General features: G+C 46.3%; 3 protein-coding genes across 8 annotated transcripts; 2 read left to right on the top strand and 1 right to left on the bottom strand.

The window, feature by feature from the left end:
* Positions 1 to 8,805: 8,805 nt before the first annotated feature.
* NHSL3 (NHS like 3) lies at positions 8,806 to 35,345 on the top strand. Of its 2 annotated transcripts, none has more exons than XM_082834754.1 (7): positions 8,806 to 9,092; positions 30,592 to 30,762; positions 30,848 to 30,903; positions 31,196 to 31,319; positions 31,886 to 32,002; positions 32,088 to 34,622; positions 35,046 to 35,345. In XM_082834754.1, exons 1-7 carry the CDS (start codon positions 8,861 to 8,863, stop codon positions 35,066 to 35,068), a joined length of 3,258 nt encoding a protein of 1,085 aa, XP_082690880.1. In that variant the 5' UTR covers positions 8,806 to 8,860; the 3' UTR covers positions 35,069 to 35,345. The 2 variants fall into 2 exon arrangements, with proteins under 2 accessions (XP_082690880.1, XP_082690879.1); XM_082834753.1 differs by having other exon boundaries at positions 30,589 to 30,762.
* Positions 35,346 to 37,649: 2,304 nt separating this feature from the next.
* On the bottom strand, positions 37,650 to 68,164 carry YARS1 (tyrosyl-tRNA synthetase 1). 2 transcript variants are annotated; one of them, XM_082832903.1, is made up of 13 exons: positions 68,018 to 68,164; positions 64,738 to 64,884; positions 64,426 to 64,601; positions 56,839 to 56,968; positions 53,590 to 53,670; positions 49,406 to 49,498; positions 46,571 to 46,706; positions 46,008 to 46,093; positions 42,762 to 42,897; positions 41,894 to 41,991; positions 40,837 to 41,030; positions 40,153 to 40,294; positions 37,650 to 38,483 (listed from the first exon to the last, which is right to left on the bottom strand). In XM_082832903.1, exons 1-13 carry the CDS (start codon positions 68,072 to 68,074, stop codon positions 38,373 to 38,375), a joined length of 1,587 nt encoding a protein of 528 aa, XP_082689029.1. In that variant the 5' UTR covers positions 68,075 to 68,164; the 3' UTR covers positions 37,650 to 38,372. The 2 variants fall into 2 exon arrangements, with proteins under 2 accessions (XP_082689029.1, XP_082689030.1); XM_082832904.1 differs by lacking the exon at positions 49,406 to 49,498.
* Positions 68,165 to 68,439: 275 nt separating this feature from the next.
* On the top strand, positions 68,440 to 100,364 carry S100PBP (S100P binding protein). Of its 4 annotated transcripts, XM_082863650.1 has the most exons (8): positions 68,474 to 68,532; positions 71,481 to 71,522; positions 74,411 to 74,527; positions 75,291 to 76,132; positions 76,791 to 76,876; positions 78,382 to 78,485; positions 95,458 to 95,545; positions 97,765 to 100,364. In XM_082863650.1, the coding sequence occupies exons 4-8, from the start codon at positions 75,293 to 75,295 to the stop codon at positions 97,904 to 97,906; spliced, it is 1,260 nt and encodes a 419-aa protein (XP_082719776.1). In that variant the 5' UTR covers positions 68,474 to 68,532; positions 71,481 to 71,522; positions 74,411 to 74,527; positions 75,291 to 75,292; the 3' UTR covers positions 97,907 to 100,364. The 4 variants fall into 4 exon arrangements, with proteins under 4 accessions (XP_082719777.1, XP_082719776.1, XP_082719779.1 ...); XM_082863651.1 differs by lacking the exon at positions 71,481 to 71,522 and having other exon boundaries at positions 68,440 to 68,532; XM_082863653.1 differs by lacking the exons at positions 68,474 to 68,532; positions 71,481 to 71,522 and adding an exon at positions 68,607 to 68,688.
* The last annotated feature ends 2,017 nt before the right edge of the window (positions 100,365 to 102,381 follow it).

Below are 102,381 nucleotides of genomic sequence, written 5' to 3'. Positions count from 1 at the left end.
TACAATCCAGGAAGTCTTCCTAGAGAAGGGAGCATTTGAGTTGGCACTCACAGGCTGAGTAGGAGCTTGGAAGGTGAATGAGTCAGGGAGAGCTAAGGAACCAGCCACGGGCAAAGGTGTGGCAGTGAGAGGTATGAGAGAGCAGAGAATGGCCAGGCCCTTAGAGCTGGAGGCTCATGGTTGGGTTTATTTATTTAAATTAAATTATTAATTAAGTTAAAAAAATTTTTTTAATCGATTTATTTTTAATTTATTTTTGGCTGTGTTGGGTCTTTGTTGCTGTGCTTGGGCTTTCTCTAGTTATAGCGAGCGGGGGCTACTCTTTGTTGGGGTGCGCGGGCTTCTCATTGCGGTGGCTTCTCTTGTTGCGGAGCATGGGCTCTAGGCGTGCGGGCTTCAGGAGCTGTGGCATGTGGGCTCAGTAGTTGTGGCTCACGGGCTCTAGAGCACAGGCTCGGTAGTTGTGGCGTATGGGCTTAGTTGCTCCGTGGCATGTGGGATCTTCCTGGATCAGGACTCGAACCCATGTCCCCTGCATTGGCAGGCGGATGCTTAACCACTGAGCCACCAGGGAAGTCCCTAAATTAATTATTTTATTTTGGGCCACACCATGTGGCCTGTGGGATCTTAGTTCCCTCACCAGGGATTGAACCCAGGCCCTCAGCAGTGAAAGCACAGAGTCCTAACCACTGGACCGCCAGGGAATTGCCCACGGTTCAGTTTAGAGAGCTCACTTGGGGCAGCAAGGAGGACTGCTGGGAGGAGGCAGAAGTGGAGGCAGCAGGGAGACACAGGAGGAGGGTTAGGGTCTGAAAGTTTACCCCTGCTTTGCTCTGCATGCTCTGTGCAAACTTGGGAAAGTCACTTGACCTCACGGAGCCTCCATCCCTCATCTGTCAAATGGAGATAATAATAGGCACCCGAGGGGATGTTGGGGAGGGCTGGATGAGCTAATGGAAGGGAAAGTGCTGGACAAAGGCAAGCTATTGTTGTAAAATGTCCACCAGGGCAGGCTGGGTTCCAGCCACGCCCCACCTCAAAAATGGCCTCCTTGAGTCTTGTCTGAGTCAGCCCACATCCTCCCTGGCTCTGAGGTGGGGGGTAGGATGCAGGGGCACAGATGCCCACACAGCTGACTCTGGATCTTGGCTCACTGGCTGTGTGACCTCGAACCAGTGTCTTCCCTACTCTGAGCCTCATTTCTCCAGCTGCAAAAATAGGGTTGAGAGACTCATTGCAGGGCTGTTGGGAGGATTCCATGGCACCTGGTAGGTGATCATTAACTGTATAGTTCCCTGTTCCCTGTTCTCTGGTCCCCTTGTCCAGGGCCTGGCACCAAGCTGAGCAGAGTGGGAAACAGTAAATATTTAATAACAGATTGGCTGAGAGCTCCTGATGGGAGGGACATGTGGAGGAGCCAGAGGACACCTGCTCCCCTAGCAGGGTCTGCACAGATGTCCCTGAGATCTAGGGGCAGACACATCCCAATCTTGAGGGAACTCTTGCCTTCAGTGACTTCCTGGGGAATCCCATCTAGCAGGGGTCCTCCCAGGGTACCCCAGTGTCTCCTCGCCTATCCTCTCTTATTCTGTCACAGCAAATGGATGGGGACCTCATTCAACAACCGTTCACTGAGCCCCTCCCCACTGTCCAAGCCTGTGCCAGCACCAGAGGTTCAGAGACGAAGGAGGCCAGGAAGAGACGAGGAAACCTGCTCTCCAGGGCTTCTAGCTGGGAGGGCAATGGAAACATGTTTGCTATAATGTGGTTGTATGTGATGTGGCCAAGGACTGACTTTTGAGAAAATCAGACCTTAAAGAAGGGACTCAACCTCTCTGGGCCTCCATTTAACCATCTGTAAAAATGGGGACAATACTTCTTATCTCTTTAGGGCTGTTGTAAAGATTAAGGGAGGCAATTATATAAGCACTTAGGGCAAGCCCTGGAAGCTGGTCAGTCCATCAGCAGAGATGCTTTGACAGTGATGATTGTAAGTCATGGCAGGTGTCTGCTGAGCACACTGTGGGGCGGGGGTGAATCTGCACGGGGGAGTCAGTGAAGGCTCAACAAGAGGAGCATTTGGGCTGGTCCTGAAGGACAAGTACTTTGCCAAATGCAAAAATGGGGAGAGGGGGCTTCCCTGGTGGCGCAGTGGTTGAGAGTCCGCCTGTCGATGCAGGGGACACGGGTTCGTGCCCCGGTCCAGGAAGATCCCACATGCCGCAGAGCGGCTGGGTCCGTGAGCCATGGCCGCTGAGCCTGCGCGTCCGGAGCCTGTGCTCCGCAACGGGAGAGGCCACAACAGTGAGAGGCCCGCGTACCGCAAAAAAAAAAAAAAAAAATGGGGAGAGGGAGGTCAGGCTGGAGAGTGAAGGGCCCTAGGTGTCCAAGAGGCTGGGATTTACACTGGAGTCAACAGGAAGGGATTTAAGCTGCCAGAGGGACAAGATCCAGATATAGCATCAGAAAAGGTGCCTCTGGGGTGTGTGGAGAAGGGATTGAGAGGTTAGGAGACTGGGGGGAGCTGGGGTTGGAGCTGTGCCTGCATCACTTAGTCACCTGCCTGGTGCTCACCTGGGGTCAATGATTCAAAGGTTCCTATCCCAGGAAGACATCTGCCCCTTAACAGGAATTTATAGGGGCAACGCCTTTAGCCAGAAGAACCACCCGGGGAACCCAGAGCAATCAGACAGAAAGCCTGTTGGGCCAGCCCTGAGGTGCAGCCCCTCCCCCTGCCCTGGGCCTCCCCTTTGTGAATTCGTGTCTCTGTGGTTGTCTGTGGGCTGAGGCAGCAGAAAGAGTATTTTGGAGTGAGCCAGAGCTACATCCAAATCCTGATTCTGCTAACTGGCTCTATGACCTTGGTCACATTTCTTAACCACTCTGAGTTGGTTTTGTGGGAAATGTTCAGACTTGTAATATTTTTAAATGCTTGTATGTAAACGCGGAGAAAAAATATATGCATACTGCCCACTAACACTAACAGTGGTGAGGTGGAGGTGGGGAACATGCGTAAAGAGGCACTTTCACATTTTACCCTGTTTATTGCTGCATTGTTTGGGCATTTTATAGATCCATATATTCTACGTTATCGCATTTGTAAAAAGAGGGGATAACGATGCCAACTTCACAGATTGTTGGAAGGATTTCAAGAAGATCCTACAGATATAATCCCTTTCACACTGCCTGTGCAGAATTGACCCTCACCAAGTATTAGTTCCCTTCGCTTCCTCTTGCCTGAATGTGTGTTGGGTTTTGTGCATCGGTGCTGCCATCTGTAACTGTTTGTTTATATTTATGTGACTAGGCCTTCTGTATATCTCTCTCTGATTTATGGGCCAGTGGGTATCTGTGTGTGTTGTTTTTGTATCAGTGGATGACAGTATGAGTGTCTGTGCATCTGGGAATGTGAGCATTTGTGTATATATGTGTGTGTGTCAGCATGTCTGTGTATAATTGGGTATGTTTCTGTACCTGTGTGTGTTTACATGTGTTTAGATATCAGGCTGTCTCAGTGTACCTGGGCGTTTATGGGTACTCAGAGGTATCAGTGTGTATCTGGGTTTGTGTCTTGGTGTGTGTCCATGTATCTGAGTATGCCAGGGTAAACTGGTGTGCACGTGGGTCTGTCAAGCTGTGTTTGTGTCTCGGCGTGTTTGTGTAGGCCCTGTGTGCGATCATGGGCCCCATACATCTTGACCCCTCTCCCAGCTTCCAGAAGGCCCTGAGTGTGGGCACTTCCCTCCTAGCCCTGCCCTTGGGCACAGGGCCAGCCTTGCTGCCCAGGACTGGTGGAGTGGGTGTCTGCAAACACCTGGAGGCCCCACCCAGCAGCTCCCTACAGGAAGCCTTATCAACTGGCAGACCAGGCTGGTCATGCCCCTGTTTCGGGGGTGAGAACTGAGAACTGACCGCCCTCCTTGGACAGCAGTGAGCCCTGTGGATCTGGGGGTCAGGAAATCCTGGCTCTCTCAGCCTAGGTCAGTGTCCATCTGGCCAGCTTTTGTGCTTGTCAGATGCAGCCAGACAGTTGGGAAACAAAGCACGTCTCCATGGCAACTTGCCTCTGCCTTTGAACTTGGGCAGTTCGGTGGTTTTGTGGCTCCTTCTTCAGGTCTGGCACTGGGATGGGGGTGGGCGGTGAGGATGAGTAATGAAGTTTCCATATATGCTCGATGCATCACCCCACACACCCCAACCCACTCCAGTACCTCCACTCACACTCTCCTTTTCTAGGTGAAATCAGATATTCAGATGGGGTAACTGGTGCCCAGAGAGGGCAAGTGTCTTGCCCAAGGACACCAAGTTAGTGGCAGGACCGAGATGAGAAACTTGTTAGGCTTTTTTTTTTTTTTTTTTTTTTTTTTGTTAGGTTAACTTTTAACAAGCCATTAGGCTGGGCTGGCTGGATAACTCATTTCTGTGCAGACCTCAGATGAAGCTTCTCCTGACATTTCTACCAAGATGCTAAAACTCTTACCATTTGCCCTTGCTTGTCTATGAAGTGTAGTATTTTCTAATTACTGACTAAGAGAAACTGTTGCAGAAATAAACTGAACGCTGGCTCTCTGTTAAAACAATAACCACACCAGTAACTCAGGATTTCAAATTTTTAGTCCATCAAAATGTTGGCATTGTTCCTGCTGATTTATTTTGTGTTAAGTAAAGGTTATACCTTTTGATTTATAAAAATAAATTCATATGTATAAAGCATTGCTCTTATCTGTTTTATCTGTCAGATAAAATTCAGGGGGCTTTTGTTTGCAGGGAAAAATAAAAGTTCCACTGCTAAAAGAAAAAGGTTGAAACCCACTTTTTTACACTGTGTACAGCTCAGAGAGTGACAGTCTGATCACAGAATAGCTGGTCAGTCTGGAAGCCTGGAGCACAGAGCTGGTGCTCAGGAGATAGTGGCTGAAAGAATGCAAGGAATCAGAATTCATTCCACAATGGAGACTGAGCAGTGGCAACAGCAACCTTTCCTTTCTCTCTGTCTCCCCCTCCTCTCTCTCTTTCCTTCCCTCCCTCAGCCTCCTAGGAGCTGGCAGCAACTCAGAGCTGAGAGCCCACAAGACTCCATCTCCATTCCACACACATCACTAACACCTTGGGCATTATTTCACCTCTCAACCCAGCAGGGAAAATGGATGGAATTAGGCTTGGGGCCTGATTCTAAGAGATGCTGGGAGGATCAAAGAAGACCTCAGCAGGGAGGTTGTTTGAAACGTTGATACGCTGCCACAGATGCCAGGAGCCACAGAGTAGGGGCCACAGGAGTGTCCACTGTGGGGGTGAGACCTGCAGGGTCTCCCCACGCCCCCAGGTTAGGGAGGAAAGAGGTAGAGGGCATCAGATACAAGGAGCCCGTTTCTATCTTCTCCCACTGAAAAGGATCAAAGTGTAGATTCTTAGTTCATTCTGAAACAGGAACCCCTTTGAGAATCTGTTAAAGCTGTGGACCCTTTCCCCAGAAAAAATGCATACAGGTGCATTTGAAGTTAAGCAGAACATTTCTGGAGGTTCCTGGAGGGCCAGCTGCGGCCCCAGGATACATACTTTGCTTTTCCAGGGTCTTAACTGCCCACCCTTGAAAGCAGCAGGGGTGGGGCAGGGGCACAAAGCAAGTGATCAATTAGAACCCCCCCGCCCCCCCTCCACGAACACAAATCAGTTTTAAATTCCACCTCTGCCCAGAGGTAGCTGTGTGCCTGTTGGCAAGTCACTCCCCCTCTATTTACGCTTTCTTATCCATGGAATACGAGGACTATTAATCTCTCAACATCCTCGACTTTGCAGAACTGCTCTGCCCTCCAACTGGTCTAAGAACTGAGGGAAGCCAAAGGTGCTCCCACCCACAGCTGCGTGACTTACAGACTCTGTCCCTTCCTGGGGTTCCCGGTAAAACGAGGGAGGCTCAGCCATACCTTGGCGTGGCTGCTTAGTCTGGAGTCTGTAGGTGGAGGCCAGGCCTAGCAGGGGACAAAGCTGGAGCCTATGGGAGGCAGGTCTCCCAAGGGTGGGGGGTCAGGAAGTGTAGGATGGGTGTGAGGGCAACATGGGGTGGTCCTGGGTTTTCCAAAAACAGAGGGAGCAGGGAAGTCCCTGGCGTTCCAGTGGTTAGGACTCTGCACTTCTAAGATCCTGAAAGCCATGTGGCACAGCCAGAAAAGGGAAAAAAAGAAAAACAAAAACAGAGGGAGCAAAGCTGGATGGCCTCAGGGGCTGTAGCCCCAAGCTTGGTTATTGCTGGTTCTTCCCTGGGGACAGGCTGGCAGCTTCCTTCCTGGTCAGGTGACAGCCTGGCTCCAGGATGGACTTTGGGCCCTGCCGACAGCGGCTGCTGGGAAGTCAGTTTCCTTAGCTGCCCAGAGGGCCAGCAAAGAAATGTAGCTGAGCTGAGCAATCGTGAATCCAGAGAGCAGTGTTGCAGGCTAGCCCTTCCCAGCTAGCCCTGAGGGTCTCAGAAGCAGGCCAGTCCATTAGGCCAGGGGACAAGCAGGAAAGCTGGGCTGCTGGTCTGAGGGGTGGCTGGAGATGGGAGGTGAGAATGTCTGGGTGTTAGAGTTAGGAGCAGTGAGGGGAACACAGACCTGACCTCTCCCCACTCCCCTTTCCTCTCCTCTTCTCCTAATCAGGGGACCCAATCTGTGAGTTGACTCCTCAGGGTTGTGTTTCTAAGGGGAGCTTTCGCTGAGGAATTATATGAGCCACTGGCAGGGCCAACTTCGTGGGCGTAGTCCACACGGCCCTGCTCTTAGAAAGGCCCCATGTTTGGTTGAATGCTCTGCCGTTGCCTTCTTGAAATTTTTAATAAATTTTGAATAAAGGCCCTGCATTTTCATTTTGCACTGGGCTCTGCAAACTGTGTAACCAGTCTGGCCACCAGGAAGAAAGGAGGTGCTGAAAGGGTTGGTGGGGGGCAAGATTGCCCAACGTTCCTCTCCTGATCGCCACTTCCAAAAGCCAGAGCATGTTTGCTTTCCTCTTTCCTCACTACCAATGCATCCAGACTCTCCAACAGGCCAAGGCCCTGTGCATCGCTCGCTCTCCAAGTCTCAGCCCTGCCTATAAAAATTTTCCTCTGATACTCACCAATGGAAGGAGAGGTAGGGTCCTTAGGGATAGTGCTAGGCTGGGCAGAAACCAAATGAATGGTGGTTAGATGGGAAACTGAGGCCCAACAAGGACAGTAATCTGCCCCAGGTCCCCCAGGTGGTAGGGGGGAGGTGTCAGTGATGGCCCAAGTTTGCCACAGCTGAGCCGCTGGGGGCACTCGGGGGCTAAGGCAGGTTAGAGAGGTCACAATGCACACTCTAATCCTTCTATAATATAGTGAGTGTTGTCTATACTACAGCAGGGCTGACTGGGCTGGGTGGGGACCAGGAGAAAGCTATTTGACCAGGGTCAGGTTGGGCGATGAAGACAAATTCTAACCGGTGGGGTAATCATGATGCCCTTCTGGGGACCCAGTGAGGGAGTCTAAGAGCCCTGAACCCACAGCTGGACCCTAGGGCAATTTCTAGCTCCTGGGGACCAGGCAGAGACAAGACCTAGGTTGTCGATCTTAGCTCCTCTGCTGCTGACCACCTCTGTGCTCTTGGGCAATCACTGTCCTCTTCTGGCCTCAGTTTCCCTTCTGTACTATGGGGGTATCACTCCCTGCCCTGCTTCCCTCAGAGCTTGTTGTGGGATCAGATGATATGAAAGTGCTTGATCAGCTATAATAAAGAGCCAGAGGTCTGGAGCAAACAAGCACAGCATTTTAATGATTCTTAAAGGCTTCCTTTCCCTACCAGCTTCCTCAGTCACACTTGTCACCTGCAGAGGATCTCAAAGCACCTTATAAAGTTGTGAGTTTAATCCAAGATCAGCTCTAATCAGTGTTGAGCATCTCAGTGGAAAATTCAGACCCAGGCAGGAGTGCTCTGGGGACTCCCTGCCTGGCCCAAGGGTAAACTGAGGCACGGCTCTCCTCATCCCAGTCACCCAAGGATGAAGCAGGAACCCAGGAGGCATGGGTCCCAGCTCCACATCGAGGACAGATGGAGGCTGGGGGAAGATGGGGTGAGGAAAGGTGAAGGTGGGGTGAGGAAGGGGAAAGGAGCGAAGGGACGACTCCCAGTCGCCAGATGGGAGAGGAAGACCCACTGTCGGTCACAGGTCTCGGGTGGGTCTGACGTCTGTCTCTAGAGCAAAAACCTCCAGTACTGCCCGGGTCCTGGAAAACATTCTCAGAATTGCCTTATTGCAGAAGAATTCCAGAATCCCCCATCTCGTCCCGGACCAAACTCAGGGCACCAGGTTCTCTTGGGGTCCAACCCCAACACCTCTCTCCCCCCTTTCCCTGCGCATCCCCATCATCGCCCCGTACTTCTCTGTTCGAACCTAGCTCTCCTCAGTGCCCCCGCAGAAACGGAACCTCGGTACCGCCCCCTCCCGGACCCGCCCCGCCCCGCGACCCCGCCCTCTCGGCCCCAGCCCGCAGGCGCGGCTTGGGGGCGCGGGACCACCCTCCCTCTGCACCGGACCTCGCCCTCCCCGAGTCCCCGACCTCCCGGACCCGGGCCGGAGGGCCGGAGGAGGCGGGGAGGGGCCAAAGGCAGCACCGCCCCCGCCCCGCGGCCTCTCCCTCCCGGCTCTGTCCCTCCCGGCCGGCCTCCGCGCCCCGCCCGCCGCCCCGCGGCCCCTCCCGCGCCGCTCCCGCCGCCCGCCCCGCTCCTCGCCCTCTCTGCCTCCGCCGCCCAAACTTTTCTGCGGGCGCGTCTCCGCGCGGCGGCCGCCTGCCCGCCCGCCCGCCCCCGGCCCATGGGCGCCCCGCCACAGGGGGCCTGACCCTCGCGCCGGGTCCCCTGGCCGAGCCATGGCGGCCCGCGCGCCCCCCGCCGCACCTGCGGCCGAAGAGCCGGGGGGCCCGGGCGGCCCCCCGCGCAGGAAGAAGTCTCGCTCCGGCGTGTCCGGCCTCCGCCGTGCCTTCAGCTGGCTGCGGGGCAAGCGGCGCAAGAAGGCGGCAGGGACAGAGGGCGCCGAACCGGCCGCCCCCCGGGCCAAGAAGGCGGACGACAAGGCCAGGAGGGCCAAGGGTAAAGGCCGAGGTAAGGCGACCGGGCACCTGGGCAGGCGCCGGGCGGCGCCGAGGGTGCGGCCTGGGTGGCTCCTCTGGGGGTCCGCGGCGTGTCGGAGGTGGTGACTCCCTAGGCGCCGTTGCTTGGGGAGCGAAGAGCCCAGGGCTCAGCCCCGCTCGAGATGGAGAGGACCCCCCGAAGGGGGCAGGAATCCCCTGGCTTAAGCAGGAAGTGCTGGCCGCCCGGCTCTTGGGACGGTGAGGCGGTGCCCCCTTCCCCCAGTCTCACTCAGGTTCTGCCCTCTGCTGCTGAGTCAGGGGGTCAGAGTCTTGACTCTGGCCTGGGGCCAATGGGAGAGGCACGTGACCTTGCATCTCTGGTGGGGGGGTCCCTCTGGGTCTGGAAAGCCAACTGCACTCAAAAGGTGTTTCAGTCGTCGAGGTGGATCCGGGTTTCCAGCCCCACAGAGGACCCAGCACGGAGCATAACATGCTTTAGGTTCTTAGCAGTGTTAGCTTTTCCTACCTGGTCCCCCTCACCACTCACCTGGGCCAAACCGCAAACATCCACCTCCTGGGGTGGTGAGCTCAGGATCTGAGACAACTGCCCCACCCACCACTCCTTCCCCCCGCCTTGGTAGAAACGGTCTTGTGTTGGAAGTGTGCTTGCAGATGGGGGAAACAGGCCCAAGTTAATGGAGAGGCTGTACCTGGGGCAGCGGTGGTTACCTGAAGTACTACAGCTAATTCCTTGCCTCTAGGCTCTCTCTGGCCTGATGGATGGGCAGCCTGAGGGGAGGGGTGGCTGATCTGGCCCATCCCTACTGGAATCACTTTTCTTTTGGCCGCTTGCTTTGTTCTTCCCTCATCTTCCTCTCTGTTTCTGTCTCCTGATTGAGGTGGAGGGCATGAGTCTCTGCAAGAGGGTGGGGCTCCCTTGGGGCCAGCCGTCCTAGGAAGCCTACCTTTCCTGTGCTCCTGCTTCAGTGCTAGAGGTGAGGAAATGGCGGTGTGTGCAGGCCCACCCCATTCTGCCTATGTTTACCCGCCCAGTGTCCTTTAACCACGTCCTCTGGAGGATAATTAGATGGAACACTTTAGGGGTCAGGAAGAGGGTGAAAGGCCTCTTGTGTGATTACTTCCTGCCTGATCTTTCTTTTGGATATGGGCCCTGCTCCCCTGCAGCCCAGCCACAAACAGAAGTTGGGTGCTGGGGCTGAGATGACTTGGCCAGGCCCCATGGGAAGGTTTGCATGAGGGGTGTTTCCAAGGGCTCTGCAGTCCCCACAATATATGAAGTCTGTCCCAGGGCTGCCCCACTGGGATTCAATCTGAAGTCATCCCTATCACACTCAAGGGGGCATGGGTCAGAATTGCAGCAGGATGGTTTGTGGTCAGACTGTCAGGATTAGAGATAGAAGGCTAGTGGCATACCCCAGGGCAGTGGACACTTTTCCCCTGGGAGATCAGCCTGGGGGCAGGGGCTGGAAAAGCTGACTCTGTAGGTCCTTGCTCCGACAGTCTGGGTTAAGGGTCATTGGGTCAGTGGCAGGCCTCCCCCTGCCTTGTGTTTGGTATTGGGTAGCACTGGGCTTTCTGGGCAGCAGGTCGACCTGATTTGGGACCACGTGCATGGGCAACACCTCTCTGCCCCTGGCTGTTGTTTCCCCAGGTCTGAGGGTGGCCATAGGTATGTCTGGAGGAAGTCCTGCTTCCTTTTGCTCCAACCTCCTATTATTCCAATTGTTTCCTTGTCACCTGCCTGGCCAAACTTCTTTTCTGTTTATTAAGAGAAATAAATCCAATCTCTCTAATCTCCACTGGCACTGCTGGTCAGGAAGGGGAAGCCCAAAGAAGGCTTAACTCTTTCTGGGGAAAATGTTTAGAATGAAGATTGGGGGAGATGGGGAGGAGGCACACACAGAAAATTCCTGGGAGGTCAGGGGCCTTTGCTAGGGAGGTCATTATCTCCCTGCTCCCAGTTGCTGAACCAAAGACCCATAGATGCAGGTTTTGGCTTCTTTAATCTGAGTCCCCCACTATAAAAGGGAAAACTGAGCTTGGGATAGATTTTGAGCCTCTGTTTTCCAGAACCTCCGTACTCCCCGCACTGCCCTGCACAGACTTAGAAAGGAAAGAGAGGAAGTCTGACATTTATTTATTATTCTGAATGTGCCAGAACCCCCCCCCACCTCCCCGCCCCTCATCCATTACCTCCATTATCATTTACGACCATTTGAAGATGGAAAAACTGAGGCTCAGGGACAGTTTTGAGCGATTGATTTGCCCACCTGGGATTTGAACTCAAATCATCTGACTTCCAAAACTGGTCCTGCTTTCATGATTCTCCCAAGGACATAGACCAGGGGGTAAGGCTTAAAGATCTTCTCATCCAACCCATTGTACAGATGGGAAGAGGCCCAGAGAAAAGTGAGGGAACTTGATAAAGTAGGAGGAGTATCAGAGTCAGGCAAGTTAATGAGAGTTCACATCCTGGCCCAGCGGTTAGCAAGCCCTGTGACACTGGGCAAGCAACTTCTCTGTGGCCTCACTGTTTCCATTACTGTCTCTTGAAGAGAGGGGACCTTCTCACTGGGCTAATCTTCTGGCTAGACATATCCTTGATGGGTCTGTGAGCTTTCCAAGATTCTTACAAAAGAGGATGTGAAAATTATTTGAAAGGGAAGTCACCATAGAAATGTAAGGGGTCGCTGTTATTGTGTTTGTGAGTTTATTCACCTGAGTTGTAAGGACCCAGTCTGGAAGGAATGGGCTTTGAAGCTGACAGGACAATTCTGTCCTGGGCCCTGGTCTGCCCCTCTCGGGCCATGTGACCCCGGCAGGTTATTAACCCCTCCAAGCCTCAGTTCTGCTACCTGTAAAATAGAGATAACAAATCCTGGCTTTACAGGGGTGTTTCAAGGATCAAATTAGAAAACAGACATGCAAGTGCATTGTGAATTGTGGAGCATGGTCTAGATGTCAGCGGGTTGCTGCTGCTGTGATGCTGAGGACTTGAGCATTAGCTAAGTTTATCCTGATTCATGTTTGGAAAACTCATTGGTTACACCTCGGATACCCGTGATGATGATGATTATTGAGGGGGGATCCACGGAAGGTGGAGTCTTACCTTTGTCCAGCGGAGGATTCAAGCACAGAAAAAGTAACAGACAAACAAACAAACAAGCAGACATCCATATATTTCAGAAATATCATGTGGACTCTAGACAAGTGTGTGGGGAGGAAGTGTTTCTGGGATGGATGCCAGGACTGGAGGCTGGCAGATAATCGGGGGAGGCTTCCTGGAGGAGGTGAGCAGAGTGTGGAAGGAGGGCAGGGTGCTGGCTAATTTGAAGGGGAACATGAAGGCTGCTATGTGCCAGACCCTGGCCAGGCATTTTCATGAATGTTTTCCCTTGTCCTCAACAACCTGGGAGGTGGTCAGTTACAACCATTTATAGGTGAGAAAATAGGCCCAGAGGGTGAAAATAAGTTGGTCAAGGTCATTCAGCTTCATTCATTTGAAAAAGACATATTCCTTACTAGATAGTGTCATGTACTGGTCAGGGTAATGCAAATATTTGGGACAAGACGGGCAAGGTTCTTACTTGCACGGACATGATGAACATAGCGTAGCACTGACAGAGCCACTCAATCTGTCTCCAGAGGCCATACTCTCCAAACAAGATAATATGAGGTTGGATGTGTTTCTGACTCGAGGGGAGTAACTGCTGTAGAGCTTAGGATCAACTTTGGGGAAAGGAGTATACAGCCCTCCGAAGGTTTCTCTCAGGCAGTGGGCAGTGGCTGGGGGGGTGGGTGCTGGGGATGGCTCCGATACTGATAGTGAGAATTTAGGAGCTACCCTGCCAGGCTCAGCAGATTTAACCCCATGAACGTTGGCCATTCACTCAGGGAGAGCTGTGCTGGGCATAGGGTTATGGAGAGAATCCTGCGTTTGAGTTCTGCTTTGCCAAGTCCTGCCCCATTCTTGGCAAGACACTGTCTGTCTTAATAAAGATGGGGTTTAATGACCTCTGACCATTAGTGGCCCTTTCTCATTCTAGAATTCTATGAGTTTGAGAATGGTCTGGAGGAGCAAGCTGGAAGGGGGAACTGGGGGTGGGAGCTATGTTCAGGGAAGGAGAGCCTACCTTTGGCCAGTCAGATGGACACGACATCGGGACCCAGTGGTCTGGATGTCATAGGAAGGTGGGTGAGGATGCAGGGTGAATAATGCCAACTCTCCCTGCTGAGGAAGGGGCCTGTGTAGCTCTAAAGCAAAGTGAGGACCCAAAGGCACTTTGGTTAGTGGTCACTTTGCCTCTCTGAGGTCCGGGTGGTATCTGTTTGCCTTTCAATAAACACTCCATGTATTTCCACATTCTGTGCCATTGCATGTGCTGTTCCCCACCTAGTATGTGTTTCCCTTCCCTTTTCTATCCAGTACTTCTATTCATCCTCAAGGCCTGGTCCAGTGTCATCATCTCTGTGATACTCCTGGGGAAATTATTGCCCCCAGACTCTAGAGCAGGGTGCTCAAGAGATTTGGAGTTGAACAGCATATGCTTTTCTTTCTTTTTTTAATATTTATTTATTCGTTTATTTATTTGGCTGTGTCGGGTCTTAGCTGCGGCATGCGGGATCTTTTGTTGCAATGCGCGGGCTTCTCTAGTTGGCGCACGGGCTCTAGAGCACACAGGCTCAGTAGTTGCGGTGCGTGGGCTTAGTTGCCCTGCAGCCTGTGGGATTTTAGTTCCACGACCAGGGATTGAACCCTTGTCCCTTGCATCGGAAAGGGGATTCTTTTTTATTTTTTTGGCTGCAATGGGTCTTTGTTGCTGTGCTCAGGCTTTCTCTAGTTGCGGCGAGCAGGGGCTACTCTTTGTTGTGGCGTGTGGGCTTCTCACTGCAGTGGCTTATCTTGTCGCAGAGCACAGTCTCTAGGCGTGCGGGCTTCAGTAGTTGTGGCTTGTGGGCTCTAGAGCGCAGGCTTAGTAGTTGTGGCGCACAGGCTTAGTTGCTCCGCAGCATGTGGGATCTTCCCGGACCAGGGCTCGAACCCGTGTCACCTGCATTGGCAGGCAGATTCTTAACCACTGCACCACCAGGGAAGCCCGGAAGGTGGATTCTTAACCACTGGACCACCAGGGAAGTCCCAGGATATGCTTTTCTGGTCACCTTCTTCTTGGGGAGGGGCATCTCAGTGTCCTTAGCCTGCGGCCTTGACTGATGTGATATGGGCAGGGCTCCCTCTGCTGTGGGATACATCAGTGGGGGAGTGGTTTCCATAAAGGAGTCTGGGTCCACCTTCTCCAAGCCCCTCTGAAGTGATGAGCATTGTCTGCCTTGGGTCCAGATGGGAGAGGGGGTCTCACTAATTTATTTCACAAATACTTATTAAGTATTTAATATTAGGTAATAAGTACCTACTATGTGCCAGACTCTGTCCTGAGGATGAATGAAAGACAAGGTCCCAGTCCTCGTGAACCTCACAGTTTGAGGGGGGTAGTAGACATTGAACAAGTAATTAAGGGTCAAGAAGTGTGACTAAGGAGGGAACAGAGTGATCCCAGGGGGAGATCAAAGACGGCTTCCCCAAGAGGTGATGCGAGCTAAAATGGAAGAATGAGGGGAAGCTGGGGTTGAGGGATTTGCAGAGCTGGAACCAGGCAAGGCTTCTGTTGGGGGTTGGGACCAGCTGGCTGTCACATTCCGTGGGCACAGGCATCACCATACCTTACTGTTCTGAACATCCTGAGGGCAGGCCCTGGGCTGACTGTCTTTTACCTCTGCCCTGCCCAGCACAGGGCCTGGCATTAAGTGGCTTTGGGTGATAGGTGGGTAATCTGATATGGGCCCCCAGAGCACGGGTATCTCCAGATCCTGGGCGCTCAGAGCTGATAGCCTGAGATGTCACAGGGAGCCCTCACGGCACATACAGATGGGCAACTGAGGCCCAGAGGAGGAAGTGACTTGCTCAAGGTCATACAGCCAACCAGTGTTGGAGGCGGAACAGGAGCCCACACCTGCCAGGCTGACCTCAGCTTCCCCACTCCTTTGTTCTGACTTCAAATGGAAAATCCCATCCCAGAAAGGGCCCTCGAGCAGGGGTGGGATGAAAGGAGCAGGAAGCCGAGGCCGAGAAGGCCTCATCCATCCCCTCCCTTACCTCTGACACCTTCAGAGAGGGGCCGGGTCCAGCTGCCTCTCCCCCTCCCTCCTCAACGGAGGCCCTGGATCCGCACCGGTGGCACAGGGCCCAGGTTCTCCTGGAAATCCCCTTCAGGCTGGGGGGCCCTCCCCCCACCACTCTCACTTTCCCTGTGGCCAGAAAAATCTCTAATCTGTTGTCGGCAGAGGGCAGTGGGAGCGCCTCCCCTCCCCCACCCACCCCTCGGAAATTCCCCTCTCCCCGAACCCTCAAAGCTGTCTCAGCTGCTCCTGGCCTGTCACATGCTGAAGAAAACTAATGAGAGGAGGCATTGTATATTGTTTAGGCCGCAATGAATGTGGTGGGGAGAGCAGGTATACACACCTCTGCCTCCCATCTGGAGAACCCATGGACGGCCACCTCCAGTCCTGTGGCTGACTTGGGGGAGGAAGTGGGTGGAAGCAGCTTCCTTGGGCAGCAGGGATGAACTCGTTGTCCACCTCCCCCATGACTATACTCCCCAGGACTCTGTGCTCTAGTGTTCCGCTGTCCTGGGGGCCGGTTCACCAAAGGCTGTCAGCTGCACTCCCAGGGTGCTCTGTGCTGGCATGGAGGGGAGATGGAGACAGCTCAGCCTGCCAAGGGTTTAAACCCTGAATCTTCTGGCAAAGTGCATGCTTCCCAGGAGGCTGCTGATGGGGTCTGTTCCGAGTAGGACCTCCTGCCTGCTTTAAGATACCCTCTCCTCTAAGCCCCTAGCCAGCCGAGGCCTTTAATACCATCCTCCAGGAGGGTCACGAGACACTCAAGCCTTGCCTTGTGGTTCCAGGAGTTCTGGTCCATATGCCTACCATATCACGTACTTCTTCCCACCAGTCCTACCCCAGGCTCTCCCAGGCTCTCCCATGCACCTGACTCGTTGGTAGTACTCTTCCTCCTGGATCCGGGAGCAAGCATAGCCTTTGTAGTGAAAGAAGGTAAGACTGGGAGCGTGCCTTGGACTCTCTTGCCTGTGCCTCTTCACCTCCATTAGTGCTCAAGGTGCCATCATCACCACCTTTGCCAGTTTCTGTTCAACACGTAGGGATACCTACTGTGTGCCAGACACTGTGCTGAGCCTGGGGCTACTAGGAGGAGTGAGAGGATCAGTGTCCTTGAGGAACTTGTTTTCTGGTTGGAAAGGGAGATACCAAAGCAAACTGTTGCCTTGAGACAAGTGCTGGGTTGGTGTTACACAGGGTGCTGGGGAGCCCTGAGGTGTGATCAGTTCTGTATCAGCGGACAGCATTAATGCCTGTGGGAGCCCCAAGAACTGGGCTGGGGGAGGGGGGGTCAAGGAAGACATGGAGGAGGACACTGTCTAGCAGGGCCTTGAGGACAGGCAAAGGTGGAAGAGGAAGGAGCTCTGAGAATGAGAGGGGTGTGGTCAGAGATGAGGCTGAACTGGTGAGCGGGGGCAGCTCCTGCAAGGTCTCCTGTGAAGGCCAAGTTACCTGCTACACTCCAGACATCCTTCTAAGCTCTTTGCATGCCTGTCCTCACTGAACGTATGCCAAGGGATTTGGACTTTACCCTTGAGTGTTTCTCTGCCCCCCCATACCACCTTTCCCCTTTATGGGCCTCAGGTTCCCCACCTGTAAATTAAGGGAATTGGGCCAGCAAATCTCTGAGGTCTCATCCAGCTCTGCCACTAGGACCCTCTTCTCTGTGCAAGGCAGGGAGCCTGCTGCACACAGCGTGGTATACAGTGTATGCTCAACAAGTATTTTCTGCGTGGATATATAAAATACCAGCCCCTCAGGGACTACACTGTTGTCAACCTCAGTCTCTTAACAAGAGATGGGCCTCAGGGAGGGTGTGGTTCAGCTTTAACTCTCCCATTTTGCAGGGAGGGAACAGGGTGTCTTGGAGCCACTGGGCATAAGAGGCAGCGAGGTGTAGTGGAGGGGCTTGCCGCGGTGGCAGAAAGGATGAACCTTAAGGGGATTAGAACTGAGGGCCGTGGGCTTCCAGTCCAGTGCTCTTTCTCTGTCTATACCATGCTGCCCCTGGTTGGAGAGATGGCAGAGTGATCGTAAAGGAGAGTCCTTGCCCAGTATGTGGGGTCCTGGGCAGGTCCCTGGACACAGGGCACTTGTGAGAACATAAAGATGTGAGGGCCTTGGGCAACCTGGAAGGCTTTCAGAAGAGGTGAACCTTGGCCTGGGCTTTGAAAAACAAAGACTTATTTAACGGGAGATGAGAGAGAGTTAGGGTTAGATGCACACAGACATGTGCTTCCATGTATGTTTACCTATATGCTCCATTACTTACACATACCCCGCCCCCCAAAGGTAGACAGATATGGGTGTATCAGCAGACAATTGCACAGTCATATTGATACAGAAAAGCACATGCAATTACAGTCTTATAGACAAACGTTTTTACTTACATGCACTCAAGCAGACTATTACACACTCAAATACACAAAAAGCAGGGATATTCAGCCAGCTTGAGGGAGTCACAATTATATAGGCAAATACACAAAAGCACACATCCAGACCTATGTAAACAGACTCAATTATATGGATACAGGCATGCAGTCACAGGTGATGACACAGCGAGGAACCCACATGTTCAGGGTCACAGATGCACAACTACACAGCCACATTCAAGAACGCAAATACAAATGCCCAATTACATGCCCTCCTTCAAGGTCATGGAGAGGCACAGATAAAGTGGTGGGGTAGGTAGCCTGGAGCAGTGGGTATTGGACTCAGTCTGGGTTTGAGTACTGGCTCTGTAGCTTAATGCTGTTTGACTTTGGGCTAATCATTTGATTTCATGGAACCTCAATTTTCCCATCTGTAAAATGGAGATGATAAAAGTACCTACCTTACGGAATTGTTTTGTGCATGAAATTAAGTAATGCATGAAAGCAGTTATCACAGTGCCTGGCACATAGGAAGCGCTATATAAAAGGGTTCTATTGTTATTTTGAACACCATTACTACAGAAATACAGTCAGATAGATGTATTTGTACAAACAAGCAGAGACGGGAGATACACAGACACGTGACACTCACGGGGTGGTGGTTGGTGGGCCCTAGCAGCAGCAAGGCTTCAGACCCCGCCTGTCTGGAGCCTGGGCCCCTAGTTCTCTTGGTTCAACTGCAGTCCTCAGAGGCAGCCCCTGGCCTGGGAGAGCGAGCGATCCGTCGGCCCCACCTGGACAGGCCCGGCCTTTCCCAGAGCACTGGGCGGGGCGGCTCAGCAGGTCTCCCAGGTCCTCAGAGGGGTGGAGCTTACGGGATGTGCGCCAGGCCCCGCCCCCTGCCGGCCCCTCCCTCACCCCGGCCATTGGCCGCAGAGCCCGGGGGCGTGGTCGAGCTGGGGCTGGGGGCGCCTGCGGTGGCCGCCCGCGCTTCTCTCTGCCTCCCTCCTGTGGCTGCGGGCCCGGCTGCCGGGCTGGTAGGGCTGCGCTAGGGTTCCCGCGCCGGCTCCCGCGCCCACCATGGGCAACTCACACCACAAGAGGAAGGCCCCAAGCGGCCCCCGGGCCCGCAGCTTCTGGCGGTTCGGGCGGTCGGCGAAGCGGCCGGCAGGTAGGGGCTGGGGGTGGGGGCGGGGCAGGCGGGGAGGAGGGTCTTCCTGCCGCAGCCGCCGCCGCCGCTGCTGCCCCCTCCTGGGGCTTGTTGGGTGTGAGTTTGGGGGGCCGGGAATCCCCCGCACAGACCCCACCCCTCACTTGCAGACAGAGACACATGTACGCACGAATACCCGCGGGCGGGCACATGTACATGTTCACAATTTACAGTCACATACACAACACCCACTCAGATGTATGGACATGCAGACACAAAAATCACATACACTTTCACACCCACACAATCGCTGTGGGAGGCACAGATCCTGAGATACAGGTACATATACCTATGTATACGGTTTACCCAGCCACACGAACACCACCACAGTCGCAGATTCAGACACATTCGTGTAGGTACAGTTGCCCAACGTCTTAGGCACACGTATGTACACACAGGTTCAAACTGCACAACCAGCCAGACCCCAAAGCACTTATACATACACACACACACACGCACGCACGCACATTTGTTCCCCAGGCTTTAGCCCGCACAGGCTGAAAGTTTGCAGGAAGGAGGGGAGACAAAGGTTGAGGGGAGAAGCAGGAAACCAGGGGCTGGAGACTCGAGCCGCCTCCATCTGGCTTGATCGGGAGTCGGACTGGTTCTCTGGGCTCCCTCCCCACCCCCATCCGCACTGCCGCTGCCTCTCTCTGTCCCCCTTCCCCCCCCCACCCGCGGTCCCCATGGTCGCTGCCGCATCTCCCCCTTTCAGTGCAGCCACCGAGCTGGAACGCAGCCCTTCCCAGCGTGCTGCGGGATCTGTCCGCGGGTCACATTCCATCCTCCAAGTCGGGGGGAGGGGGCAGAATGGGAAGGCCTCCAACCCCAAGGCTGGGAGCCAGGATTCCTGGTTCCCCCCAGTGGGTGTGGCGGTTCAGGGTATCCCCGGGTCCCAAGAGGTGTTGGAGGAGGGGCTGTCTAAAGCGCCTAGTTCCTCCGCCTGGTGAATCCAGACATGGGGTAGGGGCAGGGTGGGGATCCACCCCCCACCCCGCAAGATAAGGGGTCTCCAACAGAGTCGGGTATCTGCTGGTTTTGGGGAATGAAAAAATCCTGGAGAAGGTGGCTTGGGGGGCCTCCCTCCTGTGGTGGGAGAATCCACCCATGACTTCCCAGGATGGCCTACATTCCTAGAGGTTCTGAATTGAGCCTGATGATCTCATCCCTCCATGCAGGGGGCAATAGAAAGGGCCTAGGCTGGGATTTAGGGTGTCTGGGTTCTCAGTGTTCCTCTGGTATGGGCTCTGTGACCTTGAGCAGATTGCTTTCACTTCTCTGGACCTTCCTGGCTCCTAGAGGGAGGCCTGTCTGTGAAATTAGGGCAGCTTAGCTTCGGTGACTTCTTGGGACCCTTACAGTTCTGGCTATTTCGTCATGAAAGAGACTGATAGAGAAGGTGGGCTTGTCCAAGGTCATTGCCTGCAGTGGTTTGAAGAATAGTCATGATTATTAGGAAAAGAATTAATTAAATTCTGGTAGGCTCTCTGAGGTTCCTCAGAAGCTGGGTTGATGAGAGACTCCTGGACCTTCCAGTAGTCTCCCTGTCCCAGTAATCCTGAAATCTAGGCTGTGCCCACCTGTCTCTCCTCTTGGAATCGGCACCAAGGGGCTGGGGCTGGTGAATCTTCATCTGCCCTCGTATGGCCACTCTAATCTGATGGTTTCCTGAGAACCAACTGTGGATCCAGACTTGTGACCATTTGTGGTGGGGGAGAGAGAGATTAAGAGGGCTGTTTACAATCTCCTGCCCGCCAGCCCTTACAGAAGAGGCCTGGGGCTTCTAGCATCTCTTGTGCTCTTCCAGTTCCTGCTGCAACTCAAGGGTCAACCAGGCTTTAAAGGTGTTCCTAAAAGCCCAGAAAGCAATGTCAAGGCAACATAGAAGAAAGCGTGGGGGGCTAGGGAATATTCTAGGCTATATGTTAAAAGGCTTTTGGGTTGCGGTCAGTTTTAGAAAACTGGGGAGCTGGTATTAAAGAAGTAACTGTAGGATTGGAATTAGTCCTGAATTGTTGATTAGACAAGAGAACCTGCCCAGGGATGCATTTCAGCTCTGGGGTATGGTCATGAGCAAAGGCATGGGGTTGAGACTGAGTGTGGAGGCTGGAAAGCAAAGTAGTTGAGGTTTCTTCCTTGTGCCTGGGAGAAGAAAAAGTGAATGTAAACCTCAATCTCTTTGTTTTTACTTGTGCTGAGGATTCTAAGGCTTCCCTGGCTTCAGCCTCTGCTGACACAGGTCCAGGTATGGGACTGGGGCTTGAGTGCTTACTCCTTTGATTAGTCTGTGAAAGGATGGGGGAAAGAACGCAAGGCAAGCAGAGGGGGCTGGAGTCTACAGGCCAAAGGGAGCCAGTGAAGGTGTTTGAGCAAGTGAGGAGCCAATGAAAGTGGTATGTTAGGAAGATGGCAGGTGAAGGCAGGACAGGTTGGGGGGTGGGGTGGTGAGAGTGGAAGCTCATAGAACAGTCTGGAGGCTGTTGCAGTAATCCAGGGGAGAGGCTGATGAAGTGAGGGCTGGGGACATGTTGAGGGCTGTGGGAGTGGAGAGGAGTGGCAGCTGCAGAGACACTGCAGAGGAGGTGGCAGAAGTGATAGGAAGGACCTGGGATTAATCAGATGTTGAGAGTATGGGCCAGAGAGTGCTGTGAAGGCTCTATGCGTGAGGCTGCTTGGCTGGGTGGCAGCAGAGCTAAATGCTATGCTAAACCCTTTACTTTGATTAATTCATTTGTCCTCCAACGGTCTTACAAGCTGTAAGCTATTATTCCCATTTTACAGATGAGAAAGCTGGAGCTCAGAGAAGTTAAGTCACTTGTCCAAGGCTACTCAGCAAGGAGGTTGCTGAACAGGGATTCAAACCCAAGCCTGTCAGATTCCAAAGCCTGTGCTCTTAATTATTTTAGGTGTAGATGGATATCCTCTTATGACGGAGGGGCCTGCATGTCCTCCGGGTGAAGAAAGCCTGAGGCCCTGGGGGATTTGGACTCCGTATGGTGCACAGGTGGAGGAAGCACTGTGGAGGAAGGGCAGGGGTTGAGGACTAAGCATTGAAGCCGCCAAGAGCTCAGAGAGGGAGCTGGTTGGCAGTGGGAGGGGAAACTGAGTTTCAAGGAAGGGTTGGTCCCATGTTACAAATGCCCTTGGACCATAGAGAAGGGTGAGGGTGAATAGGGAGAGGCCTCCTCACTGCTGCAAAGACATTGTAACCTGCTGGGATTGTTTGGCCTTGGTTCTCAGGAATCCAACTCAACCCTCCCAGCCCCAGGCCATCTAGGCACTTGGTCCTGGGAGGTACGGAGAATTGGTGAAGGATGTGAATTGGGAGCTCAAGGAGCACCCCCAGCACTCTGTCCTCTTCCTGTTCCCATGCATTATACTGTCAGGCTTACACACATGGCCCTCCTCCTGATAGGGTTTATTGTTCCCACTTTGCAGATGAGATTGAGGGAAGGGACTAAGTCATTGGTGGAGTCAGACTCCACCCTGCCTCTGGACCTAGAGCACCAGTGGCCGCAGCTGGGAGAAGACCTGCTCCTGTTACCTCCCTTGCCCCCTTTCTTCCTGTTTCCTCTCCCTTACTGGGGTGGGGAGACTTGTGACCAACTGTATGTCTAGACTTGCTTGTGGGAGCCCTGGGCTTCCAGATAAGGGGCTGGCCCAGCCCTCTCTGGTCTGAGGGATCTGAGATAAGCTGAACCCCCTTGCTGCCCCAGGTCCTGACCCAAAGTGAGGGACCACTCCCCTCCTTCTAGCGGCAGAGTCATACATGCCAAGGGCTCCTTAGAGATCATCTCCCCAACCGTCCCACCTCACAGATGAAGAAACTGAGGCCCAGAAGAAGGCAGTGCCTGATTCAGGATCATGCTTCAACTGAGGGGCAGTGAGAGCTCAGGCCTAGGACATCTGACTCCCGGGGCAATGGGATATCTGGTGTGGGCTCCGAATTCCCTTTCCTCCCAAACAGGGGGCAGTTAGGGCTGCTAGATAGGGCTAGGTCACTGAGGAGCTGATAGGAAGCTGATGTTAAGTGTCCCTTATCAGACCTTATCTTAATAATGGTTCTCAACTCCACTTGAGATTTGAAGAGAGCTCCAGAAGTGGATGGGAGAGGAGGCCTCTAGGGGCATGGGAAGAACAGCAGCCAGTATGAGCTGGGCTCACATCCTGATTCTGCCATTATTAGCTGTGTGACCTTGGGCAAGTCACTAACTCTAGGGGAGTGCCTCTGTATGGTGAGGAGGATTTAGTGAGAGACCATGTGTGTCTCAGTCAATTGGCACTCAGTAAATGCTGGCTTATGATTGGCGAAAGTGTAAAGGCCCCCATGCCTGGATAGGCAGAGGCTCCCTCTGATGACAACACTGTGTTTACACTTGGTTGCGTGGCTTTAACTTTCCCAGGCACTCTGTGAGATGGGTGTTAGTCCCACTTTACAGATGAGACTGCAGCCCTGAGAGGCTGATTCATTTGTCCAAAGCCTGGAATCCAGACCTTCCGACTCCCAGACTTTTTCTCTCCTGGCTTCATGGTGGCTGCCTCTCTGGCATCTATGAAATGAGGATAATCATGCCTTGAAGGAACAAAGGAAAGGGCTTTGGAAAGTCAGGATCTCACCCTGGCCGAAAGAGATTATTATGTTACTGTCGGCAGCAGATACTGACCCGGAAACTCATTATGACATTTACTAATATTATGGTAGCTAATTCCTCCCTGTGTTACTGCCTGTTCCCCCAGGCGCCTGTAGGACGGGATCCTCCCCTTTCTGTCCCAGGCGCTCCCTACCCACCAATATTTACTGTAGAACCGGCCTGTCAGCTCTGCCCTGGCTAGGCTGGGGCTTCGCACTGAGAAGAGGAAGGAGGGAGATTCCCCTCGTGCAGAAGTGGGGTGCAGAGCTCCCCCACTTTGGGCAGTGACTGAGGCTATGGCCCCCTCCCTCCCACGCCGACCCCTTAACTTCCTGAGACTTAGGGTCACTAAGGCGTTTGCAGTGAGACCCAGGTTCTGGGCTCTGCCACTTCCTGTTTGGGTGACCTTGAGCAAGTCACTGTCCCTCCAGCCTTGTGCTCATTTGTAAGAAGGGAACTCACACCTACCTTTCATGTTTCTCATTCGCTTTCTTCGAGACAGTAGGAGAGGAAAGTGTTTTGAGAGAACTGTAAAGCGCCTTCACCTGAGAGTTGTATTCACTTCCTTTTGTCTTGCCTCTAAGAGAATAAAATCTACGCATGCTCTGGATTCTGCTCCTATGGGAAGGCCCGGGTCCCCTCTGGGCCTTGGTTTGCCCACCAGTACAAAAGTGAGGGGCTGAGACTTAGGGGCCTCCAAACACCCTGAATCCTGGCTCCAGAGCAAGGCCACCTGGGCAGCTGTGCCCTCCCACTTCATTCCTCTCCCCTGAGTCAGGCCAGCCTGGCTGCGGGGCATGCCGCAGCCCCCGCCCCTTGCTCTGGAATGGGGCAGGTTGAGGCCTCACCCCGTGGAGGATGTTGCCAAGACAGTACATACGCATGCGCACAGGTGCACGTGGCCTTGGGGGGCGGGGGCAGGGGCTCCCTTTCCTATTCCTCTCTGTTTCCAGGCTCAGGGGGGCCCCAGAGCAGTGGGTACATGCATCTGCCCTCGTGTACACGCAGCCACCCAGCAGGACCCTGCATGAATCTGCGCAGTGGCGCTCGGGTGTGGGGAGGGCGTGGACTAGGGAGGCATGGGTGTGCTTTGTGGACGTGGTGGTGAGAGCACTCGCCTGTGAGGGATGGCCCCAGTGAGGCTTTTTGGAGGTGCGGTCTGCACACTTCTGCTGGTGGTCTGTATCTCAGCTCCTTCCAGAACTTGCAGGTGTGCTTCCTGGTGTGCGTGGCCTGGAGCAAGCTGTCTTCTCAGATCCAGGAAGCCTCCTCCCCTGGGCAGGTAGTGAGCCTCAGTCCCAGGCTGCACCTCTGGACTGTGCTGGGGCTGAAGGTCCTGGAACACGGACTCCAAGTGTGGCCTTAGGCAAGGTCCTTCTGCTCTCTGGGCCTTAGTTTCCTTGTGAGGTGCATGCTCTCCATCCGAGGCTCGGGTTGCTGAGCCTCTCCCCAAACAAGCTACAGGTGTGTAGACCTGCGCCTGGGGTGGCTCAGAGGGACCTCAGGCTCTGGCCAAGGCGCGGGTGGAGGTCGGGGGGATGGGTGTTGCTGGGGGAACCAGATGTTATCAAGTGTGAGAGCCTTGGATCCTGCTGGGGAATTTGCAGCTGTGACCCTGACTGCAAGCTATGGGCCTGGGACCTTGATGAGCTGATGTTTCCCCACCCCTGACTTAGCAGAGCTCAGCCCTTAGTTTCCCTGGTTGGGAGAAGCTGAGCATGCCTTTGTCCTGCATGGTTGAAGGCTCCAGTTTTGGAACCAGCCAGAGCTTGGGAAGTCACCTGGCTCTGTGAGCCTCACAGGTCAGTTACCAGGAGAGTATCTTTGAGTACCTGCTTCGAAGGACTGTTGTCAGATCTGTGAGGGTAGAGACTGCCTTCCACCAGAGCCTGGCGTGGTGCCTGGCACGAAATAATCACCCTACAAGTGTAGGTCTACTGCTCTTTTCTGTTTGAGTGGGACTAATAAGAGGGATGGATGGGTCTGGCCTAAGAGAGAGGGAAGAGGGGAGGATGTGGTCAAGAAACCTCAAATTTTGGGGGATGGTAGGGTCATCCAAACCTTCTTCAGAGGGAGATCAGGTTTGTAGCTGGCACAGTGGGCAGAACGTGGCTTTTGGATTCAAGTGGTCTTGAGTGTGAATGCTGTCCCGCCACTTACCAGCTTTATAATGCTTGCCCTCTCTGGTGTCCATTTCCTCATCTGTAAAACGGAGATAAAAGTGCTTACTGGGCTTCCCTGGTGGCGCAGTGGTTGAGAGTCCGCCTGCCAATGTAGGGGACACGGGTTCGTGCCCTGGTCTGGGAAGATCCCACATGCCGCGGAGCGGCTGAGCCCGTGAGCCATGGCCGCGGAGCCTGCGCGTCCGGAGCCTGTGCTCCGCAACGGGAGAGGCCACAACAGTGAGAGGCCCGTGTACCACAAAAAAAAAAAAAAAAAAAGTGCTTACTTCTTGGGAATTCCCAGGCGGTCCAGTGGTTAGGACTCGGTACTGTCGCTGCGGGGGCCTGGGTTCAACCCCTGGTTGGGGAAATAAGATTCTGCAAGCCGCACAGCACAGCCAAGAAAAAAAATGTGCCTACTTCTTAAGGGTGTTGTTTAGATTTCAATGATCTGAGGATATATACTATCTAGCCCCACAGAATTTTGTTCTCTAGAGAGCAAAGGCTCAGGTATCTGCATGAGTGGTCCCTGAGAAGTGGCACAGCAAACGGGGAAGGACCAGTAGGAGGATCTTGCAGCATGGGAGCCATTGTGAATTCTTAGATCCCTAGAGACTCAGAGAGAGAGAGGTGCTGTGAGAGAGGGGTGTCCTCAGAGTCTGGGGGACAGCACTTTATAGTTCACAGACCTTCTCTTCCACAGTCTCAGCTACTCTTTGTTTTTTTTTTCTGGCTGCAGCGTGAGGCATGGCATGCAGGCTCTTAGTCCCCTGACAAGGGATGGAACCCATGCCCCCTGCAGTGGAAGCACGGAGTCTTAACCATGGGACCACCAGGGAAGTCCCTCAACTACTCTTTTTGGAGTTGCCAGGGGGAATCTCTTTTAACACCATCAATACTCAGCTGAACCTTTAGTACTGACCTCTTGGGGTTCTTTGAATAAAATCCTGACTCTGCCAAGGCCTCTGGGGCCCTACCTGACCTGGCTCCTGCCTTTTCTCACCTGCCATTCTCTCCCTTGCTCATCATATTCCAGCCACACTGGCCTCCTCTCTGTTCTGGGAAAACCACCCCACCACTCCTGCCTCAAGACAACTTTATGCTTGCTGTTGCCTCTTTCTTTTCTTTCTTTTTTTTTTTTTTTAATATTTATTTACTTATTTGACTGCGCCAGGTCTTAGCTGCAGCACACAGGATCTTCGTTGCTGCGTATGGGGTCTTCATCGTGGCATGCAGAATCTTTAGTTGTGGCATGCAAACTCTTAGTTGCAGCATGTGAGATCTAGTTCCATTACCAGGGATCAAACCCGGGCCCCCTGCATTGGGAGCGTGGAGTCTTAGCCACTGGACCACCAGGGAAGTCCCTGCTGTTGCCTTTTTCTAGAAGGTTCTATGCCCAGCACTTGCCCTGGTTGGCTTCTTCTTTAGGTCTCAGTTCCAATAGCCTTTCCTTGATGCCCCCTAAAGTCACCCACTTCCTGTCACATCTCCTCAGCCCTCACTATCTAAAATTATTTTGCTAGTTTACCTCATTCGTGTAGTCATCAAATATTTATTTATTTATTTATAAAAATTTATTTATTTATTTATTTATTGGCCGTGTCAGGTCTTTGTTGCTGTGTGTGGGCTTCGTCACGGTGCATGGGCTTCTCATTGCGGTGGCTTCTCTTGTTGCGGAGCACGGGCTTTAGGCACGTGGGCTCAGTAGCTGTGGCTTGTGGGCTCTAGAGCTCAGGCTCAGTAGTTGTGGTGCATGGGCTTAGTTGCTCTGCGGCATGTGGGATCTTCCCGGACCGGGGCTCGAACCCATGTCCCCTGCATTGGCAGGCGGATTCTTAACCACTGTGCCACCAGGGAAGCCCCTCATCGAATATTTATTGAACTCATAGTATGTGCCAGACACTAGAGATATACTGGTGAACAAGATAAAAGTTTTCCAATAGCTGTAGCCCCTAGTACTAGTTTAATAAATATTTGCTGATTAAATGAATGGATACAACAATCTTATAAAGGGGAGTTCTTAGCCTTGTTTCCATGTGAGGTCATGACTTGTATGTGATGGAGCTGGATTTGAACCTGGACCTGACTTCCCTCCAAGTACCTTCCCTCCTGCCCCCCACTCTTACTGCCCTCACCTGTGACTAATTCTGTTCTCCCTGCCTGGTGATCCAAGAGAGTTGCTGAGTCACAGAGGCCAGTGAGAAGAATCCTGGGCTGGAGGAGGGAGAGGTCTGTGTTGAAGGCCTGCCTCTGTTGTGTGACCTTGGCGAGTTAGTGCTTTTCTGGCTGTTGATGTTACATTACTGAAGTGGGAAGATAATCCTTTGGAACGTCTGGGGCTGGACAGACACGTGAGGGGTTGTTAGCACCAGCCACTGTGATTCCGCTCTGGGTATCTCCCCGGCTTCCCAGCACCGTGTCCTGGGCTGGCTCCTGCTCCTCCAGGGACCTCTGCCAGTGTGTCCTTGCCATCCGCCCAGGCAGTCCTGGGCTTCTGCCTGGCTGCTCCATGCTGTGAGCCCCTTCCCCAGGGAATCACCCTCAGCAGCCAGGAGGACTTGGGGGTGGGCACCATGCCAAGTCTAGTCTAGTGGCTCTTCCACCCACCATCTGGCAGCCAGCACCCTTGCCTTAGCTCTGGCTCGTGACTGTTTAGAAAAGGACTTGGAGACAGGGGTAGTGGGCTGCCCCTGGAATTGAGTATCTTTGGCCCTCCTAGTCATCCTTTGCACAAGAGCCGAGCACCCAGAGACTCCGTGCCTCAGTTTCCCTGTCGGAGTCTGGGAAGGTGCCTGCTCCTGCCCTGCACTCGAGGGGCGGGGTCGGTGGATGGGCGGGAGCAGTGGTGAAGGTGGGAGGAGGACCTGGAGAGTAGCCCCTCCCCCTCCTCTGCCTGGAGCCGGCGCTCTGCGGCTGGGCGGGCAGACTCATTCCCTCAGGTTATGGTGAAGGCATCGCCCGGCGTTCTGGAGAGGTCAGCGTAGGGGACGGTCCGAGTGGCGTCGGCAGTCATGGTGGTGTTCCTGGGCCGCCACCTCCCGGCGCTCCTCGGGCTCTTCAAGAAGAAGGGTGAGTGGGTGTGGCTGTGGGGGAGATAAGAGATCTCCGACACCCCCATTTGCCAGACCCTTACGTAGAATGGGGGATCAAGGCCGGGGAAGGCAGTGGGGTGGGGGATGCGGGCTGGTAATGAGGCCAGACTCCCCTGTCCGCCGCGGTGCCTTTGTCCAGCAGCTTTCCTACTGCCTTTGTTTGATTTCTGCTTGTGTTTCAGAGGATGGCTCTAGGTGTCTCTGACCTTGAAGCCCGCAGTCCTCGGGCAAGATTGCCTTCCTCCAGGGGTACTCACGCTTTACTGGGTACATCCCAATACCTCAGTTCCAAGAGGTAGTGCACACCCTCCCGGGTCAACTCAGCGTGTGTGTGTGAGGATGGGATGTGGGGAGCAGAGTAGAAAGGAAAGTAGTGCCCCTGGAAGTTGGGGAGCAGATCAGGAAAATCGTGTTTAGAGGCCTGGGGGTGAAGTTTTGAGGGGAGGGGCCTATCCCCTCCTCCTCCTAGGAACTGGGCTTTCAGGCCTGGATTAAGATGTGGGGGCCAGAGGGCCCCCAGTTTGAGTGTGATTCAGGAGTCCCCTCGGGAAACCTGGAGTTTAGTCTTGGCTCTGACTCCGATTTGCTGGGTGACCTTAGGCAAGACCTTTCCTCTTTGAGCCTCTTTGTGGACTTGTAAAATCAGGAGGTTGGGGAGAGGAGGGTCACTGAGAGACCTCCTAGCTCTGACCTTGTGGGATTCCTGAGGATTCCCAGGGCGGGAGCTTGGCTGTTGAAGACTGCGCTGAGGAAGGCGGAATGGGCAGTTCAGGTGTCTGAATTGAAGATCCTGATCTTGGGGCGTGGCCCTTTAAAGGGCTTGTTTTGTTCCTGTCCCTCCACAGGGTGCTGCCAAGGTCACATGACCCTGCCAGAGCTTTTGCTTATGTTGTGGGTTCCGTTTCAAGGGGGGCTGGGGCTGCAAAGTGCTGACACAGCCCCTATTCCCAGGATTAGATGCCCAGCTCCTCCATGGGCAGGGCCTGTAACAATATCCTTTGTAATGGACCCCAGGCTCCTCTGCACCAGGGCCCTGGGCCTCCAGGAGAGGGGGATACCTGGGACTGTTCCCCAAAGGGAGGCTGGAGCTGCCTCAGGGGGAGTGGAGTGGCTGGGGTCCCTCTTCTCCCCTCCCCAGCCTATCCTTCCACGAAGGGACAGCTGCGTGGGTGATTAGGGGACCCAAGTGGCCATATCCTTGGCTTAGCCCACACCCCAGGACTTCCTGGGAATCTGGTTATGACCTTTGCTAGTGCCCACCCCCTTCCTAGTGTCCCATGTGTCTTTTTCTTGGGGTGTACAAAGAGGTGGTTTGTCTTCCTGTAAAGTGGAGCTCAGGATCTGGAGACAAGAGAAATGTATTTGCTATGGGCTGTGTGTACACTGGAGTGTCTTGCATGGGGCCCTGAGTGACAGTTGTGTGTATATTTGGGTACTGTTTGTGTATATACAGACTGGGGACTGTGGGTGTCATGTGTATATGTGGTGGCTGGGTGTGCTCTTGGTTTTACTTGGATGCTATGTGTTTGTATACATACTGAACGAAGCCTGTGGGTGTTGTGTGCGTATATGGTGGGCATGTGTGCCTTGGATATGGTGCCCTATATGGGGCCCTTTGTGTGGTGTGGGTGCTCAGATATATGTACACTTGGATTATAGCTTGTGTATGTACTTGGGGGCTGTGTATATTGAGTGTATACCCCAGGACTGTGGGTTGTGAGTACAGACTGGGGGAAGTAGGCACTGCATGTATGTGCAGGTGCCCTGTGCACTCTGGGGACTGTGGGCACCCTTGTTGCGGTGCCTGTGCCTTCCCAGGGCCCAGATACCTTTGGGCCTCACTTTCCTTCCTCCTCCATTCCCAGCAGGCTCTGCCAAGGCTGAGAGTGACAAACGACTAAGTGTGGGGCCAGGCCAGGGGCTAGGGTCTGCAGTGGATGAGCACCAGGACAATGTCTTCTTCCCCAGTGGGCGACCGCCTCACCTGGAAGAGCTGCACACGCAGGCCCAGGAGGGGCTCCGTTCCCTCCAGCACCAAGGTAGCCTCCTCCTCTTCTCTCCAGCACTACTTTCAGCTCCCAAAGTCAGGGGCCTAGCTCAACATACCTTTCTGATGCCTTTCAGAAAAACAGAAACTGAACAAGGGTACCTGGGACCATGGAGACACACAGAGCATCCAGGTGAGCCCTGCCCGCAGCTCAGTCTTGATGTATTCCTCTCTCCCTGCTTGACCTCTGACAAGTATGTCTTTGAACCCTTCTGGATCTGTTTCCTTTCTGTATCATGAAAGGCTAGACGAGATGCCCCCGAGGGCTGGTCCAGGGTAGCTCTAGCTGATGCCTGCTCAGTGCTAGGTGATGCTGGGGCAGGTCGGTGGGGGGTGAATCTGAGTCAGAAGTTACAAAGGGGAGCCTGAGGAGGCAAAGGTAAGCCCCACTCACGCCTCTGGGCTGATCCTTCTTCCCCCAATAGTCCTCCCGGACCGGGCCAGATGACGATAGCATCTCCTTCTGCAGCCAGACCACGTCCTACACAGCTGAGAGCTCCACGGCAGAGGATGCTCTCTCCGTCCGCTCTGAGATGATCCAGCGCAAAGGTATCCACTCACCAGCCAGGATTGTTGGGCAGGAGAGGGGGTGGTGGGCACCCAGCACCTGCAGCTTTCCCTTTTCCTCCTAATCTAGTGTTTCCCAAGACTGTGATTCAGTGGATTCAGGAAACATAGTACCCTGTGTCCTCTTGGAGGTTCATAATGAGCATTAACTGAAAAGCAGGACAGTGAAGAGTTGAGAAACCTGGTTTTGAGCCTAGTGTTGCTATTTACAGCTGTGTGATCTTGGGCCAACCCTTTACCTCTCTGTTTGATGTTCTAGAAAAATGAGGATAAGAATACGTACCTTATTGGAATGAATGCCAAGTGTTTAGCATGCTAACACATTTAATAAGTGTTCGCTAAATGGAAATCATCATTATTGACCTAGTAAAGCCTTCCAGAAGGCTTGCAGAAAAGTGTCTAGCTTTGTTTAACCCATCTATGCCCATGCCTACTTGACTGTGGAAGTCTTTTCTCAGAGTTCTTATTAATATTCTGTAAAAGTTGTGCTCTGCAGAATGTGCCCCAGACCTGCTCTAACAGTTTCTCTCCCTGGACTCTGCCCGCAGGCTCCACCTTCCGACCGCATGACTCATTTCCCAAATCATCTGGAAAGTCAGGGCGTCGGCGGCGGGAGCGGCGGAGCACGGTGCTGGGACTGCCACAGCACGTGCAGAAGGAACTCGGTGAGCGCCTGATGAGGAGGCTGTGGGCGGGCAGCCCTGGCCGCCCCCTCTGCTGACCATCCCACGCCCTCCTTGTCCATTCCAGGCCTGCGGAATGAACGTGAGGCACCAGGTACTCCTCGGCCTCCCGGTCCACGGGACGTTGTACACATCCCCACGGTGGATGGCCATCCGGCAGGCCCGGCCTCAGGGCCAGGGGCCAGGGTGTCCCTGCAGGCGCTGGAGGCAGAGGCTGAAGCCGGTGCCCAGGCAGAGGCCATGCTGCAGCGCCACATCGACCGCATCTACCGGGATGACACGCTCGTTGGCCGGTCCACGGGGGCCCGGCCCTTGCCACTGACCCGGCCCATGTCCCTAGCAGTGCCCGGACTGACCGGAGGGGCAGGGCCTCCAGAACCCCTGAGCCCGGCCATGTCCATCTCACCCCAGGCCACCTACTTGTCGAAGCTGATCCCGCACGCCGTGCTGCCGCCCACAGTGGACGTGGTGGCCTTGGGCCGCTGCAGCCTGCGCACGCTGAGCCGCTGCAGCCTGCTCTCATCCAGCCCGGCCTCCATCCGCTCGCTGGGCCACTTTTCCTCAGTCTCCAGCCCGCGGCCCCGCAGCCGCCACCCTTCCTCCTCCAGTGACACCTGGAGCCACTCTCAGTCCTCTGAGACCATTGTGTCTGACGGCTCTACCCTCTCCTCTAAGGGTGGCTCAGAGGGCCGGCCAGAGAGCTCTGTGGCCAACAGTAACGTGGCGCCCCCTCCCCTGGGGGGCAGCGGGAGGGGCTCTCCCAGCGGGGGCAGCACTGCCGAGGCCTCGGACACTGTTAGCATTCGGAGCGGTGGCCAGTTGTCCAGCCGGAGTGTGTCCCTACGGAAGCTGAAGCGGCCCCCGCCACCTCCCCGCCGGACCCATTCGCTCCATCAGCGCAGCTCAGCAGCACATGATGGGCCCCTGGGGCTGCCTCCCAAGCCCGAGCGGAAGCAGCAGCAACAGCTGCCCCGGCCGCCCACCACTGGCGGCGGGTCAGAAGGGATGGGGGCAGCACCCTGTCCATCCAGCTCAGCAGGCAGCTGGGTGCCTGGCTTGTCTCCAGGTGGCTCCCGGCGTCCCCCACGCTCCCCAGAACGGACACTCTCACCCTCCAGTGGATACTCGAGCCAAAGTGGTACCCCTACCCTCCCTCCCAAGGGTCTAACAGGGGCCCCTGCTTCCCCAGGCAAGGCCCAACCCCCTAAACCAGAGCGTGTCACTTCACTTCGATCTCCCGGGGCCTCAGTCTCCTCCTCCCTCACGTCTCTATGTTCCTCCTCCTCTGATCCGGCGCCCTCAGACCGCTCTGGTCCGCACGTGTCGACCGCCCTGGGTGACAGGTTTGTCATACCTCCTCACCCCAAGGTGCCTGCCCCCTTCTCCCCACCTCCCTCGAAGCCCAAGAGCCCAAACCAAGCTGCCCCTGCTCCAGCTGCCCCTGCTGTGGTCCCTGGGCCCATCTCTACCACTGCTGCCAGCCCTGAGACCCCACCTACTCCCCAGACATCCCTAACCCCGCCTCAGGCAGCTCCCGGTGCCTCCAAAGACCAGTCACCCCCACCATCCCCACCCCCATCTTATCACCCGCCCCCGCCACCCACTAAGAAGCCAGAGGTGGTTGAGGAGGCCCTGTCTGCCCCAGAGACTGCTGAGGAGGCCCTCCAAGATCCCACCTGGCCCCCACCCCCGCCTCCTGCACCGGAGGAGCAGGACCTGTCCATGGCTGACTTCCCTCCACCCGAGGAGGCCTTTTTCTCTGAGGCCGGCCCTGAGCCTGCAGACCCTTCACAGCCCCCGGAGCCCTCCTTAGCTACTGTCTCTTTCCAGAGACAGCCCTGTGGTACCCCAGATCTTCCTCCAGCTCTGCCAGCCCCATCTGTTGCTGGTTCTGTCCCAGGGCTTCAGGCCAAGGTCCCTCGGAGGGAACCAGGGGGCTGCAGCAAGGGTGGCGGCCTTCCCAGGGAGGATGCTGGTGCACCCCTGGTCACACCCTCACTCCTGCAGATGGTTCGGCTGCGCTCTGTAGGCACTGCCACAGTGGCTCCGACTCCAGCGTCAGGGCCGTCGGCCCCCCAGAAGCCACTGCGAAGGGCCCTGTCAGGGCGGGCCAGCCCAGCGCCTGCCTCTTCAGGGCTGCACGCTGCTGTTCGGCTCAAGGCCTCCAATCTGGCTGCCAGCGTGGGCCCTGTGAGTGACCAGCCCAATGGACCACCTGAGGCAGAGCCACGGTCCCCTGCCTCTACGGCCAGCTTCATCTTCTCCAAGGGCACCAAGAAGCTGCAGCTGGAGCGGCCCGTGTCCCCTGAGACCCAGGCTGACCTCCAGCGGAACCTGATAGCTGAACTTCGGAGCGTCTCAGAGCAACGGCCACCCCAGGCCCCAAAGAAGCCACCTAAGGCCCCCCCGCCTGTGGCCCGCAAGCCTTCTGGGGGAGTCGTCCCCCCCACCTCCCCCAGCTTTCCTCCAGCTGAGCCCCTTCCTGCTCCTCCCACCAACGGGCTCCCCCATGCCGAGGACAGGACTAAGGAGGAGCTGGCAGAGAATGGAGGTGTGCTGCAGCGGGTGGGTCCAGAGGAGAAGCTGGGCCTGCCTGGCACAGGTACGGTGGGCAGGGAGGGGTGGGGTGTGGGTCCCATCACTGGTAATGGGAAACAGGTATCAGAAGTCCTGCCATTAGGGATTTGCTCTTGGATTGTGGTCTCGGGGTGCCTGGGAAGGGTGACCTGTCACCTCTGATGAGCTGCACTGAAGGAGCATGGATGGTGGGGCTTTGGAGTCAGACCTACTGAAATTTGAATTCCAACTTTGCCATTTTATCTACCCATCCTAGCCTCGGGTTCCTCACTGTAAAGTGTGAGGCAACGATACATTATAGTGGCAGAGGGAACGTTTGTAAAATGTCCAGCCCAGTGCTGCTGTCGTGGTCAGTAAAGTGAGGGGGTGAGGATGTGCCCTGGGCTCTTAGTGGTCAGAACCAAGCTAGGGGGTCCCTTGCTGAGTATCCCTTCTTTTCTCTCCACAGACCCACAGAAAGAGCTGGTCTGACCACCAGGCACCTTGCTGGCACTGCTGACCCATCCCAGGAATACAATCTCAGGGACCTGAGCGGCTCCAAGGATGAGAGGATACGGCAGACACTTAACCTAATAGGGAGGACGCCTGCAGCCTTAACCTCCACGGCCTTCAATATTTACACAAGCCTGGTGTGGCTCCTGTCCTCCAAGTCATCCGGCTCTCATGCCTTTTCCTGAATGGATTCACCTCTGGCAGCTGCCGCTTCAGTCGTGGCCTTAGCCTCATCTTGAAGGAGGTAGCTGGTGGGAGTGGGTGTCTGTGCCCCCTGCTGGCCTCAAGGCCACAGAATTGGGAACAGAACACCTCACTTGAGGTTTTTTTTTTTTTCCTTTTTTTTTTAAATGTCCAAATCATGCACATGCTGTAGTCCAGAATCAAAGCACTTTTGAAAAGTGGCTGCATGTCCATCCTCCAGGGCCCGCGAAGCCACATTCCAGGGGCCTGTTTACATGGCAGCAGCATCAGTCCCCAGTAGCCAGCCCATGGCTGGGACTAATCTGTCCCCCTCCTCCGATCCAGTTTGCAACTTTTAGTTCTTGGAGGTAGGCAAGTCATTGTATTCCCACAGGCTTCTCCAGGCTGGAGGCAGGAGTGGGGCTGTGGAATTCCAAAGCACAAAAGGTGCAGTGGGGGTTAGCCCTCCTGTGCCTCAACTTACCACCAACCAGCCTCCTGCCTTCTGGTTCTGCCAGGTGCTCCATGCAGGGGACAGGAAGTGGGAGACTGCCAGGGCCCAAATGGGTGGGGGAGAAAGAACCAGAGGGGAGGTCCACAGGCTCTCTCTGTCCTGAGAGAGTGGGAGAACAGAGTAGAGAGTCACATCATGGGGCACTTGGCCCTGTTTTACTTGATCAGGTTGGGGTGGGTGGGCACGACTCTTCAGAGGCCGGAGCCGCAGGCCATGGCAAAGCTGGGTTCCTGTCAGCTCGACAGGAAGTACTGAGGACATGGATGGAGGGGTGGGTCTGGCAGGGAAGAGCCTATTTGGGCAGTGGGCCCAGACCCGGCCCTATGGATTATATCCTCTGACCTTTACTCTGCTCTGAGCATGTCCTTTCTGCAGCTGCCTTTCAGCACAGGTGGTTCCACTGGGGAGAGCTGACGCTGAGTGACAGGATGGGAAGCCAAAGGTGCATTCTATGACAGACTCTTCCCTAGTCAATGAGGGGGAACTCGGCGCTCCTAGGGGCGGGCTGGGTGGTTCCCCCCTAGACATCAGCCTCTGCTACTGATCTCTCCTCCAGGAATTTTGCTGACCTTCCCACTTTCAACCTGTGCCACCTATCTCGGTAAGCTGGTTTCCTCACTGGCCCCGGTGGCTCCACGGGGGTGGCCCTAGTGCCTCCTTCCACTGCAGCATGGCTGTCACCAGGTCACCCCTTCTGTCTTGATCCTCTTTCCTCAACGGTGACTCAGGCTTGAGCCGGGCAAGGGACCTTGCTTTTAGCTGCTTCTCCTCCACCCAGGAGAGAGGTTGACCCCCTCCCAGAAAAAGAGCTGGAACACAGGGGATGTGGTCTGAGATCCCAGGTTCCTATGGCCCTCTCTCACTATTCTCTTCTCTCTGTAGCTATAAACCAATGTTCTTCCCTGCCCTTTGGGTAATGGAGAGCTGCTGCTGGGTATGTGTTGTGCCTGCCCAGTGAGTTGGGGAAAGAGGACAGTCAGTAAGCCCTCCTCTGCTCAGAGCTCCTGATTCAACCCCCCGGGAACCGGGAACCGGGAACCAGGAACCAGGACCAGGCCAAAGCTTCCATGGCACCAGGCCCTGGCAGCAGCCTCAGAGCTGCTGGAGGTAGGAGGGAGCCCACCTTCTGTGTTTCTTTCCTTCCCCTTCCTATGTTACTGGAGCCCCTTGTCTTCAGTTAAGACTCCTCTGAGCTTGTTTTCCCACTGGGTGGAACAGAGTAGAAAGGAGAAGGGAGGACCTCCAAGAGGCAAATCCTTTTGTCCTCTTGGGTAAATGAGCTTGCCCTAGTGCACATGGAGACCAAAAGCCTCTGATTTTTAATTTCCATAAAAATGTTAGAGAAGTGTGAGTGTGTGCGTGTGTGTGTGTGTATACACATATATATATATGTATATACACATACACATATATATATATATATTTCTTTAAGTTTCTGAGTCTTTGATATGTCTATACAAACAATCTATTCCCTCTGCTCTGAAGCTGGAGTGATACACATGGAAAAAGCTCTGTGTGGGTTTCATTCGAAGATGTTAATTAATTAAATGATTAAAACTTGGCTGTGGCTGCTGCTTCTTAATGGGGTGGGTCAAGGTCATGGTCTGGGCCCACATTTAGAAGGGACAATGTTCTGGACCCTAAAGTGAGCTTCTTCTTTTTAACACTGCTAAAGGGGAAGTCAAGGTGTCTGCCATCCAGCCTAGTCCACCCCCGCTCCCATTACAGGGTCAAAAGTCCAAGATACAAACAGCCCGAGGCTGGGTGAGGGGCCCAGAAGCTGCTACACACTGTGTTCTCCTTTCCTGAGATGGTGCAGCTCACAGACAGGTCCTGTCCAGACACCCTTGTTCAGACATTTGAATTTATGACAATGATGCTTAGTGGTCCTGATTGAGATGCCTTATGGAGAAGCACCGCACCCTCCCTGAAGAAAGAACCAGGCTGTGCCGTCCAATAACACGCAGCTGGTTTAGGGAGTGTCCCCCCAGCAGGATCAAAGGGCAATCCAGGAGTCCTGGGGCAGGCTCTGCCCCCAGCGACAAGCCTCAGGGTTGGCAAGCATTCGGGAAAGGTGCCAACCACTTGGTAGACCACTAGGTTCTCTGTTTTCCCTTCCCTTCCCTTTTCAAATCCCACAGTTTCCTGTTGGGGAGAGGCTGTAATTAGCCCAGTTCAGGCACCAGATCCCAGCCAGAGGCATAGCTGCTGGGATAACGCTAAGAAAACTGGAAACCAATATTTTTCCAGTTACAAGGATTATGGCATAAACTTTTTCTGAGTTAACATCATATTGAAACCGGATTTGTCAGGTCAGCTGCCAAGGGAAGAAGGTAGGGCTGCACTCCCTGCATTGCCCCGTGCTCATCACTACCCGGGAGTGTCAGCCTTTCCCTGCAGCCAGACAGGATGATCCTGGATCCTGGGGAGGCTGAGCTGCACCTCACCGAGTCTTGCACCTCACAGAGTCCCAAATTTCCTGCTTCAGTGTCCTGGGAGATGGGTAAGCAGATGATGGATGGAGCAAATTAAGGAGACAGCAGATGACTCAGGATGATGAGAGAAGGGAGGAAGACGCCAGGTTGGCTAGCTGATGTTCCCCCCTTTCAGTGATTTACAGGAGATGTACCCTAGCTTGGTCATGAAGTTGGTTTGCTTCCACTGTGCGATGCACTCCTCAGAAATTTTGAAGTCAGCCTGGACAAGAAAAACAACAACAAAAGTGATTATAGTGATGGTGGCAAGACTACAAGAAAACAAAGACTCTTATACTACTAGTAGTGTAAATTGACTCAACTTCTCTAAGAGGGCAGTTTGCGAAAAGCTTTCATTTCAAGGTATTTCTGTCTTTTGCCTAAGGGAAGTCCATTTTAGGGATTTAGTTGTAGAAAATAATCATGAATAAATACAAAGAACTAGGTACCAGGACATCCATCGTAGCATTCTAAGAGTGAAAAACTGAGAACCACCTCAATGTCTAATAAGGTTTGGGGTAAATTATGATCATTATGATATAATACTGTATATATGTATGTATATGTGTGTGTGTGTGTGTATGGTTCTCCCCCGCCCCTCAGTATTTAAGAAGATGGGGAAATCTTTGAGGCCTAAAGTTAAATTAAAAAAAAAAAAAGAAGAGGGACTTCCCTGGTGGTCCAGTGGTAAAGAATCTGCATTCCAATGCAGGGGATGCGGGTTCGATCTCTGGTCAGGGAAATAAGATCCCACATGCTGCGGGGCAACTAAGCCTGCGCGCCACAACTACTGAGCTCACGTGCCTCAACTAGAGCCTGCGTACCGCAAACCATAGAGCCCACGTGCTCTGGAGCCCGTGCCACAACTAGAGAAGAGAAAACCCACAGGCCACAACTAGAGAGAAGCCCGCACTGCAGCAAAGAGCAACAAGCAGATCCCACATGCCGCAAGGAAGACCCGACACAGCCAAATAAATAAATAAATATTTTTTTAAAAAAGAAAAATAAACATGGTATGACTCAAACTATAAATATATTATCACTATGCATAGAGAAATTCCAGAAGGAAATAATCACTAATGACATCTTTCAGCATCTCTAGGTAGCAAGGACTATGGATGTTTTATTTTCTTCATTTCCCCCTACATTTTAGCCACTTCTACAATGAAAATTTATTTTATAGCTAGAAAAAAACAGTGGATTCAAAAAACTGGCCTGGAAAACTAGGAAAGGAGGGAGGGGACAAAGCCATTTGCCACTTGCAGGAGGATGGAGAGGTAGAAACCACTCTAAACACCCTCCAGAAATACTGTCTAGTTGAGGAAACAAGGAACTAACTAGGAAAAGTCACACGTGTAGTGTTAGTTCCACGAGGAGAGTGAATCTCTGCTGCTTTACTCAATGATGTAGCCCAAGCACCTAGAACAGTGCCGGACACATATATTAGGGTGCGGAATGAATGAATGAATGCGGGGCAGGCCATGTGAGTCAATGCCCCTGAAGCAAAGAGAATGAGTGCTCTCAGATCAAGGTGGGCAGGAGGGACCCCGGGAGGGCTCTGATCCTGGCTCCATCATTTCTGGTGACCCTGTGTGGCCTTGGCAGGTATCCTGCCAGATAAATTGGGGATCATCTATCACAGACGGAAGGTCAAATGAGGAAATGTCTCAAGTCCCTGACACAGTGCCTCAAACAGTCTGTCAGTGCTCAGTACCTGCGAGGGCCCACAGGCTCCTCAGGCACCTCATTTGACAGGTCTGGAATGAAGAAGGAAGAGGGGCTTAGACGCAGGAAGGCCCAGCTGGGAAAAGGGCAGGTGTGGATTCAGTAACAGAGCAATCTGGAGACAGTCCAGGCAGCCCTGGTATGAGGGAAAAAGTGCAGATTGTTACCTGCAATTTCTCAAAGACTTTCTTCTTGGGCTTAAGCTCTTCATCTGGTTGGCCTTTCTCATAGCCCTTCACAAACACTCGCTCACCAGGAGCAGAGCCGGCAGGAGGGTCCAGAGGCTCAACCTTGCGGCTTGCCCCTTCTCTGGGAAGACACACAGGACAAGATAAGAGTGAGGCTATGGACTGTCTCCAGCTGCCATGGAGGCCAAAGCACTGGGGCCTTTTCCTAGGGGCCTAATGGGATTTAGGGAACCCTCAATGCCAGGGCCCTAGGAGTACTTCACTGCTGTACTACGTCTCTGGATATCAGCCGCATTGGGTTAACCAGGGCTGAACTGAAATTCTATGTCAGGAGAGACTCCAAAATCTGGGCTTTTAGGGGAGGAAGTATATGACATAACAGCCAGCGAACTGGGTCTGAATCCTGGTTTCACCTCTTACTAGTAGAGAGACCTGAGCATGCACACAGCTTAGAATCTTCAATTCCTGTTTTAATAAAGTTAACTTTAGGTAAAGTGCTTCATCCACGGCTCTTGTACAGTAAATAATCCCTCCATGCATCATCTTTTGGGTAGTGTTCTCAGGGCCTCCACCTGGCATGTGGAAGGGCAGCATGTGGGCTAATCCCCCCTCTTCCGGGCCTCCCCAGGCCCTGTGCTCCCCACCCCCCAAGTCTGCACTCACATAGAAGCACACAGAAGCATGCCTTTGGACTCGATTCCTCTCATCTTCTGGGGTTTCAGATTGCACAGCACCACCACCAGCCTGTCCTGCAGTTCCTCCCTGGGCGCAAACTGCACCAGGCCACTCACCACAGTCCGTGGTTCAGCTTCCCCCACATCAATCTTCTCCACATACAGGCTGTCTGCATCCGGGTGCTGCCAGCAAGAGATGTCAGGCTCAGAGAACATCATAACGGAATAGATCATGGGGCCTGGTGAACCCTCTGACTCCAGAAACGGGCATCCACTCCTTACTGAGGCCCTGGAGGAACCCTCTTAGCGCTAACTCTCCAGGTCCCAGGCAGCAGACATGAGAAGGGGCCCCAAAGAGGCAGATTTGAGTAACATGAGCCTAATTACTTGTGTTAGAAGTGGAAGGAAACTCTAACAGAGATTAAAATGGCCTGAACTGCCTGGGTGGCCACCATTATGGCCATGTGTGCACCAGATCAATCCCAGTCCTGGGGGGACTGGAAGACAAGAGGCAGCTGCTGGCTTCACCATCCGAAACAAGAGCATCAGCAGCTATTTCAAGGTAGTTTTGGTGGTTAGTCTAATATGGTGAAAAGCAAATCAACTGGGAGAAAAAAATACCCAGACCACTGGTCCCAGGCCACTGGTTGCATAGCCGTCTGCCTCTGGAAAAAGGAAGTCCTCCCTTCACCATTTCCTGGGGTGGGGAGAGGGAAGGACAAAGCAGCTGATCCAAGATAAGGCCTGTGGCTAGTCCAGACAAGCCGGGAGAGACCAGGTGAGTCAATCAGACTGGATTTGGTAGATAAACAAGCTCCTTCTGACTAACATCCCTCCGTATTCTGAGTTCCTGGCTGTGTTTGTTTGAATAAGGTCCAGAGATAGCAAAGGGAAAAAGCCTGATGCCTGGAATTAGATGCCTGGGTTCTGACTCGCGATATGACCTCAGGGATGTTACTTCCCATCCCAGGCCAGGTTTCCTCCAGATGGAAGCAGACAAACCTGACCCCTGTCTGCCTCTCCGGGACGTGGTGGAAAATGAGTACCTTGTCCACACTTATGACTCTCCCCACACGGATATCCAGGCGGGATGGGATGACCTCCTCTGGTTCTGAATTCTTGGCTGGGCCTTTGGCAACTGGCTCTGGAGATGAGAAGAACCCAAGGCTCAGAACTCTCCTCCTTCCCATGACAGGTCAGCTGCTGATCCCCCCAAATGACACTAGCAGGACTTAGTGCAGAATCCCCAGAATCTACCCACTGAATTATACCTTCTTTAAAACAGAGCCAGCAGCCTTTGAGAAGTGACATGCCAGATTTCATCTCTCTCTCCTTCAGGTATTGGGCTGGAGGGGAGGGGAGGGGCCAAGTGTAGCTTTGCCACCATTCGGGCATTCCACATATATTCAGCCATTCCTCCTTTTCTGGCAGGGCCACACAAGACTCTCAATGTTATCTCAGCATCGTTGATGCATGGCTGGCCAACTAAGAACCAGTCAGGAGCACGTGGAAGGGAACTGGGCAAATCTAGAGATGAGCTTCCCTGAGATGCTGCGCAGACCCTGCCCAAGCAGCTGTTACCCTCATGGTCTAACCCAATTGGTCTCCTTAACTGAAGAGGCGGATTTTGTGAAAGGATCAAAGTACATGTCTCAAACCAGCACTCACAGCAGTGTTGGTACAGCAGGATGTAATCACTTCATAGTATCCACCAAACCAAATTCAAGATGACTGGAGTTCCATTCCACCAGTCAACGGGGCATGACATTCCTGCACTTCAGACCATGCCCCCACCACCGGCTTCTTGGGCCTGAATTGAAGACAGACCCTTTTCTGAGGCCCACTGACAGGCTCTCTACCTGATGATGTCACACCCAACCCCCCCAAGCCCGACCCCTCCCCAGCTGGCCTTACTCTGCTTCGAGGGATCTGGGTACGCAGCGCTGGACAGTTTCTTTAGTGCAGGGGTATTAAACTTTTCCCGGATGGGATCCAGCAACTTGTTGAGGGCGACTTCAACAGAATTCTTTAGGTCTCCAGGGTGCACAACCTGCAAGTGTTCAGGGCCAGGTGAGAAGGGGCACTGGAACAGGTGAACTGGGCACAGGACACCTGAATCTACTAAGAATAACGTGCATATAGGATGCAGGGTGTTTTCTGAGCAGAGTCTTATTTGAACCTCAGAACAAGCTTGTGAAGCTGGTAGAGCAGAGAAGGGGAAATAGGTTCAAAAGGTTATCTAATATGTCCAAGACCCAGGTCTTTTGACACTGAATTCCACACTAACTTGGGGGTTTTTAGAGGCTGAATGTTTTTAATTGACTTCTTCTAGTCCCTCCATTTATGCTCAGAGTAGTGGCGTAAAGCACATGTTATTTACAGGTAGGGAAACATTCACATAGGGAAGCTAGGAGCTAGAGACAGCCTGAGAGGGGAGCTGAGTGAGCAAGAAGGAAGAAGAGGGCTTTGGAGTTAGAGCCTGGGGTGAGTCCCAGCTAGCTGGCTGACCCCCAACCAGGCACTTAACCCCTCTGAGCTTTGGATTCCTCACTTAAAAAATGAAAATAACAATACCTTTACCTGCTAGAGTCAGAATAAGGATTAAATCACTTAACATGGGTAAAAATGGTGAGTAGTGCTAGTACATGGTAGGAGCTCAGTAATTCCATTTTTTCTTCTCATGTCCTGTGACTACCACTTTTACATCCACATCTGGCCCCAAAGGATCTTCTAAGATATTCTGAGGGGACGTCCCCTAGGTATGAATACATGTAATAAAACAATGCCTATGTTTTTGTTTCTGAGGTTATTCCTTCGTTTCCTCAGGAATGTTTCATTTTTTTAAAAAAATAAATTTATTTATTTCAGGCTGCACTGGGTCTTCGTTGCTGCACATGGGCTTTCTCTAGTTGCGGCGAGCGGGGGCTACTCTTCGTTGCAGTAGGCATGCTTCTCATTGCGGTGGCTTCTCTTGTTGTGGAGTGTGGGCTCTAGGTGTGAGGGCTTCAATAGTTGTGGCACGTGGGGTCAGTAGTTGTGGCGCACGGGCTTAGTTGCTCCGCGGCGTGTGGGATCTTCCCAGACCAGGGCTTGAACCCGTGTCCCCTGCACTGGCAGGAGGATTCTTAACCACTGTGCCATCCAGAAAAGTCCTGAATGTTTCTTTTTTTTTTTTTGCGGTACACGGGCCTCTCACTGTTGTGGCGTCTCCCGTTGTGGAGCACAGGCTCCAGATGCGCAGGCTCAGCGTCCATGGCTCATGGGCCCAGCCGCTCCACGGCATGTGGGATCTTCCTGGACCGGGGCATGAACCCATGTCCCCTGCATCGGCAGGCGGACTCCCAACCACTGCGCCACCAGGGAAGCCCCCGAATGTTTCATTTTTAATAGAAAAGCTTTAGACCTGCACTGTCCAATATGGTAGCCACAAGCCTCATGTGCATATTTAAATGTAAGTTAAAATTCAGTTCCTCAGTTTACTGGTCACATTGTGAGGTTCAACAGACACATGTGGCCAGTGGCAACTGTGTTAGTACAGACAGAACATGTCCACCATCACAGAAAGTGCTGCTGGTTACGCTGTCAGATTCTTTCTTCAGAAGCGTTTCTTCTATTCCATCTCATCAGTCCCACAAAGGACTGTTCACAGGGTTGAGGAATGGGGTGTGGGTTCTGTGGCTGCCTCAGATGGCAGACAGAAGGGTTTCAGAGCAATTAGCTGCCAAATGTCCAAAAAATGGGCCTTAAGGGCCCTCAGACCTCAGAGGTCATTGAGTCTTTTCTTCCACTTGATGCTCAAACCCTCATACAACCTTGCCTCCAGTGGTCCTCTGGCCTCTGCCTGAACACCTCAGTGATGGGGAATGCAAGGTCAGGCCAGGCAGCCCTACCCATCACCACATCATTGAGGCCACTAGAAAGTTCTTCAAGCCTAAACAAGCCTCCCTGTGGTCCCCACCTGCAGCCCTAGTTCAACCGTCTGGTGCCACTAGAAGGAACCTCACCCCTCTCCCAGGAAAGCCCTTCCTGTGTTCAAGGATGGGTGAACACATACTTGCTTCCCAGCTCAACACGCCCAGTTCTTTCAGCTGTGCTTTGTGACACAGTTTGCAGTCTGTTCCCTATCATGGCATCCTTCCTCTCCCCACCAACACACCCCAGATTGTCAAATAAACCTCACACAATTGAAGTCCAGGGCTGAGTGCACAACCCCAAAGGTACTCAGAACAATGTAGAACTGAACGGACGATCAACTCCCTGGTTCCAGACTCTACATTTCTGATGACTGAGGCCAAGACCTCATGAACATTTCTGACAGCCCCGTCACACTGCTGATTCAGCCCAAATTTAGTCAGTCAAGACCCCTCCTTTCATTCCCCATACACACTGTTATCACTCCTTCCCTTCATGATCTGGCCCTGCCTCCCTCTCCCGCAGTGCGCCCCCATCACCTTGTAGACTCTAGTCAGACGAAGGCACTTGTGATTCCTTAGACACCGTGCTGTTTTCATCTTACCACATCTGTGCACAATGCATTCCCTCACAGGCTTCCTCATGAACTCCTAATCCTCAAGTGAAACCGTGTTTGGATGTTGTCCCCTCCATAAAGCTTTCCCAGACAGCCAGGTAATCACTTCCTCCTGTTCTATTTCTGGACCATGTATACTTGGTACAGTAACCAGTAAATGATTATTTATTTACATGTCTGCCTCTCCTAGGGACTATGAGCTTCACGAGGATTTAATCCTCTTTGTAATGGCAGCCCCTAGCATGGTGCCAAACACATGCGAACCTAGTGAGTCTTTTGTTAAATTGTTTGGCGAAATGAATAGTATTCTCTATTCTGTTCTTTTATAGTTGTGTCTCTTTTCTGAACCTTGATTTTGTACCTGTCCCTGAAATGCTTCATCTTGTTGAGTTTGTCGGCCCTTCATTCCAGGTTAAGTCCTTTGGAGTGTGATTAGGACACCAATATATTAGTTTTGTGCCATTTGCTAATCTAATCCATGAACCACGTGAATCTAAGCCATTAATACAAAATATATGGACCTAACAGCATGATGACAGAGCCCTGTGGCACGTAACAAGAAACCTGGCGAGGCCACGTGGAGAGATTTGTCAGAATGAGTTCAGTGGAGATTACTCCTCCTCTGGTATTACCTCATCAGCAAAGTCCTTTTCCAGGTCCAAGTAAGCTGTGTAGGTTTTGTTTCCACCCCATTTTTCATCTCGAAGGATCACGAACTCTGTAAGAAAGAGGATCCATGCCAACAAACTCACTGATAATGGCAAGTCAGCATTCCTGGCCCAAATGTATGGGTATCTGTAGTTTCTGCCATACATCTTGAACTTCATCATATGGCATTTTACTGTTTTTAAATTGGATGAGTGGCGATGTCGTATACCCAGCTAGCATCGAAGCTCGGGGGAACGATCGTGTCTTACATCTCTTTTGTATTCCTCTAGTCCACTTGCCTGACCCCTTCATTTCTACCACCCCTGCTCACCCCGACACCCCACTTAGAACCTACCCTGTTAACAAACACACAGATAACTCAACGATATCCCCACTTCAATCACACATTAATATATGAGAAATCAGAGCAGAGATTCGGGGAAGCCAGCCCCTGGAGGAAGACTCTGTGACAAACCGCAAGTATGATCACAGCACTGGTTTTGCTTTTTCAGCCTGGCCTCCGAGAAGAAAACAGGCAGTATCTTACCAGACTTGAGGGGGAAGAGGACGTGCTTGATGAAGGACAGAACGCCGTTGTTCTCCACATTCCCCGGCTCACAGAAGGCCTTCTTCAGTTTTTTCTTCACATCCTCTTTCCGATCCAGGAGATCTATCTTGGACTCCTAGAAGCCAGGGAGGAAAGGAGGACCTCTTGTGGTTGAAAATGAGAATATGCTCAACTAATCTGTATTTTAATTTTTTTGGACAAAGATTTAAACATTAAATGACTTTAACAAAAGCAGAATTAATCGGAGTGAAGGACCACTCACAATACTAAATAAAAATATTTTAATTTTTCTCTCTTCTTCCCAGGCCTTATTTGCAGCATATGGAATCGTTACAAATTTGTAGCTGGAGAATAAACCTCCTGTGTTTTTCCTCTTGAGACTGTATCATAAGTACTTTCGAGTGGCTACCTAGTCTTCGCTTGTAATTTTTATGCTGTATTGTATTCCCAATTATTAGTGACAACATAATTTATTTGGCCATTTCTAAACTGTTGGATTATGTTCTCATTTTTACAAACTATATACAACGCTATGATGAACATCTCTGCAGAGGTCCTTTTGCCTTCTCTAGGATTATAGCTACCAAAAACTGCTAGGCCCCAAGCTGTTTTCTGACAGGCATATATCAAGTGACATTGCCATCAGCAGTGTGTCAGAATACTTGTTTCACAGCCATCACCAACACCAGGTATTAGGTATTATCTAGAGCCATTTGTCCTTTTTAGGGTAACAGGCTTTGTTTCTTATTTTGGAGTGAGTGAACTCAACGCCCATTTGTGTCCAGTGGTTACCAAGCTCTGGTCAACATACGACTGTATGTGAATCACCTGGGGTGCTTAAAATAACACAAATTACCAGCTCCACCCAAACCTAATAAATCAAAATTTCTTGGGGTTGGCCCAGGCATTTGCATTTTAAAAAGCTCTGCACGTGATTCTGCGGCAGTCACATTTAGGAACTGCTGCTGGCACTGATTTCCAGGATGAAGATATGGTGAACGTTACTAAATAGGGTGAGTGATAGACTTTGTCAGAGAAACAACTGACACATAGGGCATTTTAATGAGAGAAAAAGGAATGAGTCTATTCCTTTAAAAATAACAATAACGGTTTCTATGCCTATATTTACCAATTCATGATCAGACAAAGATCTAGAAATCAGACTTAAAGCACTAGATGAGTGTCCAAAAATGATTCCAATCAGAATCAACTAGTAAGCTTTGAAAGAAAATACAGATTCCTGAGTTGTTTCCCAGAACCACTTTATCAGAATCTCTAAGGACAGGGCCTTAATCAACTCTCTCTCTCTCTCTTTTTTAAAAGTCCCCTAGCTGATTCTGAAGATCAGCCACATTTGGGAACTCAGAACCCAACCTTTCACATCTTTGAGTTCCACTGATTCTTCTATTCTGTGCCTTAGTGATCAGAACAAAACTGCACTTTCCCCAAGCAGGACTTTTAAATGTTAAAAGACATCATATTTATCAAAATCATTATATTAAACATCACCCTAAGAATCAAGATGCTAACTGGTGTCAACAAGGACATACTGTATAGCACAAGGAACTCTACCCAATATTCTGTAATGATCTATATGGGAAAAGAATGTGAAAAAGAATGGATATATGTGTATGTGTAACTGAATCACTTTGCTGTACACCTGAAACTAACACAACATTGTAAATCAACTATACTCTAATATTTTATATAAAATTTTTATATAAAATAAAAATTAAATGAAAAATAAAAAGATGCTCAGGACTTTCCTGGTGGTGCAGTGGTTAAGACTCTGAGCTCCGGGCTTCCCTGGTGGCACAGTGGTTGAGAGTCCACCTGCCGATGCAGGGGACACGGGTTCGTGCCCTGGTCTGGGAGGATCCCACATGCTGCGGAGCGGCTGGGCCCGTGAGCCATGGCCGCTGAGCCTGCACGTCCGGAGCCTGTGCTCCGCAACGGGAGAGGTCACGGCAGTGAGAGACCTGCGTACCGCAAAAAAAAAAAAAAAAAAAAAGAGACTCTGAGCTCCCAATGCAGGGGGCCTGGGTTTGATCCCTGGTCAGGGAACTATATCCCACGTGCATGCCGCAACTAAGAGTTCGCATGCCACAACTAAGGAGCCCATGAGCCACAACTAAGGAACCTGCCGGCTGCAACTAAGACCCAGTGCAACCAAATAAATAAATAAATATTTTTTTAAAAAGATGCTAATTGGTGAAATGCAACCACAGCCTTCTCATTAATAAGGCTGACTTTTATCACAGTTCTATGGGTGAAGAAACTACTTTTGCTTGTACATTTTTTTTTAATTTATTTTTGGCTGCGTTGGGTCTTTGTTGCTGCGCAGGGGCTTTTTATAGTTGTGGCGAGCGGGGGGCTACTCTTCGTTGCGGTGCATGGGCTTCTCATTGCAGTGGCTTCTCTTGTTGCGGAGCACAGGCTCTAGGAGTGTGGGCTTCAGTAGTTGGGGCTCACGGGCTTAGGTGCTCTGTGGCACGTAGGATCTTCCCGGACCAGGGCTTGAACCCGTGTCCCCTGCATTGGCAGGCGGACTCTTGACCACTGCGCCACCAGGGAAGTCCTTTTGCTCGTACTTTTTATCAGCAGCGGTAAAACTTAAAATTATGATTGGATCTCATCAGGACTGCTCCCTGGGTCCTTCAATACTCAAGAACCACTGGAATTAATTGGATAACTTAAGATTTCTTATAGCTCAGATATTTGAGAATTTTAGTTAGCCAGGTTACTGTTCTTTCTAGTCCTCAATTTCTTCATCTCTTGAAGATTTCTCAACTCAAGTCAGAGCTGGCAACCTACCTCTTCAGAAGAGCTCATTTTGCTGCCAGTTAATCCTGGAACCATAGGGTTCATCAGGTGGACCCGTTTTGAGTAGCCAAGTGCAGGGAGGTACTAGGGGGTTAGAAAGAAACACACGAAAGCAGATATTAGTATGCATTCCTCCTCGGTGCCCTGATCTCATCTAACCTGGCCTGCCACATAACAGTTTGATATATTCGTGCCAATCTTTTTTTTCTACTGAATATATAACTTTTCAGTGGTGATCATAATATTAACAAGGGTTTTTTTTTCCTACTGTTTTTCTATTAGTATTACATTGTGAGGCTATTGGACTTACCCTACCGCCATAAACAACTCTAAAAGCTGGAAATATAGAAATATTCCATTTCTATAAGCTGCAAATAACCATTTGCAGACATTAGACAGCAACAAGTGTAGGGCTACAAATCTTGAGAGAAGGGAGTTAGGTGACCCTACATCCACCCTGGCTTTCTCCTTGAGGGCATTTTTTTCACACTGAGTGCTGAGAAAAAAGAGACCAAGCAGAGAGCAGCAGTCTGACTAAGCAGAGGAGATAGAGATTGGAATTCAGGGCTACCAGGAGGCTAGGATTTGGGGAGGGTTCCAGAGAGAAGGGAGCCCCCTCCAAAAATTTAGGTCAAAGTTCTCCATTGCTTTCTTGATTGACTCATAGCTGTGCGTTCATTCGGAGAGACAGCAGGAAGCCCAGCAGAGAACAGGCTCTGGGAGGCTGGAGACCTGAACAAATTTTAGGGGCTCCACAGTGCTGGGGAGACAGAAGTTGAAGTTTAGGTCCAATCAAAGCAGAGAGGGCTTTGTGGATACCCTAAGATTTCAGTTTGAGACCCCAGAAAGGCCACATACTAAGATAAGGTCCATATTATAGGAGTAAGAGCAAACTGAAATAGACCTATTCTAACAAAGCCTAAAACCCACCCTTGACAGAATCAAGGTGACAAGTCAGTAATTAAACAGAAAACATGCACTCTATAAATATAATCAGAGCCTCTACAGCATATCTACGGTGTCTCTGATATACTGAAAAGTACTAGAAATGGGAAGCAGAAAAAAAATGACTGATAGCCAAGAGGAAACAGTCAATAAAAGCAGATGCAGAAATAATCCAGATACTGGAATAAGGAGATCAGGATGTCAAAATAACTACGATTGGTGTGTTAAAGGAAACAGTGGAAAAGATGGACAAAATGGATAAAAGATGGAGAACTATAAAAGAGAATTGGAATCTATAAAAAAGATCAAATGGAAGTTCTAAAATGGCACAGTACAATACTGGATGGATTTAACAGAAGACAGGATTAATGAACATGAAGAAAAATCAATAGACAATAACCAAACTAAAGCACAGAGGGAAACAAGAGAACAGGCTATGAGACATGTGGGACATAATCAAGAGGTCTAATGTGTGTAAAATTAGGGTCTCAAGAGGAGAGACAGAAGAGGACAGAAACAATAAAGGAAATAGTAGGGGACAATTTTCCAAATGTGATGAAAATATCAACCCATAGACTCAAGAAGCTCAGCAAAATCCAAGCAGGATAAATACAAAGAAAACTAAAGCTAAAAGCACCATTGTCAAATTGCTAAAAATCAGAGGCAGAGAAAACATTAAAAGCAACCAGAGAAAAGATATACTATCTGCAAAGGAGAAACAATGATACTTACAGGTGACTTTTCAATGGAAACTATAAATGCCAGAGGCAACAGGACAACTCCTTAAAATGCTAAAAGAAAATAACTACAAACCTAGAATTTTTTACCCATTGAGAGCCAAGGGAAAAAAAAAAAACAAAAAAGAAAGCAAAGGAAAGATGTTCTCAGACAAAAGAAAGCGGAAAGAACTCATTACCAAGAGACCTGCATTGCAAACATAAAACACAAAGAGGGTCTTTAGGCCAAAGGAAAATGATCCCAGAGGGAAGCACAGAGGCACAGAACCGCAGGAAGAAATCAAGAGTATCAGAAAGGGTAAGTGGAGGTAAATATACATGAAAATTGACTGTTTAAAAAACAATTATAGGGCCGTTCCACGGCATGTGGGACCCTCCCAGACCGGGGCACGAACCCGCATCCCCTGCATTGACAGGCGGACTCTCAACCACTGCGCCACCAGGGAAGCCCGGGGATTTAAAATATATGTAAAAATGAAATATATGACAACAGCACAAAGGGCAGGAGGGCAATAAATGGGGTAAAACTGTTGTAGGTTCCTGCATTGTTGGGAAGTGGTAAAAATATCTAACAAACTGTAATAAATTATAAAGACAGATGTTGCAATCTCTAGGGCAGGGCTGAGCAAAACTTTTCTGTAAAAGGTCAGATAATAAATATTATAGGCTCTGTGGGCCACAAGTGGTCCCCACTGCATATTCGTTTTCATTTTTTTTTAATAGCCCTTAAAAAACATAAAAACCATTCTTAGAGCTTCTGAGTCATACAAAAACAGGCCATAGGCCATACCTTTGCTAGAATAATAAAAGGTTCAACTAAAAAGTTAATAGAGGAGATAAAATAGAATAAGAAATACTTGAATAATAATAAAAATACGTGGACTGTAAACATTTCCCCATTTATTAAATATATCCAAAAAACATTTTGAAATATTATATGATATCCCACTGTTAGGGGACTTCCCTGGTGGCACAATGGTTAAGAATCCTCCTGCCAATGCAGGGGACACGGGTTTGAGCCCTGGTTCAGGAAGATCCCACATGCCATGGAGCAACTAAGCCCATGCGCCACAACTACTGAGCCTGCACTCTAGAGCCCATGAGACACAACTACTGAGCCCGTGAGCCACAACTACTGAAGCCCATGCACCTAGAGCCTGTGCTCCGCAACGAGAAGGCACTGCAATGAGAAGCCTGCGCACTGCAACGAAGAGGAGCCCCTGCTCGCCACTAGAGAAAGCCGGCGCATAGCAACGAAGACCCAACTCAGCCAAAAATAAATAAATTAATTTTTAAAAAATCCCACTGTGAGGATTTATCATAATGTATTTAACCAATCCCTTGCCATTGAATGTAAGTTTATTTCCTAGATTTTGATTTAATTTGATAACATAACAAATACTTTTATACATAAGTCAAGCTGTACTTTAATTTTTTTGTAATTAAAAAAATTTTTAAAATTTTGGCTGTGCCACATGGCTTGCGGGATCTGTTTCCCCACCAGGGATTGAACCTGGGCCACGGCACTGAAAGTGCCGAATACTAACCACTAGACCACCAGGGAACTCCGAAGTTGCACTTTTAAAATTATATCTTGGGGCTTCCCTGGTGGCGCAGTGGTTGAGAGTCCACCTGCCGATGCAGGGGACACGGGTTCGTGCCCCGGTCCGGGAAGATCCCACGTGCCGCAGAGCGGCTGGGCCCGTGAGCCACGGCCGCTGGGCCTGTGCGTCCAGAGCCTGTGCTCCGCAACGGGAGAGGCCACAACAGTGAGAGGCCCACGTACTGCAAAAAAATAAATAAACAAAATAAAATTATATCTTGAGGACATATTTGTATACTTATTTGGACAAAGGGTAGAAACATTTTAGAGTCATCAAATCACCCATCAGGAATCTACTTTTTTACTAGCAGTGTTTTCTCTACTCCCTTACCAATAAGAGGTTTTGAGAAGCTTTCAAAAACACCAACCACTTCTCAAGAGCCCCTTTCAACTTACTCAAGTTCTTTCCCAGAAAAGAAGTATTATGGGTTTGTGCTAATTTCCTCCTTTAAACCCTGTTAAACCTCATCTCAGAGATGAGTCGTTTATTTACGATCCAGAGCAATATGGACCAAATGGTCTGGGAAAGAACAGTAGTTCTGACTGGTGTTAGCTTTCCCTGGAAACTGAGCTATTAGGAAAGAAGCAAAAAAGAAGAAGAAGAAAAAAAAGAAGCAAATCCAGCAGCTTTGGGGGCAGCTTCCTGGTGGCGGCAGCAAGAGCACAGGCTTTTGAGTCAGACAGATCTGAATGCTAATTCCTGCTCAGTCACTAACTGTGTGATACTGGACAGCTTTCTTACTCTCTCTATCCTCAGCTTTCTCATCTGCAAAACAAGGTGAATAATACCTACCATACCATATGATTGCTGGCGCTGGCACATTCAAGAAACTTTAATGCACACCTCTGCGGGTCAGAAGAAAAAAAGATAGGAAAAAGAGGACTCTAACCTTCTCCGCAAAGGTGAAAATCTTTCTCTGGTCAACTCCTCCAAATTGGGCATCTACTTTCAAATACTCTTCATCCAAGGCCTGTGGAAAGAAACACATGAGCATAAACTCCTACTGTATTTCCTCTGTATGGGTCTAAGAAATCAGAAACTTTTGAAAACCACTAAAATTTTCCAAAGGTAGAACCAGGAAGCAAATAAGCAGCACTCAGCCTTCCTGTTGGCTTCAAGAGCTAGATACACATTTGCTGAGTGCCTGCAGTGAACAATATTCGATGTGGATGTCATGGGGTAAAAAAATAAGAAGAGTCTCTGCTCTCAGGAAGCTCACAATCCAGTGAGGAAGGGAGAGAAGACATATCATAGTCATGTCAAAAGTACCCAATGAATAAGGCAGCCTGTGACAAGTGTCAAATAACTGGCATAAAAAGGAAGTCCTGTGAGAGCTCAGAAAAATGTGGCAAGACTGAACTAGTATAAACAGTTACTATCACTTATTAGATGTCAGGCCTAGTGCCAGTCCTGTGGATGCAGAGATGAATCAGACCCAGATTCTGCCTTCAAGAAGCCAATTAACTAGCTGGGGAGAGAGACGTGTGAATACGTAATTTCTATACAGCATGCCAAGGGCTAACTTACATGTTCATTTAAGGAACATGTTAATACGAAGAAAGAAATTATTATCTCTGTTCAGACTGGTGGTGGTGAAGGCTTCCTAGAATCAGATTGTGGGCTGAGCTTGGTTTTGAATATACAGATGCTTTTCACCATGCAGAGGAAACAGAATGTGAGAGGGCACAGAGGGGTGAAGTGTTTAGGCAAATTATCAGTGATTCAGTCTGCAAAAGCACAAACTCCAAGGGATGTGGGAAGTGGTGAGTGATGAGGTTAGAAAAGTTGGTAAAGGGCTTCCCTGGTGGTGCAATGGTTAATAATCCGCCTGCCAATGCAGGGGACATGGGTTCGAGCCCTGGTCTGGGAAGATCCCACATGCCGCAGAGCAACTAAGCCCGTGCTCCTGCGCTCTAGAACCCACGAGCCAAAACTACTGAGCTCGAGTGCCACAACTACTGAAGCCTGCGCGCCTAGAGCCTGTGCTCCACAACAAGAGAAGCCACCGCAACGAGAAGCCCGCACACCGCAATAAAGAGTAGCCCCCGCTCACCGCAACTAGAGAAAGCCTGCGCAATGAAGACCCAATGCAGCCAAAAAATTAATTAATTTTTAAAAAAAAGAAAAGAAAAGTTGGTAAGGACCCTGAATGTCATGTGAGGGTGCCTAGCAACATCCTGGCCAGTGAATGATTTTAAGGAGGGAAGAAACATGATTCACACACTGCAGAAAAATCACACCAGTAAGGCGGCAGAGTGTGGAGTGGTGGCCTGAGGACTAGAGATAAAGAAAACGGCCAGAAGGCTGCTGTGAGAGGCCAGGTAAGAAATAACAATGAACCAAGTCGGTGAGGATGTAGAGCAAGAATGAATTTAAGAGATTTTTAAGAAATAGAATTGATAGGGCTTCCCTGGTGGCGCAGTGGTTGAGGAAAAAAAAAAAAAAGAAATAGAATTGATAACATTTAGTGTCCGACTGGATTCAGGGGGAGAGGAAGAGAAGGTGAGCAAGCAGTTAGAATGTGAGAACAGCATTGTCCAACAGAACTTTCTGTGAGGACGAATACGTTCCATATCTGTGCTGTCCAACAGGTTAGCCTCTAGCCACATGAGCAAACTGCAAACTGAAATAACAGCCAGTGTGATTGGAGAACTAAAAATTTTAATTTTAATTACTTCAATAGCCACATATGACTATGACAAGAGGCTACCATAGTGGACACTGTAGATCTAGAGTGCCTGGCCAAGGGAAGACTTGATTTTCTTTTCTTTCTTTCAACTTTTTTTTTTTTTTTTTTGCGGTATGCGGGCCTCTCACTGCTGTGGCCTCTCCCGCTGCGGAGCACAGGCTCCAGATGCGCAGGCTCAGCGGCCATGGCTCACGGGCCCAGCTGCTCCACGGCATGTGGGATCTTCCCGGACCGGGGCACGAACCCGTGTCCCCTGCATCGGCAGGCGGACTCTCAACCACTGCGCCACCAGGGAAGCCCTCTTTCTTTCAACTTCTAAAAAAAAAATTTATTTTTTAAATTAAAGAAAATTTTTTATTAAAGTTTAGTTGATTTAAATGTGTGTTAGTTTCTGGTGTATAGCTAAGTGATTCAGTTTTTTATATATGTATATAAAAAATATATATATTCTACATATGTATATAATATATATATGTACATATATTCTATTACAGATCCTTTTCCGTTATAATTTAATATAAGACATTGAATCTGGTTCTCTGTGCTATACAGTAGGACCTTGTTTATTTTATATACAGTAGTTTGTATGACTTGATTTTCTTATACCAAACATTAGAGAAATATACAAAGGAAAAGCTAAGTCTATCAACATTTTCATCCTACCTTCCTGAGCTAATAACCAGTATCAATAGCTTGGTTTGAATTTTTCCATGCTTTCTCCATGCTCACACAAATATGCACACACAGGAAATATGATGTGTTTGTTTTGCTTAATGGGAAATAAGATCATGCTTAAAATTTATTTTCACTTATCACTCTGAAATTAATGTTCTTCAATTAAGGGATCATGATTACCCGTAAAGAAGACATGTGAGATTAGCAGTGTTTTAAAGGACAGACAGGTAGAGGAAGAAGTCAAAGAGTGGTTCAGGGGCTTCCCTGGTGGCACAGTGGTTAAGAATCTGCCTGCCAGTGCAGGGGACACGGGTTCGAGCCCTGGTCCGGGAAGACCCCACATGCTGCAGAGAAAGTAAGCCCGCAAGTTGTGGCTCTAGAGCCCACGAGCCACAACTACTGAGCCCGCGTGCCACGACTACTGAAGTCTGCACGCCTAGAGCCCATGCTCTGCAACAAGAGAAGCCACTGCAGTGAGAAGTCCTCACACTGCAATGAAGAGTAGCCCCTGCTCGCCGCAACTAGAGGAAGCCCGCGTGCAGCAACGAAGACCCAATGCAGCCAAAAATAACTAAAGAAAATAAATAAATTTAAAAAAAGAGTGGTCCAGGAAGCCTGGGGGAGGGGCAGTGGGAGAAAGGAAGACAGGAAGGAAGGCCTACGGCAAGGTGAAGGAACAGCCAGTATGTGGGTCTGACTGGGGCTGAGAGAGAGGTTTATGACCAGTAGTTAGAGCAGAAAAGGTCATCAGGCAACTCCATCCCTCCCAGGTACCTGCAGCCCTGGGTACAGCAGGCCACTCAGCAGAGGGTGCTCCACCTGCTTCACCACCTCAGCTCCTGCTTTCTTGGCATCGTGCTGTGTGACCACGGAGGAGAGGCGATACACATCTAGCGTGTACTCTCTGAGAAGAGACAAGAGGGGACAGCTGTAAGACAGGGCCCAGGCCTCAGTTTAATCCTGAAGGGCGGTGTTAATTTACTCTCTCAATCTTAAGACATTCAGAGAGCATACTGCCTGGTAATTTCTAAAACGTGAGCAGTCCATCCTCTCCTTTAAAATATGACTTCATCGGGACTTCAATGGTGGTCCAGTGGTTAAGCTTGGTTAAGTCCAGTCCGAGCTTCCACTGCAGGGGGCCCGGGTTTGATCCCTGGTTGGGAAACTAAGATCCCGCATGCCATGTGGCACAGCCAGAAAAAAGGATATTCTTTTAAAAAATAAATACTACTTTATTTTTTTGTTTTTCCTTTTTGAAGATGGCTTTAATTTAATCTTTTTCTTTGCTTATCTCTTGAAATAGGGCTTCTCTGCCATTCCCCTCTACTCTCTTCTTCTGGAATGCCTATTAAATAAACATCAGAATTTCTTCAGTCTATCTTCCTTGTCTTTTTTTATTTCTTTTAACTTAAACATATGTAAGGAATAATGAACAATATTAAGAATAGAATACCCATCACTCAGTTTAAGAAAAGGGACCTATCACTTGTAAAGCTCCTGTGCACCCCTCCACAATCCCATTTCTTCCTTCTCCAGAGTAACCAACCACGAGCCTGAACTTTTGTATTTCTTTCCTGTTTTATACTATGTTTGTATCTCTAAACAATGTGCTATAAATATTCTCATATGTGTATCCTGGTATACATGTGCAAGTTCCTTTATATATGCTTAGGAGTAGAATTTCTGGATCATACGGAATTTGCATCTTGAACTTCAGTTCAAGCTAACGTCAAACTATTTTACAGAGCGGCTTTTAATCAATTTTATTACTTAATACTCTCACTATTTTAAATTTTGCCAATTTGGTAAGCAGGAATGGTTTCTCACTGTAATTTTAACCTGTATTTCTTTGAATAATAACCAAGGGGGTTAAGCATTTTTCCAAAAATATACTCGTTGTTTGGTTTCTTCTGTGAAATGCCTATTTAAGTTTTTCCCACTGGATTGATTCATTTTTGACAACTGATTTTGCAGTTTTTGACATATAATACTGGACATTACTCCTTTGTCAGTTATATATGTTATAAACATCTTCTCCCAGTTGGTGGCTTGTCTTTTTACTTTATCTTACTTTTGATGTACTGAAGGTCTTAACTGTAATGAAGGTAAATTCATCTATCTTTTCCTGTGATTTGTGCTTTTGGTGTGTCTGGTTTAATTTTCCCTGACCTGCAATCATAGGACAGCTTTATACATTGTCTTTTTTTTTTTTTTTTTTTTTTTGCAGTATGTGGGCCTCTCACTGTTGCGGCCCCCCTTTCCACCGCGGAGCAGAGGCTCCGGACGCACAGGCCCAGCTGCCACGGCCTGCGGGCCCAGCCACTCCGCGGCATGCGGGATCCTCCCGGACCGGGGCACGAACCCACGTCCCCTGCATTGGCAGGTGGACCCCCAACCACTGTGCCACCAGGGAAGCCCTATACATTGTCTTTTATATGTTTTGTAGTTTGGCCTTTACAATTAAAATTTTAATCTACTTGGAATGAAGGGATCATCTTTTTCCCTATGTGGATAACCAATTGTCTCTGCATCATTTTTTCTTAAAAAGTTTATTCTTGCTCTGCTGACCTGCAATGCCAGCTCTGGCATATATCAGGCTTCCATATTTGTGAGGATCTATTTCTGAACTCTTTATTCTGTTCCAGTAGTTAATTCTCTATACTCATGCTATATAAATGAAAAAGGACTTGGTATATAGAACACACAAGGAACTCTTAAAAAAAAAGTTAAAAAATGGGCCAAAACACTTGCATAGATACTTGATTAACAGAAAAGGAAACACAAATAGCCAACAAAAACATGAAAATAATTTTTTTTCAATAAATATTTTCAGATATTTTACCACTACACTTGAAAGGTAGTTTGGGTGGGTACAGATTTTTAGGTTGGAAATTCCTCTCCTTCAGAATTTTAAAGGTTTTGCTTCATCCCCTTTTAGCTTTCACTATTCCTTTGGAGAAACGCAAAACCATCATGATTCCTGACATTTTGTATGTGACTTCTTTTGTCCCTTTGGAAGTTTGTATAATACTTTTTTTTTGTCCCCAGTGCTTTAAAATGTCAAGATAATTCACTTTATCTATTTATTAATTGATTGATTTATTTTTCATGTGGGATCTTAGTTCACAGACTAGGGGCTGAACCTGTGTCCCCTGCAGTGGAAGTGCACAGTCCTAACTACTGGACCACCAGGGAAGTCCCAAGACAATGTACTTTAGTGTGGGTTTATTTTCATTCATTTTATTAGGCACTCAACAGGCCCTTTCAATCTGGAAACTCATGTCCTTTAATTGTCCTTAAATTAGTACTTCATTTCCTTCCCTCTGACTCTTTGTTCTCTTTTCTGGAACACTTATTACTCAAATATTGGACCTTTTGGCCTAGTACTCTAGTTTTATCTTTTCCTTTTTTTTTCCCCATTGTGGTCTGTGAGGCCACAAAAATCAAAATTCAAGCACATACAATTCAACCAGCTCCCTGGTTGGGAGCTGGACATGTAGTCCTAAGTGTTCTTGTATTTTACAGATTCTAAGACACATTTTTTTAAACATTTAGCATCTCTGAAATCTAGGTGACTTTTTAAAATAAAGGCATGTCATAGATTAATTAGCAATATTTTTTGTTGTTGTTTTTATTTTATTTTTTTGGCTGTGCCACATGGCATGTAGAATCTTAGTTCCCTGACAGGGATTGAACCCGTGCCCCCTGCAGTGGAAGTGCAGAGTCTTAACTGCTAGACTGTCAGGGAAGTCTCTAATTAGCAGTATTTTTGAAAGTATCTTAGATTAACTGAAATACAAATCTCTTTGTATTTCCACTTTCACTTGGTTTCTGGACACTGAGTATTCTTTTTTTAAAAAAAAATAAACAAATTTATTTATTTTTGGCTGAGTTCGGTCTTTGTTGCTGCGCGCGGGCTTTCTCTAGTTGCAGCGAGTGGGGGCTACTCTTCATTGTGGTGAGCAGGCTTCTCGTTGTGGTGGCTTCCATGATGTGGAGCACGGGCTCTAGGCACACGGGCCTCAGTAGTTGTGGCTCACTGGCTCTAGAGCACAGGCTCAGTAGTTGTGGCGCACAGGCTTTGTTACTCCATGGCATGTGGGATCTTCCCAGACCAGGGCTTGAACCCGTGTCCCCTGCACTGGCAGGAGGATTTTTAACCACTGTGCCATCAGGGAAGCCCGCCACTGAGTATTCTTGACTAATTTGCCAATTCATTTATTTGAAGCATCTAGGAAACTTTAAAAATATTTTATCCAGCATTTTTTTTTTAAAATTTATTTGGCTGCATCAGGTCTTAGCTGCAGCACGCCAGCTTCTCTTTAGTTGTGGAGTACATGCAGGCTCCATAGGGAGCGGGCTCAGTAGTTGCAGCATGCAGGCTCTAAAGTGCCGGCGGGCTTAGTTGCCCTGCAGCATATGGGATCTTAGTTCCCCAGCCAGGGATTGAACCCTCGTCTCCTGCATTGGAACGTGGATTCTTAACTACTGGACCACCAGGGAAGTCCCTGATGCAGCATTTTAAAAATGCTTTTCAGGGTCTCCCTGGTGGCGTGGTGGTTAAGAATCCACCTGCCAATGCAGGGGACATGGGTTCGAGCCCTGGTCCGGGAAGATCCCACATGCCACAGAGCAACTAAACCTGTATGCCACAACTACTGAGCCTGCGCTCTAGAGCCCATGAGCCACAACTACTGAGCCTGAGAGGCACAACTACTGAAGCCCATGCGCCTAGAGCCCATGCTCTGCAACAAGAGAAGCCACCGCAATGAGAAGCTTGTGAACCGCAACAAAAGAGTAGCCCCCACTCGCTGCAACTAGAGAAAGCCCGTGCACAGCAACGAAGACCCAACACAGCCAAAAATAAATAAATTAAATAAAAAATTAAAAAAAAATGTTTTTCAGCAGGAAGGTTGGTCAGAGTACCTAGTCTGCCAGACTGTTGGAAACAAAAGTTCTTATCCACATCTCAACCATGCTTACAGTTTTTTTGTCCATCTCTCTGGGCTGTATTCTGGGTGAATTTCTTAGTAGAGGCAGACCTCGTTTTACTGCACTTCACTTTATTGTGCCTTGCAAATACTGTGTTTGTTAAAAATTTAAGGTTTGTGGCAAACTCCTTTCATCAAGCAAGTCTATCGGCGCCATTTTTCCAACAGTGTTTGCTCACTTCATGTCTGTGTCGCATTTTGGTAACTTAAATATTTCAAACTTTTTCATTATTATTATATTTGTTATGGTGATCTGTGATCAGTGATCTTTCATATTGTAGGCATACCTTGGGGATATTGTGGGTTCAGTTCCAGACAACTGCAAGGAAATGAATATTGTAATAAAGTGAGTCACACAGATTTTTGGTTTCCCAGTGCATATACAAGTTATGTTTACACTATACTGTAGCCTATTAAGTTTGCAATAGCATTATGCCTAAAAAGATGTACATACCTTAATTAATAAATGTTAAAAAACACTAACCATCATCCGAGCCTTCAACAAGCTGAAATTTTTTGCCATAGTGAAATCAATAGGAGTTTTGCGAGCTTCAGACTTCATGAGGTTTAAGGAAAGAAGCCATCTCCATAACATAAAAGTGCAAGGTGAAGAAGCAGGTGCTGATGTAGAAGCTGTAGCAAGTCACCTGGAAGATCTAGGTAAAATAATTAATGAAGGTGGCTCCACTAAACAACAGATTTTCAATGAAGACGAAAACACCTTATATTGGAAGAAGATGCCATCTAGTACTTTCATAGCAAGAGAGAAGTCAGTGCCTGGCTTCAAAGCTTCAAGGACAGGCTGTTAGGGGCAAATATAGCTGGTAACTTTAACTTGAAGCCAGTGCTCATTCATCATTCCAAAAATCCTAGGGCCCTTAAGAATTATGCTAAATCTACTCTGCCTGTGATGTATACATGGAACAACAAAGCCTAGGTGACAGCACATTTGTTTATAACATGGTTTACTGAATATTTTAAGCCCACCATTGAGACTTACTACTCAGAAAAAGTTTCTTTTCAAAACATTACTGCTCATTGACAATGCATCTGGTCACCCAAGAGCTCTGACAGAGATGCACAATGACATTAATGTTGTTTTCATGCCTGTTAACACAACATCCATCCTGCAGCCTGTGGATCAAAGAGTAATTTCAACTTTCAAGTGTCATTATTTTAGAAATACATTTCGTAAGGCTATAGCTGTCATAGACAGTTATTCCTCTGATGGATCTGGGAAAAGTAAATTGAAAACCTTCTGGAAAGGATTCACCATTCTAGATGTCATTAAAAACATTTGTGATTCATGGGAAGGAGTCAAAACATCAACATGAACAGGATTTGGAAGAAGTTGATTCCAACCTTCAGGGGTGAAATTGAGGGGTTCAAAACTTCAGTGCAGGAAGTAACTGCAGATGTGGTGGAAACAGCAAGAGAACTAGAACTACAAGTGGAGCCTGAATTGCTGCAATTTCATGATAAAACTTAAACGGATGAGGAGTTGCTTCTTACGGATGAGAGGAGAAAGTGGTTTCTTGATATGGAAACTACTCCTGGTGAAGTTGCTATGAAGTGTAGAGAACAAACATATCGCCACCAAGGGGGGAAAGTGGTGGTGGAGGGGGGTGGTGGGATGCATTGGGAGATTGGGATTGACATGTATACACTAATATGTATGAAATGGATAACTAATAAGAACCTGCTATATAAAAAAATAAATAAAATTTTAAAAGATATTATGAAGACTGTTGAAATGACAACAAAAGACTTAGAAGATTACATAAACTTAGTTGATGAAGCAGTGGCAGGGTTTGAGAGGATTGACTCCAATTTTCAAAGAAGTTCTACTGAGGGTAGAATGCTGTGAAAATGTATTGCAAGTTATAGAGAAACTGTTGGTGAAAGAGTCAATCGATGTGACGAACTCCGCTGTTGTCTTATTTTAAGAAACCGCCACGGCCACCCCAACCTTCAATAACCATCACCCTGATCAGTCAGCAGTCATCAACACCAAGGCAAGACCCTCCACCAGCAAAAAGATTATGACTTGCTGAAGGCTCAGATGATGGTCAGCATTTTTTTAACAACAAAGTGTTTTTATTTTTTAATTAATCTATTTTTAAAATTTATTTTATTTTTGGCTGCGTTAGGTCTTTGTTGTTGCGTGCGGGCTTTTCTCTAATTGCGGCAAGCGGGGGCCACTCTTCATTGCGGTGCATGGGCTTCTCATTGCAGTGGCTTCTCTTTTTGCGGAGCACAGGCTCTTCATGTGCGGGTTCAGTAGTTGTGGCTCGTGGGCTCTAGAGCACAGGCTCAGTAATTGTGGCGCATGGGCTTAGTTGCTCCACGGCAGGTGGGATCTTCCCGGACCAGGGCTCAAACCCATGTCCCCTGCATTGGCAGATGGATTCCGAACCACTATGCCAAAAGGTAAGCCCATGACAAAGTATTTTTAAATTAAGGCACACACATTTTTTTTTTTAGACATAATGCTACTGCACACTTAACAGACTACAGTATAGTGTAAACATAACTTTTATATGCACTGGGAAATCAAAATATTCATATGACCCCCTTTATTGTGATATGTACTTTATTGAGGTGGTTTAGAACCAAACCTGCAATATCTCTGAGGTATATGCTTTATTTAAAACTCTAAATGTCCAACAGTGGGGAATGTAAAGAAAGTTAAGTTAGATGAAGTAAAAAAAGAAATCAACTTGTAAGCAAGATCTGGGTTCACATCATGGTCCTTTTACTTACTGGCTGCATGAACTTGGGAAAGTTAAATCTGAATCTATTTCCTTATCTGTGAAATAGGATAGAACAATGCTTACCTTAAAAAGTTGTTCTAAGGGTTTAAATGCAAAAGCGACCATTAGAGTGATACATGGCTTATTTGAGAGGTTAAAAAAATTAAAGAATGTGGAAACTATGAGGCAGCGGGCAGGGGATAGGGGGAGTGGGCGGCAGTTACTTAGGAAACTGTACATTAAAAAATTAGGACATAAAATTATATGTATGTTAATGTTACAAATATAAATTTTTCTTTCACATTTCTTTTACCATTATTTGCTGAGGCTGGAAGGAGAAAGTGAGACTGAGTTTTTCACCACTCTCCCATATGCTGTGAGGTCTGCAAGGCCAAGGACTTTGTTGTGGTTACACTTATATTTCCAGCAAACAGTATGGTACCGAGGCATTTACTAGTCAGTAGATTTTTGATGGATGAATTAAAAGGACAAAGTGTATACAATTTTTAATGGTTCTTAACAGGTAGAGCCCAACAACTTCTAATCCTTGACTCCCCAGGCCTGTAACTAGCTAGGAGCACCAGAGCCACAAGGAGGGTGGATGATTGAGCACTTACTTGCTGAGCTGGTAATCAGTGCCTTTGATGAACCTGAGCTTCTCCAAGGGTACCCCAATGCTCTCCAGCATTGCCTTGATCACATTCTCATAATAGCTGGTTCGGAGTTCTAGAAGTTCCCATGGGGCCTTCATGTTATCCAGGTACGCGTGAAGATCCGCAAACAGAATTGTTACCTGGGCATAAGAGATAAGGGGCCATCAAAATGTGAATTCGTCCAAGTACCTCCAAACAAGTGAGGTAAGTCTTGTTAAGTCTCTCTTTTGGCCATTGCCCAAGAGCAACTGCTTGCTTTATAACATTAGTTCTTACCTCACATCCTGCTTTCAGGAAGTCCGCGATCTTAGACATAGGCACAAAGTAAGCCACATGTGGTTTGCCTGTGGTTGCTGTCCCCCAGTAAACTTTAAGTTCCCGCTCCTTCAGTATCTCCTTCACCTTCTCTTCCCCGAGAACCTCCTGTTGTGGAAGCAGAAGAGCTGGTTTAATGCCAGTGCCCCACCTTGCTCATCCTTTACCCTGTGACAAGGAAAACAAAGGTATGTTTCACTGAGGGTCCAGGCTCAGAGCCAGCAGGGAGGTCTAGCCAGGCTCTCAGTGCTGAGTGACAGCCAAATGAAGCCGGTGCTCTTGCCAGTACCACTCCAGTGCAGACACTGACGTTAGGGGAATGGAGCATGTCTCTAACCGTATCTTCCCCTCCGTCTACTTTTAGCTCATGCTCCTTCCTTTCACAGCCAGTTTCTTGAAAGGTGTCTCTTATTCTGCTCTCCATTCCTTATCTCCCCTTCTAGTCTGAATTCTACACAGCATCACGCCACTGAAAATGCTCTTGCTAAGATCACAGATGGCCTCCGTGTTGCTAAATTCAGTGAATACTTTTTAGTCCTCACTCCCCCCGAAACAATCTCCTCTTTTGGTTTTCTCTATTTTACTGTCTTAGTTTTCCTCCTACTTTTCTGGCTGCTGGGACTCAGATTTCTTTGCAGCTGTTCTTCTTCCTAATCATTTAAATAACAGCAATCCTTGGGGCCCTATCTCTTCTCTTCTTACTCTACATTCTCCCTAACTGATCCTCTTCAGTTGCTTCAATTACTACTTATGAGCTAGTAACTACCAAATCTCCTGCTCACACCTATATACATGTACTTGTTATCAACCCAGTTAATTCAAACACAACACGTGCAAAATTAAACTCATGCTTTCACCTTCTTACCTCACTCCCCAACCATCTTTTTCACTTAGTTTCACCCCAGTGCAATAAATGGTACTATCATTCACTGAGTTGCATAAGTTACTCTGAAACAGCTCTTAAGTCCTCCTACTTCTTTCCGCCTCTACACCACCAACCTAGTCTTGGCCATCATTAGAGATCACACCAAGATAACTGTAATAGCCTCTTAACAGGTCTCCCATATCTACTCTTGTTCTCTCCAATCCATGTCCCAAAAGGAAGCCAGAGAGGTCTTTAAAAACCAAAATTTGATTAACTCATTCACCTATTTAAATACTTTAATAATAATTTCCTTTTGCCCTAAGACAATATTGGAAAAATCCTAATAGGCTAGTATGCTGCTGATAAGAGATTTTAGTGTTTCTTCAGGTGACGGTTTGTGGGGGGCTGTTGGAAGCCATGAAAGACAAAAATTGTTTTGCTGGTTTGAATCACCTATTAGTAGGATTTGTTAAAATCTTGTGTTCCAAGCCAGCTAGAGGCTGATCCTCTGAGCCACTGACTATTTGGATACTTGGAGAGTTTCCACTACTCAAGGAAAGGTCATATCACTTACCCTTTAAAACCTGAGTAAGTCAATGCCACTAGCTTTGTGTGCCATTTCTTCCCAACCTCTCTTTATTTTATGGAGAGAGGTTAGGAAACAAAGGATCTGCCTAAGGGGAAGCATGCAAGAATCTCTGGTTAAGATCAAATTATGAGTGAAAATAACCCAAATGTCCATCAACTGACAAATGCAGAAACAAAATGTAGTATATTCATATAATGGAATATGATTCAGCCGTCATAAGGAATAGAGTTCTGATAAGTGCAACAACATGGATGAAACTTGAAAACATTATGCTAAGTGAAATAAGCCAGATACAAAAGGCCACATATTATGATTCCATTTATATGAAATGTTTAAAACAGGCAAATTAGAGACAGAAAGCAGATTCATGTTTCCCTAGGGCTGGGGAGATGGGAGGAATGGGCAGTGATTGCTAATGGGTACAGGTTATTTTTGATGATGAAAATGTTCTGGAATTAAATAATGGTGATAATTGAACAACCTTGTTGCTACATCAAAACCCACTGAATTGGGCTTCCCTGGTGGCGCAGTGGTTGTGAGTCCACCTGCCGATGCAGGGTACATGGGTTCGTGCCCCAGTCCGGGAGGATCCCACATGCCGCGGAGCGCCTGGGCCCGTGGGCCGTGGCCGCTGGGGCTGCGCGTCCGGAGCCTGTGCTCCGCAGCAGGAGAGGCCACAACAGTGAGAGGCCCGTGTACCGCAAAAACAAAAAAAACAAAAAAAAAACCCCACTGAATTGCACACTTTAAAAGGGTGGATTTTATGATATGTTACTTGTATCTCATAAAAAGAGAAAAGCAAGCTGTGGCCCAACTAATGTAACCACTGCCCTTTCTAAAACCCCAATGTTAAACATAGCTTACAAGGCCTTCATGACCTGGTCCCTGCCTATGCCTCCTAAACAAACACGTAAAATGTATAGGATGTCAGATGGTGGTAAGTTCTATGGAGAAACAACAACAAAAGGCAGAGCAAGGGATGTGGCAGTTCTGGTGGCAGCGGTTTGTTATTTAAATAACGTGGCCAAGAAAGGCCTTCCAGGCAGCGTGACAGTAGAGGCCTGAGTCAAGGGAATGAGCAACATAAATATTTCCCAGTGCTTGGTCTGCATTTTGCTTCCTCTACTCCAGCCAAGTTAGCCTTCTCTCTGAACCACAGGGTTCTTTCTTCCCTCTGGATCTTGACCTGGGTTCCTTCTACCTGACACGTTTATAGCCCCCAGTATTCTGGTTAACTTCTACTCCTTCAGTGCCTGGAACCAGCAGGAACACAAGTGGAGTGAAGAAGTGATCCGCATCCTTCAGGGCGCAGTTTAGAGGTCACTTCCTCAGCTTTCCCTGACACTGCCCCCGGCCCTCCCCCGAAACTTCCTTTCAAGAAAGATCTCCGCGTAAAGTACCTTCCAGTACTTGTTTCGACTGTAATTAAATGTTTGGATTATGGGTCATTTTAAACGTCTGATTTCCTCCAGACATGCTCTGGGAGGGCAGGGTCCGCCCGACGTATCCCCCAGCGCCTAGCACCGCGCCTGGCACATAATAGGGTGGGTGGGGTGGGAGCCCTGGATTCGAAGCCTGGCTCAACACAAGTAACTGCACACTGGAGGTGAGCCTACTGTGATTTCTGTGGGACTGACCGACGGGCAGTGAGGACTGCAATCTCTCTCAGAGCGGCCTCGGCGCGGAGTCCCCGGCCTCACACACTTATGACCCCGTAGCGGGCCTCAGGATCACTGGACCTCCGGCCCCCAGTCCCCAACGGCGCACTTCCAACCCCGAGGCCCAACCTGCAGGTTCCGGGTGATAAGGTGCAGCTTCTCTTCAGGGCTCAAAGCGTCCCCCATGGCTCTGTCCCCTCCGTCTCCCGCCCTGAGCCCAGCACTCGCGCCCCTTTCTCGGTCGCCGCCGCCGCCGCCGCCGCGTGCCGGGAACTGTCACGCAGGTCCAGTTAGGTTGCATCAGCTGAACTCGTCGCTCGGCTTGCTCGGCCTGGACCCTTGTCCTCCTACCAGCAGCCAGGAAAGAGTCAGGAGCAGCGAAAAGTCGAGCCGGTCGATGAGACGAAAAGGGGTGGAGCCAGTAGGTGGGGTAAGCGGTGCGGAGGGCGGAGCTGCGGCGCCTGCGCGGGGCACAACCTTCTGAGAGGCGGGGCGGTTTCCTGCCAATCACTGCCTGTTTGCCCTCCCCCTGGCGCTGGCCCGGCAGCCTCGCGGTGGGGGAGGTCGGGGAGGGGGCGATAAAATGGCGCAGGGGGCGGAGTGAGGTGCAGTCGTTCACCTAGGCTTGGGCCCGGCTTCTGGAGGTGAACAGCTGAGGGACGAGGGGGTCGGCGTTCCTCGGCTGGGAGGGGGATGGGGTCGCCTGTTGCTTCTCCAGAGGGCCGCGCAAGCCGTCCGCCCCGTTGAGGGGTTGAGAGGCCCTCACCCTGGCGGGAGAAGGGCTTGTTGTCGTTTCTGAGGTGATGGCGGTGGGGGGGGGGGGGAGTGTCTCTGCCCCCCACCTCCACGTCGGCGGGCGATAGATGCCCCTCACCCTGCCGAGGCAAAGGGAGGCCGTCTGGTTACCCGAGAGGGGGAGTGAGGTCCGTTCTCCCTACCCAGTGGGGGCGGGGGGGCTGGAGGTGGAGATGGAGGGAGTGCTTCTGCCCTCTACCCCACGGGGCCGGGAGGGTGTCGGTAGGCAGAAGATCGCGGTCTTTCTGGCCGCGCCTTGCGAGCGGGGGGCTGGGGGGTGGAGAGGCTGAGCCGCCCCAGCGGGGAGCGGAGGCCCGGGTCCAGCTGAGGTGTGGGGTGGGCAGCCATCCGCAGGGTGAGGGTGCACTGCGCTGGCCTGCTGGCGGGCCGCTTTTGCTCCTGCTGGGGGAGGGGTGGGCAGCAAGCCCCGCGCTTCTCCCGCCTTTCCCGGGAGGCGGGAACTCTTGGTCTTTTGGGAGGAGGGGAGCCGGAGGCGGGAAGTGCGAAGGCCCAGCCCCGAGGGCGATGCCGTGTCGCAGCGCTTCTGAGGGAGAGCTGGGGGCGGACAAGCCGTATCCTACGAAGGGTGAACTGCGATTCCCCTTCCTCCTAGCGCTATAGGACTGGAGGCGGCACCGGTTCCTTCCTGGGCTGGAGGGCGGGCAGTTGGCACTGCAGGGTGGGCCCCGGAGAGGAAGTGATTGAGTTAGGTTCTTGCTGCCCCAACCTGACCTCGTTTCTTGTGGATTTGTTAGAGGCTTCAAGCTTTAGCAAACCTATCTAAATTATTTAAAAGACATTTTCTTTTTAAAAAGAAACCTGTTGCTGCAGCTGGGAAGTATTTTGTCTTTATGCCCATGTGGGATGATGTCCTGGCACCCTTATCTAAGCGAAACGTTACCTCAAGCAGAGATTTCCAGCCCTGGGTCGTTTTTCTGTCCTGCAGTGTTTACGGCAAAGGGCATTACAGAATTCTCAGATAATTTCAGTTCAGTTTGATTTTGATTAAACTTTATGGCCGTTTTATGGAGTGATAAAGCCTACAGAGTGCCTTTAGTGCTGTATGTCTCACAGGTATTGCATGTAGGAAAGGTTGGAAATTAAAGGTCATTGGGGAAGTCCGGTCTCTTGGAAATAATCCTTTCCCTTGGCCATACCTGTCAGATCCAGCTTGGTAATGGTCTTGGCTTTAGAGCCTTGAAAGAGGGATGTGGGGTTGTGTCTGGTGTTGCAGTTTTCGTGGCCTTAATAAAATAAGGCTTTGTGCTTTAAGGCAGTAGGTTTTCTTAGGTACGATAAAAATAGAAAGGGAGCCAGTTTCTGAAGTTGCAACCAGGAGGTTAGAGAACAGAGGGAGGGGGTGGTAAACCGAAGTGTGAAGAGGGGGGTGGACAGGTGAGAGAGACATGGAAGGACAGAATAGGGTCACAGAAGGGATGGGGAGCAGAGAATTAAGAGATAGACTTGGGAGATGGTGAAAATATTTTTCCTTTAAAAATAAGGAGATCCTCATATTTCAGATCACTACAAAGCAAGTGCCAAGAAAGGCAGGTGATGGTGGAATGGCAGACAGGGAAGTACTAAGGCTGTCTTGTGGAACTTCACTTTAGAACTTCAGTTTTATCCGGGATTTTTTTTCCTCCCTTGCAGATTTATTAAATATCAACTTTCATTAGTATAAGGCTTTTAGGTTTAGAATGCTTTCATAAACATCCCCTCATTTGATCCTCATGATAATCTGTGTTTGAAGTTAACAGTGACTAATTATCCTCCATTTTTCAGAATGGTGTTCTCATCTGTATTGAGGTTCAGAGACTTCAAGTGAAATACAGAGGTCTCTGAATTTTAGTCCAGTGTCTCACTTCAGTGACCGTTAATTTGCAGAATTTGCCTGATATTCCAAATGTCCATACGGCCTCATCTTTAACCAATTTATTGTGACAGTGTGGTTGACAAGATGCTGGGTTAAATTAGAAGGGATTAGAGCATACTGAATAATTTCTTAACAAGCAGGGACCAGGGGAAGTTTCCTATCGGTTTAACAATCTTTTCCTACCATTACTGTGCTTATCTTAAGACTGACTAACTCTTCAGGGGTCAGGGAGATGATGATGGTGGGGTAAAATAATAACCAGCCACTACTAATTTAACTTTTACGTTGTGCCTGTAGTATGCTAAGTACTTTGATGTTCATGATCTCATTAATTCTTGCAACAGCCTTATGAAGTAGGTACTGTGATGGTCCCTATTTTACAAGGGAGGACATTTGAAACTTCAGAATATAATTGTATCTTTCCCCACTGACTTCTTAATTTTAAAATGTTTTTATTATTAAATATTTCAAGCATATAAAAATTATAGTTATACCATGTAACAATAACGAATACTGTTATACCCACCACCTAGCTTTATTGTTTTAGATCTTTTCTTATTAATGTTTTTTAAAGAAATAAAACATTACAGATAGAATTGAACCTACTCACACCCCCTTGCCATTCCTCTTCCCTCCCCACCACCAGAGGTAGTCACTATCCTGAACTTGGTGTTCCTTATTTCTATTTAATGATGTATATATATGTATCTATACACAATTTGTGTTATTGTTTAACAAATAAATTGTAAAAAAAAAAAGATGGGAATCTGTAGATTAAAAAACTCACAAGACCTATCAGCCGATTGCAATATATGGCCTTTATTTGGATACTGGTTTTTTTTTATCTTAAAAAATATGACATTTATAAAATAGCTGGAAATATGAACTGGATATTTTATGATGAGGAATTCTTGTTATTTACAGATGAAATGATGTGATTCCTGGGACTTGCTTCAAAATAATCTGGTAAAGGGGGAAGTGGATGGGGCAAGGTTAGCTATGGGTCGATAGTTGTTGGAGCTGTGTGATGCGTATGGGGGAATTCATTATACTATTACGCTGTTTTTGTATATGTTTTAAATTATAATAAAAAGTATTTTTTAAAATGAGGAAATAAAATTGTGAAGAGAATGATTTGTGAAAGTTAAATGTTATATGTATATGGTATTCTGCATGCTTTTGCTCCTAGACCTATTGGAACATTCTATGAGAGAAGCTCAGAAGAGCCAGCTCTGTGCCTGTGGATGTCATGTGGCATAGGAATTGATGCTTTCAGTGGTTATGAAGAATAGTGGTCCTTTGTGTGCACAGTAAAGTTTGCAAGTAGTGATGTTTTTCTTCCAATGAGGTTTGGCCACATTCACAGTTATTTCTCATGTTATTCCATTCCACTTGGGAAATCAAGGGAAGCCTGTGCAAAATAAGGTGGCTTAAATTATTTTTGCCAAGGGACCAAAAGCCCTCTTTGATGTCTGCATCCTTCGTAGTATATTAGAGAGTGTACTGAATGTAGAAGGCTCTGCCATTTGCTTACTGATCCAGGGCAAGTCCATCACAAGGGTGGTAGAAAAAAACAAGAAAAAACATTGTCTTTGGAATTAGACTTGGGTTTGGATCCTTGTTCTAGCATATTAGCTCTTTATACTTGGTATACTAAATGCCTCTGAACTTTAGTTTCCCAAAAGTGAAAATGTATTGAACTCTTCATTTGATTAAGCAAGTGCTTGGACTAGACCTTTTGTTTGTTTGTTTCAGTTTTCTTTTTGGCGGCACCATGCTGCATTTGGGATCCCGTGCCCCCTGCAGTGGAAGTGCGGAATCATAACCACTGGACTGCCTGGGAACTCCCAGGACTAGACCTTTTGGAGAGAGTTGGAGAGTGGGGGTGGTGGCTCAGAAAGAGCTTCTCTCGGAAATGTGGCTGCTTAACCCCTGTGCCTGTGATACTTGTGCTTGACACCCACAAACTTCGTTAAGTAAAAGAAAAATTTTTCCAAAAGTAAACTTTTTTCTTACTGCTGCCTAAAGAAATAACTTCACTCTATAATATAACCCAGTCACTGGGCAGAGAAATTACTTTTCATAGAGACACCTGCTTCACTGCCTAGAACTGTCTCCCAATTGCTGAAATATTGGTAAAATAAGATAAAAAGCCATGGCAACTCTTAAGTTTAAATATAACAGCTTAGTTTCTTTGATAAGATCTGTGTTATAGAGTTATATTGAGGGGTTAGAGTTGTAAAATGTGTCTCACAGTGCATAGTTTATAACAGGTGCTTAATATTTCTTCCCTTTTTGTCCCATCTCATCTCTAAGATGGACAAGCCTTTTTCTTTAACTTGTTTTTCCCCCAGGTTTTTTGAGATATAATTGCCATATAACATTGTATTAGTTTAAGTTATACAACGTGATTTGATATATGTACATAATGCAAGATGGTTGCCACAATAAGTTTAGTTAACATACATTACCTCACACAGGAGTTTTTTTTCTAATGATGATAACTTTTAAGATCTCTCTTAGCAACTTTAAAATAAAAAATACACTATTGTTAACTATAGTCACCATGCTATACATTACATAGGTCCCTTCTAATTCTAAAATTCTATAATCCTTCCCATTTCCTTCTAACTTTCTCTAGTACTTCCCCCCACCCCGCTCCACCCCGCTGTGCTGCGCCCCGCCCCGCGGCTTTAGGCAGTGAGAGTATGGAGTCCTAACCACTGGACCACCAGGGAATTCCCTCTTTCTATAGTACTTTATTGTCCATAGCATTTTGTATTTTCTCATATTGGTACGTAACTTTCAGTGTTGTCTCTGTAGGAAGATTATACATTCCTTGAGGGTGGAAATCATATCTTTATTTCTTAGAAAACTTATAGAGACAAATTATCTAGCTCAGTGCTGTGTGAGGATAGTAGCTCAGAAAATGTTTCCTGAAAGAGTGCATGAACCAAAACTAAAATTCAGGGAGGGAAGTGGGGTGGGGGAGAATTCACAGTTAAAAGGCTACAAGAATTTTCCAAATTATTGAGTTTGGTGATTAAGTGTTTCTTATAGCTTCTTAGCTGTTGACATGTGATATGTAAATATCAGCTTTCTATCACCTTTGCCATCTAGAAAATAATTAGAGATTAGGTCCGTCATTAGCTATTTAAGAACTAGGTTTTAATTATACAAGTAATATATAAATATTCAAGTAAAAAAGTAAAATACTAAAGTCTCCCCTTGTCCTCTCAGGATTCCCCCGCAGGTTATGACAGTCATCAATTTTGCGTTGTATTTTTCCAGACCTGTTCTTTGTGTTTATATATGTATTGAAAATGTATGGTCGTAATTATATATGTATATATGTATGGTCATAATACATATATCGTATGTATTATGTATGGTCATAATTATAGCTTTTATATGTATGGTCATAATAATAACTTTTAGATCTTGGGGGAATCTTAGACATCACCTAATCCCTGTTCTCCATCCCTTCCCTATTTTGTAAATGAGGAAACAAGTCCCTGGTTAAGTGGCTTGCCCAAATTATCACAGCTGGTTATTGACAGAACCAGGACAACAACCCAGGTCTTTGGACTCAAGACAGTACTCATCTTACTAGAGCAAATGATATTCTTAAGAAAGTATTGTTGGGAGGAGGAAAATTAGTTCCTTAGTTGCATAATTTTTCCTCTAAAGGTTTTTCTTTGATGTTCTTGACTCGAAATCCAACTTTGTGGTATTTAAAAAAAATCAAGATCAAAATTAATAGATGGAGCACCTTAAAGCATAATGCAGTTGACTTTGTAATTAGCAGAGTTGAAAGTGATGAGAAGATCCTCTAATTTTCTTTGTGCCTGCAGGAAGGTGGGAGTCAATCATTTTGACAAGTCTCCTGAAAAGAACAGCTAGCAGGAGCTGAACCCTTTTTCCATTTGGTCTCGTGGCAAAGGCAGAGATCACACCAGCAGCTCCACACAGTATGAAAGACAATTCTTTATCTTATTGTATGCTTAAAGTTTTTTTTGTTTTTCATTTTCAGAAGTAATACATGTTTGCTTTCTAAAAAGTGTAAACTGTGAAAATCCAAACATTTTACATACATATTTATTTTGTTTGTATGTTATAGATATTATTCCATGATAGTATATACAGATCCACTTCATTGTGTTTTTAAATAATTGTAAAGTATATACAGATCCACTTCATTGTGTTTTTAAATAATTATAAAGTATTCTATAACATGAGTGTACCATGATTTTACTGAACAGTTCTGGTGATGGACATTTAGGTTGTTTCCAATACTTGGATGTTTTGAATAATGCTGCTTTGAACATCTTTGTAAATGTATCTGTGTGCCTTTGTACAGGTACTTCTGCAAGATAAATTTCCAGAAGTGAAATTGCTGGATCAAATGCTGTTGCCAAATTTCTCTCCACAAAATATTGTACTGACTTATACTGTCACTGATAGTGTGTGAGGATCCTTGTTTCTCACATTCTCACCAAACTAGATTACTGTGTCATCTTAATTTTTGCCATTTTGATAGGAAAAAAAGTATCTCATTGTTCTGATATATATTTCCATGATTCTGGTAAGCTTAAATATCTTAAAACTTTCTCATGTTACAAGTCATAGTGCAAAGAATTTGAAATACTAAGACACCACCACTCTCTAGAGCAGATTGGAATTGATATAAGGGTATTTCCTGTTCCTCAGCGAAACTGCCTTTTATTTCTCCAGATATGCCGTGCTCACTAGTGCCCTCTGAACAGTCTTCTGGTACCTCTCTTTTGCCTAAAGACAATGCCCCATTTTCTTGGGATTCCTTGGATGAGGACGGATTGGATGACTCCTTGCTGGAGCTGTCTGATGGGGAAGATGATGGCCATTTCAGTTTCACGGAGGAAGAGATTCAGGAACTCTTGAAGGATGATGACCTATCAAATGAGCACTTTTCTTGGGGAGGAGGCTTGCCTAACCATGACAGCAGGAATGTTGAGAAGGGAGGGAAAGGGAGTCAAATTCCACTTGATACTCCCCAAGAGAAAAATTCATTGTACAGCTTGGGACCAGAAGCTGAGACCACTAGCCTCTTCAAACTACCTCAGCTAAATACATCAGTTGGTCATGGACCAACTCCTCCTAAACCATTGAACAGACACTTTGCACTAGAAAAGAATCTTATAAAAGTTACAGTTGCACCATTTGATCCAACAGTTTGTAATGTTGTACTTGATAAGGACAAGACTGATACATCCAAAGTTACTGAAAAACCCTCCTCCCTTGGAGAAGAGATGAGAGAAGATGGTCTTAGCCTAAATGAGAGCACAATTTGCACAGAATCTGAAGGGATCAGCCTCAGTAACTCTGCCTATGATGGGTCCCCACTCCCTTTTTCAAACAGTAACTTTCAACAAACTGTCTCTGATAAAAACATGTCTGACAGTAAGAAACCTACACCTGTATTCTCTCAGATCTTGGACCATTCAGAAACTCCTAATACAGGGTCAGCCTGGAGAAATGGATCACATAAATCAAGTTTTGAAATGAGGTTTCCGGTTGTTTCCAGTTCATCAAACAAAGTAAGTATATTTTTCAAGGTGAAGAGCAGAATGAAATTATTTTCATTCAGAAGCTGTATAGCAGAGCTTTGTATTCAAATAAATTGGGGTTTGAATCCTGACTAGCACTGTGACCCTGGGCAAATTATTTAGCTTCTCTGTTTCCTCACAATTTCTTATCTATAAATTGGAGTAAATGATACTTTACAGTATAGTAAAGATTAATTAAATAATTTATTGACAGTAACTGGTACATAGTACTAAATTAACCATTTACTGAATAGACTAAGATGATGATGATTTTTTTATTTCTCCTTTCTTTGGGTTTCAGCCTAAGCCTCAATATTTGGTTGCCACGCTGTATATATTAGATAAAACAGCTCTGAGTCAGCCACTGAAGAGCTGAAAAATCTTGGACAATTTACCTAACCTCTTTGAGCCTGATTCCCTATCTGTCAAATGGGTGTAACAGTCCATACCGCTTAGGGTTTTTTTTTTTTTTTTCTTGAGATTACCGTCATTATCTCATTTAAAGCACCTCCCTTAGTGCCCGGTACACACTAGGGTTCGCGAGTATGCCTATGTAGCCATTAGTTCAAGAATATTTCCATAAATGATGTTTTGTTATAACTAAGGGCCATCTTTGCTTCTTCATTCTTTCTGCTCTGAAAAAACGCAGGATGTTCTTGACAAGGATTCTGGGAAGCTGAAGGTCCATGAAAAAAGACTAGGCAAAGTCATTCCTGTTCTGCAAACCAAAACAAGGTAATGGTATGGTGAAGTATTCTGGTTTCTGTTGGTTCTCTTCATTTGCTTTCTTCCTCTCCTGAGTTTCTCCTTAGTGTGGGGAAAAAGCCCTGCACCAGAAGTAAGCATACTTGAAGTTCTGGGACTACCAATAACTGTGTGACCTTGAACAAGTCAAATATTCTCTGACCTTGGTTTCTTTGTCAATAAAATGAGGCTAATGATGCCTTCCCTGCTGCCTCACAGGGTTATTTTGAAGAGAAAAAAAGACATATTAGTCAAAGCACTGTATAAATGTAAGATTTCTTTCCCTGCGTGTGGGGAAACTTGGTCACAGATATAGGAAGTTAGAATAATTTTTACAAAAATGTTAAGATATAACTATGTAGAAAATCATTTAGCCATCTCTCCCAACTTGCATATAACTGTCCTTGGGGAGAAAATTTTATAGAGTTTGCAGATCTGGGTCACCTTTTCAATCTGTTCTCTTGTTGCCAGGAGATGGCAGTATCTCTACATGGGCCTTTTCAATTAGCAAAGCTGTTTTTTTAGGTTGAGTCAGATTGGCTTCCTTACAACGAGATTCTTTTAAAATTTTTGATTACACAGATACTAAATTTATTCCTACCACCCCTAATCCCAGTTTTCTGGGGTTTTTTTCTTGTTTTGCTTTGGTGACTTGAAGGAACTTTGTGAATTGTATACAGTGGAAATTAAGGCTACTTGGAGCAGTAATAAACTCACTATCTCATCCACAGACTCCTTAGTACAGTGTAATCAGCATGAGTGAGGGCCAGAAATTGTTCTTGCCAAGGTCACCAATGTTTTAATTGCCAGATCCAGCTGGTTCTTTTTGGTCTTTATCTTATTCAGTTTTTCTGTGGCTCTATGAAGTTAACTATTTCCTGACTAACCTTGAATTACTCAACAAATGCTTTCTGTCTCTATGGAGTAGGCAGTCTTTGCTTTGCTATGCCTTGTTTTGGTTTTTTAATTAATTAATTATTTATTTTTGGCTGCGTTGGGTCTTCGTTGCCGTGCGTGGGATTTCTCTAGATGTAGCGAGTGGGGGCTATTCATTGTTGCGGTGCATGGGCTTCTCATTGGGGTGGCTTCTCTTGTTGCGGAGCTCGGGCTCTAGGCACGTGGGCTTCAGTAGTTGTGGCACGCGGGCTCAGTAGTTGTGGCGCACGGTCTTAGTTGCACTGCGGCATGCGGGATCTTCCCAGACCAGGGCTTAAACCCCTGTCCCCTGCACTGGCAGGCAGATTCTTAACCACTGCACCACCAAGGAAGTCCCTATGCCTTGTTAACAGGAGGTTATATCTATTTTTTTTCTCTCAACTCCATACTTGGTTGCAGCTTCATATTACGTGACTAACACTGTCTTTTGTCATTGGATCTTAGAGAGTGTTTTGAGAGTTAGTTGTTCTAATCCATCAGCTGTATATGTCTTCTCTGTACAAAGCACTATATTCATGGTTCTAACTGATTGTTTTTCCTCCTGGTTTGCTTTGTTCAAGGACTAATATTCCGACGTTTTCACCATCAGATCTAGAAAAGCAGAAGCAAAGTTATCTCAGGAATGTCATTGCTCATATAGAAGACCCAGTGGACTCTAACCAAGGTAACACAGTAATCAAAGAATGGCATATAAAAAATGTGATGAGACTTTTTTTTTCCCAGTGTAATATAGCTTAAACTGAGAGATTGTCTTGAATTTTTGTAAATTGGTGAGAAAGATAACTTCTTTTCCAAAGATTTTTACTTCAAGGGGTTGCCTAACCAGATAATCCTCAAAGTGGTTTGGCTAACCAGTATTAGAGAGGTGTCCAAGGAGACTCATACCAGTACATGAAAAGTGTCTCCCCCATGGCTGAGGGCTGTAACCAGACCTTTTTTGCTAGGGATTTTTTTGCTTCGGATTTTTTGGTCTAAAAATTAGTAGAAAAAAAATAATAAAAAATAAAAATTAGTAGTGGACGACCAGGCACTGCTTGGTAATCATTGGTTTTTTATTTGGAATTATTTTCCCTGTTGCCTTCAGCATTTAAATGTACAAAGCAGGCATTTCAAATACCATCTTGCATCTTGGCATCTGAATAAAAGCTCTTGAAAGGCTTTGACTATCTTCCAGATCCTTCAGTCTGAGTTCTCCCTAGTTCATTAAAAGCTGTTGCAAACCAAAACGGCTGAATTCTTTCTCCAGCCCTCAAGAGACTATAGTCCATGTTTTCATTCATTCATCCTAAACTATTGGCTGATGGGGAAATTCCTAAAGTGAAGCTTGTGAACTGTACTGAAGGTGTAGAGATTAGAAAATACTGGTAAAACAGTTCCTTCTTATAAAGATCACTCCATATTCTATCATCTTTAGCTTTTTTCTCTATTCATTCAGCACACCTTTCTTGAGTACTTTCAGTGGTGCTCAGTTTGAAGATTAGGGATTGGAAATGTAAAGACTAAGATAGGGTCTCAGACCTCTGGGAATTGATAATCCAGAGAGGAAAAGATAATTACACTGCAGTATTGATTAGTGCTCTAGTAGAATTATGTATAAAATGCAGTGGGAGCAGGGAAGGAGCCCTTCTGTTTGTGCTTGGGCAGAGTGGAAGATGGGGAAGGAGGATGCCCTTGGTAGGCTCCACAGAGAAGATGATGTAGTTCAGTTACTCTAAGATCTATTGTAAATCAGTAGGGAGGGTTTTAGAAGAATTTTTGGCTGAAGATCAAAGGAGAACTCCCCTTTCTTTGACAAATCTTGAATTACTTAGTAGTTTTTTTTTCTTTTTATAAGGCTGTGAGTGAAAGGTTTAGAACTCTGAGACATCAGCCAGAAGAATTTTATATTCCGGGGTCCTTTTATTTTTTACCCAGAGATTTCATTAAGCAGTCAAATACTGCTCATACTGATTACTTGGCCTTACGTGTGAGATCACTTTGCTTGAACTCAAGGACTTGTGGAACTAGAGACATCCCCACTCCCACCCCCCGCTGTCATTAGAGGGGCAAATTAAAAGAAGTTCGTCTATATTCAACCTCTGTGGAAGAGACTTGATCATTGCTTTCCCTCTATGAGGTGACTTACTTTCTTTTGTATCCTAGGCAGTTGACAATGATGATATCCAATCACATTTTTCTTTCTCATTTGGGGCATTTAGAAAAGAAAATTTCACAAGAAGAGCAGTGAGCAGCTGCTCATATTATTGCATCTTTTCCAGTCTCTTCCTCATTCAGCAGTCCCTCTTCCACTTTATCACAACAATCTATATGCCATAAGGAACGGCTAGAATAACTAGAATAGAGAAAAGTCAGCCTGCTTTAGTGGTCGGGAAAACAAAGTCTGGGCTAGAGTTAACTTCTGGGTTCATATCCTTGCACCACTGCTTACTGGCTTTGTGACCTTGAGCCAGTAAAAACTCAGTTTTCTCATTTATAAAATGGAGATAACAATGAGGCTTAGTTTATGGAAAAATTATACGTGTAAGTAGTAGTATAATGCATAGAACAGTACCTAGCCATAGCAACTAACATTTATTAAATATTTAGTATTATTAGCAAGGAAGTGTATCTTCTCATACTGAAGTTTTTATAGGTAAAAATAGTGTGATGTCAGGTGTTTGCTTTTAAATCTAAAAACAAAACAAAATGAAAAAACTCAACCTGAAAGATTAGAGAAAACAGCCTTACAAAAATGTTGATAAATGAAGCTGAGTGATTGGGGGGGGGAGGCTTATTATACTATTCTCTACTTTTGTGTATATTTGAAATTTTCCATAATAAAAGGTTGGTTTTTGTTTGGTTGGTTGGTTGGTTTTTTAAGTGCATCTTTTGGGGGATTTCTTTTTTACATCTAAGAATTTTCAACATTACCAGTTACTCTAAAACCTTCATAGGCCTCCAGTGCTTGCTTCTGCCTTTCAGGAACCGAATGTGATACTAAATGCTGTGTCACTTTCCACTGCCTAATAGTCATACATCCAACATTTAAAGATTTTATAAACCATATTGCGGGGGGGTGTGGGCATATTCTTTCTCTCCTCTCTTTATGTATGAATTACTGGGCAGCTAGAAGCAAAAAGAAGGAGCAGAGCGTCTCCTGCCCTTCTTTTTGAGATGTTTAGTGCTATTTCACTATTTCACTTCAGGTTCCTTATTAGACACAGAGAAATTAATAGGGGGCAGGTTCAAAATTAGTTCCTATCAATTCAGTTTGAATCCTCTCCATTAGGTTAATCAATCATCTTCTTTTACTTTATCAATAATGTATATATTATTGATAACAGAATAGAATAATGTAAATCATTCTTCAACTCTATTATTGTAATATAGGTATAATCTCTTTTTAGTTTAGTGCCACATGGGTCTTTAATAGCATTTACAAAGAAATACCAACCACTTCCTTTCTGACATCCCAGCTAATGGATAACTTTATATGGGATTATAAATTCTTAGAGTAGGAAAGGACCATTAAGATCTCCTTAATCTCCTAACATATAAATCTGTTCTGTATTATCTTTGCCAAGTGACCCTTCAGCCTTTGCTTAGAGTCTAATAGTGCAGAACTCATCACCTCATGAAGCAGGCCATTCATTGCTTAGAAAATTCTTTTTTTTTTTTAATTACAGTATAGTTGATTTACAATGTTGTATTAGTTTCAGGTGTACAGCAAAGTGATTCACTTATACATACACATATGTTCATTCTTTTTTAGATTCTTTTCAGAAAATTCTAATTGTTAGAAAATTAGTCCTTACATTGAGCCAAACTGTGCTTCCTTATAATTTCCAATGGTAGTTCCTAGTTCTGCCCTCCAAGATCCCAAAATATAACTACTCTCTTCCATTTACTTAATGTATTAGGGACCTTTCCATGTTAAATATCTCAAATTAAGATTTTTTAATGATTATGAAGTATCATTTATTATTCCATCTTGATAATTAGCTTATGTCCATTTTCATTAGTAATGCTGCAGTGAACATTCTGGTTCATAAATGTTTATGTACAACTCTTATTTCTATAGGATGAATGCCTAGAAGTGGAATTGCTGGGTAAAGTATATAAACATTTTTAAAACTTTCATTACACGTTACCAGATTGTCCTGCCCAAAAAAATTGTATTAATTTTTGTCACCAATTTGACAGGTAAATTTTAACATTTTGTTTTTAATAATTAATGAGGTTAAACATTTTTCACATGTTTCTTGGCAATTTATATTTAATCATAATTTCTTAAAATTATCTAATATCTAGTCCATATTCCAGTTTCCCCTGTTTTCCCAAAAATGTCTTCTTGTAAATTGTTCAAACAAGATCTAATCAAGGTTCATGTGTTTAGTTATTGTCTCTTTAGTCTCTCTTAATCTAGGTCACTTGGTTTGTAGTTTGTCCCACCTTCTGAATTGCGTCTGATTGTTTCCTCGTGGCGTTGTTTAACTTGTTCCTCCATCCCCTATATTTCCTGTAAACTGGAAGTTGGGTCTAGAGGAGGGATTAGATTCAGACTAAGCGTTTAAAATAAGCTGGAATAATTCATAGGTACCATTGTGTGTTCATCCCATATCAGATAAGGAGGCACCACCTAATGACAGATTGTTCTACTAATAGTGATGCTAAGTTTGATCACTTTGTTAAAGTGTTAACTGCCATATCTTTCCATTCTAAGGTACATTTTCCCCTTTGTAATTAGTAAGTCATCTGTGGGGTGATTCCTTGGTGCCATTTGAATATCCTGTTCCACAACAATTGTTCACCTAATGGTTTGAGCATTCACTGGTGATCTCTGCTGGAATCAGCTACTACACAGAGTTGCATAGAAAATGTTTGTTTTCTAAATATATCGTTTCTTCTACAAGTACTAGCTAGCATACTTGTATGAAGATTTCAATTTTTTTTTTAGTATCACTATTATCTCATGAATTAAAAAAAATCAATGTCTTCTAATCAATTATAGTCAGTATTCTTTTTGATGCTCAATTTGTCCCAGTTTTGACCAATGAGAAATCCTTCAAGCGGGCTCCTGTGTTTTCTGACATGACCCGTTAGTCTTTTTTTTTTTAATTGTGGTAAAAAAAAGTAACATAAAATTTACCATCTTAACCATTTTTAAGTGTATAGTTTAGTAGTGTTAAGTTTATTCACATTGTTGTGAAACAGATCTCTAGAACTTTTTTATCTTGCAAATCTCAAACTCTATACCCGTTAAAAAATAACTAGCCTTCCCCTGCCACTCCCCCAAAGCCCCTGGTAATCACCATTCTACTTTTTTTTAAAAAATAAATTTATTTATTTAATTTATTTTTGGCTGCATTGGGTCTTCATTGCTGTGTGCGGGCTTTCTCTAGTTGTGGTAAGTGGGGGCTACTCTTCGTTGTGGTGCGCGGGCTTCTCACTGCGGTGGCTTCTCTTGTTGCAGAGCATGGGCTCTAGGCTCGCGGGCTTCAGTAGTTGTGGCACACAGGCTCTAGAGCACAGGCTCAGTAGTTGTGGCGCACGGGCTTAGTTGCTCTGCAGCATGTGGGATCGTCCCAGACCAGGGCTGGAACCCGTGTCCCCTGCATTGGCAGATGGATTCTTAACCACTGCACCACCAGGAAGTCCTCAGTGGGCCTTTTTAATTTGGATATATATTTCTCAGTTCTGAGAATTTCTTATATTTCTTGGATAATTGTTTCTTCTCTGTATAATCTACTCTCACTTTAAGAAATTCCTAATAGTTAGATATTGAACTTCCAAGGATTGATCTTCTACGTCTCTTACTTTTTCTTTCCCTTTTCTGTCTCTGTCTCTTTATTCTATTTTCTGGGATATTTTCTATTCTTATTAACTTCTTTATTTTTACATTCACATTTATGACTTCTAAGAATTCTTTCCTGTTTTGTTCTTTTTTTTATGTTCTTATTTTATGAATTTCTTACCTCTCTCAAGATATTTTTTCTCTCTTGAGTTTTAATTGAAATACAATAAACTGCACAAACTTAAAGTATACAGTTTGTTGAATTTTGACATATGTAAACACCCATGAAACTATCACTGCAATCAAGAAAAACATACTGTAACACCCCAAAATTTCTTCGTGCCCTTTTGTGATTCCTTCCTCCTGCCTTTCCTTGCTCCCTCCACTCCCCAGGCAACTGCTGAGCTGCTGTCACTGTATACTCTTTTTTGAGGCTGGCTTCTTTCTTAAAACATAATTATTTTGCAGTTAATCATTTTCTTGGTAGTTTATTCGTTTTTATTGCTGAGTAGTATTCCATTATATAGATATACCACAATTTGTTTATCCATTCATCTAATGATGGGCATTTGGATTGTTTCCAATTTTTGGCTATTTAAATAAAGCTGTTATAAACATTCATGTACAAATCTTTGTATGGATATGCTTTCAAATGACTGGGTCATACAGTAGGTATGTTTAACTTTTTGAGAACCTACCAAACTGTTTTCCAAAGTGGTACCATTTTATATACCCACCAGCAGTGTATGAATTCCAGTTACTCCAATCTTTACCAAGATTGTTTGTTGCTAGTATATGGAAATTCAGTTGGTATTTGTACATTTTTATTAGAAACAGGTATTGGATTTTATTAAATACTTTCTCTGCATCTACTGAGATAATCATATAATGTTAGAGAATTGTATTATTTGATTTTCCAGTATTAAACCAATCTTGCATTCCTGGTCTTAAGCATTCTGCACTTGGTCTTAAAGTATTATCCTTGTACTAATAGTGTTGGGTTGATTTGCTAAAATTTTGTTATGAATCTGTCTTCATAAGGGATATGGTCTGTACTTTTCTTGTAATTTCTTTGTGTCGTCTTGGTAGCAGAGTAATGGTGGCCTCACAGAGTGAATTGGGAAGTATTTCCACCTCTTCAATTTTTTGGAAGAATTTGTATAGAAGAACTGGTATCTCTTTTTGGGTGAGCTTTGGTAGTCTTTCAAGGAATTTGTTTATTTCATCTAAGTTGTTAAATTTATTGGCATTAAGGTTAATAATACTCTGTTATTAACCTTTTATATAGTATCTAGTGATACCATCTTTCCCATTTTTAGTATTGGTCATTTGTGTTTTCTCTCTTCCAATCAGTCTGGCTAAAACTTTATCAACATTATTATTTTTCTTTTTTAAAAAAACAGCTTTTTCATTGATTTTTCTCTGTTTTTCTGTTTCATTAATTTCCATTCTGATATATTTTTTTGTGTGTGGTACGCGGGCCTCTCACCACTGTGGCCTCTCCCGTTGTGGAGCACAGGCTCCGGACGCGCAGGCTCAGCGGCCATGGCTCACGGGCCTAGCTGCTCCACGTCATGTGGGATATTCCCGGGCGGGGGCACGAACCTGTGTCCCCTGCATCAGCAGGCGGACTCCCAACCACTGTGCCACCAGGGAAGCCCCCATTCTGATATTTATTGCTTCCCTTTTTCTGCTTACTCAGAGTTTCATTTGCTCTTCTTTTTCTAGTTTCTTTAGACGGTTGCTAAGATCATTCATTTGAGACCTTTCTTTTCCAATTTAGTGAGGGATGTTAGGAGCAAGAAGAGATAAACTCATGCAGTCAACCTGTTATATTTATCTGGAAGTATGCATTAACTGTTTTTCTTTTTTTAAATCAACTTTAATGTGGTATGTTTTACATGCAATAAAATGTACCCATTTTAAGTGTACTTGGTGAGTTTTGACAGAACTATGTACTTGTGAGATCATCACAGCAATCAAGCTTGATAGAACATTCCCACCACCCTAAAAATTTCCCTTGTGTTCCATCCCAGTCAATCTGTCCCTGCCTCCACTTCAGCTCTAGGAAAGCACTGATTTCTTTTTGGTCATTATAGATTAGATTTGTCTTTTCTAGAGTTACATATAAATGGAATCATGCAGTATGTGCTCTTTTGTGTTTGGTTTCTTTTACTTGGAGTAGTTTTTGAAAACAACAAGAAACAACTCCATGTTGTTGCATGTATGTTCTATACATCCACTGCTGAATTTTTCCTTGTATGAATATACCACAGTTTAATCATTTGTTGATGGACATTTCTGTTTCTAGCTTTTGATTATTATGAATAAAGCATCTATAAACATTCATATATGCATTTTTTGTGTGAACATGTGTTCATTTCTCTAGGGAAAATAATTAGGAGTGAAATTGCTGAGTCATTTAGTATGTGTTTTTTTAACTGTATTGGAAACTTCCAAACTGTTTTCCAAAGTGATTATACTATTTATGGCTTTTTTAAGGCAAAGGTTAGGTTCTTTTTTTTTTAATATGAATATCTAGGTGTTCTAACACCATTTATTGAAAAAATTATTCTTTCCATGTGTTTATTTCTGACTTCTCTATTCTGTTCCATTAATATATGTGTATTTTCTTATGTCAATATTACACTGTCTTGATTACTGTAACTTTATAGTAAGTCTTAAAATTGTTTGGTCCTTTGGATTTCCATAAGTTTTTAAAATCAATTTCATCTTGTCAATTTGTTAAAAAAAATACCTGTTGGGTATTTCACTGAGATTGTGTTGAATCTGTAGAACAATTTGGGGAAAGTTGATATCATAACAATATTGAGCCTTCCAATCCATGAACAGGATATAGTTCTCAATTTATTTATGTCTTTAATTTCTCAGCAGTTTTTTGTACAGGTCTTGTACATATTTTGTTAAATTAATTCATAAGTATCTTATGCTTTTTTATGGTATTGTAAGTGATACTTTTTGATTTTCAATTTCTAGCTGGTCATTGCTAGCATATAGATATACAGTTGATTTTTTATGTTGACCTTGTGTCCTACAACCATGCTAAGTTTTTCTATTACTTTTGGTAACTTTTTAATAGACCCCTTAGAAGTTTCTTTGTTAACATGACTTTATCTGCAAATAAGGACAGTGTATTTCTTCCTTTCCAATCTATAAGCCTTTTTTATTTCTTGCCTTACAGCACTGACTAGGATCTCTAGTACATTAAGTATGATATTAGATGTAGATTCATCATAGATGCTCTTTATCAGGTGAGGAAGTTCCCCTTCTATTTGTAGTTTGGTGGGAGTTTTTATCATGAATGAATGATGAACTTTGTCAAATGAATTTTCTGCATTTATTTGGATCATATTGTGTTTCTCCTTTATTTTGTAACACAGTGTACTACATTTATTACTTTTTTTTGACTGTTAGGCCAACTTGCATTCCTGGGGTAAAGTCACTGGGTCTTGATGAATTATCCTTTAGTCAATTTGCTAGTATTTTTAAGGGTTTTTATGTCTTGTTTATGAGGAATATTGGTCTTCAATTTTTCTTGTATGTACTGTCTTCCTCTGGTTTAAGTATCATGGTGATGCTGGCTTCATAAATTTAGTTGGGAATTGTTTTCTCCTCAGTTTCTCAGTTTGTGCAGGATTGGTATTGTTTCTTCCTTTAAATGTTTGGTAGAATTTACCAATAAAGCCTGGAGTTTTCTTTTTGGCAAGGTTTGTAACTACAGATGTAATAGATACCGGGCTTTTCAGAATTTCTTTATCTTGGTAATTTGTGTCTTACAAGGAATTTGTCCATTTTATCTAAGTTGATGAATTTATTGGCATAAAATTATTCATTAAAAATTTCCTTATTATTCCTTTAATTACTGTAGGATCTGTAGTGATATTCACTGTTTCATTTCTAATATTGGTAATTTGTCTTTTTTTTTTTTTTCGCGGTACACGGGCCTCTCACTGTTGTGGCCTTTTCCGCCATGGAGCACAGACTCCGGACGCGCAGGCCCAGTGGCCATGGCCCACGGGACCAGCCGCTCTGCGGCATGTGGGATCCTCCCGGACCGGGGCACGAACCCGCGTCCCCTGCATCGGCAGGCGGACTCCCAACCACTGCGCCACCAGGGAAGCCCCTGTCTTTTTATTTCTTAAACAAATCTAGTTAAATGTTTATCAATTTTACTAATTTTTTCCCCAAAGTAAGTTTTTAGTTTCATATTTCTATGTTGTTGGCTATTTTCTTTTCTTCTCTTTATTATTTCTTTTCCATTTACTTTGGCTTTAATTTGTTCTTGTTCTCTAGATTTTTTTTTTTTTTGTGGTATGCAGGCCTCTCACTGTTGTGGCCTCTCCTGTTGCGGAGCACAGGCTCTAGACATGCAGGCTCAGCAGCCATGGCTCACAGGCACAGCCGCTCCGCGGCATGTGGGATCCTTCCGGACCTGGGCATGAACCCACGTCCCCTGCATCGGCAGGCGGACTCTCAACCACGGCGCCACCAGGGAAGCCCCTCTCTAGATTTTTAATGTGGAAACTTATGTCATTGATTTGAGACCTTTCTAAGTCTCAAGTTTCCCTTTAAGTGCTACTTAGGTGCATGTCACAAATTTGATGTGTTTTCATTTTCATTTGGTTCAAAGCAATTTCTAATTTCCCTTGTGATTTCTTGTTTGACCTGTGGGTTATTTAGAAGTGTGTTGCTTAATTTCCAAATATTTAGGAGTTTTCAGCTATCTTCCTATTATTAATTTCTAGTTTAATTCTGTTGTGGTTAGAGAATATACTTGGTGTGATTTCAATCCTTTTAAATATACTGGGGCTTACTTTATAGGCCAGCATATGGTCTATCTTGGTGAATGGTCCATGTGTACTTGAAAATGTATATTCTGATGTTGGTAGAGTGTTCTATAAATTTCAATAAGGTTTTGTTGGTTGATGGTAGTTATCAATTCTATATCTTTACAGATTTTCTCATTAAAAGAAGAGTTCATATCTTCAACCCTAGTTGTGGATGTTTTTGTTCCTCCTTTCAGTTCTGTCATTTTTGCCTCATGTATTTTGAAACGCTGCCATTAGATGCATATACATTTAGCAATACTATGTCCTCGTGAAGAATTGACCCCTTTATCATTATGAACTGTCTCTTTTTACTCTTAGTAATATTCCTTGTTTTAGAGTTTAATTTGTCTGATTTAAATAGCCATTCAAGCTTTCTTTTGACTAGTGTTTGCATGATATGTTTTTTTCATCCTTTTACTTTTAAACTATCTATATGTTTAAAGTGGATGTCTTGTAGACAGCATATAGTTGAGTCTTGTTTCCCCCTGGTCTCACAATCTGTCTTTTAATTCAAGTGTTAGTCCAGTCACATTTAATGTAATTATCGGTTGGATTTAAATCTACCATCTTACTACTTGTTTTCTATTTGTCTATATGTTCGTTGTTTCTTCTTTCATCTTTTCCTGGTTTTTTTTTTTTTTTTGAGTATTTTTTAGTATTCTGTTTTATCTCCATGCTTGACTTATTACCTATACCTCTTTGTTTTATTTTCAGTGGTTGTTCTAGGGTAGTAGTTCTCACAGTTTCTGGTCTCAGGACTTGTTTACACTCTTCCAGATTATTCATACTCTTAAAAATTGAGGACCCCAAAATGTTTTTGTTTGTTTGCATTGTATCTATCTATATGCAACCATATTAAAAGTTATAACTGGTAAATTGTTAAAATATTTATTAATATATTTTAAGATAATTCATTGCATGTTAACAATGTTTTTATTAAAAATAACTATAATTTTCAAAACAAAACCAAAAGTTTAGGGAGAAGAATGCATTGATTTACATTTTTGTAGATTTTTTTTAACATCTAGCTTAATAGAAAACTACCAGATTCTCATATGTGAATCTGCATTCCATATCATGTTGTGTAGCCTCTTGAAAACTCCCCAGTACACTTTTGAGACATTGCAAGTAGTAAAAACAAATAACATCTTAGTGCTGTTATGAAAATAATTTTGATCTTGTGAAGCCTCAGAAGGGTGTTGAGGACTCCCACAGATCCTGGGACATACTTTGAGAACTGTTGCTCTATAGTTTACAATACAGATCTTTAACTTTAATCAGTCTACCTTCAAATAATATACCACTTAACATATACTGTAAGGCCCTAACAATAGTACCCTTCCAAATCTCCATTTTTTGTTACTGTTTTTATACATATATTATAAACTCTTGAATACATTATTGCTTTTACTTTATTTTTTTGTTTTCTTAAAATATTTATTTATCGATTTTGGCTGCTCCAGGTCTTAGTTGTGGCACGTGGGATCTTCACTGCGGCATGCAGACTCTTAGTTGCAGCATGCAGACTCCTAGTTGCGGCATACACATGGGATCTAGTTCCCTGACCAGGGATCGAACCCGGGCCCCCTGCATTGGGGGCACGGAACCTTACCCACTGGAACACCAGGGCAGTCACTGATTATTGCTTTTACTTTAAACAGTTATCTTTTAAAGACACTTTTTAAATGAGAAAAGGGCTTTTGTATTTACTCACATATTTACCATTTCCAGTGCTCTTGATTCCTTGCCATCTCATATTTTCTTTTTTCCTGATGAACTCCTTTTAGTGTCTTATAGTGCAGGTCTGCTGTTGTGAAGTCTCTCTGCTTTTGTTTACTTATTTTATATTTGTTTTGCCTTCATTAAAAAAAAACTTTTTATTTTGAAAAATTATAAACTCATAGACTCATAAGGAGTTTTGAGTCTCACCTCAATTGTTTCCTTTCCCTTAGGGATTACAGTTCTGAGCAGTCTGAATATAGTTGTTTCATACATTTTGCCCAGTCTCTAGTTGCTTACAGTGGAGGTATGCCCATTCATTATGATTAGAAGTGGAAGTCTGCTTTGATTTTTACTGAAGACCATAAGCAGCAGTGGTTATGTAAATTCTGTTTCTACATTTGCCATTACTGTTGAGAACATTCATACATTGTTCAATATCCCCTGTACAATACAACACTGCAGAAATGAGTTATATAATAATTCCTGTTTCTTTCTTTTGTTTTTTGCCTTGTATGCATGGAAAAAATCAGTCAAGATTTGTACTAGATCATCACACTTTTGTTGGCCTGGATGTTTGCATTCTGACTTTCTACTTAATCTTTTTTTCCTTTTTTTTTGACCACACTGTGCGACTTGTGGGATGTGGGATCTTAGTTCCCCGACCAAATATTGAACCCGGCCCATCAGCAGTGAGAGCATGGAGACCTAACCACTGGGCAGCCAGGGAATTCCCTATTCCTATTCTATTAATCTTTTTGTAAAAGCAATAGCCTATACCCCTGTAGCACATTTTTTTTTCTTTCCTTCCCTCTTCATTCCCTCCCCTGTATTAGGTAGTTTTTTGATTGCATTGAATAAAGACATTGTGATCGCCTTTAAGTAACTGAGTTTAAGGATTTACAGGAAAAGATGAAGATTAGAGGCTCAGCTACATAGCTTGGCCTCATAATAAAAAGAATCAACCATAGAGCCAGGCCCCTTCAGAAATGGATGCCTTTGTTTCCTTTTCAATAGGTTTTCCCTGCTGAGTTAGTGATTCTGGTACTTCTAATCTTATCTATCTCTATGACTAGTGCTTCTGCTGCTCTCTATTAGCTATCTCAAGTGTCTGTCCTCTCCTAGAGCCCTACCTCTGTGTGCTGTTCTCTCTCTTGTTCTCATTATTAAAGCTCACATTCACATTCCAAGGGAGAGTATCTGATTGATTCACTTAATGACCTGTTGGTGCCAGGCCAGATCTTAGGTCATTAGCCAGCAGAGAGAGTCTCTGTTCTTGGTCATGTGGTACAAAGTATGGTGATGTATAAGACCTGTCAGAAGGGCCATTGGCATAGCAAGCATTCAGCATTGTTATTACTCCTCCTTTATAACAGCTGCATATTTATAGATTGTTTCGGTGAACCGCTGATCTCATCTCTGAAATGTTGAGGTTTTTTTCCTCCTCATTTCATTCTTAGATGAATTTCATTCTTAGCCACAAAACAAAGGACAGTCTTCACCACCTTTTAGCCACAACTTAAAATAAACCCATCGTACTGATTGTTGGTCCAAGAAAGCCCATCTGTTGGAAACTATGAAAAGAGAAAATTTAAATGTTTCTATTCTTGTTAGCATCTCTAAATTTGGAGGAAGAAGAGATTGAAGCTATGAGCTGAAATAAGGTTTTTGGATTAATAGCCCCACATGGGTTTGAATCCTGGCTTTCCCATTTACTAGATGATAGATGAGTATCTTTTCTAAGCTTCAGTTTATTCATGAATAAAATGGAGATAATGGTATTTGCCTCATGTGGTTGTTAGGATTAAGTGATAAGATACATGGAAAGCAGTTAGCAAAGTGCCTGGCACATAATAAATGCTTGATAAATATTAGCTCCCATTATCTCTAGATCATTAACCCTTATTAATAATAAAGGTTACCCTGGTACATCAGTTAAGTTCTTAGTGCTAATGAAAACTAACATTTCTTGGTACATAAGCCGAGACAATAGTTATTGAGCCTTTGTTTACTCAGCGCTGTGCTGAGGTACCAACTGGATATACAAGACATATTGCAATGTGATTCTTGCTTTCTAATCCCCACAGTGAAATGTTAGTCCTAGAAAATTTTTCAGGAAACTCAACCCTATGATGGTATTCTGTTACTGGAATTTGGGCTCTGTCACTAGCTGTGTAACCTTGGACCAATTACTTCTCTGTGCCTCTTCATCTGTAAATTGGGGGAAATACCTCATAGGATTATTGTAAGGAATAAATATGTTAATATATGTAAAGCACATAGGATACTGCCTGATACATGGTAAATGCTATATGTAAGTTGCTGCTGCTAGATTATGACGCCTAGCAGTTGAATACTTGAAGCCTCATTGGGCCTAATTGATCAGTCTTTTTCTTCTTTTAGCTTAAAGTGAATAGGTTTCTTTGTAGGAGGTTTATAGGTATATCTTTAGTCTCCATCGTCAGGACAGTTTTATAGAGTCTACGTGGTAAGAGATGAGTAAGCTGAAGGACACGGTCTACAGATAATCTTGTCCCATTTGAGACTGGACACCAGACTTTCCATATCTTGCCAGCCCTCCTTTGGTGATGCTTTGGCAAGAAAAATGTATCTTGAAATTCTTGGAAAGCTGATTTCCTCACCATTGAAATGTCCTTTTCGTGGGGGCTAGAGGGAGGGGGATGCTAGTGATATGAAAGTATGGTAAAGGAAAAGCAATTTGAGTAGAGACCTTTGATTTTAGCTTAACAAATCAAACAGGCAAGGGATTTTCTAATCAAAAGCTACTTCTCTCTTAAAGGGAAAACTCATTTCTTTTTTCTTTTTTTTTTTTTGTGGTACGCGGGCCTCTCACTGTTGTGGCCTCTCCCGCTGCGGAGCGCAGGCTCAGCGGCCATGGCTCACGGGCCCAGCCGCTCCGCGGCATGTGGGATCTTCCCGCACCGAGGCACGAACCCGTGTCCCCTGCATCGGCAGGCGGACTTTCAACTACTGCACCACCAGGGAAGCCCAGGAAAACCCATTTCTGATTTGTATTTCCTTTTCAAGAAGTGAGATAATATGTTTTATTTCCATATTAGTGAGATTGAGCATCTTTTCATTACGTTTATTGATTACTTGTATTAGTTTTGAGAATTACCTATTCATGTCCTTGACCTCTTTTGTTTTGTTTGATGAGGAGACTTATCTATGCAGAATAAGGACAGTAAACCCTTGCAAATACGTTTCAGGTACATTTTTCATTTTGTCAGTTGTCTTCTTTTACCCTTGGTTGTGCTTTTTTATTTTAACTGCATAGAAACATTTAATGTAATGAATCTATAAATTTTTGCTGAAAAGTATCATCTCATTATGGTTAGAGAATTTCTGCTGAGTGTTATAAAGCATGTCATAGTTTATATGTAGACTGATCCACTTAATAAGCATTTTTTCCTTATAAATAGGTGATTGATTGTCACAGGCTTTGAAGAGTCTTTGCAAACTAATATAGTCCCGAGGCTGTAACACCATAATAATAATAGCTACCACTTACTGCACACTGCCTGAGTGCCAGAAGATATGCTAGGTCTTTTATGTACTATATCCCTAATATTTAAGTTCAAGCAAAATATTATTATTGTCCACATTTCATAGATAAGAGGAATGATTTACCCAGGGTTACAGAGCTAGTTAGTGGCTGGATTGGAATTTTAACTCAAGTCTGCCTAAACTCCAAAGTATATACTTTTTCTACAGAGTTGGGCTTCTTGAGGCTTCAAATAAATTATACTGGTCCTAAAAGTTAAGTAAATATCTTCTACCAGAACATGAAAAGATGGTCTGTCGCCTAGTTTGACAGCTCTTGGTTCCTGAGAGCAGAGTAGATACAATAATGAGAAGTATGTAAACCAGCTGAAAGAAGGGTCTCCACTGTCTAGGGCAGAGGTTTTCAAAATGTGGTTCCCAGACCAGCAGCAGCAGTAGCATCACTTGGGCGTTTGTTACAAAAGCAAATTCCCATGTCCCACTCCAGACCTACAGAATCAGAAACTGCGGTTGGGGCCCAGCAACCTGTTTTATATTTGCAGCTGATCATGATGCATGTTAAAATTTGAGAGCCACTGGTCTAGGGGAATTATTCTCTCTAACCATAATTTTTGGCTTTGTGAGCTTCAGCCGAATTCTCAGCCCTTAAGTGCAAAATAAGCATTATCAAATAGTGGCAAAAGCATGGAATCTAACAAGAGCCAGTTTTTAGTCCAGTTTAATAATCATTTAAGGCAAGTTCACCTCCCTGAGCCATAGTTTCCCATCTCTAAAATGATTTTAATAAAAATCTATCTCCCGGGCTTCCCTGGTGGCGCAGTGGTTGAGAGTCCGCCTGCCGATGCAGGGGACACGGGTTCGTGCCCTGGTCTGGGAAGATCCCACATGCCGCGGAGCGGCTGGGCCCATGAGCCATGGCCGCTGAGCCTGCGCGTCCGGAGCCTGTGCTCCGCAGCGGGAGAGGCCACAACAGTGAGAGGCCCGTGTACCGCAAAAAAAAAAAAAAAAAAAAAAAAATCTATCTCCCTACAAGATATTTTTTCAGAATTAGTAAGATAACATGTATAGTGCCTAGCACCTTGCCTGGCTCCCAGGTGTTTGAGAAATTGCCTCCAGTTATTTTTCTTGCTAAGCAAAAAGCCCCTACCCGCCTTCTATTCTCAACTTCTCTTGTTTCTTGAATGTATTTTGCTGTCTTGTGTCTCTGGGCCTTTATATTAGCTATTTCTACTGGATATCCCTACCTCCCACCCCTCCCACTAACGTCTATACATCCTTTAGATCCCTGCTTATAATTTACTTCCCCTGGAGGGGACTTTCTCTAACCCCCCCTCCCCAGTCTCTGTACTCATAGCAGCATGTATTTCTCCTGTCACTACATATCAAAGTTTTTGGAAACTGTTTTTTGCCCAGTTTTGCAAAGTTTTTGCCCGTCTTCTGTATAAACTTCATTGGGCAGGTCCAGTGTCTTGTCTGTACCATATTCTAGGACCCAGTAAAGTTTCTCACACATTATAGGAGCTAATAAATTAATGTTGAATGAATGAATGGTGGCTGTCATTATTGCTGCTTCTTCATCATCATATCATCCAAGAGCAAGCTCTCTTCTCTGGCTTATAGTTTCTGTGCTGACTGCTTGTGATAATCATAAATAGATAGTATTAGGACCAGTGCCTGTTTTCTCCTTCCCTGAAAATACATGTTTTGACCTAGGCTGACATGGTAGTTCACTGAGCTGCTTCCTAACCACTGATCTCTCTGTATCACAGGTACCTTGGGGGAGCTGTGTGCCTTGATGGGTCAAGTTCATCACATGCAGAACCCAAAATGGCAGCATCCTTCGGACCTCACCAGGCGGTGAGTGGGTGTTTAGAAGAAGGAAGAAAAGGGTAGAATTTTGCTACAGGAGAAATGTGGTAGGGCTTTGGTAGGGCTGTAATTATTGTTTAATTCCAGAGGTAGAAAAAGAAGTGATATAGTATAATAGAATAAGAATTGGACTGAAATTCAGGAAACCTGGGATCTAATACTGGCTTTGCACTTTTTAACTAGCTATGTGATTTTGATCAAATCACTTCATTTCTCTGGTCCTCACAACAGTAAAATTAAGATATTGGACTAATTGATGTCAAAGAGCCTTTCTAGTCCTGAAATCTTCTGGTTTCTTGATGTAGTGTGGTTTTACAGATTTATTCAGTTACTTGATCCAATTATTCAGAGACCTTGGAGTCATCTGTGATTCCTTTCTCTCTTACTCCATAGTCAGTGCATTAGCAAATTCTATAAGCTCTACGTATAATATATCCAAAACCTGATCATTTCTCAATCATTTTCACTTGGATTGTTGCAAGTCTCCTAAATGGTCTCCCTACTTCTGCCCTTGCCTGTCTACTGTTCTCAACTCAAGCAGCCAGAGAAATTCTTTTAAAGCATAAGTCAGGTTCTCTCTTCTTTGCACAGAGTTTTCCAGTGGCTTCCCATCTCCATGATCACAAGTGCCTATATGTTTTGGTCTAGGCTGACTTGGTTAGCTCACCACCCTCATCTCCTCTACTATTCACTTTGCTCACTCTGCTCTAGTCACACTGGATTCCTTGCTATTTCTGTTTTTCATACTGTTTAGTTTATTTATTTATTTATTTTTGGCTGCATTGGGTCTTCGTTGCTGTGCGCGGGCTTTCTCTAGTTGCAGCGAGCGGGGGCTACTCTTCATTGCGGTGCTTGGGCTTCTCATTGCGGTGGCTTCTCTTGTCGTGGTGCACGGGCTCTAGGCGCACGGGCTTCGGTAGTTGTGGCTCACGGGCTCTAGAGCGCAGGCTCAATAGTTGTGGTGCACGGGCTTAGTTGCTCTGCAGCATGTGGGATCTTCCTGGACCAGGGATCGAACCGGTGTCCCCTGCATTGGCAGGTGGATTCTTAACCACTGCGCCACCAGGGAAGTCTCTCCTTGCTATTTTTCAAGTATGTCAGACGTACTCCCACATCAGGGCCTTTAAACTTAGTGTTTTCTTTATAGTTGCCAAAATGACAGCAGTACTCGGAAAGGCAGTGTTGTGTAATAGTTATTAAATTCTGCAGTCAGATGTGAATTCAAATCCAGGCTCTTCTACTTACTCCACTCTACGACCTTGGGTAAGTTATTTTACCTGAGGCTTAGTTTCCTATCCTGTATAAGGAGTTAATGAGAGTACTTTTCTGGTAGGATTGTCATTAGGATTAAATGGTGTGAGATGTTTAAAGAATTCAGCAAGTATTTGCATATAGGGCTAGATAAGCACCAAGTACTGTTAAAATTATTTTCAACCTGGGCTATTCCCCATAATCACCTATGGGGATGTCTAAAAATACAGATGTCCAGGGCTTGACTCAAGGGATTCTAAGTTATTAAGTCTAAGGGTGGAGAGAGGGGCCAAGAATCTATATCTTTACATTAAAGCTTCCCAGGTGGTTATTAGGACAATCTGGAGTTGAGAATGGGGTGAAATTATCTCAGAGGGTCCTGCTCAGAACCCCAGCCCAGTACACGACTAAAGGAGGCTCTCAAGAAACTTTGAGTCTGTTCAGTTTCTAAACTTGCAGTGTGAATTCTCACGTGATGCTTACCTTCTCTGGGAATTTTATTCTAATTTTAACTGCTGTGTCCTGAGCAACCTTGAGCTGTGTCAGACAGTGAAGTCCTGTTGGAGGTACAGGTCTGATGCAAGCAATAAAATATAGATCCTGTCCTAAATGTTTCCAGAGGGAGAAAATGGGTTTTTCCTGCTTAAACATTATTATACATTATACATTGGGTTTTCTTAGAACATTCATGTATATGGACCATATCACCATAATACCTGTATGGGAATTAGGTGGCTTTGGAAATTGGAAGGAAATAGAACTTATAGTGTGACTTTCACATAAGGAAAATAATATAAAATTTCTAAAATTATGAGAATCGAAATATAAAATGAATATCCAATTTCCAAAAGTAACAGTATTCTTTAAATAGTTTTCTTGGCCTTTTTTGTATACAAATAACCATTCCAGCTGAAACCCTCATCTGTCCTCTTTTTATTTTCCCTCTCTGCTGATAGAAACTACGCCCGGTTCCGACAGAAGTCTCTGCAAAGATACAGTCTGACTCAGTGGGTTGACCAGAACATGCGAAGCCACCATCGGTTCCAGCGTCTACCAGATTTCCCGTACAGTCCATTTGTCTCCTCCCATCAGCAGTGAAGGTCCCTATCCAGGGTCCTGTCCAGAGCAGCGTCTCATCTTCTGCTGTTTTGTGCTTTGTAGATTTTGAAATTTATTTTTCACAACATTTTAATTTAAAGAACTCGTCACCTTTTGGAAATGCCCATTGCTGACTTGAAATTTTTTGTATAAGGTCCTTCCTGTTTATGTGTGTGTATGCATTTAAACAGTGTTGATAATAGTTTTAATTTTTTAATTTAAATTGAAGGTGGCTGCCGCCTGAAAGCCAGCATTAAGTCAAAACACCCAGGATCAAGCAAAACACCCACCTCTATGCAGAGGTGAAGTCTACTTCTGGTGCCCAAAAGAAATCATCTTTTAATCTCCTATGAGGAAGAGATTCTTTATCAGGCTGCAAGCCAGTGTTAATTATTGCTGATGACTTATAAACGGATACAAGTCACTTTTAACAACGCCTCTTACCTTTTTTATTTGAATCTCCGAATACCTGTCAGTATTTTAAAGTTGGTAATCCAGGACATCTGAAGTAGTTGAAAGGACAAATTAGAAGTGTAAATCTTTTCTTCTTTTTGTACCTACTAGCTGCCTTTATTTTTTGGCTTTTTTTTTTTTTCATTCTTCATTAAATTTATTTTGCACAATAGTGTTTACAAATCTTGTACATCTTAACTGTAACAGAAGACTGGTGACTAACAACCCCTGTTGATTTGTGATCTTGTGACTGTCTGTCTTCTCTGCCTTTCTTCAAGGATATTTCTTCTTTTTTCCCCAGTGAACTTAGGGCTCTACTGGCATATTCCTGTATCCTGTTAGACATAGATATGCCTCTTAAGAACAGCCTTACTGTGCTCTTTATTGAAGAGCCACCCACCCAGAGTCTTGACTCTAGGACAGGCCAGAAAGCAGTGCTATTGAGAGGTGTCAGTTGGTCTTCAGTTTCATCTGCTGAACTCCAGTTCAAGTATGAGTTGATGTGTTAGTGAGCTTCCATCCTGTGGGAGAGACTTTGGAGAAGCTGTCTTTTGTCTCCATTATTAGTTAATAAGAGGTGCCTTTTGATCCAGGATCTCCTTACTTGGTCAAACCTCTGATGTACAGTTTTACAAAACTACTAAAGTGAATCTAAAATAGTTTTGATTAAGCCTGTGCACAAAGTATTACCGGATCTTAAGGGTAATGCTATATGCAGCTATCTTAATGGATGTCTTAGGAGTTTGTTATTCTCTTTACAGACAGCTCTAGACATCTATTGGGAGATTTTGCAGTCTGGCATTTGTGCTGTTGTTCACTCTGTGTGACGGTTGTACCTAGTTGCTATAGCACAGCCTGTGATACTGGGCTCATTGCCTCTGTCTGGTTTTGTTGTTCCATCAGCCCTATCTTTGTATGCAAGTAACCCATCTTAAACATCCTACCCTGCTTTAGAAACTGATTTGGGAGAAACTTGGTCATAGTTACCAGTAAACTTAGATGGATATCCCTAAGTGTTAACTATTTCTATCCAATCAAGGATTCTCTTTTCCTTCGACATCTGGTTTAGAGTCTGGGACCAAAATGCAAAGGAGAAGTTCTGTTCAAAGGCAAGAGTCAAAATCTGTTATTTCAGTTGGCATTTCCTATATCAGTCACTTCTCCAGGTTTCCGTAAATTAGTTTGATGGAGTGGGACAAACATCCACCTTTGGAACTATAGCATAGTTAGAATTAATTGTTGCTGGAATTATTAGCATTGCAGCTGTCTTGTTCCCCACAGATAGCCAAGGAGTAAAGGGACAGCCTTTTGCTTAGGCAAAAGTCTAAGACTCATGTTCCTGCCTCCCTGGTACAGGAGGGTTTAAGACTGATGTGTAATGGGAGCATCGCCTTTGCCAAATCAAATGAGTGATGGGTTAACGAGAAAATGTGACAATCACATTTCCTCTTTGCTCAGATAATTCTGTTTTTCAAGCTTTAGCAGCTTAATTAAATCTGTTGGACTGGGGGAGGAGAGAACTGTTCCCTAGCGGTTAACATGGTATTCTTTAAGAAGAAAAACAAAGCCAAAGAAAACTCATTATCAGGCATGTTCGCCTTAAAGACGGTAGTGGGTAGAATCTGGAGTTTTAATCTGTTTTTAAAAGCTACATATCTCACATTTAGTGTTGGCCTCTAAGTCTAATTTTCATGTAGAATTCTTGCCTGTGTTTTATTTACATAAGCGTTGTGTGCATTTAACTGCCTACCTAGCTTTCTTTATCTGTGATGACATTCTCGCCACGGGGGTCTTGACAATGCAGAGTAGGAATGTGCTGTTTACATAGTTTACTTGTATATAAAGAGCCTGAAATAACCTTAGTTTGGCATCTAATGCAGGCCCCAATTTACTTTGGTTGTTGTCAGGATCAATTATGAAAGTGAAGTTTGGTGCCTCCTCTTTATCATGTATTTCTCCTTGTAGCAGTTGTATTTAATGTCATTACAAAGAAATAAAAGTTCTTGTCGGTGGCTTATGTACCGTGGCCGTCTATTGCGGGCTCTGAAGGAGGGCTTCTTCCTTCTTTGTGCAGGTAGGTTAGTGGGGTGTGGGAGGGGCGGCAGTTAGTAGAATGTGGTACCGGGGAGGCGAGGGTGTGTGCTCCCTGTTCTTTTGAGGGTAAATTACAGTGTTAAGAAAGGCGTTCCAGCAGTTAAGAAATGTTGAAATTGATTGGGATTAGCAGCTACATATAGTGCACATCAGGAGCGTGACATAGGGAGAGCCTTAAATATCACTGTGCTGCTGTTTTTGCAGAGGGGGAAAATGGCTCAGCCCCATCACACAGACACTGCCTCGCATTCCTTCCTGTGGCTGATGGCTGACCCCTGTGTCTCTCTGCCTCTCCAGAGCCAGCACTGATAAGGAAAAAACTGAGCTACCTGGGGCATTCTCCCTTTGAAAGGGATGTGAGAAACCAGAATTGATAGTTGTTCTTAACCCAACTTCTCCAGAAATTGTTCCTAGAACCTGGGGTGAAGGTTGGATAAGTGTGGGTAGATGTGGGAGACAGCGTTAGATCACTTTTGTGAACCGAAGCTTCTTAGACTCACTCCAGGAGCAAAGATGAAAAGGAAGGCAGTAAGAGCTTGTCACCTGTATTAGCCAATGCTTTACAGTCTCAGCTTGTGCTGAGACATTAAGTAGCAACATACTTGGATAGGCTTCTCTGTCCTGCTGTCCTGTAAGTTTTGTGTTTTTTTTTTGCGGTACGCGGGCCTCTCACTATTGTGGCCTCTCCCTTTGCGGGGCGCAGGCTCAGCGGCCATGGCTCACGGGCCCAGCGGCTCCGCGGCATGTGGGACCCTCCCAGACCAGGGCACGAACCCGTGTCCCCTGCATCGGCAGGCGGACTCTCAACCACTGCGCCACCAGGGAAGCCCTGTCCTGTAAGTTTTTAACATGTAGCCTACAGTCCAGTTGAAAGCCTCAATATAAATTTTCTAAATACTCAGCTGTTTAATATTCTGAATCCGAGGGTCCCTTGACCTATACATACACATATCCATTTTGTCCTCTCAGGTGTAGGTGTTCCTTTGTCCAGTAATTGCTTATTTCCTTTTTAGCAATGTGTTATTGTAGGCCTCAAAGGTTTCAGAGACTAGGCTGGATTCTCTGAGCTGGTGGCGTCCTTTACCCTCAGTTCGTTTTATGTTGTGGAGAAGTGAGGAGGAGGAGAAATGGACCTTCTCTAAAAGCTCATTCTCTAAACAGCCTGTTGTGAACTTTTACGGGAAGAAAAAGTCCCAACCACCTAAAACTAGAAAGCAGAGTTTCCTGCTTTTCTAAGAGAAAACAATTATTCCTAAGCTGATTCTAGGGTATGCTTGTTTTGTAGGCCAGAGCACCTGTCAGGAAAAAAATGTCCACTTGTCACAGGAAGTATCAACTGGCCAACGGTGGAATTCCTTAATTAAAAGCTCCCGCCCTGTCACTCCTCCCCACCTGTCTTCCCCCTATGACAACTGGAACATGCCACAGACAGAAAAATCTGACCCTCCCAGCACCCATTGGGAAGCGGTGGAATGTAATCTTTTGGACAACCTTTAAAGCCATCTAGTCCTGAAATGCTGTACCACTAAGGAATTATTTGCATACAAAGATCTCCTTCAATTCGGCTTCAAATAACATTTGAGGGTTTGGGAGTATTGTACCGATGGAGCTTGGGGGGTGGGGTGTCCCATTTACAAAAGCATTTTGTTCTTGGAGGCTACTTTTTAAAAGCAAAACCCAAAATCTGTCAAATAGGTTTATAGAGGGTGAGAAAGTAGAAGTCTGAAACATTACGTGACTGGGGTGGTGAGATGTTAAATATTTCTGTAAAGGGTTGAACTAGAGATCATAAAAGTGGGTTCGAAAGGAGGCCTATGCTGAAAAGCTGGGGTTGAGGGGACTGGACTGGAGAGAGGAAAGACTCGTGCCTCATAGAAACACCAGTCCTCCTTCCTTTCCGTAGACCCCGGGGTCTGTCTCCTGTCCCA

Source organism: Leucopleurus acutus (assembly GCF_964270905.1).
Source record: "Leucopleurus acutus genome assembly, chromosome: 2".
NCBI classification, from domain to species: Eukaryota; Metazoa; Chordata; class Mammalia; order Artiodactyla; family Delphinidae; genus Leucopleurus; species Leucopleurus acutus.
This window is presented reverse-complemented; position numbering and strand designations above follow the sequence as displayed.

Excerpts from the sequence above, each read along its gene's own strand:
- NHSL3 (XM_082834753.1), top strand. The coding sequence starts at position 8,861 with ATGGCGGCCCGCGCGCCCCCCGCCGCACCTGCGGCCGAAGAGCCGGGG. Across the intron at positions 30,763-30,847 it reads CCGTTCCCTCCAGCACCAAG|AAAAACAGAAACTGAACAAG; the intron begins GTAGCCTCCTCC and ends GATGCCTTTCAG. Across the intron at positions 31,320-31,885 it reads TGAGATGATCCAGCGCAAAG|GCTCCACCTTCCGACCGCAT; the intron begins GTATCCACTCAC and ends CTCTGCCCGCAG.
- YARS1 (XM_082832903.1), bottom strand. The coding sequence starts at position 68,074 with ATGGGGGACGCTTTGAGCCCTGAAGAGAAGCTGCACCTTATCACCCGG. Across the intron at positions 64,885-68,017 it reads TTATCACCCGGAACCTGCAG|GAGGTTCTCGGGGAAGAGAA; the intron begins GTTGGGCCTCGG and ends CTTCCACAACAG. Across the intron at positions 38,484-40,152 it reads AAGTCTTTGAGAAATTGCAG|GCTGACTTCAAAATTTCTGA; the intron begins GTAACAATCTGC and ends TTTCTTGTCCAG.
- S100PBP (XM_082863651.1), top strand. The coding sequence starts at position 75,293 with ATGCCGTGCTCACTAGTGCCCTCTGAACAGTCTTCTGGTACCTCTCTT. Across the intron at positions 76,877-78,381 it reads GTTCTGCAAACCAAAACAAG|GACTAATATTCCGACGTTTT; the intron begins GTAATGGTATGG and ends GCTTTGTTCAAG. Across the intron at positions 95,546-97,764 it reads CCTTCGGACCTCACCAGGCG|AAACTACGCCCGGTTCCGAC; the intron begins GTGAGTGGGTGT and ends CTCTGCTGATAG.